The following is a 109659-nucleotide window of genomic DNA, read 5'->3' on the forward strand; positions in this document are numbered from 1 at the left end:
GAAAGGTAAATTGGTAAACTTATTAATTTAGTTTAATTTAATTAGCTTACCAATTTACCTTTCACTTGTGAATAGTGTTAACTTCACCCATATTTCTAGAAATAAGGGGAAATGTGGTTAGCTGTAGGTAAAGGCTGTCTCTTTGCCTTAAATAATCATGTTACATTCCACTAATTGCAGATATAATTAGAGTTTTGCAGTCCAAATTTGGCTTACGTTTTTTCACATACTAATTACATAAAGAGAAATTAAGCGCTGAGAAGTTAAATATGCACACATCTTAATTGTAAAGTAAGTATGAAATTTGAGACAGTCTGTCATTAAAATCTTAACATGTTACACCCAACTGTAAACGGAGCTTATCTGAAGACTTTTTTGCACTTTCTGAAGTTCTAAATTACAAGCCGTACACATGTGGGAATGCTGGTAAGAGATGTCCTCTTTTCCCAAGATGCTGGGCTGCGGCCGGCCATCATGTGAATTCAAAAATAGCATGTTTCTGGTTACATGTGCATGTAATTTGTGTATGGTGAAACACACCTGACAGAAAATATGTAACTTCCCACATTTTGCATGAGGCATGGGACCTGTTCAGAAAACATACTGCTGTACTACACTGCCATACAAAGGCAAACACTGTTACTACACATTTTGTCAAAATGGAGTCTAAAATCATGTCTCTGACTTAGACTATGATTTACAGATTTAGAGGAAAATAGTGTGTGAACACAATTATTTAATAAAAAGGGGAAAAACATTTAAGATTTTTTTTGTCATTTCCAGTGGTAGTTTAGGCTTTGTATGGTAGCAGGTTAATATTATTTATGTCCTCATGCAGTATGCGTTATATATGTGAATTTTTTGTACGATTTCTGCATGCTTCTCATGTAAATAACAAACCCTCATAATGTTTTCCAGTCATTTTGACCTGGAGATTTTTTTCTATGGTAATCAATGATATTGCATTAGACTAAAACTGACTTTGCTCACACAGGGTGTTACAATTTACCAAAAAAAAAAAAGATAATTTTTGTACTTTTTTTTTTATTTGGAACTCATTACACCTTTGGTATTCCCAGTCAAAAATTACTGACCTACAAAAAATTGCTTATACTTATTTTGTTATGCTATATTATTGACAATTATTGGATTACATTTTTTGTCAGCTTATTTTATTTCAATTAGCACATGTTTTGTATTTCTTTTTGGAACTGATTGATCGTGGGCCTCATTGATTTGAGCTTAAGCACCTTGGGTATTTCAGTAAATATGACCAAAATTACTTGCAAATACTGCTTTTTTTTTTACTTAAAAACTGAGGTGCATAAGCTCAGATCAATGAGACCCACTAATCCCTTCCAAAAAATTAAAGAGAAAATTCAGAAAGAGAGAAAAAAAAATCAACAAGATCAACAAGCAATTTTTTAAAAATTGGTCATTTTTTCCAGGAACACTACATAGATTTTGTGGGTTAAAAAAAAAAATAACATCATGTCTTATTTCTAAAATGATATTGTCTCGGAATTTAACCTACATTGTAGTAAGGCTTAGTGAAAAATAAATATACTAAAATATATTTAAAATACATTTATTTTATGCTATAAGTATACTTCAGATACATATATATTAAGTACTAAATAAAAATACCCTGCAATTGTACTTTTAGAATACTGTGTATACTATACTAGTATATTTTAGTCTGCTAAATTGGAACAACTAATTTTGCACTTAATGCTCTTTAATTGTGCAGAAGTAGTGCTGAAGTTCAACTAAAGATATACTTAAGTAAATATGATTATGCTAAAGAGGAACTATTGCCAGTATACTTTAGGTACACCTTAAATATTTTGCATTTAAAGACTGATTTTATTTAAAGATCAATAGTGACATTAAAACATATTTTAGATTTAATATTAAGAAAAGTGCATTGTGCACAAGCAGTACTTCAAATAAAGTTTAATCAATTATATCAGTAAGCGATATGTCTTTAAATGTTATAAGAAACTTGAACTTTACATAGTATAAAATAAATGTAATTTAAATCTGTTAATTTTTCACTAGTGAGGTTATGTTAAAGTAGCATACTACAGTTCAAGACACTCATCAATGCATATTTTACACTGTAGTATGTACAATGTAGTATGCTAGTATTCAAATCTGGACACAGTCCTAATGAAACACGCTTAGGTTTATTTCCCAGGCGTTCTCTTACTGTATTTCTCTTGTTCACTCAAACACATGCACATATAGACTTTACCCTGAAGCTCTGACATTTGAAAAGACCTCACACAAAGCATTCCCTCGAAACATGACAAACAATAATTGCACCTTATACCGTCGCTCTGCAATTACATCCAGGAGAAGCCCAATTAAAAAGGACTTTATGAGATTCCACATGACTTTTATCTCTTTTAACCTTTTGGTGGCAGTTTTTGTGCGTGCCCTGAACGTTTGATGCAGGTGACCCATTTCGCTTCAAGTAAACTCATAATCAACATAGTCACGAGCTGTTCTGGGGTCTGTATGTTTCAGTTTCTTTTAACAGTCCATATGCATGTCATGATTAAAGGCTGTTTCCAGGGTTGGCGGCACCACTTGTGCTGCGGGAAACCCACCCTTACGAGGGAGCTCTCTTCTGGCACACCACATGAAACCGAGTTTTGGTTAACTAATCATCCCTTAGTGGTCTAGGGGAAACCTGGTGTTGCCGCTACAGCGAGCAATTCTGTCTCAGATCCAAAGTGGCAAGGCCAGGACTTAATAACGAAAACTAGCAAACTTAATAATAGTGGTCCAGTTTAATTTTCACTTAAGTCTCATGCATATGCTAACCATAGGCCTTTATGAATGTAGAAGCGTACAACATGTACAGTAAAACCCAGAGGAAATACACCGTTTGAACATAAAAGATAGAATAGAGATGTAAAGATGCATAGAGACTTTCTATCATTTCAATATTATGATAATCTTTAAAACAGACCAAAGTATCATTAATCTGAGCAAGATTGAGAATTAAAACATACTGAATACATGCTATAAATCATTTTTTATAAGTTAGATCATTACAGTGAACATTACCAAACATGTTTAAAATGTTTTTAAAGGTTATTTTATAGCTTTGTGGAACAAAATCTAAATGTCACATGTTTCAAACAAAGCCACATCCAAACCTGAACAAACATCGAGTGCCGCCAAGAGTCGAATCAAAGCCCTGTACTGATAAACAGGCTTGATTTAATGGGGCAGTAAATGGCAGGGCGGCACTAATTTTCAGGGAACGGGCGGCACGCAGATGCTGAGACAGATGCAGTAGCTTGAAAATAGATCTGAGTGACAGACTTGCAATTTACGTCTAAAACAACTCCACTCATTTGCTCGAACTTCCCTATACAGAATGCAAATCATAATAATAAGAAATGGAAATTATATATATTTTGCCTCAATGTCTCAGATGTCATAGATCTCGGAATTCCTCTCAGGAAAGAAATATCTAAGACAAATTTAATGTTAAGTAAGAGTAAAGGAAGCCTCTTAAGCTATAAAAGAGCAACATCTGAGTACTAAAGATCTCATGGGGGTTGACTTAGAACACTAAAAGTGTACAATATTCATCATATGTGACCCTGGACCACAAAAACAGTCTTAAGGTTAAATTTTACAAAACTGAGATGTATACATCATATGAAAGCTCAATAAATAAGCTTTCTATTGATGTATGGTTTGTTAGGATAGGACGATATTTGGCCGAGATACAACTATTTGAAAATCTGGAATCTGAGGGTGCAAAAAAATCTAAATACTGAGAAAATCACCTTTAAAGTTTTCCAAATTGAGCTCTTAACAATGCATATTACTAATCAAAAATTACATTTTGAAATGTTTGCAGTAGGAATTTTACAAAAAATCTTATTGGAACATGATCTTTACTTAATTTCCTAATGATTTTTGGCATAAAAGAAAAATCAATAATTTTGACCCATACTATGTATTTTTGGCTATTACTACAAATATACCCCAGCGACTTAAGACTGGTTTTGTGGTCCAGGGTCACATATGTGTTTTTAATATTCAGTGTCATTCCCAAATATTATTGCTAGGTGCTAGTTTATTTTTATAAAATGTCAACATCCTGCTAAAAATGAGCTTTTGCCACGATACACAAACTTCTTAAAGCAACATTCATCTCTTGTTTATCATTATAACCACAGTAGTCGACTACACTAACGTTAAACCTTAGCTCATGTAAAATGTAACCAGCACACAGTAATTTGGCTGGCATGTGACCTTTATATTCATCTAGAGCAGAGAGCGGCTCACGATGTGTACTATGTCATTGACCAATCATAATCTGGGTGTTTAAGTCACTATATATAGACCTTTGGGCAAGACGACAGTCTGTTACTGGCAAAAAGCTAAGAAAAAGGAGACGGATAAAAAGGAACAACGACAAGGCCACAAATATGCCCTTGTGCTTAAAATAATCCAGGTCTTTCTCATGTGAGAGGATGGCTGATCATATCCCTAACACATCTGATGGTTTACACCCTGTGTTGCTTTAAATACTTCCAAATTCTGGGTGTGAAGTTGAAACTCTGTCTAGGCTTGCCTGTTTATGTTGCAGAATTTAGGAATTAGAAAAAGAACTCCATTGATTCTTATTAACCTCAAAAACAAGATAGAAGTCATCAATTCTTTGTGGAGCAGGATATTATGTTTATAGGTGTGGTATCCCTAAAATATATATACTACAAAAAAGTGCCTTTATGGTCTTTTTAATGTGGTACAATGATGTATTGTCAGCAAAGATCTAAACAAATCATCTAAACATTCTTAAATCAAGAGAGATTTTCCTGAAAAGCGTAGTGATGTAAGATAGGAAGTCTTCATTTCTGATGAATTTATGACAGTAAAGTGAGGTTTACGCTTAAAACAAGACAAAATATCTTGAAATTGGGTAAGAAATATATATTTAAAAGCAAGTTGCTGCTATTTTTTATGCATAAACACATTTGTCCGACTTAATTTTGGCAAATGTGTCAGAAAACAAGACTGACAGGGCTTAGACTAAACCAGGATTAGGCCATAGTTACATTTTTAAAAAGGTCCTTCAGAAATAACATTACTGAAAAACAAAACAAAGGCACTGGCATGTTTAAGGATCAATCAGTTCAAGTTTCTTTCAGCTGAGACAGCTCAGACTTAGATTAGACTAAAATAGAGTTAGGAAAAGAACTCCATTGATTCTCATTAACCTCAAAAACAAGATGGAAGTCATCAATCCATTGGAGAACAGGATATTATGTTTATAGGTGGGGTTTCCACAAAATATATATACTACTAAAAAGTGCCTTTATGGTCTTTTTAATGCGGTACAATGATGTATTGTCAGCAAAGACCAAAAAGTGTTTTTTTAATACTTTCTAAGTATTTTTGTCTTGTTTTCCAGTACAAAACATCTAAGCATTTATAAATCAAGAGACATTCCTAAAAAAGTGTAGTGATGAAAGATAGGAAGTCTTGATTTCTGATGAATTTATCACCGTAAAGTGAGTTGAAGCAAATGACAAAATATCTTGAAATTGGGTAAGAAATATAAACTTAATCTGAAAGAAAAGTAAGTTAGCTGCTATTTTTGTTTTTCTTTCAGTTGAGACAGCTCAGACTTACAATTTAGTCTGGGACTAGGCTTAAGCCTTGTATGGAAGTCTGTTTCCGCCACCGAATAAAAAATAAAAAAATGTAATTGTGACTTTTTATCTCACAATTCTCACTTTTTTTCTCAGAAATGCATCATATAAATTCGCTATTCTGACTTTTTTTTCTCAGAACTGTGAGATATAAATGCACAATTAAAGTCAGAATTGCTAGATATAAAGTCAGAATTGCAGAATATAAACTTACAATTGGGAGTTATTAAATTCAGAATTGTGAGATATAAACTTGCAATTCTGTGAACATATCAGTCTTTTTTTCCTCAGAACTGGACTGTAACTCGCAATTGCAAGTTTATATCTCACAATCACAAATCAGAATTACAAGATACAAACTTGCAATAGTGAGAAAAAAAGTCAGAATTGCAGACAAAGTTTATATCTCACAATTCTGACTTTACACTATTAAAAATAAAGGTGCTTTAAAAGGTTCTTCAGAGCGATGCCATAGAAGAACCATTTTTGGTTTCACAAAGAACCATTTAGTCAAAGGTTCTTTAAAGAACCCTCTCTGTCTTACCTTTTTATAATCTGAAGAGCCTTCTTTCACCACAAAGAATCTTTTGCGAAACAGAAAGGTTCTTCAGATGTTAAAGGTTCTTTATTCTTCTATGGCATTGTGAAGCACCTTTATTTTTAAGAGTGTATAATTCATAATTGTAAGTTTATATCTCACAATTCTAAAAAAAAAAAAAAATTAATAATTGCGAGTTTGTATCACGCAATTCTGAGAAACAAAGTTAGAACTGTAAGATAACAAGACACAATATCTTTTTTTATACCCATAGCCTTGTCTGTGAAACTGAGGGTTAATAACTTAAGTTATCTTGCTACATGTTCTGTAAATGTAAATTGCTTCTTGAATGTTTAGATATTTGTATAGGAAAGAAGAAAAAACACTTTTTGCAGTGTTGGAGGCTGATGACTTTTTATAGCTGCTTTTAATACGTCTAATCATCACAGGGTCCAGTACAGCATCTCTGGTTGTGATTGATCATGATCATAGAAGTAGTGGTAGTTGAATTCTAAGAGTTTGGGATAAAACGTCAGTCTGAAATCTGTCTTACCTTTGGACCAGCAAGTCCAGGTAGACCGGGATTCCCAGGTTCACCCTGCAGAGGAAAGAGAATAAAGAAGATTGAAGACTTTTTAAAGAATTTTTCAACTTAATTCAAAACAGAATACTCTAAAGTGGGATGAAACTGAACATGAATGAAGTAGATGCTAAAAGAGATTTCTTACATCCAGTCCGGGTTTTCCGGGTGGTCCCATTTCCCCTGGTTCTCCTGGGATTCCCTGTAAGGTCACAATGGTTTGCATAAGCAAAAACAATGTTTTAAAATAATTTCCTGTAATTTTCAATAGATTTGATAGGATGTATTGTTTTTCAACCTTGCTTCCTTGAATTTCCAAGTCATTTAAATCCAATTTGGAAAAGCCAGTGCCCTAGAGGAGATTTTAAGGTAATCATTTTAGTCATCGTTGTTTTGCTTACTATGCACAAAACCTTTCAACACAACAACAGAGATTAAGAAATTAAGATTACATTAGCAGAAAGTTTTAGACTCACTGTTGGTCCTGAAGGCCCTGGTGGCCCTGGTGGTCCCATTTCACCCTATTAAAAGATCGGAGATCAGAGCCATTATATATTTTTTCACTTTAATGACAACGAAAATGTCAAAATCTACATACTTTGGGTCCTTCCAGCCCTCGCTCCCCCTTCTGTCCTGGTTCACCTGCTTCGCCCTGTAAATGAAAGAAAAAAATATTAACATAAAACTTTACGGTTACCAGAAAATGTTCTTGATGTTTCACTCACTTTATGGCCATCTCGACCAGGCTCTCCAAATGCTCCCTTTTCTCCTGGCTTCCCCTGGTTGACAAATAGATAATGGTGAATGGTGATTACACGCATCGAAACCTCGAGGTGAATGCTACAAATAATTCTGCTTTACTTACAGGTTTACCATCAGGGCCAGGAGGCCCTTCTCTGCCTTTCTCCCCTCTGAAGCCCTGCATTCAAACAATGAGAAGATAAATACAGTATGTGTTTTAATCAGATGTCCCAAACAAGCAAAAGACCTCAGTTTGTCTGTCAGTTTATTAGAATGCATAGTCTAATGTCTCACCATAGGTCCAGGAAGACCGGGCAGACCAGGTTTACCACTAGGACAATCGCAACCTTCGACAGCAGGAGAGCGATCCGCAGGACACTGGAAATACAACACATTGCACGTAAGACATAAACTAAACTAAATGTAACATTTTAAAAAGCAAAAAGAGTCAGGCTGGTAACTTACCCTGTCATCATCCTGTAAAAACAGAGAAAAATACATTAAAGTGGGAAGAAAATCACTGGAAGCAGAAAACGCTTAACATGATTTACACAAGATGGATATGTGTTTCTGTATCAACATCCTTTTTAAAACGACCATGCTGGTTAACACCAACTAGCTTTCTAGCAAGACCAACAACACACCAGCAAACCTTACCACAGAATAAATTTCACATGCTGTCTCTCGCTCACTTTGCTGGGGATCACAGTAGATCCGTAACTTCTGCAGCAATATCTAACAAAGAAAAAACACAACAGAAATGTTATGATCTGACTATTTGTGGAACAATTTTGTGGTAGCCAATTATCAGTCTAAGTTTCACTTAGTTTGGCACATAGAAATTTGTGATCAGTGTTGAAATCACTTACAGGGACTGTAGTCTCAATATTGATTTTCTTGGCGACCTGAGTCTTTCCATTAATGTAGATGGGAACAACTGGATCTAGGAGCTGCTCCTCCACATATGAGCCATCTACAAAGCAAGTGATGCGTTTGGGCCTCACCAGGAACTTCAGCTGGTGCCAATCCGTATCAAAGAGCCTCTACATAGACAAATAATATCATTACATGACATAAAACACATACACATTGATATTCTTACTTGTGTAGATATTTTAATAATAACTGCAATCCAACTTGTACACTGAAAGTATTTACTTTGATGTTAATGGAAAACGTTGCATACTTGCATGCTATTAACCCACAGATAGACTACCAGTCAAAAGTTTTTTTTATGTTTTTTAAAGAGATCTCTTCTGCTCACCAAGCATGCATTTATTTGATGCAAATTACAGTAAAAACTGAACAATTTTAAAATATTTGTACTATTTAAAATAACTGTTTTCTATTTTAATATGTTTTGAAATGCAATGCAGACTGAAGTAATTGTGCTTAAAATGTTGCTTTAATCACAGGAGTACATTACATTTTAAAATGACATTCAAATAGAAAGCAGTTATTTGAAATAGTGAAAATATTTCACAACATGACTGCTTTTGCTGTATTTTGGATCAAATAAATTTTGGCTTGGTGAGCTACAGAGACTTCTTTAAAAAACATTCAAAATCTTACTTTTCAAAAACGTTTGACTGGTAGTGTGTTATGTGAATTGGGAAGCAGCCAATGTTTTTATTAATGAGATTTAAAAGTGACAAAAACGATAAAAAATTTCAGAAACCTTGATGCCTCGGTCATTAAATATAACTGTCTGCTCCTTCTTCAGAGTGCTGGTGCAGGTGAAAGTGACCGATTTGTCTGCTCCATTCACAGTCACAGTGATCTGCTTAACTCTGTCCTGAGATAACACCCTTAACAGGTCAAACTTCATCCAGTGAGCTGGGTTCTTCAAGCGCAGAGTGGCCACAAACACAAAAGCTGGTGGAAGGCCTTCTGGAAAGATCTCTCTGTGAGGAACAATAAGTGAAGGTCAAAACAGCCTGAATTTTTCAACCACAACAATTTACATCACAGCGACACAATTTCAACATTCAGTAGGTGTAAGAACACAAACAATGCAGTTCATGCAGTTCAACTAAGGACCAGCTTAAACCAGCTCAAACCAGCTACCATGTTTCAAAACATAACCAGCATATGCTGTTTTTTTCAACAGGGAAAGCAAAAATCACCTGGTGCTGTGGGTGATGTCCATTCGAGGGCTGAGCTGTGATGCTCTTTCTGAAATCAAAGAGCCTTGAACCTTCTGAGCCAACTGCTCGATCTTCATCAGGCTCATTAGATCAAAGCCTTTCTGATCATTCACCGTGCCAGGGATCCGAGCCGGACACACCGATTCTGTGAATGAGAGAATGCAACTGCTCAATTCACAGACATTTCAAATGCACCTCAACTGTTGTGTGATACTTTGAATCAAAATGTGTTTAGATAACCAGACAATAATAACCGAATAAGAAAATATCAGTTTTTCAGGATCTGGTTTAATGAGAACTCCTTAAAATCTCAGTTGTTCCTCCTAGACAAGAAATGAGATAAAATAGAAAGCAAATGGACACCTAGATTTCTAGATTCTCAGATTTTCCCAGTTTCAAAATTGTGCTCTTATTGGCCAAGACAGCAAAGTCTGCACTGTAAAAAGATTTCACCAGTTTCAACTTAAAAACTTAAGTTCAGCAGCTGCCTTAAAATTTTAAGTTAAATCAACTTATAAGTCATTTCAACTCATAACAATAAAATTAGTTTAAATGACTTGTACTTTTAAGTTGAATTAACCTAAAATGTTAAGGCAGCTGCTGAACTTAAAAACCTAAGTTGAAACTGGTGACAACTTTTTACAGTGTGCAATCAAAAGTCAGAGATCTCAGTATGAACTTATCAAATGCTTCCAAGACCAAATCTGAGCTGCTATCCACATTAATTCATTACAAAGTATTTGGGTCATTTGTATTCAAGGACCTTTAGGAGAAACACCTGAGAACGTTGATTTGTAACAACTAAAATAACATTTGCACAATAAAAAAGAAAAATATAGCTGCAAGCAGCGATTACTGGGGTTCAAAAGCTTTAAGGCATTTAAGCACATATGAAAAAAGACATTATGTAGCAAGCCTTTTTTTTTTTTGCAAATACAGGTAATTTACCATAGAAATATTATGCTTTGAAAGGTTTGTGATTGTTATAGCGCTAGTTGTGGTCCCATCTCCTTAAAACTTTGCTTGCTTGTTTAGAATCACATCGCATGTGTTCACCAGGTTTCGTGAAGTTTTGAGTTTTCCTTCAGGCTTTATAGGATTTTGGGTAAATTTGGACAGGCCCCTTTCCTAAACAACTCAAAAGGTAAATTTCAACTCTGAGGGTCTAGAGATTTTTACTGAAGTGTTTTTTTTCCCCAGAAAGACCTAGTAATAGTTCGCAAAAGTAGTTTTTTTTTTTTTTTTTACATTTTCTCAATAATTTAACAAACAATTTAATTGAGAGCAGTGGTTATAGAGTCAAAGTTGTCTGGAATGAGGAGTTCTGTTATATGATATGCACAATCATTTACGCCCTTGAAAAATACGATATTGCCCCAGTGGATCATTTTTTATAAATTTCTAACAGACCCTTGGGGCCGTGAGTCAAACAGGCCCACCAAATTTTGTTCTGCTTGGGCTCCGTTAACCATGGTTAACCAGGTGCTCAAACTTCATCGGCCAATGGCGGCCATATTTTTTGAGATACGCAAATGGCCTTATAGACACTTGTGGCACTTTGGACCAAGACCGTGCACAGCTATGTTCATGTTGATAGGACAAATGTTTGAGTAGGTATAGCCATTTTTATGTTTTTTCCCTCTTATAGCGCCACCAAGTGGCCGAGCTCCGTGATTTTTGTTCTACAACCTCAGATTGAGCTCTTACATAATTGTTCTGAGTTTGGCGAAGATTACTCATTCCGTTCGGGAGTTATAGGCATTTTACTAAAAGTGGCCCTGCCCCTTCCAAACGTTTTGGCATCCCTTTGCAACAGAAAGTCGAAAGTTCAACTTTTTTTGATAATTATTAATATTCGCTCAACAGAGAATCTTTCTGCACTGGTTTGGTTCCGATCAGGCAAAAAACCTGGGACTAGTTTGCAAAGGTAGGTTTAGCAAAAAAATTCAAAATACCCGAAAATTTTGCGACTGACAATTTAGGAGTTATGAGTGATTTCCTCCTTTTGGTCGCTGTAGCGCCCCCGTCAGGCCGATTGGGGCGAGCTTTGGTGACATTGTTGGTGGTGTGAGTACTACCATCCTTGCAAGTTTCAAGTCTCTACGAATTACGGTTTGGTCTGCACAATCAGTTTTATGTGGAGATTGCTGATTCATGACCATTCTGACAATTACAATAGGGTTTCTACAAATCAACATACTCTCAACAAAACACCAGAAAATGGATGCCATATAGCATTAAATAGACACCAGTCCAAAGATTTAATTCTCAAAGGTCTGTACGTATCTTGTCACTTAATATTTTGCTGAGTCATTGCAAATGATGACCAACAGTTTATCTTCAAGATTAAACTGATGCTGGGCCCCAAAGTATACATCCATGTAATGTCTTTAATGTAAATGGTTATAGGGAAAAATATGCTCCGAAGTCTAGAACCACTCACCCTCACACAGTTTCTGCTCCATCAGGTCCCATATGCTTGCAATGGATTTATAGTCCTCCACATGCAGCACGTAAGTAGAAGATGGCTTGTTGGCCACAGACACCAACTCAGAGTTAGAGATCTCACTTCCCACACCAACTGCAAACAGAACAATATTCTGTGCTCTGGCCTCCATGGCAGCATCCTCAACATCATCCTGCGAACGCCCATCTGTGAGAACCACTGCGATTCGGTTTCTTGGAGACAGGGAGGTGCGGTTAGGCATCCCAAAGACGTGGTCTGTGGCAAACTTAATGGCGCGGCCGGTCCGTGTGTTGCCCCCCAGGTATGAGATGGAGGAGATGGCCTCGATGAGTTCCTGGCTGTTCTGATGCTTTCCCAGAGGAATCTCCAGTCGAGGGGTGTCGCTGTACTGGACAATGGCCACCTGAGTGTGCCTGGTGCTCACGTCAAAGCCACTGGTGATGTTGATGAGCCAGCGCTTGGCTGTTTCAAAATTAGGGATCCCCAAGCTCGAGGAGCCGTCGATGATGAATGCAAGGTCATTGGGAGTTGTGCTACAACCTGCAAGGCCAGAAAAAAAAATTGGCCCATAGGGTCCACATGCAGACCAGGCTGGGTTACAATTCTTAAGTGAAAGTCAGGTAGATTTGTCCACTTTTTGACCACCATCTCAAATAATTGACAGAATCAACCTTACAGCATCAACACAAGAATGACTGAATAAATATTACAGACGTCATTTTCTCAAGTCTAAATATTTACAGTACATTTATGTATTTAGCAGATGTATTAATTCCAAAGCGACTTACATTTCATTTAAGGAATACATTTGATCAGTTCATGAATTCCTGGAAATTAAACCTATGATCTTGACATTGCTAGTGCTATTCTCTACTGTTTGAGCTACAGTACTGCCTCAAGAGTGTTGCTTTAATGCAGCTTTATACTGTTAACAATGTTTTAAACCATTTGATTAATACATTATAAAGTAAAACTAAGAATAAGATACACTGTAAAAAGCATTCAAGGGTGTTGTCCATAGGAATTTATTTTAAAAAGTATATTTCTTCCAATAAATTGATTCCCTTTTCTTTTTGAATTCATTTAAGTTTTACATAAGTAAAAAGTGTGATTGTTTTTGTAACTTATTATTCCCTATCAAAAAATTGTTTTTTACTGACCTTCACAATAAAATGCTTGTACAAAACTCTATTTAAGTGTTTATATCCAAAGTATAACGTCACGACCCGCCCACATGCAGAACACCAACATCGTTGCTCGCTGTCACCTGAACCGGACCAGTTTCGGAGTTTTTGAGAACTTTTTACAACGTGCAACACATGTAAGTAACTATTTACATTGCATAAAGTTAGGTTTTAGCCGAATGAGCACGCATTTATTGCACTATAACATGTAAAAGCGTCGCCAGGTTACAGATAGTAACGGTAAGTTTTTCAGTTTTGCAGGCGCCATGCGGGCTTGCCGAAGGTCTTGAAATTAACATTAATCTTAAAACAACAATCGCTAACGTTAACATAGTATATGTATATGTGAGATGTATTGCCAAATTATGTTATCTACTTAGTTTGGTTACTTAAAAAAAAACATCGTCATTTTGTTTATTTATGGAGTCTAATAATGTTAGCATCGGTATTAGGCTATGTCTCAAATCACTTGTCTTAAATGTTCTGCCTCTTTCCGAATTAGCTAGCAAAACAGTAACATGGTCTCTCTCTCATCCTCGTTGTGTCAGTTAAAAGTTACGTTAGCTGCTAGGTTTGTAGTCACAGTTGTTCCCTGCATGATTGAAAAATATGGGGACATTTTTTTTTTGGCGCCTCTTTCTGCATTGTATCATACAAATTCTTAAACTTAATCTTTTTATATATTTGTTTGAAATATTTTATATTGTCTTAAACCATTTGTTCAACTAAAAAGATTAAATATTTATTTTGCATTGCAATAACTTGATCCTTATATTTCCCTAAACTCTTGTTTCATTTGTGTTGCTTTTTTAGGAGACCATCAGATCTACTGGAAGGAGCAGTTCATGGAGTAGGTAAGCTCTTTAGAAGGTGGAATTGTGGTAAATGTTTCATAGGTTTGTCCATTTAGAGCAATTAAGGTACCCAAAAGTCCGTAATTGAGAGTTGGAAAAAAGAAAGGAAAAAAAAAAAAAACTAAATTTGCATCCCTTTCTATTTTTAATGACAGATGGGATGGCCTTGTAAATTATACAGCGCTGTTGTACCAGGGAATACTGATAATCTAAAACATTATAGACTGCATCATGGGACCTTTGGACACAGCCATGCCTTGTATACATATAGATTGTATAGTATACTACAGTATAGTATGGCACTGGTTCTCAATCCTGGTCCTGGGGGCCCCCTGCTCTGCATATTTTGCATGTCTCCCTTATTTAACAAACCTGATTGAGATCATCAGCTCATAAGGAGAGAGATCCATGAACTGAACTGAACTGACGAGGTGATGATCTCAGTCAGGTGTGTTAAATAAGGGAGACATGCATAATGAGCAGAGCAGGGGTCCCCCAGGACCAGGATTGAGAACCACTGATGTATAGTAAAGAATACAGTGTGGTTCTGTATAGTACAGATTACAGAACCACACTGATAATGACATTGTATGTTTGTAGTTGTATTGCCTGCAATATTCAGTTTTCCTTTATTCACTACCAACTATAGGATCCAAGTACCTCGTGAAGAAGAGAGACGTGACTCTGAGATGCCTCATTCAATACATGGGAAACAGCGGGCAAGAATCATCTCTGACTACTATGTAAGTATTGTTTAAAAAGCATAGTTTGACTCTTTTGGGAAAAGCACTTATTCCTCAGATATCAATCTTATGTCTGTCTTAGTACGGAGCTGGAGTTGGGGATTAGTTAGCTTGTCTTAGAACAAATATTGTAATTGGGTGGCAATGGCTAGTCTGGCTATGTCAAAAGTTAAAAAACACACCTACAAACATCCAAATGTATGTGTAGGAACCAGGGTCCCTTTTTTGTCTTTCAGTTGCTTGTGGACTTGATTTAAAAAATAAGTTGTTTTTTTTTCTCTCTTTTTTTTTACTGCATTTTCACAAAAGTAAAATCCTTGTTTTACATTAATGCAGGAGTCATAATCATCTGATGATAAACTATAAGAGTGGCATTTTCAGAGCTTTTACTTAATCACGCCTTTTGAAGATTGTTCTCTGTTGCAACTTATTGTTCTGTTTATTCTCATACAGGGACAAACGGAGAGCAGTGTCCATGAGGATTTGAACATATGCAGATATATGTCTGCCGTGAACCAGATGCAGTGGGCATCATCATAGAGGGAAACCCAGTGCTTACTGATCTTGGAAATTTGGCCAGGGCATGGTGCCTGCTTCCGGGAATGACATTTGCTCCGAACCTGCAGTTTCCACCACAACTCTGCAAAACATTTGAGGTGTTCCAAAGACTTTTTGTGGGATTTGACACACTGCGCCCAAAGCCTTCCTCCCGTTTATGTAATTTGTTTATGTAATTTTTTTATGTTAAAATGTCTACAACATTAACATTAAAATTGATTACAGATACTTAGTGCACCCAATTGTTTGTACATGGCAGCTGTTAATAAAAGTTGGAAACAAATACCTCTCTTTCCTTATTAAAGTTATGGCAAATCTAACTAATTATGTCAAGTGGATTAAATAAATAATTTGTCTAAATTAAGAGTAATAGAGTAAATTAATTAATTAAAATAAAAAAGTTTAATTTTTTATTTTAAATGTTACTTATTTTAACTAAGTATGATTTGGTCAATATGTTGCTCTTTGTCATAAAGGTTAAACTCAAATGTTTTGCTTTATATTGTAGATGCTACTTAATTTTTTAGCATAGAGTAAAATAAATAATACTGATTTTTACCAAATCAAAATAACAAGAAGTTCACTAAACTTACAAAAAGTAGTTGGAAAATGTTGCCTTAATTTTTTTGAGTTGAATCTAAGTAACAGTTTTTACAGTGTACAAACCAGCTTGAATGTCCTCTTGCTGGAATCCACTGATGTGTGGCAGCAAAACACATACAATCAGTGGAGAAAACATCCATGTCCACATGGTATGGCAGCAAAAAGCCAAGCAGTAGTTAGAAAGAGCCTGGAATAAAAAAGATATCGTATATAATTAAATTAAATATATACACTACCAGTCAAAGATTTTTGGACAGAAGATTTTTAATGTTTTTTTTAAAAAGTCTCTTCTGCTCACTAAGCCTGCATTTGTTTGATCCAGCATACAGCAAAAACAGTAAAAATATGAAATATTTTTAGTATTTAAAAAAATGTTTTCTATTTGAATATATTTTAAAACGTAATTTATTCCTGTGATTTCAAAGCTGAATTTTTAGCATCATTACTCCAGTCTTCAGTGTCACATGATCATCCAGAAATCATTCTAATTTTCTGATTTGCCATTTAAACATTTATTATGTTGAAAACAGCTGAGTAGATTTTTTTCAGGTTTCTCTGATGAATAGAAAGTTCAGAAGAACAGCATTTATGTGAAATAGAAATCTTAATTTAAAGCACGCTTGCTAAATAAAACATTATACCGACACCACACCAAGCTTTTAAATAGTGTATAATGTTACAAAAACTTTTTATTTCAGATAAATGCTGATCTTGGATCTTTCTATTTATCAAAGAATCCTGAAAAAAATTTACTCAACTGTTTTAAATATTAATAATAATCATTATAAATGTTTCTTGAACAGCAAATCAGCATATTAGAATCATTTCTGAAGGATTGTGTGACACTTAATATTTAACTTTGATCACAGGAATAAATTACATTTTAAATATATATTCAATTAGAAAGCTGTATTTTAAATAGTAAAAATATTTCACAATTTTTGATTCAAATAAATGCAGGCTTGCTGAGCAGAAGAGACTTCTGTAAAAAAAAAAAAGAAAAGAAAAAAGTACTTTAACAAATGCATCCAAAACATGGTGCTACCATGATTTGCCATGGTATATTTTAAAATACCATTGCCTTTAGAAAAGTTAAGTTGAAAAAACATCAAATATTCCTATAAACAAGTTTAAAAAACTAAAATAGTATGTTGTTCTCTCACCAGCAATGTGAATCCTGGATATCCACAAGTTTAAACACCAACACGTCGCCACCAACACGTTACAAGACAACAGCTAAAAAAGCTCTCATCACTGACATGAATTACAGTCCTGTGCTGCAGAAGCAGTGCGCAGATGGTAAGATACAGCCAAAGACTATTTTATATCTGCACCCACAGTGACGTACAGCCTTTCCTGGGCAGAATGAAAGAGCGACAGGCATCAGAGAGAGGGAGGAGTACGGGTTTAACCCTCCACAAAACCATCTTCAAAGACAGTCAAGCCAAATGGCTCCGAGCCTCCAAACCCAAGGCCCATTCCACAAATAGCGCAGTGCAAAATGTCTTTATTTTCTCTGCCGTCATGCATTGAGTTATTTAGAAGAGTCCATTGACATTGCATTAACATCATGTCTGTGCGATGTCTTTTGTGTTACAGTGAAGACTACTGTATGTCTTTATTCTTCCAGTAGCACATAGTTTGTTTCCATCTGATACTTAAACACAGATGTTGGTGCCTTTCTTTGAATCCCAATACTGTGAAATAACTCCTCAGGGACCACCTTCATTCTCCACCGGCCTGTTTAGGAATAAAAAGATGTTTGGAAAGAAAGTAACACATCCAACCACATTAGTACCTGAGGAAGGAATAACCTGTGAGTTGCTTTGCTAAACGTCCCTGTGTATATATTTATACACCACAGACTTGTACACATATCCGCTGTTCAAACACATTTATGTATTAGCACAGCTATTCTGGATCAAAGGTGGGCCCCTCCAGGTACCAGAGGAATCACATTAGACCGAAATAGAGGAGACATAAACAAGTGAACTGAAGCTGTGAGTTTAGTTTAATGGCGTGTGTAGTGTTTTTAATATGATGTAATGACGCCGAAATACAATGCATTTGTTGTGTGGAGGATCTGAGGTGGAAAAGCAATGGGAATAAAGGTGGCGTGCATCTAAAAAACTGGGAATGTCTAGCTTGTCCTAATATATGAAAGGAAATGGTGGTGTTGAGTAGGTTGGTTATGATAATTGCTGAACGTTAACTCTATGCTCTTGATAACTTAGTGATTTTTTTAAACATATACTGTACATCAGGTCCCTGCTATACAATGACGCCCTCTGGTGGATGCAATGGTCTTTACACAAGTACAAATAGGGTTTTCAATGCCTTTTTTAAATCCAAGGCTCGGGAATCTCTAGAGGTTAATGATGGAACTGCAAGCACAAATTTAAATGAAACGTTTTCATAATTACAAAAAATGTGCTCAAAATGAAAGGTGCATAAAAATAAGCTTGCAATCACACTCACATGAGATTGAATACTTCATCTTGTTATAACATCATCATCTGTAGGCCAACGCAGAATAATAATATGTTGCGTCAGGGTTTTTATTATTAGTAAAACAAGCTTGACTCATACATAGTCATACCTCAAGCACTCTTTCGGTATTATAGTCCTTGTTTACCAGCTTCTTAGAAAGTTATCTGTAATCATTGAGCATTTTACGTGTAAACAGGTTTGCTGAGTCTAGTTATTCAAAACAAAACACATGAACGTGATGTAAGTCGAGGTCAATTGAATTATGTATTAATGGGCGTCTCTTATTATGGAACCACTGATCTATAATAGATCAGTGTATGGAACTATGGAACTATATTAATTGGCGGAGGAATTATGTTATTGTGATTATTGTTTTCATAAATAAATGTAATTAAATGAACACTAGTGTCTTGTATCGTATTTCTAGGACAGTCCAAAAAAAATTCTAGAACAGTCGCTTTATTAAAAGCACAGTGTCACTCGAGTGTAAAACTATAGCACAGTTAAACCCTCTACATATATTGAATTAGTTATGCTATTATTTCATCGTATTTTATTAAATTCATAATTAATGTACTCAATTATTTTTATATTTGTTATATTTAGTCAGTCAATAAAATGATATTTCTATTTCGAGATGGTGAGTTTAGGACCCTGCGACCCATTTGATGAGTGGGTGGAGTCACAGATGATTGACAGGATATTCTGGAGGCACGGCAGGCGAGTAATCTGGCAAACTGACCACAGCCACACCGTCAGACTACAGACAGCTAATTTTTAACGAAATTCCGCCCCAAATCGGGAATTTCATCGCGTTTTGATGCCGAGATATTGGCCGGAAAGTAGCATCCATGGACTTCCATCTCTGATGTTCGTGTTTGAGAGCTGATAATGATGAAGATGAAGCTGCGAGCGGCGGGAGGCGAAAATCACCGATGCGACTTGAATTCCGTTAACGGATCCGATCGGGAGAGCGGCACCGGAGCGGCTCAGCTCGATAAGGAGGCGGTGTTCGAGTGGTTCGGCTTACAGCTGAACCCGTCCGGACGCGTGGAGCTGCTTTGCGGGCTGCTGCATATGTGTCAGCCACTGGAGCTACGCTTCCTCGGCGCCTGTCTGGAGGATCTGGCCCGGAGAGATTTCACCGTCCTGCGGGACTATGAGATCCGGGCCAACTGCCCCGCTGATCTGGAGGGGCTGGTGGACGTAAGCGACCCTGTCGTGCTGTCCAAACTGCTCGTTTATTTGTCTTTGCTCGGATCCAAGAGCAGGGAGTGTGCTGGGATTCTCTTCAGGACGTTGAGTCGAATGGACGCCGGGATGTGCGGGGCTCTACCGGAGCCGGAGACTGTGGATCAACTGCGGCTGCTCTTTACGATGGGATCGTTACATCCGGCGTTCAGTTTCTATCAGCGGGAAGAGCTGCGAGCGCAGTTGGACAGACTCCAAAGATGGGTGTGTTATATTTACTTTAAAATCACTGATATTACACTAACAAAAATGGCAAAAAATACCATAGTAATTTCATGTTTTTGCCATATTAATATGGCAATACTATTGTATTTTTGGGAGTACCACCCTTACAGAAAAGTCCTGTGACACTACCATGGTACAATTATGGTATCAGATGGTAAATCTTGGTATTTGCATGGTGCTCCAGGAAATATAAACTGCCATGTTTTTTGGGAAATTTGCAATGGTACCTTTTATGTATTGTAAATGACCAAAAGGACCATGGTATTACCATGGTTTTTCAGGTGTAACGAGTAGCATTAAAAAAAAATATTATTTTTTGAATGTCATATTAATATTGCCTTGTGATTATGGCAATACCATGGTATTCTTGGGAATACTATCTTTATGGAAAAGTCCTGGCAGAGGACCATGGTAAAACCATGGTATTTACATGGCACTCCAGAGAATGTTATGATTCTACTATGGTACATGTCCAAAACATGTTAGTACTGTGGTAACTTTTCATTTATTGGTTAAAGTCACTATTAAAAATTACCAAAAACATAATGTTATTGCCATGGTTTTTCGTAAATGTACTATTATAGTACATGGCATTCTTTGAAATATGTAGAGTAGCATAAAAATGCAATGTTTTTCTAAATAACATATTAATATTGCCATATGAATGGGGCAATATCATGGTATTCTTGGGAATACCATATTTACAGAAAAGTCCTGGCACAGGACCGTGGTTCGATGATGTGGCCGAGATGGTAAAACCATGGTATTTACATGGCACCTCAAGGAATATTATGGTTCTAATATGGTACATTTCCAAAAACATGTTAGTACTATGGTAGCTTTTCATGTATTAGCTAAAGTCACTAATAAAAATGACCAAAACATCATGGTATTGCCATGTTTTTTTGGAAATGTACTATGAAGATGGCAATACCATGTTATTTTTTGAGAATACCACATTTATAGAAAAGTCTGTGGCAGTATCATGGTACAGTGATGGTATCAGATAATATAACCATTGTCTTTTGAGAGATATCAAGATATTGAAAATTGGTATTTACAATAGTGAATATTATGGGTCTACTATGATACATGCTCAATATATGGTACTTTTCATGCATTAGCTAAAGTCACTAATAGAATTGACCAACAGCACAGTGGGATTATCTTTTTATTTCAATGTTTACTATACTAATACAATGGTATTCTTTGAAATTCTTGGAATATCATATAAACACCATGGTAAGCATTCAGTAAGAGCAGAAACCATGCTGGGATTCTGAAGTACCACAGTATTTGAACATATCAAAATACCATGGTGTTACCATGTGATACAATCACATGTGTTTCATGGTACCACCACTTAAACTGACATGAACTGGTAAATGAACATGAATAGCCTCTAGTCCAAAAGGAATGTGTGCTGGATCCCTGTTGGAATTTCTAACATACTTCTGAATCAGTCCGACAGGATTTCTGTTGGACAAATCCTGGATAAGCTGAAATACAAACAATATATTTTAAATCTTATTTAGTTGTTTTTAAAGAGTCACTCATGTTTATAATATCTCTAAATGTCACATACTGAAATAATGTCATACTGTTAGAGAGTAAAAGGAATCACATGGCACTACAGAGGTTTCTGTAAGATTTTCTTCATTCCATTTTATGTCCTACAGATGGATGTTCTTGTCTTGTTGGTAACTTTGATAAAGTTTATACAAAATCCAGTTTGGATTAGTTAAATTGGAAATTCCCTTTAGGATTAGTTCCATAAAACCCAACAGGATTCATTTTAGATTTATTTGAACAATTTATTTACTTTTAACTAGGGACAGCCAGTGGTGTATCAGACATTTGCAGGATTCATATGCTCATGATGATTGGCAGATGTCAATACGTTCAGTCATTTAAAGCGTCCCTTTTAAGCCAGACCCTGACAGGGAAAATCCTGCAAATACTGTACTCAAATATATTCACCACCATTAAATTATGTCAGAAACATAGATCTTATAAAAATGCCACTGACTCAGTTTATATAATTGCATGCCTGGTTATCTATTGTATGTTATATGTGTCAGCAAACCTCTTAATGGGAATATACCATGTCAGATATTCAAACTCTTTAATCTAGCACAACCACATGATGACACATTTGCTTTGCTACATTCATTGGTGTCTTGTAGGCTTGTGGGTTATGTTATGCGCTATCCTCCCTGATCTCTTTTGATCTTTATGTGAATGATTTGATTGTGGGCTTTGCATTTTGTAAATGAGGCCATGTGTGGGATTTTTCGTCGCATGGGACGTCCGCACTCATTAGACCGAATCAGGTCTCCAAAACGACATTCTCTGTCTGTTTATGAATGTCTGTTGTTTGTTGCTGATGTCAATTTGAGAGTGATGTTAATGGTTTAAATGATGGTGATGAGTAGTTGTCAACAAGACGAAACGGGGGATCAGATGGTTCAATTGAATTAATTGACATAGTTTGAATGACTAAATGTGAGTAGCTTTGATTTGGTTTGATTATAAGTGTCACACCTCAAATGCAGTGCTCTGATTTATGCCTCACATTTGGAAAGCGTCCGCTAGGTGAATTTCAGGTTTCTAGATTAGTTGTTTCCTCTCAGATTGGTTTTTGTTTTTTAAAACCGCCAACGAAATGTCTTGCAATTGCATTGTTTTGGCCATTCTGCTGTATGCTTGAGTGGTAAAAACCAATATATATTGTTAGCTTGCTATTAATATACATGCATATCATCTTCTAACCTGCTATGGCATGGTAAAGCAATTTGAGGAGACTAAACTACAATAACAATAAGGCTACGTCTACATTAATCCGGATCAGGGGCGTAGCAACTAGGCACTTTTTTTGACCTAGCACCAATATTTCCGCCCCTGGTCTCTGATTTGTTACTTAGATTTGAGTGAACTAACATTTAGCCAATCACAACGCGAATCTCTTGGGCGTCTGCCATGAGCTTCAAATCTTGTTGCTCTTGTGAACAGAATTTTATACTGTATGAACACCACCTTTGGGTCACATGACCATACTGTCCCCCCTTTTAAATTGGCTGCTACGCCCCTGATCCGGATACATTTGAAAACGGAGTTTTCGTTTTAAAACGCTCTCCGTCCACACTAGCGTTTCCAAGCGTTTTCCAAAAGATTCTCATCCACACTGAAACGTTGAAACGTAAGATTCGCCTTACTGCGCATGCGTAAAGCCTTCAAAATTATACAGAGGTAATAAGTTTTCACGCAATTCTTCTGCCGGGATCATTTACGGAAATATCTCATTCACTGACGCGTCTATGTCGCGCTCACTCATATTTTATCTGACAAGCAGCTGTCGTCATGTTTTGCAGGACAGCAGCTGTGAGAAATTTTTTTTGCCATCATTTTAGGACTGTAATCTGAAGAGTGTACAAGGTAAATCTCTTTAGCAGCAGTGTGACTGTGAATACCACAGGCACAATTACTGCTGTAAACATAGATATCTATTGGTACAATATGCGTCACATGACTAAATATGCGTCATCGTTTTCAAAAGCCTCCATTTTCAGTCCACACTACAAGGCGAAAACGGCGTTTTCAAATTTATCCATTTATTCAAAAAGCTCCGTTTTCCTTGTCAAAAACGCCGTCTCAGTGTGGACGGAAGGCCAAAACAGAGAGAAAAAGATGCGTTTTCAAACGAAAACGTATTAGTGTGGACATGGCCTAAGTGTGAAGACACAAAATCTATCAAATATCTATTGAAAACATCAAATATGCTGTAACTGGCAGTTGTTCTGTTCACAGAAGAAAACCCACTGTAACCTCAGGTTTTTCCATTTTCCTCAGAGTGTCTGATGTGTTGAAAATTGATGTTTACTCACCTTCTTACTAACTTATTTTTCTTTCATTGTCGCAGAGCCAGTTTTCCAGGCCGGGGTTCCTCTGTCCACACCGGGAAAATGACGTAGACTGGACTCTTTGCAGCAACGCCAATCCACACCTCAGCGGCACGTCGCAGAGAGAAGGTATCCCACCTCCGTATATTAAAAAAACCCTTTCAACACAGAAAAAAAGCGAGAGTTTCAGCACTGTAACGATGATGTCCTTTGATGTTGCAGTGGTACACATTGAGAAGATCATTCTGAAGGAGGTTTCTATGGGAGGAGACGGCAGGCAGTACAGTTTTGAGGTAAGTTCAAAAACCCCTCAGAGACGGCAGCATTTCAACACTGACATTTCATCTGAAAGAAGCTTAGAGCTCCAGGATTGTGGGAAATGATTTAGAATGATATGTTCCCAGTTATATGTCATGCTGGTAAGAAAGAGTCTCCTAAGAAAGTAAGATAAGAAATGTTGAGGTATTATAAACAGCCATTTCAAAATCAGTGCTGGTCACAGTAGTATTAAGATATATTCAATATATTTTACACACACACACACACACACACACACACACACACACATATATATTTTAAGTAATTGTGCAGTTAATTTTCATATTGTATTTTTCCGAAGTTTTGAATATTTGTCCTTTCTCCAAATTTTCACTACCGAAATACAATAATAAAAGGGTTATGTTGACCTATTAAGATTCGGCTTACATCTACATTGTACATGTTCTTAAAACTTTCCTTAAAGTTACACACAGACTTTTTGAACACATTTACCTCAAAATGATGGGGCATTTAAATATATTAAGCTTACTAATATTTTAAATATTATTGTGGGTTTCAATAGATAATCGAAGGATCTTAGTAAACGTCTAAAATACTTAAATACTGTGTTTTTTGGTTGTGGGATGGCAGTTTGCACCAAATCTGTATAATGTCCCATACACAAATTTAACATGAAATCAAAATGGACTCCATTTACTTAGTTGTTCTTGGTGTTATCGTGCATGTTATTCCAAAGAAACCCGTCTGGCTCCATTCTGGTATGTTAACACCCACGATTCAGTCAATTCCCGATGGATAAAATCAAGTCCTACACTACATTTTATTGTCCTCATTGAATGTTGTGTTCCACTCGGAAGTACGCACTAAAGTAAGTTTTGACTTTAAAACAATTTGTTTTATTCATGCTCATGTGGCTGGTCGTTAATGTAGAGTAGGCACGGTGTGAATCAATTCACAGTTAATCACAGTTAATGTCTTATTAGAAGCTGTTGTTTCAGATTTGCATGCACGCTTTACATTATTCATGGTGTTTAAAAGGCCTTAAAACGAACGTGCACTCAGCCTCTGTGGTTCCAGACGCGTCCTGAAGGCTGAGCTATGCTCTCGGCTGTGTACATGAGATTTCTGTCTCTCCGGGACAAGTGAGGAAACATGCAAAGCCTGAGCTGTAAACATCCGGTTGTTGATACAGAGTTGACAGCCTCACCAAAGAGGCTTTGGCTCAGCTCACAGTGAGAGTATGGACCAGAGCCAAAACAGTCGGGGAGAGAGAAAGAGAGAGAGAGGCCTGACCGAGAGAAGTGCTTTTCTTTTCCTTTGCCTAATGTATTTTCTAATTTTCAGGGGTGAAAATTACCCTGGAATCCTGCAATACAGTTTTATTACAAGAGCTAGGCCAAGGCATGATAAATATAATTTAAAATGAATTGTAGCATATTAAGCTAAATATGAACTTGACGAAAGCAAGACAATTATCTCACTGTTGTGCAAGTAGCATGTATTGTTTGTTCTGTTCTGCAATTGTCTGACGTCTTCGATAAGTGACAAATGAGTCATATTGGCATTCACAGTTTAAATAAATGTTCCATTTGGTCAACACAAATGCATTCACAACCCATTGTAATTCAATATTGTGACGCATTTCCGAGTGAAACTGTATTTAATAAGAGAAAAATAATAAATAAGAGGGTTTGTAAACGGAAAGTCATTTCAGAGATGGAGCAAGTTATTATATTTTGATTTAAAGATTACAAATATTAATAAAAGACTGCATAATATGACTAGGAACATCATAAAAAATAAGTCAAAAAAGAATCACTGTTTGCTTTTCTGATTGCACATTGAACTTCCTTTTATTATAAAAAAATATCAAGAAAAATGTGATTTCACACATTATGATTGAACAGTTTTAGGATGCTGGAAACGCAGATGCTCTGAGTAATGAAATCCAACATCTTAAACAGAAAATACTTGTCTAGGACTTTTTGTTCAAGTGTTTATTGTGGGAAGATTGAGGGTCTTAAACCATCTAAAATCCATAACTTATGTGTTCTTATCATGTTGATCAACTAGTTTAAGATTTTTTTCATTAAAGCTGTTAGACACTGTAAACTCCTCTTAAAGGAGTAGTTCACTTTCTGAACAAAAATTTACAGATAATGTACTCACCCCCTTGTCATCCAGGATGTTCATGTCTTTCTTTCTTCAGTTGATAAGAAATTATGTTTCTTGAGGAAAACATTTCAGGATTTCTTTCCATATAATGGACTTCAATGGTGCCCCCAAGTTTGAACTTCTATAATTCAGTTTAAATGGAGCTTCAAAGGGCTCTAAATGATCCCAGCCGAGGAAAAAGCGGCCTATCTAGCAAAATGATCGGTCATTTTCTAAACAAACTCACTATTTATGTACTTTCTAACCTCAAATGCTTGTCTTGTCTATGTCTATGTCTGCGTGACCTCTGTTCTTTCTGGTTCAAGACAGTAAGGGTATTTCGAACAATTCCCATCTCATTTTCTTCCCCAACTTCAAAATTGTCCTACAGTACATCAGTGTTGTTTTCGTCAACGATGACGATGACAAAATCATTTCGTTGATGCCACTTTTTTCCATGACGAAAACGAGACGATGACGAGATAAAAATGGCGTGTGTAAGTTTTCGTTGACGAGACGAGAATAGACGAAAATGTTAGTGGGTGGTTCGTCAGACGTTTAAAATGCATGACATTTCTGCTTATTGTGCATGCCAATTAAAACCGAAAAAAGTACCTGCCGCTATGGCAAGCCGTTTTAGCATTAAATGCTCTTTGCCATACTAGTATGGCAAGCCGTTTTAGCATTCCATCCTTGTTTGTCTTTTATGTTTTAAGACATTCCTTCATTATTGTAATATTGGTAAAAAATAGTCGATCCAGAAGCTCACATTCTGAGCTCACACTGAGACTATAGATCTGCTATTTTCAGAACTTATAAGTGACACTACCCAACAGCAAAATACTTACTGACCTACATTAATTTGTTGAAAGACTACTTTTTCCCCTTTTTTTGACTAAAACTGGACTAAAACCTTTTTGACTTTTCGTCGACTAAAATTGGACTAAAACTATCACATATAGAAGTGACTAAAATTTGACTAAAACTAATAACCATTTTAGTCCAAAAGACTAAGACTAAATCTAAGATGGTTGTCAAAAACAACACTGCAGTACATCGCTGCAGAAGTACCAACCCATTGTTTACAAAGTGAACATGCAATAAAGATCAAAAGCCCTTACAAAAAAAGGTATAACAAAGATGTAGGACGCTTTTGAAGTTGAAGAAGAAAACGAGATGGGAGTTTTTGAGGTTAAAAAGTATATAAATTGTCAATTTGTTTAGAAAATGACCGATCACGACTGGGAATGTTTAGCAGCATTTAAAGCTGCATTTAAACTGCATTTTGGAAGTTCAACCTTGAGGGCACCGTTGAAGTGCACTATATGGAGATAATTCTTGAGATGTTTTCCTCAAGAAACATAATTTCATTATGACTGAAGAAAGAAAGACATGAACATCTTGGATTGCAAAGCGGTCAGTAAATTATCTGTAAATGTTTGTTCTGGAAGTAAAACTAATCCTTTAAGACGTCTTTAAACTGATCGCTAGAATCTCTGCTACAGCTGTACTTATTGAGTCTGGCATCTTTAGCCGTTACGTCATGTCTCATTTCGTTTTTTTTTGAGCATTGTATTTTTAGGATGCATGTTCAGTTAAAACTACTTCCACTTTTAAAATGGCTTTGACAATTTCACTATTAATCAGGTCTTGCAAAAGGTCACGCTCAACCGTCTGCCTTAAAGTTACGAACCGGGTGCGAGTGAAAATTGGCTTTGACAAGTAAAGAAAATTTTACTTGGCTGTTGGTTCAGCAATATACAACCATTTTTATACAGTCTAAAAGTTCAGTGTCAAAACTTTTTTAGATTTATCCTGGCACATAAACAGTATTTCTATAACAGCTTGTCTGTTGTGCTGTTACTCAGTTTTCGTAACCTAAAGGTTGTTTGGAGGCTGGGAAGGACACGTATTGAGGACACCCATGAGGACATGATGAGTCTCGCTCTGCTCTCCCCAGGATATATTAAGATAGAAAGCAGTTCTGAGATTTAAGTGTTTGAAACAACAATCACTGTCACTATAGTTATCAGCATAAACGGCATAAATGAATGCTGCTTCACATGATTAAACATGAAATGTTCTCAGTGTGAGCATAAAATCATTAGACGCTGTGATTTGTGCACCATTGTACCTGGTTAGTACGTGGTGTTATTCAATCGAGTCCAATCCATCCTCATCAAAACAAGGAAGAGGAAAGCATTGTGTTCTCGGTCAAATTTGAGCCACTAGCTTTTCTCTGTCCATCTTAAAGTCTTCTATTCCATCTTTATGTGCGTTGCATCCCAATCAGAAATCCCCATGCGTCACTGGAAGACGGACTCTCCACCCTTTCCCAGGCTTACCACTGAACCCTGACCACCTGAGTCTCGCCAAACCCTACGATTAAGACATCAGTATTCACTGGAGGAGCAGACGAAACAGCGTGCCAGCCCTTGTTAAGGCTAAAATATTTACTCAGCGCGATGGGCTACCCTGGTGTTGAAAGAGCCAGTTTGAGGTTACAGATAAACACTTCAACACTTTTTTTGTTGTCTGAGACAGATTGATAGCAGCGATTACAGGCATCATCTTATTAGGTCTTTCAGAGTAGATATCTGCCAGAACTTTCTCAACGGCTGTAATTTATTTGGACCTATATTGTGTAATTCTAGTGAAAACAGACTATAGGAAAAACAGTTTTGCTCTTCTGTAAATCCACAAGAAAATAGCTTTAAGAAACTACCACAGTGTTTGAAGTGAACAAAATGTTTTTTTTATACATTTGAGGTCAAAAATTTACAAACACCTTGCAGCATCTGCAAAATGTTAATTATTTTACCAAAATAAGAGGGATCATACAAAATGCATGTCCACAAGAGAAAATAATAGTACTAATACACTGTTCAAATGTTTACATACACTTGATTCTTAATACTGTTACCTGAATGATCCACAGTTTTTTGTTTTGTTTTTTTGTTTAGTGATTAGTTGTTCATGAGTCCCTTGTGTGACCTGAAATCGTTCAGGTCCCACAAATTATTAGTTTTTTTTTTTTTTTTTTTAGCATTTTTTTTTTTTTTAGCATTTTTGTGTATTTTAAACCTTTCCAATAATAACTGTATGATTTTGAGATCCATCCTTTCACACTGAGAGTTGATTTTGATTATTACATTTTAATGAAAACATTCAAATGGAATCCAGAAAACTAATGGAAAACAGAATTTGTTAAAAATAAAACTGAATTTGAGAGGTAAAAAAGTTTAATTTTAGGGCCTTAGAAATGTAATCTTATCTAACTTAACTATAACGCAACTATAAATTGCTGTTAAATTGTAAGTTCTATCATTTCAATTAATTATACATGTGTTTTTTGATTAATACTAAATTTAACCAATAAAACAGCGTCTATATTCAAACGGTAAATGGAAAAAAAACGGAATTAGAAAAAAATAAAATGGAATTTGAGCCCTATAAAATTGATTTCATAGGGCCCTACCTCCCTTCATAATTCTTCAGCACAACGATTACACCAAATCTCCCATTTATTTTGGCCACTCTTTCCCTTTGTAGACTTTATTCCAGTTTTATGTTTAATTTCTATTAAATAAAAGCCTGTCATTTGCTCCACTCACCACAAAATAAAAACTGTTTAGTTTAAAGCATCTGCTCTGCTCCATACAGAGAGCATTGCAGAGCTGCTGACAGTTTCTTGGCAAAAAACATTCAAGCCAGGTACACTCTTAAAAATAAAGGTGCTTCACGATGGCATAGAAGAACCTTTTTTGCCTAAATGGTTCTATAAAGAACCTTAAACATCTGAAGAACCTTTCTGTTTTACAAAAGGTTCTTTGTTAGATTATAAAAGGGTAAGAAAGAGATGGTTCTTTAAAGAACCTTTGACTGAATGGTTCTTCTATGGCATAGCAGTGAAGAGCCTTTTAAAGCACCTTTTTTTTTTTAAGAGTGTAGTCTGATGTTATCTGACCTTATGCTGCATTGTGGGGGTTTATTTATTTTTACAGATTTTATTTACACAGTATGCTAAGCTTTGTGTATTTTTGTTAAATATTATCTAAGCTAGTTTGTCACTGTACTCTTTGGTTAGTTTGCTTTAATAAATCAGTTTCAAGCATTCATTTTAGTCTTTCATTTCACTTTTCTAGTGAAAGATATAAAGTAAACGAAACCGATCATTCTTTTCTTGTAAAATGTGACACCAAGATGCTAAATCGAAAGCAAAAGAGAAAGCAAAGTTACGGGTAATACCCGTTTTGTTGCATGTTTATATACCGATGTGAACATTTTATCAGAGTGACATCACTAGAGTACACACTAGCTTCTGACATTTTCATAAACTGTGCATGATTATCAAATGCACTTCTGCTTAAATGTATTATTTGACAGTTGATACGCATACTCGTTTAAGTTTAAGATTAACAGCAATGAATCGATCACTGAATAATCAAGAATAGCACTAGTTAGTAATAGTAATAAATGAAGTAATTTTTGCTCACCAAGGCTGCATTTATGTGGTTAAAAAGACAGTAAAGGCAGTAATATTGTGAAATATTATATTATTATAATTTATAACAGTTTCTTTTTCAATATATTTAGTCAAGAAGCATTTCTGATTATTATCAATGTTGAACACAGTTGTGCCGCTTTGTTGGAACTATGGTTAAATTTTTTTAATCAGGATTCTTCAATGAACAAGGTTTAAAGGAATTTATTTTAAAAAAGAAATAATTTGTAAACATTACAAAGGTCTTTTCTAAATGCATAAATGTCACTGACTGTCCTTATTGAATTAAAGTAAAACAATAGACTTCAGTCTGTACTGGTTTAAAAATATGATAGTTATGCATGCATTCTTTACAGTTGACTTTCTTTTCTACAAAATATTTGCATGAGCTAAAGTTGTGGTGAATTAATTTAAACCAAGAGACTCCAGTGGTTGAAATGCTTAAGTGTAAAAAAAAAAAAGTGCAATGACCCAGTTTGGCGAAAAACTGATTCTGGGCGTACGCCCCATGCTGACGTCATTTGTCTTTATTAGGCCTGGTTTAAATATTTCAGGTATGCCTAGATTTCAATGGGAGATTCCATTGGAATATTTTATTTACCTAACACGTCGTAATCTTTGAAAATGAGCTAATAGTCTGAGAGCTCAAATGTTCTTCTCTTGCTGTAATGTCATTTCTGGAACCCAGACTATTGGAATATTTGACTGAGGAGATGTGAAGAAATCCATGTTAAGGCATCTGTGGCAAAAGGACAAGCACAATTATTCATGTCTGAGTGAAATATGATGAGCTCTGGGGAATCCAAGTAAAAGATCTGTTATGCTCAGACCGATGAGAGCAATACTGATCTGTTCTCATTGAGTTTCTCTTCTTTTGCAGGTGAAATGGTCAGACTCCTCATCCACTGCAGTCACCAAAAGTCATCGTGAGTTGGAAGATTTTCTATTAAAGGTGAGCAGAGAGAAGTTGGTCTTCGGTGTGGTATTTGTGTTTGTTTAGTCACGTGAGACTGTGGCACATGCCAGGATGCCCATCAGTTGGGCAATTTGCCACCTGGCCCAACCAGCGAGGGACATTATCCATCTGTTTCTATTTCTATTTTCCTCTCTCTGGCAGTGTTCGTAATAGAACACAAGCCTTCTGCATACTGCACTCTGTGTGCTTTACTGTATCATTTATATACAATATTGATTACATTAAATCTGCTTTTATTTTTTATATTTTCAGTATTCATTGCAGGGTTTATACAAGGTGCTTAAAGGGCTTAAATTTGACTTTTTGAAATGTAATTTTGAATTGTGAATCATTTGATTTAGATCGGAACTTCAGAGCGTATTCACAAACTTTTTGATTCATATCGGGACTTCTAAACACGGATCGCAAATCATTTTATTTTGATTGGAACTTAGGAGTGGGTTTGCGAAGCATTACATGTATTAAATGATTCGCAATCTGTGCTCTGAGTCCTGATCTGAAATGATGGTTTGATCAGAATTTTGGAGCGGGCTCACAAATCATTACGCGTATTAAATGATTTGCAAATGAGTCTTGATCTGCAATGATGGTTTGTGAATCATAATTCAGATCGGGACTTCAGATCGTAAATCCCAAATCATTTGATCAGATCAGAACTTCAGAACGGGTTTGTGAATTTTTTGATTCGGATCGGGACTTCTGAGTTTAATGTTAAATGTGCTTTATTTCTATTTCTGTTTTTGTTCTTAAAGTCGACATCATTGCATACTTTGCATGTGCTTTGCTTTATTTTGCTGTTTTGTTATTAGTATGTTTTTGTCAATTTTTTTTTTTTTTAGAATTCAAAAGATCAGATATTGATCTAAAAGCAGTATCTGTACCAATCCTGTCATTGTAATTTTTTTTTTTTTTTCAAAACAGCCATTATAAACAGCCTTTTTGGCATTTTTATCACCAGCTATAGCTGTACTGAATTTAAACTGCAAAGTGGAAAGTGAGGTAAAACAATCCCTCTGTCTGTCTAGCTTCCTAAGGAGCAGAGTCCTGATGGCTTTGAGAGGGGCATCGTCAGGTTACTCAGTCGTGGAGATCAATGTGAATCCAGAGAACTGGAGAGAAACCTCAGGTGAGTCTCATCTCACTCTTAAGTAGGGTTGAGGAACATTACTTGTAATAGTAATCTTGCATCATTGTGTTACTTAGTCACTTAGGTTCTCTCTATCCCTGAATGCAATGCTACATTTGGCTTGCTTGGGTTTTTGTTCAATTTGATGCACTATTCGCTGTCATTATAATCACGTTATAGTCTTTTCTTGCAACTATGTCATGGGATGAATGCAGTTGTGCTGAAAGCATAAATTTCAGTGCAATTCCTAAATCTGAAATCTCAGTGCTAAACCAAAAACAACATGCATAACTTCTACAACCTATTCAGACCTATTTCCTGACTAGAGATGTTCCAATTTTATATAGCGTTAGACAGATGTTTTTTTTAATTCTTCAGAGATTGAAAGATTTGGATCAAGTCCGTCACTAAATTGTCAAAGGGAATCTGTGTTCAATTCTCTCTTTTTTTTTTTTTCGTTTCTTGTCACATAAAACAAAGTGTCCTTTTCAAGTCCCACAACACATGGCAGAATTTAGGTCAGTAACACTGATGTCAGGACCAGAGGGGATTCTACTTCCTGTAGCGCAGCGTAGATCTGGCCACAGATTGTGAAAATAAAACACCAATGACTGTTTCAATACCTTTAACTTTTCTTTACAGGGAGAAGTTCCTATCTTTATCACAGGATGTCCTTCAGAGATGTGACGTTTCCAGGTTCTTCCTGTCTGATGCGTCTGTACTGCCATGCAGCCACTGTGAGAATCCTTCTGGCTGGCCAATCAGAAAACATTATCAGTTATCAGACTAAGCTTAAAATGACCAAATATCAGCATATTAATAGACTAAGCATGGTTTCTCTGTGTAATACTTGCCCGTCTGCTCATCTCTGCAGGTACCAGTGCACCCGTAGCCAGAATCCATCAGCCTGAACGCGGTTTCTCTGAGGACTGCTCAGAGACTTCCAGCCTTGAGGAGGGTAAGAGAGATACAGACCTGTCAGATCTGCCCTAGAAACACATGCCAACACATATACAAGTGCTAATGCTGTACTGACTTTTCTCTTTTACAGATGGAGAGGCTTACAGCGTCAGAGCTGCGGGACTGAGGTAGACATTTACGGAACAAATTAATATTTTTACTCCAAGGAAGCACCAACAAAAGTGACAGTAAAGACATCTTTTGTTACAAAATGCTTCTATTTAAAATAAATGCTGTTCTTTTCGACTCTCCATTCATCAAAGAATCCTAAAAAATGCATCACTGTTTCCACAAAAAGGAAAAATTTATAAGAAACAAGAAAAAAGTTTCTTGTGCAGCGAATTAGCATATTAGAATGATTTCTGAAGGATCATGTGACTGAAAACTGGATTTTAATATACATTCAAATAGAAAACAGTTATTTCAATTAACTTTTCATAATATTACTGTTTTTACTGTATTTTTGATCAAATAAATGCAATTATATTAGTCAACGTTTGTCAAGTGGATCAGAGTTGTCCTAAGACAAGAACAGGTATTCTTTTTGGTTTTAGGACAAATTTGATTAATTTTGATCCACTTCAAATGTTGACTGCTGTATTTAAAAATCTGGAATCTGATGGTGCAAAAGAAAAAATCGAAATATTGAGAAAATCGCCTTTAAAGTTGTCCAAATTAATTTCTTAGCAATGCATATTACTAATAAAAAAAGAAGCTTTGATATATTATGGTAAGAAAATTTACAAAATATCTTCATTGAACATGATCTTTACTTTAATATCCTTGATGATCATTTTGATCCATACAATGTATTTTTGGCTATTGCTACAAATATACCCATGCTACTTATGACTGATTTTGTGCTCCAGGATCACATATTAAGTGTGGCTTAAGTGTCCAAATACTTGAGGCTGTTGTATGTGATTAATTTTAGGCCTGTCCTGTAGGGATCAGTAGAGTAAACCATGTTTACAGCCTTCTGCTGTCACATAATCTGTCTTCTTCTCCCTGTAGTAATCAGCGCTCTGAATGCCAGAGGAGAGGAAACTGTGAGCACAATGGAGAGAGAGTTTGGAAGAAAGAAACTGAGTTGGAACAGGTGAGGCCGTGAAATTGTTTCTCGCTCTTTGGTATTCTTGGAATGGCATATGACTGATAGTGCTTCTGTAGTATGAATACTGTGCACATGATGTGCAATTTTTAAATGCATACTGTTCATAAAGACATATTTAAATACTGTATGCCACAGTTTAGTGTGTTTGAACCTTACCAAGTTAGTAATGAATGAACTAGAATGTCCTTTCCCATCAAATTTTTTAAATCTTGTTTCACTGTTAGAGGATTTTATACAGAATTGGATTAAAAAAATTGAAAGACAGGATGCCACTTATTGAATTAAACATGCAACCTAATTAATTTAACAACACTAGCATACTATTTCATTGTGTGAACTATTCTGCATACTATTTAAAGAATATACAGTACATTTGGTCATTGTTTTGAGGCATGTTAGACACATTTGCATTCTGTCTCTTTCCAGAGCTGCACCAATGACAGAAGAGTCTTCACGGCTGCGCAGAAGAACAAAGCAAGATCAGTTGGAAAAAGGTACACAAACACCCTGTGTTTAGTTTCTCTCTATACGGGTGCGGACTGAAATGTTGACCTGGTCTTTGTGTCTGAACTGAGACAATATTTTGAAATGCAATAATGCATGCATACTCGCTTGCACTGGGTAGGGCTTATAGTCATGGCTGCTGTACTTCTGCTGTATGCTTTCAGGGATAGAAGCAGACGAGTTACCGGTGTCAAGACTTCTAATGGGATCCAGAAACCCTCTGCAGCACTGATGATCAACCAGGCAGCTTGCAAAGGTCTTTGTCCCAATGGCTAAAAATCAGCAACACAATAATTATTGATATCTGTGCATCTGCAAATACATGCATGTTACATATGAACTACAGCTGTGTTTTCTTCTGTCCTTTGGTTTTTAGACACAGGAAGGGACCGGTATGGGGACACATCATCAGAGAGCTCGAACTCCGTGCCGTCCAGCCCTGTTCACCAGAAGAGCCTGGAGGACCAAGGTGTGTTATTCAGCATGTGACAAAATTATGTAATTTACTCACCTTCATGTTGTTACAAACTCGTACGACTTTGCCATTCTGCTAAATGTCTCTTTTTGTGTTTTACAAAACAAACTAAGTCATGCCTACGCAGAATATAGCTGTTAAATGGCAAGAAAACAATTTATATCAGGTTGCATTTAAATCAAATTTCTTTTAAAATTTCAGTGCAAAAAGTCTTCAAAGGGCTTCTCTGTGCGATCTAACAGCAAAGATTTGATGCTATTTCAACTGTAACTCTTATTTTAGTATTATTTATATATAATATTCTAGTATTTATTTTAGTACTTCAACTGAAACTTATTTTCACTTTGGTGAAAAAAAAGGAAACAAATATAAACACACACACACACACACACATACACACACACACACACACACACACACACACACACTACCAGTCAAAAGTTTTTGGACTGTAAGATTGGACAGAAGAAGTTTCTTCTGCTCACCAACCCTGCATTTATTTGAAAGTAGAGCAAAAACTTTTTTTAAAATTGTGAAATATTTAAAATAACTGTTTTCTATTTGAATACATTTTAAAATGTAATTTATTTCTGTGATTTCGAAGCTGAATTTTTAGCATCATTACTCCAGTCACACGATCCTTCAGAAATGATTCTTATATTCTGATTTGCTGCTTAAAAACATTTATTATTATTAGGTTGAAAACAACAGAGTATAATTTTTTCAGCTTTCTTTGATAAATAGAAAGTTCAGAAGAACAGCATTTATCTCAAATAGAAATCTTTTGTAACATTATAAGTGTCTTTATGATCACTTTTGATCAATGTAAAGCATCCTTGCTAAATAAAAGTATTAATTTCTATAATTCCTTTACCAAAAAAAGTGATACTGACTCCGAGCTTTTGAATTGTATGATGCAACGTTTTGTTTTATTTCAGATAAATCTTTGGATTTATCTATTAATCAAAGAGTGATAAACTTAAAATAAACTGAACTGTTTTAGATATTGATGGTGATGATGATAACAATAATAATACATATTTCTTGAACAGCAAATCAGCATATTAGAATGATTTCTGAAGAATCATGTGACACTAAAGACTGGAGTAATGATGCTGAAAATTCAGCTTTGATCACAGGAATAAAGTACATTTTAAAATATATTCAAATAGAAAACAGTTCATTTAAATAGTAAAAATATTTCAAAAAATGTTATGTTTTTGCTGTACTTGGGATCAAATAAATGCAGGCTTGTTGAGTAGAAGAGACTTCTTTGAAAAGCCTTTGACTGGTAGTGTATATAATTATTAATTAATGTATTTTTTTAACAACTTTTTTGTTTCCTTCTCTTTTTTTTTTTTTTGCTGTTGGGGCAAATGAGAATGCAAAAATTATATTTTGAGAAGTATGATGACTTCCACTTCTGAGAACCACTGAAATGTGAAAAGTCTCCATTGTCACAGTAGTTTAATACCTTTATGATTTATCATATGAAATCTGCATGACGTTTAATGTGTGTCTATTCAGATACAGAGAGTCAGTCTGATAACTCGGCCCAGGAACCAGCTGAAAAGACTCACCTCGCCAAAGGCGTTGGCGGGAAAGCGGTCGCCATGGTGAATCCATTAGTCGCCGAGCCCCAGAATGTTCCGCAGCCGCCTTCGGTGGTAGAGCTAGCGCTGACCGCATGCCTCCCCTACTCCCTGCAGTACAACACCACCACCCAGAGGGACGCCGGGCAGGGTAAGATAACCATCACCATCCCGCTGACCCAAGACCCCGGAGCGTCATCGGCCAGCGCTCACCCACAGCAGCAGCCACCGCTGGGAGCGTTCAGCGTCCTCTCGCCTGCCCATTGTCCTTTGCAGCCCGCCAACACCACCGTGGCCAACAATCCCGTCAAAACAAACGCCAAGGCCTCCATTACTGCCAATGCCCCTTCCAGCTCGAGTTCCTGCATTAGCCAAGTGCCAGGACCTTGCCCGACAACTGTACCAACGCACACCCCAGGGCCGGGGCCCCTGCCGGCCCCCGCGGTCACACACAGCACCGCTCAAAGTGATTCCTTGTCCTACATTAACAGCTCCAGCCTGCCAGTTACGCCACAGGCCAGCGGGACGCAGCAGCAGGGCGGCTGCAATACCTGCGGCTGCCGTGGAACCTGTGGGGGCAACGGCGCCCACCAGACACCAAGCTACTTCCTGCCGCCCCAACCTGCCCGTCAGATGTTCGGGCCGCCGCCACCCCCATTCTTCCATCTCCCTCCGTCTCTATGCAACAGCTTCCCTGCCCAGGGTCACCAGAATAATGGGACGCCGCTGCCCTTCTATGCCCACACCGCCCCTCCAGCGGCGTTCCTCCACGCTCACTCAGATGCTCACATGCTGGCGTCGCAAGCGGGATACAGTCTGCCTCAGATGCCTCCCTTCCGTCGCTTTTATCCACCTGTCTTTCCGCCGGTTGGCATGATGTCTAGCGGAACCAACATGAAGAAGACCAACAATGTGTCCTGCTATAACTGCGGAATGAGCGGACATTACGCTCAAGACTGCAAGCAACCGTCCATCGATGCTGGGCTGACAGGTATGAAGATGCCAGGAATGCTCTACAAGCATGCTACCAGTCAAAAGATTTTGAACAGTAAGATTTATTTATTTTTTTTGTAAAGAGGTCTCTTCTGCTCACCAAGCCTGCATTTATTTGATCCAAAGTACAGCAAAAATTGTACAATTTAAAAATATTTTTTGCTATTTAGAATAACTCTTTTCTATTTGAGTATGTTTTTAAATTACCTTTATTCCTGATTTTAAAGATGAATTTTAGCATCATTACTCTAATCGTCGGTGTCACATGATGCTTCAGAAATCATTCTAATATTCTGATTTGCTGCTTAAATTTTTTTTATTATTATTATGTTGAAAACAGTAGTTTATAAATGATAAATTTATCATAACCTTTGATCAATTTAAAGCATACTTGAGTTACTAAATAAAAGTATTAATTTCTATTAAAAAAATATACTGACTCCAAGCTTTTGAATGGTATAGTGTATAATGTTACAGAAATGAAAAAACGATCAACCGTTTTAAATATTGATTATAATAAAAGTTTCTTTACAGGAAATCTGCATATTAGAATGACTTCTGAAGGATCATGTGACACTGAAGACTGGAGTAATGCTGCTGAAAATTTAGTTTTGATCACAGGAATAAATTACATTTTAAAATATATTCAAATAGAAAACAGTTACTTTAAATAGTAAAAATATTACAAAATTGTACTGCTTTTGCTGTACTTTGGACTTTGTGAGCAGAAGAGACTTGTTTGAAAAACAATAGAAGTCTTACTGAGCAAAAACTTTTGACTGGTAGTGTATGCAAACCCAGATGTGAATTATTTCAGATAATTACAATTTTCTACATTTTACTTTTTATTTTACCTTTGCACATCCCCATTTATCTCATTGTATATTTAAAAAATGTTAAATAAAAAATGTATATGTACTGATTAGAAAAAAAAAAACTATAGGTACAGTAAATGTCTATAGGCACACAGTAGTAGCAGTATTAATAAATAAAAATTAATAATTTAATTTAAAAAATAATTAAGTTTAAGGAACTTTTTTTAATAGGGCTACATTATTTTCTTTGTGTACGAGTCAAAGACAAAAAAGGGTTTAAGCATAAAAACAATATGTGTAACACTGCTTTAAATTGTTTTTGTTTTTCGTGCAAAAAAACAACAATACATATTATAATTTTTCCCTAATTTACAGAATACACCCAGTAAAAATGTAATTCAGTGTAACAATCTTGTCAGGCATATTTACAACAAACAATTAATTTTTGACATATTAAAAGACTAATTACTTTCACCACAAATACTAATTAGTTGTAATTATACACTTTAAAAATTTGCCTCTATCCTAGTTTATTTTTTTTAAAACACAATAAAATGTAATATATATCTCCATTATTATTTTATATATTTTAAACATGTTTGAATTCTTACATAAATATTGTGTTACACTGAATAACAGTGTAACATTATTTCAACCACATTGACATTTTATTCCCCAAAAACGAATTTGAAACCTTAAAAGTAGACACTTTGCTTACATTTAATGTACTTTTTATGGACATTAAATCACTTTTTTACTTTTACTTTTGATGTGGACATCTGAACGTCTTTGATCCATATAACCTTAACGTTACCAAAAAGACATCGGTTTGCAGGAGCAATATGAAAGGAGTAGTCAAAAAATTATAGTATATAACTATAAAACATTTTGACTATATTATAAAACTAAATATCTCGACATTTACTCACCTTATGTCGCTTTTAAAATTTACTTTTTCATCCGTTAAACAAGATTGAGGAATGAGAGGACGGTGATTTTAACGGTCGGTGAACCTTTAAAAATGACATAAAAGTACCATAACAGTAGTTTATGTATATTATCTTGGTTTATTCGAAGTCTTGTGAAGTCATTCGATTATTTTGGAAAGGGAAAAAACGAAATTCAAGTCGTTTTCACTCACATTATATTCCCGCTCATCGGAGACCGTTTGTTTGTGTGCGCGCGCAAATTTTTACCTCAGTCGCAAACGCGGTAAATTTGAATGTATTAAGTAGAATGTAGAAAGATATTTAAATTTTTTTTGGAGGAAATGCCCCGCGCCCACCCTTTGTGACGAACTGAACCAGTCTTATATGCTCTGTTTCATATGCTTACATGTTTTTTGTGTTGCTGTGGCAGAAAAAAGCTCAAGGGGGCGACAAAGTTACATACATTAAAACAGCTTTGAACTTGAGTAGCTTGAAGCATTGGTGCCAGGTACTTGTTTCCAGCCTTATTTTTTAGCCCCATAATGTTAATAGCACTCACATACATAATTCTGTATGTTTCAGGTGGTTTCCGGCTGAAGTACGTTGCCCCAAACTCCTCAGAAGCACTAGATAAAAACGATTGACCGCAAGCAGGGGACCAAAGCCCGGCCAGCCAGCGATTCCAGAGACCCTTGAGATCCGTTCTGCTTGTCCGGAGAGCAAAAAAAGAGCCAAGGACACTGATTGCTTAAACTTAATGGGCTCTCTTAGAAATTTAAATTATCTTAATGTTATAGTTCAAATAGGACGGATTGCTGGAGGATTTTTGTTTTAGGTTCAAAATAGTTTATTGTCGTCAGAAGGATTTTTTTATAGGAGCTGATTGTTCTCATTCGCAGCGTCTGGCGAAGTTAATGAGAAAGTTAAACTTGAGTCCTTTAGTGCAGTATTTTTTTGTTTTCTGACACGGGTGAACCTTTATAGGCTTTTATACACGCTACAAGAGGAAAAAACGTCAAGGACTGAAAAAGAAGAATATTTTGGAAGTTAATTTTGTTATTAAAGATATGCTCGTTCTCGATATAGATAGTGGTTTATAATGATGCTTTTGGTGACATTATACTCTGCTGGTTTGCTCAGTTCTCATTCTGAACGCGATGCACTACAACTGTTGTTCTCCGAAAAATGTGAGCCAGGTGTTTGAAATGCACTGAAATCCAGATCTGCAGTACTGCCTCTCATTTCCACGCTCTGACCACTAGAGAGCAGCTTCACATAGGAGTCCGACAAAGTCATGTTCATCCTAAGCCTAAAGCACTGTTAGAGGAAATGCAAATGTAACTTTGACACAAGATACTCTCTAACCAAGAGTTTCGTTAACATAGGACAACTTTGAGCATTATAATATCTCGCTTGTGTGTTAAATATTTTCTTGCGAATTGTCAAAGAACCAGAGGGCGAACGTTTGTGCCTATTGCCATGCAAGCAGCTGGAAGTGTATTGAAAATAATTTCAAAAGTCTTAATTCTTTGTGTTAAAGTACATATTTAAAATTTCAAAGTTGTATTTTGCGATTTTTGCCAAAGCAGCCCTTTTTTTCCTTTTCTTTTCTTTTTTTTTAAATGGCATGTTTGTATAAAGAAAATAAATTTTATTTTGATATTTTCAAGAGATTCTGATAAAGGGCTCAGAGCCTTTCATGCTTGCCCAGGTGTTTTTAGCACATTTATGGTTAGTAACATGCGGTGGACTAGACCAGTTGCTTTCCACAGCGGTGTGTTGCAGGTTTTTAAATGTGCTTTCTCCTTCGGTTTGGAAAGTCGTTACTAATCTGTAAATAGACTCTAAAGGGAGTTAACTACTCAAGGTTGAAACCTGTCGACTGTATTCGTTACACTTTTTATAGATTTATGAAGCTGTACTGTATGAACGAGGTTTGATATCTGCCTCTGAGTTTACGTTTACTGTATTTCATATGTAAATGTTGAGTAATCTGTACTGAGAGTTCAAATTAATCTGATCACATTTGCTTTTTTTATGGCAAATTGATAATTTCTGTCAAGATATTAGCAATAAATGTAAAAACCCATTTTGTGCTGTTGCTTGTTTTGTTAATGGCTGCCATCAACTGTTTGGTTTCCAACATTCTTCAAAGTATCAGTTTTAGGGGTCAATTTTTTCATTTTTGGGGTGAACTATCCCTTTAACAATTACTGGATGTGACCCTGGACCACAAAACCAGTCATAAGGGTCAATTTTATGAAACTGAGATTTATCATCTTAACGTTAAATAAAGGAGCTGTCCACTGTTTTATGGTTTACTATTTATAACTATTACAACAAATCTGGAATCTAAGGATGCAAAAAAAAAAAAAAAATCTACATATTAAGAAAATTGCCTTCAAAGTTGTCCAAATGAAGTTCTTAGCAATGCATATTATTAATCAAAAATTAAGTTTTGATATATTTACGGAAGAAATTTACAAAATAACTTCATGGAACATGATCTTTACTGAATATCCTAATGATTTTTGGCATAAAAGGAAAAATTGATTGATATTGCTACAAATATACCCATGCTACTTAAGCCTGGTTTAGTAATGCTGCGGTCACTTAATTCACAGATCTAATACAAAAATGCTATTTCTTTCCCATGTTTTTGTAACTTCTGTGTGATTTTAACATAAACTTGTGTATTATTTGACAGTTTAAGCGCAGTACAACATAAAAGAGAACTTAAGTTTAATACATGCTGTGTGACAGCCGCTTTCTGTGCGTTTGTTTTGGATGTGTGCGCTCAGAAAACCATATATCAGAAGTGTAAACTGGTAAAATGCATGATTTTAGCAGAGACATGATAATGATAATTTATGATAATTTAAACCAAACAGACTTTTTTTTTAAGAGTATCTCAGGCACTAGCTATAAAGGCACAACCATATTCTGGAAAAGTGGGCAGGGAGCAGCAGCTCATTTGCATTTAAAGAGACATGCAACCACTTTCACTCAAAACAGGCATATTCAAAATGATATAATAAATGGTCTGTAGGTGTTTTGAGCTGAAACTTCACAGACACATTCTGGGGACACTAGAGACTTATATCTTGTATAAAGGGGCATAATAGGTTCCCTTTAAAATAAACAGTACACAATATGCTAGTTCTACAACCTAAACAGCCATTTAAAACACTGTTTTGTGTAATCAGCAAAATTGCATTAATTCAAAGACTATAGAATACCCAAGACTAGTCGCTCGTATAGTTTTGAATGGGGAAAAATGCAACGTTCATTATGGCCGCGAAGCCCCGCCTTCTTAGCGAAAGAGCCAATCGTGGTTTAGTAAAGTCGGCACGTCCCGGTTGCTATAGAAACAATCGATGCTCTGAGACGTGAGCTCAGTACTGCACATGCGCACTGGCTCATTTAGCCGGAAAAATAAGCATTTTTTACGCTATTGGAGCACAAGGAACCATATTTATGAGACAGTTCTTGTTGGATTTCTTTGGAGATTTAAAATATGAAATGAGCTTGGTTAACAGTTTTGGAGAATTTGATGTTTCCCCATTCATAGAGATAGGAGCTGCACTTGCCTGCCCGAGTAGCGTTTCAAAGATGGCCGCCGAGTGACATGACTTGCCTTAAAGGGACTTTGATTAATTACATGTCATCCTACGGTCAGCTCTTCTTGCGTGCTGAAGTGGACTTTTTTCCTCTCTCAACCACAAGAAGGGTTGCCAGGTTTACACAACAAAACTAGCCTAATTGCATTTTGAGGGGGTTCCCCTGGTAAAATTCACATTCCAGAGACTAAATATCACATTATTGGGGTTGCTTCAACCCCCAGACACTGGAAACAACCTGTGGCAACAGTGTCAAAGTAGCCCAATTCCGTGGGAAAATCACGCACTTGGCAACAGTGTTTCTCACCCACAAGAATTCCTCAGAGCTCCTCCCCTTGTCTTATATATACATGAGCTCAGCCAATGAAAAGAGAGATATGATTACAATTTTAAATATTTACCCAAGCTGCCTGTGTCTCGTAAGCTGGCAGATCCAGGTCATGTGTGTATAAACAGCGATGACCTCTAGTTCATTCCAACATCATAAAACATTTAAATCACTTAGTGTTACTTTATTGAAATGAAAACTGACGTGATTGAGTTCAGTGGTTCATTGCAGTTCCTGACAGCATCCAACAGGACGCTTATGTGTCGCACTGTAGTGAAAAAAATTAAAAGAGAGACTGTACATTATTCATTAGCATGAACGACACAAAAGCAGCTGAATGCAACCTTGCGATGTTAAACGGATAGTTCACCCAAAAATAAATGTTCTGTCTATTGCACTATACACTACCAGTCAAAGGTTTTTGAACCGGACGATTTTTTATGTTTTCTAAAGTAGTCTCTTATGCTCACCAAGCCTGCATTTATATGATTAAAAGTACAGCAAAACAAGTACAACTTTGCAATATTCAAAAAATCACTGTTTTCTATTTGAATATATACCATTCAAATGCTTTGAGTCAGTTTAATTTGAAGAAATTTTAGAAATTAATACTTTAATTCAGCAAAGATGCATTCAATTGATCAAAAGTGTTGATTAAGACATTTATAATGTTACAAAAGTATGTTCTTCTGAACATTCCATTCACCAAAGAAAACTGACAAAATTCAACATAATAATAATGTTTTTTGAAGCAGCTAATCAGAATATTAGAATGATTCCTGAAGGATCATGTGATCCTAGGAGTAATGATGTTGAAAAAACAGCTTTGAAATCACAGGAATAAATTACATTTTAAAATATATTCTATTTTTTAATAGTACAAATATTTCAAAGTTGTGCTGTACTTTGGATCAAATATATGTAGGCTTGGTGAGCAGAAGAGTTTAAATCTTACTGTTCAAAAACTGGTTTGACTGGTTGTGTATCTCATTACTTACTAGTAATGTAGCAATAAAGTAGCAAAGTCCATGTGATGTATGTACGACATTCCAATTCAACTCAACATAAATTAGTTTTTTTGCTTTTAGCAGATAAAATAAGTTGCTATTCATCACCATTGATTGTGGGTTTGTCATCGATGACAACACTCACATTTGATGGTAACATCAAACCTGATGCATCCTGAGAGTACATGCAATTTTGTAGCTACTTAAATTATTTATGTTTCACATAAAAAGCTAGGAATATAGTGCACAAACATCATGGACCACATTTATATAGTCTTTCTAAAGCTTGACATCCATTAACTACAATTAAGCTGCATTATATAGAAAAAAACAACTTGTTCATTCTCTAAAACATCTCGCTTTGTACTAAAGAAAAACTCATATGGCTTTGAAACAGCTAATGATGACTTTTATTTTAGTTTTTGGGTGAACTACTGCTTTAATTCATCTTTTAACTATTTTACAAAGGGCGGGCTAGGGAAAAAAGATCCTGGAAATGTTTCTGTACATCAAGTCATCATAAATCATCAAAGAGCTGCTGCCATTCAAGTGCACATCATGTTTCCACTCAGATGGCAGCAAATGCATTTCCAAAGTGCATTAATGGAGTCGATACTCCGTTCTGTGGCCTGTTAGTGGCTTAGTAAAGGCTCTAGGAATCAAAGGTCAGATTATTTCAGCAATTTGGGTACAGCCATAGAGGTCATGGCGGTCATGGTGCTGGATGGCACAGTGATGTCCCTGAAGACGGGCTGAGAGATAGAAGAGGAGGATGGCTTGTTCTGGTTTAGAGTCTCTATGATCATCTGTCTCATTTCTCGACTGGCATCTCCACGGACAGCTAACAGGGCCACAATGTGCTCCTCTCTAATGATAGAAGAAGAGAGAGGGTGCTTTTGAGTGTCCAGACTCAAACTATTTTTGACAATGTTCTCAATGTAATGAAGTCTGACCTGATATCAGGATATTTGGACACCAGGGTGGACACCTCCAGGTAGAGCAGCGCAGGATCGGTCAGTTTGAAGACCTCAGCGATGGCAGCAATAGAGTCACACAGCCGGTCTGATTCCTCTCCCTGCACATAGAAACAAGCTTTACAAAGCTCTTCAAAAACTGATGATATTACCGTGATGCAATAAACACTACAACACTTGGTTTCTGATTATAGCAGCATGCTCTAGACATCATTTCTGTCCAGTGCAGAGCGTTTGGTGTCGAGACTCACAGCAGAAAGTTTCCTGAAGAGGAATTTGAACTGCTCAGCTTCTTTCTTCATCCGGTCGGCTCCATCCTTCCTCTCATCGGCGTTCTTAAAAGAGATGCGCTTCTGCATGATGGCCTTCAGATACTCCACCACCACCCGCCGATGAGCCTCGCTTGTCATTTTCTGTTTGACACACACATCAGAAAACACCAATCGCAACACAGCAATAAAACAGTATCAGTAAGTGCTGAATAGTGTTACTTTAACATAAAAGCACAAATAAACTACATTTAAAAGTTTGAGGTCAGTAAGTTTTTTTTTAAGCAATTCAAATGTTTTAAATTACAATGATGAAAAGTCACAGTAACACAGTAAAGCTAATTATGTTACAAAAGATTTCTATTTCAAATAAATGCTGTTCTTAAGTCATTTCTATTCATCAAAAAAATGATGAATACGTTGAAAAAATTCATCATGGTTTTACAGCAAAAACAGTTAAATGTTTAAATATTTTTAGTATTTCAAATAAATTATTTCTTTTCTTTTTGAAAACATTTTAAAATGTAATTTATTCTTGTGATCAAAGCTTCATTTTGAGCATTATTACTCCAGTCATCAGTGGCATATAATGCTTGCATGTGGCAACATGAATGTTCACAAAATTATTCAAATGTGCACACAATATTTGTATTATATTATATAATATTTATGAATAATATAATATTTTAATAATTGTACATATTTCAATTATTATATTTTAATAACTGATATACAATTATTTAAAAATATTAGATTTTTTGGCAATATTTTTATTATATTATTTTTATTAATTAATATTTTATTAATTGTACATATGCAAATTATATTTTTAATATTTTAATAATTAATATAAAATTATTTAAAATATTTGAAAATGAAAAAAAAGTTTTTAAATATTAGTATTATAATATAATATTATATTATATTGATAAAACATATTTTGAGATACTTGCATGCTATATACAAGATCCTTCAGAAATCATTCTAATATGCTGATTTGCTGTTCAAGAAACATTTTCTTTTCTATTATTAGCAATATTAAAAACAGTTTGAGTTACAAAAGATTTCTATTTCAGATAAATGCTGTTCTTAAGTCATTTCTATTCATCAAAAAAATGATGAATACATTGAAAAAATTCATCATGGTTTTACAGCAAAAACAGTAAATATTTTTAGTATTTCAAATAGATTATTTCTTTTCTTTTTGAAAACATTTTAAAATGTAATTTATTCTTGTGATCAAAGGTTCATTTTGAGCATTATTACTCCAGTCATCAGTGGCATATAATGCTTGCATGTGGCAACATGAATGTTCACAAAATTGTTCAAATGTATATAATATTTATGAACAATATAATATTTTAATAATTGTACATATTTCAATTATTATATTTTAATAATTGATATACAATTATTTAAAAATATTAGATTTTTTGCAATATTTGTATTATATTATGTGTATTAATATTTTATTAATTGTACATATTTAAATTACATTTTTAATATTTTAATAATGAATATAAAATTATTTGAAATATTTGAAAATGAAAAAAAAAAGATTTTGCAATATTAGTATTATAATATCATATTATATTAATTAATTATATGATATTGCTAAAAAATATTTAGCAATACTTGCATGTTATATACAAGATCCTTCAGAAATCATTCTAATATGCTGATTTGCTGTTCAAGAAACATTTTTTTTTCTATTATTATCAATATTAAAAACAGTTTGAGTTACAAAAGATTTCTATTTCAGATAAATGCTGTTCTTTTGAACTTTCTATTCATCAAAGAAACCTGATCAAATTCTTCTACAAAGCAGCATATTAGAATGATTTCTGAAGGATCACATGACTGGAATTATGATGCTAAAAAATCAGCTTTGAAATCACAGAATTAAATTAAATTTTAAAATACATTCAAATAGAAAGCAGTTATTTTAAACAGCAAAAATATTTCACAAAACACCTGTTTTTGCTGAATTTTTAATCCAATAAATGTAGCCTTGGTGAATTCAATTTTCTTACTATGAAATGACACCACTTCTGAAACGTATTATTGTGCAGACCTGATTATAAGGCTTTTTAATTTTGGCAAAGTCGTTGAAGTAGTCTTCCACGGTCACACAGATGGTGTCTACAGCATGAGTGCCCATCAACCACTTCCGGGTCATCAGCTCATTAAGATGATGCTGCCAAGAGACCAAGAAACAGTCAAAATCCGAAATTTATCCCAGTCACTGAAGTCCAACAGCTAACGGTACACAACTTGAGAGTGTTTACCTCCAAATCCAAGAAGACTTCATCTAGCAGGAACTGGCAGCCCTCTTTGGCAACTTCGTTCAGGAGCTTGTCTATGGCGGCGTCGTTCTGAGTGGGTTCAGTGGACTGAGAGTACTTCCTTTTTAGACTATTTATAGACTCTCTGAAAACAAATACACATTGAAGTTAATTAAAACAACAGTTTGGTTTATTAGCAGGCTAATACTGATAATAATGCAAAAATAAAGCACTGCTTTTCAGAAAAAGCAATTATCAAGTTATCTGCAGTTTTTAAAATCATACTTAAGACTGCATTAATCAACTTAATTTTGTATGCCTTAAAAAAAATTCACCACCTATTGAAGGCCGTACGGCACAGCAATTTAGTTTTTGTTTTTACAATTTCCAAATTTAATGGTATTTGATGGTCATAATTGTCAGTTTCATCTGAAAGCTGAATAAATAAGATTTCCATTAATGTATGAGACAACTATTTAAAAATCTGGAATCTGAGAGTGCAAAAAAATCTAAATATTGAGAAAATCACCTTTTAAGTTGTCCAAATGAGGTTTTTAGCAATGCATATTACTAATCAAAAACGTTTCTATATATTTATGGTAGGAAATTTACAAAGTATCTTCATAGAACATGATCTTTACAAAATATCCTAATGATTTTTGGCATAAAAGAAAATAAAATTATAATAATAATATAAACAATAATAATAATAATATAAGATAATTTTGAGACATACAACGTGTTTTTGGCTATTGCTACAAATATTGGTCCATGGTCACATTTACTCATATCATTCCAAACCTGTATGACTTCCTTTTCTTCTGTGAAACACAAAAGACGATATTTCACAGAAGTTTCGGGTCCCATTAACTGCCATAGTATTTTTGGGACCTGAAACTATTTGGTTAACAACATTCTTCAAAATATCTTCTTTTGTGTTTCACAGAAAAAAAGAAATTCTTACAGATTTGGAACAACATCCAACTGAATTTAAGGCTTATTGGGAATCCAAGGGAACCCTGAATGATGCAATATTGTAATGCATTATTTAAACAGCATTTAATAATTGATTAAAATACACTTACTTGAATGTTTGACAGTTGTTGATGATGGCGATCATGTACTGTACGTAGCACTGCGGGAGCTGACGATCTTTCAGATGTTCCTCCTTATAGACGATGGCCTCCTCTCGGTACCTGCATACACATGTACGAACGATCAAAATGTGTCTTTACTAATATTAACAACTTTTTAATGATCAGTGGAAAAAGAACACAGTACCTTACTAGGAATGAGTTCATCTGCTTCAGACAGACTTTCAGCACCTGCTCTTTAAAGGTTTCACTAATCTGTGCAGCCACCTGGAGATTCTGCTCAAACATCTGAGGAGGAAATAAAGGAAAATCTCACGTCAAACCTCATGTGAGTCGGTGTATAAAGCGTAAGGCCAGATAGAAGTTGTTGTACCTGGAAGACGATAGCAGGTAAGGTGGTTTGGTAGTAGCCGTCTTGGTCGGCTTCAGGCTCCGTCTCCTTCTGCCAGTCTTTCTTATCTGTTTCCAGAGCTTTGCGCAGCCAGCCTGTGATGTTTGACTGGAGAGAATAGGAAGAAAACAAAGAAGATGCAGAACAGCATATCAAAAGGCTGCATGTCATGTAAGCTGCAATGGGTTTTATTTTTAATCTAGTGCTGCAGACTTGAGGGACTCACAGTGAAGGTTTTGAGGTATTTTCCCAGCAAATCATCCACCACGGGTTGGGGCAACAGCGGCTCCAGCTGCTTGACGTCACACTCGGGCTGCAGATCAGGATGACCCATCATCTCCCCACTGCCAGAGACAGAACCAGACATCACACCAATACTAACGCACATGAATTACACCTGCTTCTGCTCTTCGTCAATGTCAGAGAAATTCCTTTACTCAGTGTTTGAGTTTTTACAACCAATTTATTATACTACAACAGAATTTAAATTTTATTTCAACCTGTATGGGCTATAATGGCTGATGCTAACGTCAAGAGCATGATAATATATAATGCTTACATGTGGCAACATAAACATTCACAAAACTTGCACAAAATAATTGTATTATATTATATAATATGTATTATTAACATAATATTTTAATAATTGTACATATTTCAATACCTTTTCAGTTTTAATAATTTATATAAAATTCTTTAAAATATTTGAAAATTAAAAAAAGATTTTACAGTATTTGTATGTTTATTAATAATACTATATTGAATATTTTATTATTTTTTAATTATTTTAATAATGAATATACAATTATTAAAAAGATTTGGTAATTTAATATAATATTAGTATTATATTAATAATACAATATTAATTCTATTATTAAAAAAACATTTTGAAAATTACAAAAATATTTTGCTATATTCGTATATTATATATTTATTAAAACATAAAATGTAATATTTTATTAATTGCACATATTTAAATAACAATAATGTTAACAATAATAATTCATAATATTTAAGTAATAAATTAAATAAATAATTTAGCAAAGATTTTGGAATTGAAACTAGGTGAAAATGTGCAGGGAACATATTTAACAAAACAAAAATGTTTGCAATATTTGTATTATATTATATTTATTATAATATAATATTTAATATTTTATTAATTGTACATATTTAAATAATTTTATTTTAATAATTAATATAAAATCATGATAAATTATTTTGCAATATTTGTATTACATTATATAATATTTTTTTAATATAATAATATGTACACATTTAAATAATAAAAAAATATGAATAATTAATTGTATATAATACATTATTTTAATAATATTATTTAATGATAATTATTTGTACATATTTAAGTGAAACTAAAAATGAAAAAATTATTTAGGAATATTTGTATAATATATAATATTTATCAGTAATATAATATTTTATTAATTATACATGTTTAAAATATGTTTACAGTTTTAATAATTAATATAAAATTATTACAAATATTTGAAAATGGAAAAAAAAATATTTTGAAATTGAAACTAGGTAAAAATATGCGGAGAAAATATATTATTTAAAACGTAACTATTTAAAACAAATAAAATATTTTTATTTATTAAAATAAAGCTGAAAAAATTAGAAGTCAAAAGCTTAAAAATCTGAAATGTTGCATTTGCAACTAAATGAAATAAAATGAAATCAGTTGAAGTATTAAAATGACTACATCTAAAATGAAAATGGCAAATATAAAAATGATTCAAAATAATACACATTATAATAGTATGAACAATAACATTGATTTATACAAATAAAGAAAGAGAAAAATGTATATTTGGTAGTGCATCCCAGCATGTACATGCTACAGTCATTCAGCATGTGAAGCAGCAACAAAAAGCAGAGCTGAGGATCAGCAGGCTGCTCTTGTCTCCCTCTCTCCTGCTCTGTTTAGATCTACTACACATAAGTGCATTAATCTTCCAGCTCAATGCCATGAGCGCACGCAATGTGATGGTCTGCTGTGAGTCTATCAGTCAGATTAAGCACACAAAGCTGAGCTGCTGCTCTCTGCTCTGCTTTAAATATTGATCTAATTGCTCACTGCTGCACTTTGACAGACTGATCTGCCACTGAAGAATGCAATGCTGAGTTAGGGTAGTATCTACAACATGAGCAAATGTTGTCTTTACATTCAAATTTACTACTATTTTTAAAACTTAATTAATAATATCTATAATATTTTACTTAATTAAAATAACAGGAAAATTGCTAGGAAAATTATGATGTATGGTAAAATTACCATAGGATTTCTTGTGATTTCAACTTTTTAGTTGGTTAACATTACCCTGGTGAGATTAATTGAAACAACAATATTTCTACACATAATATAACCTGGAAATATAAAAAGATCAGAATAAAACACACTATTTAAAAAATACATAATAATAACAATAATGGATTTTATATTTATCATTATTGTTATTATAAAAAAATTATCAAAAAATATTTGGGACAATCGGTAATCAACAGAATAAAACACATTATATTATTAGAAATATAATAATAATAACTAATAAAAAATAATAATAATTACTAATAATAGTAATACATTGTTTATTATTATTATTAATAAGTTAGCAAAAATACATTTAAGGACAAACGGTAATCAGCAGAATAAAACGTGTTTCACTATTAATAAAATATATAATAATAATTTTATTTTTAGTATTATTATAATTATTATTATTATAAATAAATTACCCCAAATATTCTTTGGGTCAAATGGTATAATTATTATTATTTTTTTACCAAAAATATTGTTTGGGCCCAACGATAATCAACACAATAAAACACACTATATAATACTATACTATTAAAATAATAATAAAAAAATATATATAATTATTATTAATAATAATAATAATAATTATTATTATTATTTGTTTATTATTATTATTATTATTATTATTACTATCATCATCATAAATAAATTACTAAGAATACTTTTTGGGACAACGGTAATCAACAGAATAAAAATGGTTTATTATATAATAAATGGTTTATTATTAGTAGTATTAGTATAAATAAATTACCAAAAGTATTGTTTGGTCACAAAACTGTAAACACACGTACCAACTTTATCAGGGTACCCCCAGCATCCTCCAAATGAAATTCAAGGCTTTTTAAGACCTTTTTAATACCATTTCAAATGAAATTCAATGCCAACTTCGTACCCATTCCGACAGAAGTATGAGGGGAAAATGTCAAATCTGTATAAATTTTGAACCCTAGAAAATAATTATGTACAAGTGGGCTACTTGAATTAAATTAAACATTTTATTTAAATTATCAGTTATATTTAATACATACGCAACAGCGTAACACACATTTGATTTGTAATAAACAAATAAATTTGAACTTCGCAGCTCTGCTGCCTTGGCTGCAATTTTTTCAATACACAAATATCAAGCAAGTAATTTTATTTCACTATTTGGTGTATCTGCAGAATTTTTAAATATCAATTTAAGGCAATTTATGACCCTTTTTGAGAGCTGCACAAGTAAAATGAACAGTATGAGTAGGATTGGACAGTGTAATGTAGAATATTCAGCAATAAAATGGCATGATTTATAATTCAGATACAGGTACACACAAAAACAAAATAGCTTACACAATGCCATTTCAGCCTTTATACCATTAAAAGGGATAAATTGAGTATATAGTTTATTTCTATATTTAAAACATAAATATTACTGTCTTAATTGTTTAGATATTGAGAAGGCACATTAACTTCTTTCACATTTACAACTCTTTGTGGTTGCTGCATAAAAACAGGTCGATAATTGCAATCATTTGACAAACAGCTGAAAAATGTGGAAATAAAATGTCATTCTCCGTCACGGGGGGGCGCTTTAGGAGCGCTGAAATATTACGGTTTCCCTAGTAACGGCTGTATACAAAACAGCATTGACGCAGTTTTATCAGACATGAAATGAAAATGCCAACGACATGTTTCTGAGGACAGTCGGTTCCCTTCAGATACATTCATATAAAGACATCCGTGTGGCGTTTTGACCTTAAAACGTGCAGTACCTATGTTTTTATTCAATGACATCACTGCCTTTTGAAGTATAATCCAGCCCTATCGCGATTCTCGTCTTTCCCTCCCCAAATGTTAGACCTCCTAAATTATAATTGACATTTCTTATGCTATTTAACATATTTAAAACGTTTAATGGCCTTAAATTTGATACAACTAAATTGAGGAGTTTTTGGACCTGGCAGGAGCCCTCTAACTTACTTTACGATAGCCCGTCTGGCTGGCAGTTCACTTTATTGTAAAACTGTAACGTTAAATGGTGGAAGAGATTTGCCGTGCTTCCACAGTTTGATACAGCTGATTTATAACATTCCCTGCAGATGGGCTGTTTTTGCTGCTCATAGGAAATTTTAAATCTGAACCATCTCCAGATAAGTGAACCATTGTTTTTCATTTTACTGACCAGTATGTTTTCTGTGTTGACCGGCGTTGCGTGTTCCTGTTTCCTTCTGTTTCGCGCAGAACCCGCACGCGCATGTGTGGCCTCAAACCATATCGATATGAAAGATATTGGATAATCCCGCATCGCGTTGGGGAATCATATACATATATCCCCAGAACTCGATTTTCCGACCAGCCCTACCTAGTAACCATAGTAACGGGTGCGCACGCTTTCGCGCTTTCTGCTATGACGTGGAGCGCGAGGTGCACTCAGCTTTACGCTGCATAAATTTTTAATTAACCTACATTAGTAACAGTTAATTTTGTTACGGTATGATCTTAATCCTAGGAAAGGCAAAAATAAATAAAATAAGACCTTTGTAATGAAATCCAAGACTTTGCATACCAAATTCAAGGCTTTTAAGGCCTTAATTTGAGATTATCAAATTTAAGACTTTTTCAATGCTTTTAAGACCCCGCGGGTACCCTGTTTATATAATAATTTTAGAAAAACAACTAACTACACAAATAAATACACAATAGTAAAATAAAATGACTAAAATATTGTTGGGGAAAACAATCTGTGAATGTGCAATTACTTAAAAAATTGCAACAAAAAAAGTAAAGTAAAAGTAAAGTAAAAAAAAATAATAATAAAATAAAGTAAAAAAGGTTAACTATTGCTGTCACTTCAGAGCACTCAAGTACTTATGCAAATCCCTACTTCACTTAAGATAAACGCAGTCTACTTACCTTTTATATGTGTTGAGGACCCATGTAAGAAGAGACACGATCTCATTGGCTTCCAGATCTTCAGCTGCGAGCTCCTGCACGCGTGTCGACACTGATTTATGATAGAGGTCTAAGAACACCTGGAAGGTGTTGTAGTGTGGAGGGAAGCACTGCACCATCAGGTTCTTCACCACGATCAGGTCGTCCAGTACGTACTTCCTGGTGATCTCCAGCAACCTCACCAGCCACATTTTGTCGGACTCACGTGTTTCGGACTGCGTGCTCTCGATGCGACCGCTCACGGTGTCCTCTAGGACTTTGTTCATTCGATTTTTCCAGCATTTGGGCCTCCCAGGTGGGATGAACCCTGTCTGCTTCTGACGGTCCAGCATCTTGCGGTCGATCTTCTCTTCGCGCTCGATGATTCGGACCACAGACACCAGCATGGTGGGGTCGCGGCGGACGGTGACCATGGCGCGCTGGAGGACCATCCAGAGTTGTTTGGAGAGTTCCTCCGAGAGGCCCTGCACCTGGCCGAAGTAGCTTCGGATGAGGTTCATGTCATGGACGTTCTTGCTGTCCATGCGGTACTGCTCGTACATGAGGTCGTCACGGGAGCACTCCAGGTCCATTAGCTTGCGGTGAGCTTGAAGGAGCTCGCCCTGTTCGATCAAATCGTGGGTCTCTCGTACGATCTCGGGTACTGTGGAGGAGGGAGCAAAATGTGGGTGCAGTGTCAACAAATGTAATCAATATAGCACCTATCATCAATTATAAAATAATAATATATAAATATAATAAAATAAAAATGAAATAAACTATTTTTTTAAGAAACACAAGGTGCAATTAACTGAAAACATGCTCATAAATATTTGAAAAATTAATTCAATAAATACAAAGGCATAAAAAATTACTAAAATATTGTTGGAGAAAAACAATCTGTGAATGTGCAGTCGCTAAAAAAACAGCAAAGTAAATAACTTAGTACATAAATGTGTTTAAATAAATCAACTTGTTAATGTGCAATTGCCATAAACTAGCTAAAAACAGTAAAATAAATAAATAAATGTTTTTAAAATTAAATTAAATTTGTAAAGTTGAAATAATCTGAAAATAGCTAATATTTTTTTTTTTTATAAATTTAACATACTAATTACCTAACTAAATGAATAAATATGTAATTAAGTAGTGCAAAAAAAACTTGCAAATGTAAAACAATATGTAGTAAATAGTTTAGTAAATAAATAAATAATGAAACAGTATAAATCCGTATATGTATAATGAACTGAAAAAAGCTAATAAATAAATAAATAAATGAATAAATGCATATATAAAGACATAAAAATATTTAAGAAAAACAACAAATGTTCACTCATCTGAAAAATAACTATTGAATATGTATGAATGCATATAAAGAAAATAAATAAACAAATAAATAAAACAAACAAACTGTGAATGCACAATCAACCAAAATTTTGTTAAAATAAATGTGTTCAAAATAAAATATAATTTGGAAAAACAACATGTAAACTTGCAATAAACTGAGAAACAGCTAATATATATTTTACAAAATTAACTAATTCACTAACTAAATGAATAAATACATAATTAAGTAGTACAAAAAACAATATTGTTGGGGAAAATAACCTAATATTAGGTAACAAATGGTCAAAGAGATAAATACAAAAATAATTAAATGAAAATTGTCAATAAATAAACAAATAAATTACATAAATTCGTAAAAAGTATACTCTTCAGGAAAAACAACAGTATAATGAATATGTGTGTGAATGCATGTAAAGAAAATAAATAAATTGATGCATAAATAAATAAATATATGCATAGGAAAAACAACCTATGAATTCACAATCAACCAAAAATGAATGGATGAAAACAATATGAATTAAAAAATGAAAATAAATAAATGAATAAACAAATAAATAAATAGATGTTTAATTTTTTTTTTAAATAATATAAAATGTGAAAAAACAACATGTAAACTAATATAGCCAATATATATTTTATAAAATTAATTAATTAACTAACTAAATGATTATCTGAAAATAGCTAATGAATATATGTGTATGAACGCATGCAAAGAAAATAAATAAATAAGAAAACCAACCTGTCAATCAATAAAAAAAAATAAAAAAAAAATACATATATAAAAAAAGTAAATAAATAATATTTGGAAACTAAAAATGTAAACTTGCAATAAACTGACAAATAGTGAATATATTCTTTATAAAATTAAATAATTAACTAAATACATAATTAAGTAGTACAAAAACAATGCTGTTGGGAAAAAAAATATAAATGCCCTAAAAATAGGTTACAAATGGTATAAATAAATAAAGTAAGTAAGTAAGTAAATAAGTAAGTAGGTAAGTAAGGAAGGAAGGAAGAAAGGAAGGAAGGAATGAAGGAAAAATAGCTAACAAATAAATAAACAAATGAACAAAGTCGTAAAAATGACTGAAATACTATTTGGGAAAAACAACAATGTTCAATCATCTGAAAAATAGCCTAAGAATATATGTGTATGAAAATTAAATAAAATAAATTTCGTAAACACAAAAAAAAACTGCATAGTAAAAATATTTGGAGAAACAAAAACTGTAAAAGTGATGTCAACAGAAAAAAAACTGAAACCACCTCAGGAAACAAAGTAATAACAATATGGTTATTGCCATTTTATTAGTAAATAAATATTTGAAATAGCATAAAAATTAAAACAACAACCTGTCAATCTGTAATTAATTGAAAAACGTAACAATTAATTGTGCAGAAGCATCCGGCCTCACCTGAGAAAATGTTTTTGAGGTTCTCGACGGCCGAAGCCAGCTGACTGTGCTGAACCACAGCGTCTTTCACGTCCTTCAGATTCTCGATGGTGTTGATGCTCTGCCTCCAGTCTTTACTGACGTCTGCCAGAGAGTTCTGGATGTCTTTCACATCACACAGAGCGTTATGGAGCTGCGTGAGGCCTGTTCGTACCCCATCCAACTGAGACTGAATAGCAGCCTGAAAAGCGATGGAAAAATGGTTTGGTTTGGTTTGGTTTAAATGAACTGGTAAAAAGCATTTCTGAGATCAATAGATTGTTAAATGCAAATAACATCACCTTTAATCTGGCTTCCACAGATGCTTTCTTGCGCGCCTCTCTCCGTCTGTACTGCTCCACTTTGTCCAGCTGGTCCGAGCGCTGCAGCATCCCAGCAACCCTCTGCACCGCTGTGGCCACGGCCTCTCTGTTCGTCTCCTCCATTATAACCGATCCCAAACGGCAGGGTTGAAGGTACTGAAATGACAAAAACAGCAAGGGTCAAAAGTGCTGAAAATGACTCCGGGACCAAAGATATAAATGATCCGACCCAAGCAATAAGGGTTAAATGTACTCAAAATGATAGAAATAGCAGTAAATATTACTTATAATTCAATAAATACAAGGGCATTAAAAATGACTGAAATATTGTTGGAGAAAGACAACCTGCAAATGTGCAATTGCCATAAAAATAGCTACTAAACAGTAAAATAAAATAACATTTAAAAATAAATAAATGTGTTTAAAATAAAACAAAATAAAACTTGGAAAAACAAGATGTAAACTAAACTACAGCAACTAAATTACATCATAATGTAGTACAAAAAACAATATTGTTAGTAAAAAACAACTGGCAAAAGTAAAGTAACAAATGGTAAAATAAATAAATGCTAATAAATACTTTTAAAAAAATCATTAAAAAATTACTGAAATACTATTCGGAAATAACAACGTTTAATCATCTGTAAGTTTATGAATGCACGTAAAATAAACAAATAAATGCATAAATAAATAAGAAAAATAGCCTGTGAATGCACAATCAAACAACAATTTGCAAAAAATAAATATATAAATGTGTTTTAAATGAAATAAACTGCAGGAAAACAACATGTAAATATGCAATAAATGGACAAATAGATAATATATATTTTATCAAATTAACTAACTAAATTAAAAATGCATAAGTGCAAAAAACAATATTGTTGGGAATAACAACAAAGTTCAATAGTCTCAAAAATAGCTAATAAATGTGTGTATGAATGCATGCAAAGAAAATTAATAAATAAATAATAAAAACAGCCTGTGAATGCAGAATCAACCAAAATTTGCAATAAATAAATAAATGAGTTTCAAATAAAATAAAAATAAAATGTAAATATGCAATAAACTGACAAATAGCTAATATACATTTTTTTAATTAACTGTGAACGAATAAATATATAAGTACAAAAACACAATATTGTTAAGAAAAACAACTTGCAAAAGTCAACTTGCTAACAAATGGTAAAATCCTGCTTTTAAGTCATTTTGTTGTGTTTTTATCAGTGTCTGCTTTCATGTCTATATAGTTTTTAATATAAATGTTCATTTAAATTTTCATCAAGCTAAAATAAATTAAATTGTGAAATGAAAAATGTGACTTTTTTAGACTTTCTCTTTAATTTAAGTAGACGCTGATTTATTTCAAGTAACGAAAACGTTATGTTTTTTTAAAATGTAGTCCCTAATGCAATTAAATGCATCAAACAGCAGACGTTAAATCAAAACAGGACATAAACAGCTATGATTAGAAGTACTTACGTATTTAAATATTTGGTGTGTTTTGTGTTTTTAATATACATTCATATATCTATGCATTTGTATCTGTATTTGTTTGTGTTTGCAGTAGCCAAACTAACACAAACAGATAAAGATAGTTACGAACATCTTCTAGAAATTTGTTATGGTTTAGGAAAAATATCAAATAAAATTGCGATACGTTTTATTTATTGTAATAATAGAATATAGCGTGGTGATTTTGTGCTGAAAGGCCCACAGTGACAGACGCTACCTGGCTAACTATATTAGCATTCAGAGTTCTGCGCTTTTTCAAGTATATATCGTTAAAATGTCGAGGTCATGTGAAGGTACTCACCCGGACGTGGTGTTTGTTTTACGAGCTGTGAGTTGTTATAAGCTGTTCATTGATATTTTACTTGAATGTGTGTTTATTCTCTTCATTTACTGTCATAACAGCTGCGTCTTCCTGGTGTCGCCCAACACTCAGTCAGATGACGGCAAAGTCTGCGCCGAGAACATCAACCGTGCGTAGACTTTACGCAGATAATGGACAACGTGGACTACACTTTTATTTTTTATTTATTTTTTTGTTAAAAAAATAATAATACACACACACACACACACACACACACACATGGTATTGGTAAGAAAATCTATATTTCTCATTCATTCATTTAGCAGATGCTTTCCTGTATTTCTAATACAAATGTATTGAAATGTATTTATTTATTTATTTTTTACAAAAAATATTAAATTATATAATTTTTTTGACCTAATTATAAAATTAAATTATAATTTATGAATTAAAATATTTACCTTCAGTTGGTCCAAAAATAAATAAGTATATAGATATACACTCATTAATTATATATTAATATTAAATTATTTATTAATTGATAAAAGATTGACCTTCAGTTGGTCCAAAAATAAAATTTAGCAGATGCTTTCTTGTATTTCTAATACAAATTTATTGAAACAATAATTATTATTCTAATTTAATATTATTATATAACTATATTAATCAATATTAAATTATTAATTCCAATTATCGATACTACACTTTCTATAGCCATTAAATATTGCCTAGTTACTTTTCACCCACCCCATAAATATAGATTTGTTTTTGACCAAAATTATTTAAAAATATATAATTTATGAATTAAAAAAATACATATATAATTTGACCAAAAATATTAAGTTCAATTATAATTTATAAATTAATAAAAGACTGACCTTCAGTTCATCCAAAAAAAAATAAAAAAAATAATAATAATAATATATATATATATGTATTTGTAGTACTTATTTTAATATTAAATATAAAAACATATTTAAAAAAATATACTTAATGACACAAAACTAAACAGACACATAGTACAGATACACATTGCTGAAACTGTAAGACACTGCAAGAAATATTTTAAATATTAATACATTATTCATATATATATATATATACACACACACACACACACACACACACACACATCACTAATTCCCTCATAAAGACTACTTCCTACACAATACTTAAGGTAAAACAAAATTAATTATATGATTTATTTTTTTACTGTAGTTTCATACAAAATAGAGACCAGTTGAAATCGAGAAAAAAATATTTATTTACAAAGCAAATGCATGTTTAAGCACTTTAAAAAAAAAAAATCTAAAATGCTACACACTAATACATTTTCACTGAGGAAATAATCTTTATTTGTCTGTACAGATATTTCCAGATTAATATCACATTCCAAATAAATCCAAAATCTGTACCTAAAAGAGAAAATAACATCTCAAAAATGTCTATGAACCTGAGTATTTGTTTCTGATTAAACAGTCTGAATATATCTAAAATAAAACTAGTTTTTTAGTTTGCATGTCCTGAGGAAAAGTGCTTTCAACATTAGCAAACAGTTCGTTTTAGGGAAATTTATAATTAGAAATTGAGGAAAAAATATTTAGAGCTTCTATAGAGCTTTTTTGTTGTAATCATAACTTGACAAATCACAATTCAACTTGCAAATATGGGTAGCTTTTGAATGCTAAAAAGTCTCTCAGTTTAAATCAAAGAGAGATTTTCTAATTTTTACAACACCAAAGTGATCTACAGAAGTGACAGAATTTTGTAGAGAACAAAAGGAAGAATATTAAAAAAACCTTGCAAGCACTGTAATTAAAGGAGTAGTTCAATATCAGAACAAAAATTTACAGATAATCTACTCACCCCCTTGTCATCCAAGATGTTCATGTCTTTCTTTCTTCAGTCGTAAAGAAATTATGTTTTTTGAGGAAAACATTTCAGGATTTCTCTCCATGTTATGGACTTCTATGGTGTCACTGAGCTTGAACTTCCAAAATGCAGCTTCAAAGGGCTCTAAGTCTAAACAATCCCAGCTAAGGAAGAAGGGTCTTATCTAGCGAAACGATCATTTTTTTTTTCTAAAAACATTTTTAATTTATTTACTTTTTAATCTCTGCACAGAGTACACACAGAGCTAGACAAGATGAGCATTTGAGGTTAAAAAGTATTTAAATTGTGATTTTTTTTTATAAAATAACCGATAACCGTTTTGCTAGATAAGACCCTTCTTTCCTCGGCTGTGATTGTTTAGAGCCATTTGAAGCTGCATTTAAACTGCATTTTGGAAGTTCAAACTCGGACACCAGAAGTCCATTATATGGAGAGAAATTCTGAAATGTTTTCCTCAATAAACATTTCTTTACGACTGAAGAAAGAAAGACATGAACATCTCGGATGACAAGAAGGTAAGTACATTATCTGTACATTTTTGTTTTGAAACTACTCCTTTAAAAAGCAATGTCAATGTGGTCACAGACAGAGCTTACTGCATGTAAACATATGGGTTTACTTTGTGTAGAACAGTGTTCATAGTGCAATTTGATGTTATATGTTGTTGCACATGCCCTTGACTTACATCACCACACCAAGGTGGAGAGTCGTGAGGTTCTTGCTTGATGGTGTGCAGCAGGTTATGTCTCCTAAACTCATAACCCAGCCGGATATCATGCTGCATGCAGCTTTTATGATCATTTGTAAACGCAGATCCGTCCTGACTGCTGATAGGAGCGTCAGAGTGATTCACGTCTTTGTTCAGGACGCACTTAAGAGGTCTGTTGACTCCTGCACACAGATACTTATGGTGTCCATTGATGGGAGGACCAATGACAGCTTTGCTTCTTTGATATGAAGCACAATAATCATAGTATTCAGCTTCGGTTTTCACCTGTGGATATTCAGGATGCCAAAGCGTCCCGTATGCATTACACCCGTTCTCAGAATCAGAGTCTTCTGTCTTAATGGCCGCTTCAGGAATCGTGTTAAAACATTCGTTCTGCATCATGTACCTTCTCTCAACCTTTCTGTTGACACAATAACTCTCCTCCTGAAGCTTCTGCAATTCCGTGTCGCACCCGATTCGTGATTTTACAAAATTGCTGTGCTTATGGAAGCTTCCAGGTAGGTAGTTTTCAATGGGTCCCGAGCGTAAGGCAACCGGACAGCGGGCATCCCAGGAAGGATCAACAGCCGGCAGTCGAGAAACACAGAAGTTGAGCGGCTCATCTTGTGTTTTGCAGCCCTCTACTCTGTATTTCCTGTCGGTCAGGGCTGAACATGGACCATCATGACAGGATGTGCTTGTCCAGTTAAGACGTAGCATGTCTTCACTGTCAACTGAGCCACGGGAAACTCGTTGCCGTTTTTCACTGAAGACGGTACAAGTTAAACAGATTAAAATACAATTTTGACTCACAAATTACATTTAGTCTGTCAGGGTACCATGTTTTTGGATACTACTATGATTGCGTGAATAATATAGTATATCAATATAGTAATCGTACAATCAAAAATCTTGGTTCTGTAAGATATTGAAATGTTTTTGCAAGAGGTCTCTTACACTCACCAAGGCCTTTTTTTGGAACAAAAATACAGTAAAAACTATGAAAGCCAGTTTCCGCCACTGAATAAAAATTTCAAAAAAAGTAATTGCAACTTTTTATCTCACAATTATGACTTTTTCATGCAATTGCGAGTTAACATTCTGCAATTCTGACTTTTTTTCTGAGAACTGTGAGATATAAACTTAGATTTCAAAACTTGAAGTTATAACTTTAACTTAAACTCATACTTTATAATATGCAATTCTAAGTCAGATTTGTGATAAACTCGCAATTTAGAGAACATAGTCCTTTTTTTCTCAATTGCAAATTTATACAAGTCAAATAGAAGTCAGAATTGTGAAAAAAAAAAAAACTAGCAAATGTAAGGGAAAGAAGTCATAACTGCAAGTTTATCTTGCAAGATGCAAACTAGCATTTCGGAGAAAATGTCTGAATTTGCAAGATACAAACTAGCATTTCGGAGAAAATGTCTGAATTTGAAAAAGAGAGAGTTTTTCTCGCAATTCTGATATTATTTGTTGCAATTGAGAAAAGGTCAGAACTGCTAAATATAAACTAGCATTTGTGAAAAAAGTTGCAAGTTTATCTCACAATTCTGACTGAATTTTTCGCAATTATGAGTTTATATCATGCAATTCTGAGATAAAAAGTCATAATTGGGAGTTTGTATTCTGTTGAAAAAAAGTCTGAATTGCAAGATACAAACTAGCATTTGCGAGAAAAAGTCAGAATTTCAAGTTTTTTCAGCAATTCTGACATTATTTCTCACAATTGTGAGTTTATATCATGCAATTCTGAGAAAAAGTCAGAACTGCGAGATACAAACTAGCATTTGTGAGAAAGAAGTCAGAACTGAGTTTATCTCACAATTCTGACCTTATTTCTGGCAATTTTGAGTTTATATCATGCAAGGAAACAGTTTGGGAGTTTGTATTCTGCTTAAAAAAAAGTCAGAATTAAAAGATACAAACTAGCATTTACAAGAAAACGTCAGAATTGCAAGTTTATTTTGCAATTCTGAGAAAATAAGTTAACTTTTTTTTTAATTCAGTGGTGGTAACAGGCTTCTATAAAAACAGTTATATTGTGAAATATTATTACAAAATAAAATAGCTGTTTTCTATTTAATTTTTTTAAATGTCATTTATTCCTGCATGTTAAAGCTTTTAAATGTAGGGCTGTCGCGATAACCGCAATATCGCAATACCGCGCTATTGACGTGCATAACCGCAGAGGAATGCAACAACCGCAGCAACCGCGATATTTGCCTGTTTTCTTTTTTTCCAAAGGTTTTGCCCTTCTCACTGAATGCCTGTGTGCTGAATATTAAATTAGTAATAAGTTAGTAATGATAACATAATGTGTTTATTATGAGGCTCAGTAGATATGCACTTAACAAGCCTAAACAGAGAATGAGAGAGAGATCGACTGAGCTTGTGCGATTACCTGCGTCTGTCTTTCAGATCGAGTCGGGAATGTATGTGAAACTAGCTTGTCATGTCCAAGGAAAGTGAAATCTGTCTTGTCATCGATGCTCTGCTGGTCAGCTGAGCCTTTAAAAGTGGCGATTAAAGTTAAAATGATTTCAACATCGTGTTTCATTACGTCTCTCTTTAAATAAATAAGAGTTTTTGAACGTGTAGTTGAATGAACGGTTTAAAGACTCACTCAAAGATAGTCTCTTGCCTCCAACTTGTGGAAGTGCACTGACTGACAGCTCGCCTAGAACACGCAGGTAAAATATTAACAGAAAAAGGCGTGCATCATCGAATCTGACTGGACAAGAGACTTTTTCTATCAGTATTTCACCTGCGTGTTCTAGGCGAAAGCCAGAAAGAAATGCAAATTTTAAAGAAAAATTTCTGGCTAGGTTTCTATGTAAGTACGGTTTACTTCACTTCATGTATCAACGTAATTTGGTTTCGGTTTACTGATTTCTGAATATGACCTTACATTGTAAAAGCCTACACACAATTAATTATATATATATATATATATATATGGCGGTAGCATATCGCACTACTGAGCCACTCAAAATTACCGCAAGGGAAATTCCTTTACCGCGACAGCCCTATTTAAATGTTTAAAAAAATTTCAGTATCTCCAGTCTGTCACATGATCCTTTAGAAATCATTCTAATATGCTGATTTGCTGTTCTAACATTTCCTATTATCAGTGTTGAAAGCAGTTGTCCAAATACATACATGTTTTTTCAATTTTCTTTGAAGAATAGAAAGCTCAAAAAACAGCATTTACTTTAAACAGAAATTTTTATATAATTATTCTTTACTGTCATTTTCAGTCAATTTAATGCATGCTTGCTGAACAAAGATGTAAGTATAGCTTTAATTCAAATAAGTTTTATGTTGATCTTGTCATTTAAACTGCATTTTGCCTGCAAAAATCTAACTGCCTACATTAATTGTGCTAAAAACTTCCCAAAAGTGTAATTTTCAATTTCATAATTCTATGCAAAAATGCAGAGAAATAGACAGGATTAATGTGTACCTGCTTCCAGACCTTTTGTGCTTGCTCATCATCATCATACTCTTCATCTTGAGCTCCACAACAGAGGGCAGGACTAGAGGAACAGCCACACAGAACAGAGCAAACTGAGGTGGCAGCAGAGCTCCAGAGTCCGTCTTCCTCCTTTGACCCTGGAGGAACTTCAGACTGCCCTGAAATTGCATGTTCTACAGGAGACAAGAGCAAATCCTAATTAAAGAATCTCAACCTTAAAAGGAAAGTTCTCCCAAAAATGAAAATTCCATCATTATTAATCACCCTCATGTCATTTCAAACCCATAAGACCTCCATTCTTCTATGGAACACACATTAAGTTATTTTAATGAAATCCTAGAGCTTTCTGACCCTGCATAGATGGCAACATTATGGTTGAACCACTGATGTCACATTGACTATTTTAACAATGTCCTTACTACCTTTCTGGGCCTTGAACATGTCAGTTGTCAGGGTCAGAAAGCTCTCGGATTTCATTAAAAATATCTTGATTAGTGTTCAAAAGTTGAACAAAGTCTTGGAATGACACGAGGGTGAGTAATTAATGACAGAATTTTTGGGTGAACTTTCCCTTTAATTAAACAATAATTTGAGTGATTTCATGACTGACCAGAAAGCCGGAGGTGCTGTCCAGCAGGCAGCGGACTCGAGCAACGAAGCACCGTGTGAGGAACGGAGACAGTTCAGGAGAAACGCCGTCAGGCTCTTCAGCACTATACAGATGACCCATCACAACATCCTCATCTACTAGAGCACACACAAACACAAGACAGTCTAGAAACCGATGACTCACCTGTCTAATAACAGATGCATGCATCTTTTCCATGCAATCATAATGACTGGAGCTTATAAGCTTCAAAACACATGCAAAAGCAAGTATGTGCAATATATTCCCAGGATTCTAAATCAAATGCACTGTGCTCTATAGGGTTAAGGGTAATTACAGTATACACACACCAGTGTCTTGCTGGCCAGGGTTCATCGCCCAATGGAGCTGCCTGTGAAACTCCTGTCGCTCCTCCACATGGATATAATCAAAGACCTTCTGATGCATCACATCCGTCTGCAAAAAAAGATAACACACACCAAGACAAAACCAGAACGTGTTTATTGCAGAAGCGCTCTTGCATCAGTGTTTTGCGTTTATCTGCAGTGACCTCCTCACAGTTATATGGGCTACAAACTACTCTGAAGTCTAATTCAGTTTCACGTCAAACCACATTAGAAACATTATTCATCAAAATTTCATTGTGGAACCTCTTCTGTCACTTTAACTGCTGTTAAAATCTTTTTCAAAGGCTTTTTATGTTGCAAGGTTCCTGGCAGATAGTCGAATTAGTTCATAATTCATGCAATTATTGTTGTGTGTTTGCTTTGGTTACTATTAATAATCATTTAGATGTCAGATTCGTGGCAGAGAGCAGTGTATCACTAAGAGCCGAAATATTAATAGCTGTTATGCTTGTAACATCCCGTGTTTGAGTTCAACTTAGGTCATGTCCTGTTCCCCATCTCTCTATTCAGTTTTAAAATATTAATTTAATTATAAAATAAATAATTTAAAATAAAGAGTAAAATATAAAAAAGAAAAAGTAATTCTTTTAAATAAAATTGAATTAAATATATACAATTAGAATGTAAAATAAAAAAATAAAAATAAATCTTCTAACTGCTTTCCTTTGGTCAGTGTTCTCATGTATAATGTATGCTTGAACCCACAAATCCCTTTTCACAGCCCCATGTGTTTGTTGCGTGACACCAGGGCTGCGTGCATGCGGACAGAAGTGTCTCAACACTAAAGAACAACAAAACAAAAGCCTGAAATACCAGCCCACATGACCATACCCGCTGTTCGTAAACAACAAACGCTGCCTAAAACATTCAACCTTTCCTTTATTTTCCAGTGTGGGACTTTAGCCACACTTTCATGACTAACACACCCCTGTGTCGTCTTAATTTCCAATCAAAATTTCCTTCTTGGAGGAGATGGTTTGTTTGCAGAGGAAGCCAGACTCTTTGAAGGCTGTGAGAAAGTCTTAAATTAACCGAGGGGTGAAAAGACTAACTATTTTTACACATTATGCTGGAAGAGGCCTTTAACACGACATACTTCTGTGGTTTCCAGTCAACCACAGATGGCGTGGGTACTTCTCATATAACCACAAATGATTGTTGTTTAGATTTCTCTGATGAGACGGCACTTTTATTTGAGAACTGTTTAAAAAGGTAAAATTGGTCACATATTGGATTTATATATTATTTTGTTTGGATTGTCACGCATGAAAGCTAAATACACAAACTACTACAATAACTACAGTGCAGTGAAATACCACCCTCTCTCTCTCTATACAGCTGAAGTCAAAAGTTTACATACACCTTGCAGAATCTGCAAAATGCAAAGGCATCATACAAAATTCATGTTATTTTTTATTTAGTACTGAACTGAATAAGATATTTCACATAAAAGACGTTTACATATAGTCCACAAGAGAAAATAATAGTTGAATTTATAAAAATGATCCAGTTCAAAAGTTTACATACACTTGATTCTTAATACTGTGTTGTTATCTGAATTGTTCATCAGTCCCTTGTTTGTTCAATAGTTAAACTGCCCGCTGAGGACAAATGATTGACTTATAGGCAACTATAAGTCTATAGGAAGGTTCAAACACTCACTGATGCTCCAGAAGGAAAAACGATGCATTAAGAGCGTGGGGGTGAAAACTTCTTGAATTTGAAAATCAGAGTAAATTTAACGTATTTTGTCATCTGGGGAACATTTAAGTATCTTTTGTAGCTTCTGAAAAGCAGTACTAAATAAAAATATCAAAAAATATATATGATATTTAGGCAAAAAAAAAAAAAAAAAACATACATTCATTCTGTTTAAAAGTTTTCACCCTCTGGCTCTTAATGTATTGAGTTTCTTTCTGGAGCATCAGCATTTTGACCTTCTGTAATAGTTGCATATGAGTCCCTCAGTTGTCCTCAGTGTAAAAAGATGCATCTCAAAATCATAGTCATTGTTGGAAAAGATTCAAATATACAAAACCAAAGAATTTGTGGGACCTGAAGTATTTTTCTGAAGAACAACAGGCATTTTAACTGTTGAGGACAAACAAGGAACACACAAACTATCACTAAACAATAAACACAGCTGTGGAGCATTCACGTAACAATACAGTATTAAGAATCAAGTGTATGCAAACTTTAAAAGGGGTTCATTTTTATATCTTATAAAAACTATTATTTTCTCTTGGGGACTATACGTAAATGTCTTTAATGTGAAATATCTTAATCAGGTCAGTACTAAAAAAACAACAACACGCATTTTGTATGATCCCTCTTATTTTGCAGATTCTGCAAGATGTATGTAAACTTTTGACTCATTAAATGTGAGCATTTGAACAAGTTATGGGATGTTATACACTTCATTATTCATGTTTTATTTGTAGAATATTGGAGCTCATTTGAGGGTTACCTGATGAAATCCAAGGTAGTCAACGATGGTGCATGATGCATAGAAAATAAAACCATCGGAGCTCACGATCAGTGCAAATCCAGGGAGAGACTACAAGATATAAAATGTGTCAATAGTCATGTCACTAAAATGGTATGTGCAAAAATATTTTTTTATACATATAATATCATTTTAAACTTATAATTTTAAAGCAGTCACCTTTAGGAGATGATCACTCTCCATGACACGGGGCAGGATCTCTTTCTTGTGCTCCGAGGTTGAGGTATCACAGCTGCGATTTTCTTTCTCTTGCACTGCTGTGAGAAAGATAAAAACAGATATACATGGATATAAACTAAACTTGTACATGTAAGAGTGTCACAGCAAACAAATTCTTTAGGAATGACCAGAATTTCTCCATCTGATAGCAAGACAACATTCACTTAGAGTTTTTCTCAATTGCTTAAACACATTTCTTGGAATTATGCCTTTTATTTGCCCTTTTTTTATAAACTCAATTCCTCAAACATCCTATATTCAGGTCAAAATGAAGCTCTCCACTTAAAACATCTCAATCTTGCTGAACCAAACCTTGCTCTCAGACATGTCACACACACACACACACACACACACACACACACACACACACACACACACACACACACACACACACACACACAGGTTTACATGTTTTATGGGGACATAGGCGTAATGGTTTTTATACTGTACAAACCGTATTTTCTATCGCCCTAACCCTACCCTACACCTAAACCTAGCCCTCACAGGAGATTGTGCAAACTTTTACTTCCTCAAAAAAACTCATTGTGCATGATTTATAAGCCTGTTTCCTCATGGGGACCTGAGAAATGTCCCCACAAGGTCAAAATTTACTGGTATTCCTATCCTTGTGGGGACATTTGGTCCCCACAACGTGATGAATACCAGTACACACACACACACACACACACACACACACACACGATCAATTCAAAACAATACTACAAATACTAAAAATGGTAGTAAGTGTTTCCTGTGGTAAAGAAAGCCCACTGTCAGAATTTGTAACTCTTGTGTTGTCCTCTATATATGCTTTCCAAATGAAGGTTCATAAGATGTACCTTTTGAGCTATTTCAGAGAACTGCGTTATCTTTGGTTGATCTCATTAGTGAAAGTCAAGATTCACTTGAACAATTCTTGGCAAATGTACAAAAATTCTAGAATGTAATAGAAATGTGTAGAAAATATGCTTCACAGCTTATGACAACTAGAAAGAAAGAAAGAAAGAAAGAAAGAAATGAAAGAAAGAAACGAAAGAAAGAAAGAAAAGAAAGAAACGAAAGAAAGAAAGAAACAAAAGAAAGAAACAAAAGAAAGAAAGATGGGTGTGCTTTTTACAAAATGGCATTATGGTTTTGAAATTTTAGTTCAAAAGCCTGGTTATAGTGTTTTCGCAATTGAGAAATGCTGTAATCCGAATTTTGCTGCACCCTTTTATTTTTAACAGAAATGACGCATTTATGCCTCATACATCAAGAGAACCAAGACAACTGCAACTTCATAAGAGCAAAACCTGCTGATCACCCTTCTTCATTAAGCATCTGCTTTTAGTCAATCCATTTCAGATGTACTTTCCCAATTTCACGACTGGTTGAGAATGACTGCAAAGCATTGTATGAAACGAGACAGCCCAAGTGCTCTTCATTAGCCGTGCTAATCTAAAAAGATCAAGATAAAAATCATTCAAAATAATTCACATTTTTGGTCTTCTTCAGTTAATTTTGCGGGAACTTCAATGCCTAACATCAAAGCGAAGGAGATAACCACAAACAGACAGAGCAGATTTATTCAGTGGTGTTTATACATCTCAAATATATCAAGCATATAATCTGGATTTAAACCAGATTTGTTTTCTTACAAGCAGCCATTTTAAATTGACATAAGCACATGCATTCTTGCATCATTTTAAGCTGTTGCTCTCAAGAGAGGTTTCTCTGACCACTGTAGAGTTAAATATGTCATCAACATAATATTAAAAATATACCAACGATAAAGACTTTTGGTCTGCTAAACTGTCTCTCCATATATGTCTGATTATCGGCCAAACCTATGTATTTTATCATTTTATTATTATTGCTCAATAACATGAGGGAAACCATCATCTCTCTCTAAAGACTCGTTCTCCATATTTTCCCAAATCAGCAGGTGGATGTGCTACTTTTCACAAAATGTCTGTTCACAAGCAGCCATTTCACCGCAGAGTTGTTTTGATGAGGGGATGGAAATAAAAAACAGATCTGCTCTTGACAATTGAGGTTAGATTTACGAGCAGATGTGTGTTTGTACGCAGTGACTCAACGGACTCACTCTCTCTTTTTCCCTGTACTTTGTACCTCGTTCAATGTCTTTGAAACAAAAATCTCAACAAGTACAAGCAAAGAACACGAAAAGGCATAATTCACCCAAAAATTATTTAATTAGCCTCATTACCCTAACCCACAACATTAGACCCCATTGACTTTTTACTGAACAAATCCAAATGGCTTAACTTTTGAGTATTAATTAGATTGTACACAAATAATTCAACACAATTTTGATCTTTTTGGATTAATACTCTTGAAAAGTGATGTATTGTGCAGATCACGTCTGAAGTTAATTATTTTCTTATTCTCAAGTCAAACTGAGCTGTAAACAATAATACCAAGTTTAGAAATGTCCAAAAAAATCAATCAAATCAAAGCAATGATGACAAGCGTTATAAAAAATGAAACAATCACTCAAAACTTTATAAATCCAACAATATAGCATATTTTAGTACAAAAAGTGCACTGAAAGTGTGCAAAAACGTGCAACAGATTCAGAAATACTATGAAAGTGAACTTGAGATAAGTGTTTAAGAAGTCATTCTATGAAAATCAGTTCCAGACCTGCCCTTGTGAAGATTCTTGATACAATACCTCTGACATTGATATGCAATTTGTGAAATTAAGTACCATCAAGAAGTACAATATCTCAGGCCCATCACATATGCAAAAGAAACACGCATGGACAATTCATAAAATTCATACTTTTGGTTTATTCCCTTCTAAAACATAATGCACACATACCCACACACACACATCCAACAAGTCAAAGAGAAAATCATCAATTCCTGATAAACTGACACTATGTATCACAAAAAAATTAGAAGTCACTTAATATAACATATGTGACCACAGAACCAGTCATATGAGTAATTTTTTTTAAATTGAGATTTATACATCATCTGAAAGCTAAATAAACAAGCTTTTCATTGAGGTATGGTTTGTTAAGAAAGGACAATATTTGGAACTATTTGAAAATCTGGAATCTGATTGTGCAAAAAAGTCAAAATACAGGGAAAATCCCTTTAAAGTTGTTCAAAGGAAGTTCTTAGCAATGCATATTACTAACCAGAAATTCAGTTTTGATATATTTACGGTACGAAATTGACAAAAAAAACTTCATGGAACATGAACTTTAGGATACTTAATATCCTAATGATTTTGGCATAAAACAAATATTAATAATTTTGACCCATGTATTTTTGGCTATTGCTACAAATATACCCATATGCCATTCCATAGCTCAAAGTCATGACTTTTTTTATGCTTATGCAGGAATTTATTCGGCAAATGTGTGTCCATCTACTATTATTCGCATCAACCCTTTATCGCACAAGTCAAAACACCTCAAGCGAAGAAAAAAAAAACTTTTTTGTAAAATAAGGCATTTTAGTTTTTTTCAAAATGTAGCCTGTATCTGATGCAATATATCAAAATGTGCATTAAAAAACATGGTAATAGAAACATAGCTACTCTCACACACACAAACTAATCTATACTTCATTTTTCCTTCCTCCATGTTTTCTTCCTTTCTTAATGACTTTTTTTATTCAGAAATATAAAAGAAAACATAAAACGAATTCACTCAGAAAGTTGCCCTCCTGTCATATACATATAAATATGTAATAGACATTCATTGCTGCTGTGTAAGGAATGTACTCGGAAGCATTCAGTTACATACAATTACTTCACCCATTATGTTTGTGTGTGCTGAAGGTAGAATAGCAGATACAAGAAAAGAGGAGGAAGCCGTAGTAGACTAATTTAAAATGCTGGTCTCCTACACACTGATGGACAGATTATTAGATCATTTTCACTGGCGTCCCTCTGAGGTCCAGCTCTGGTGAACCACAGTCACGCAAACCCAGTTTTACTGCAGGCTCTTAAAGGGCCAGAGCTTGCTTTAAGAACAAATGAAAACTGGCCAACCTAAGAGACTGACTTGGAGCAAGACTTTTGTTCTTTCATGTCTTTTATGCTTCCCAATGCTGTGTTTATTTGACAGTAATCACAATAACATTGTGGAACATTATATTTTATTAGAATATAAACAATTTGTATTTAAATATACTTTAAAATGTAATTTATTCTTGTGACGTAAAGCTAATTTTCAGACTTTTACAAAGTCGTACTGCAAAATTTTGGGTGGGTGGATGGATGTATGGTTGGTCAGTCTCTTAGTCTGGCCAGTTATTTGTGTTTAAAGGAAGCTCTGGCCCTTTAAGAGCCTGCAGCAAATCTGGGTTTGCATGACATTGATGTATAGTTTGTTTGGATATTTGGCTGAGCTACAACTATTTGAAAATCTGGAATCTTAGAATGCAAAAAAATCTAAATATTGAGAAAATCACCCTAAAGTTGTCCAAATGAAGATCTAACAAAAATTAAGTTTTGATAATGATAGTAAATGTACAAAATATCTTTATGGAATTGATCTTTATTAAATTCATCATTTTGACCCATACAATGTATTTTTTGGCTATTGCTACAAATACTAAAGACTAAGTTTTGTGGTCCAGCGTCACAAACAATCACATGACACAAACATAACAGACCACTGCACATCCGCATGTGCTCCAAGGGCAGATTATTCACATCACTAGCACTAATGACAGCGGCTTTCCAACTCGGGTTAACCTCGCCGAAGAGGGGTCAACATGTGCGTTTTGTGTTTTGGCTCTGGTATGAGAAAACCTGAGTTTAAAAACATTGTTCACATGAGATCATGCATCAGTCTGCTGGCACACGGCTCTGTTTGAGGCATTAATCTTGTTTTACATGACTGTTATTATAAATTCTGTTTTATTGAGCATTGCATATTGATTTAAAAACTTTTCCCAGGAATGCTTCGCAATCCCTAAATGGCATATATAATGAATAAAGCACAAAGAATTGAAAAACGTCATTTATTTAGTGACTAATAGTCGGGCTCCAAGTTGCGTAAAAGGCATGAAAAACAAACGTTTAAAAGAAAGAGGGGAATGAATGTGTTGCATGGAGAAAATCAAGAATTTGCACAAGAACTCACTATGTCAGGCGAACATTATTACAGTTGTCACGCAACAGAACACTCCTTTATGATGTATCTGGGTCATTTTACTAGTCGTTTGCACGACATCGTGTGCAAAGGAACTGCCAACAAACACGGAGCCCATAAATGTTCTTACTGGAGGTTTTGATGTCGACAATAAATATCTCAGCTCTTTAGAAGCAATTTAGCATGCTGCGCTTTGCATTTTGGTGCTAACAAAGAGCTGTTTGAATGGTCAGGGTGACAATACATAATACTAGCTTTATATGGGAACATATGCGTAGAATCTAGTGTAGAAACAATTTCATTCAGAAATGACTTGAAAATTTTAGAATGAATTTTGAAGTAGAAAGACTGAAATCTTTTTTGCACAACAAAGATCAAATATGTATTTATCTGAGATCAGGGAATTCTCATGCAAGGGAGGGGGAAAATCCTCTGTCCCATGCTAAAACAGATGTTTGGAGACTCACGCACATGCATGATGCTGGACGCTTGGATCATTTATCAGCGACTAGCACACATTCTTGCATGATGAAAACAAACAGAGGAATGTTTCCAGGACAGAGACGCGAGATGGAATTTTCCTGATTTGCACGCAAGAAGAATTTGCCAAGGAGGGTCTGGCGGCTGCCAAGCGTCTGCACAATTGCGAGTTCATTGGGGGGAAATTTTTACATGATACTGGATGCTTAGTGTGGAAAAGCACCAGAGCCAACATCATTCCCTGTCTGCAGCGAAAGACCAATTCATCATTATTATTAAATTCCTGCTTTATTAAAATGACACCTCTTTTCAGGATTTCCCAAATGTCACGAACAATGTTTTAAACTGTTCAGTTTTGCCTATAAAGTCAGAGATATTAAAAATGAACTCAAACATGTCTTAAATTCTTCCAAAAATGAATTATCTGATCCATGTTATACAACTGTCAGTGGATTTTTTTTTTAAAAAGGAAGTTGATACTTTTATTCAGGGATGCATACAATTTGCTGAAAGTGAGACTAAAGATGTTCATGGTGTTACAAAGTTTTTCTCTCAAATAAACACTGTTCTTTTGAACATTCCATTCACCAGAGAAATGAAAAACAAACACATTTTTCACAAAACTAAACTACCAGTCAAAAGTTTTTGAACAGCATAATTATGTTTTTTTAAAGAATTCTCTTCTGTAAACCAAGTGCAAAAACAATAATATTGTGAAATATTTTTACTATTTAAAATAACTGCTTTCTATTTGAATATTTTTAAAAATGTAATTTATTCCTGTGATCAAAGCTGAATTTTCAGCATCATTACTCCAGTCTTCAGTGATATGCTTTTCAAGAAACATTTTTATTATTATTAACATTTAAAATGGTTATATTTTTAAACTATTCTTTGATTAATAGAAAGATCCAAAGATCAGCATTTCTCTGTAATATTATACACTATACCATTCAAAAGCTCGGAGTCATTATTTTTTAGGGAAAGAAATTATAGAAATGAATACTTTTATTTAGCAAAGATGTTTTAAAATAATTAAAAGTGAGGATAAAAACATTTATAATGTTACAAATGATTTCTATTTCAGATAAATGCTGTTTTTCTGAAAGAAAAAATATTTTTAACATAATAACAACAATAAATGTTTTTGGAGCAGCAAAACAGAATATTAAAACGATTTCTAAAGGACCATGTGAAGCATTGAAATCACAGGAATAAATTACATTTTAAATTATATATTTAAATAAACAGTTATTTTAAACAGTAAAAATATTTTAAAATTTTACTGTTTTTGCTGTACTTTGGATCAAATAAATACAGGCTTGGTGAGCAGAAGAGACTTCTATAAAAAAAAAAAACATTAAAAATCTTACAGTGCAAAAACTTTTGACTGGTAGTGTATGAAGCAGCAAAACTGTTGTCAACACTGATAATAATAAGAAATGTTTCTTGAGCAAGAAACAAGCATATTAGAATGATTTTTGAAGGATCATGTGACACTGAAGACTGGAGTAATGATGCTGAAAATTCAGCCTTAAATACATTTAAATGAAAAATGGTTATTTTAAATTGTAATAAAATTTTACAATATTACTGTTATACTGCATTTAATCAAATAAATGCAGCCATGGTGAGCATAACTATTACGTTAATTAATTTATTAGATAATATATCAAATAAAATAAAACTATTATCCTAAACTGACCCCAGATTTTTATAACTGTAGCATAAATGTCAATTTTATAGCTCTAGTCAGTCATGTCCAAAAACATCTTAAACTTTCAAAAACTCTCATGAGCTATGAAAGAAAAAAAATCCTATTGTAGGGCTGCACGATTAATCGCACGATGTTGCGAGGCGCATTTAGTCAATGAAGCCAGTACTTTGATTAGTAGTAAATCTCCATCACGTGCGTTCAGCACGCGCGTTCAGCGTTCGGCAATTAATACACAGAGGCGTAAATCACTGACAAGCTACGCCAAATCGCACTCAAAATCGCATTCGATTTGGCGTAGCTTGTCAGTGATTTACGTCTGTGTATTAATTGCCGCTCCAGCTGAACGCACGTGATGGAGATTTACTACTAATTAAAGTACCGGCTTCATTGACTAGACGCGCCTCACAACATCGTGCGATTAATCGTGCAGCCCAATCCTATTGTATTAAAAAATACAAACATTAAAACACTTATTGAACTTAATTACTCAATTATCTGAAAAAAATTCCAAAGATCAAAGAAAAAAATCCTTTCTTCATCCTTGAAAAAGCTGCAGATTTTGGAACTTACTTTGGTCTATTACTGGAAAAACTGTACATGTTAAAAGCATTCAATCAAGTGGTTATTAAATGGCCACTAAAAGTGTATTGCGTATGGTCTGAACAGAAGCACCAAAGCTGATCTGCATCTTCCCCCTCTTAGTGCTTTCCTCAGGACGGGGACTTTGCCAGGCTGCAGTCACGCAAACGCTCCCCAGGAGCCAGTGGAGCATTCATTACCCATAATCCCCTTCTCTTCAACATCCCACACACACTCACTCTCTCTGGATCTCAATTACTCCCTGATGTGCAGTTTAAGCTGTTATTCACACTCTGCAACTAACTCTCCAAGTACATTAGCATTTCCTAAAGGAAACAACAGTGCTTAATATGTTGATTTGAGTAAGCTCAGGTTTTAGATGAAATGCTGCTTGATTAAACACTATCCTAGTCATGACACTCAGCATGCATCGTACACTGTAAGAAAAAAAAAAAGAAGAAATGTAGGCAGAAAATTACAAATGTTTCTATAAAGTTTCTGGAAAAGGCCTTCATATTAACATGGTACTTCAGGTTGTATTTGTACACATGTATTACAACAAATAATTCAGCCTGTATCATCTATGAAGTGCATAGGCAGCTATTTATACAAAATAAATAACTAAATAATAAAAATGCTATTTTTGAAAAACATTTATACTCTAAAAACTATAAAGGTATAATTCAAACTAAAAATTTAAATGTATGTTTCAAACTATAATTACACACTTTCCTTCACACTTCACTTTGAAAGTCAAACCGTCTGTAGCACAAACTGTGTTATACACTGAAGTATAACACTTAAGGTAGCGGTTTGTTTAAATTACTAATCTCATTTAAGAGCAATAATAATGATGTTTGCATGAGCAAGCACTAAAGGAGCAATACTTTCATTCATTCTGAAAGGAAATATAGAAAAGTTTGCGAGGTTAGTTTATATCCTCCACATCCCGAGAGGCCCGGAAATGTGCTGGAATTCACCTGACCGTGTGACAATCACGATTTGATTATAATTATATGAAACAAGCCTCTAAAAATGGTGTTGGGCCAACAAAGGCTTTCACAGGGTTTCCCGCTGTGTTTTAAGACTTGTGGTGAAGAACTAAAACACAGTGTGGCTGGATCAGACACAGCTTCAGTCATGCACAAGCCATCTGCACAAGACAGGCACAGGCTGAGAACAGAGAAATTAGGAGAATTAGCTACTTATGCAAACGTAAATTCATAAACAACATTCAAGTGATAGTTTGCCCAGAAATTATAATTCTGATTGTCTGAAATTACCAGTCTGAAACAAATTATTTAACAACAATCTTCAAAGTATCTTATTTTAAGTACTTTATTTATAACTACTCCTATTGCCTTAAAAATATAGCTAATGTACAGTTAAATATACTGATAAGCATTCACAGTAAACTAAAAGATCTTTAATGTAATTTCTATTAAAACTTATGTCATATAATTAAATGTACACTACCAGTCAAAAAATTTTGAACAGTAAGATTAGTAATGTTTTGTAAAGAATTTTCTTCTGCTCACCAAGCCTGCATTTATTTGATCCATAAAAAGCAAAAGCAGTAATTTTGTGAAATATTTTTACCATTTGCAATTACTGATTTCTATTTTACAAAGTAATTTATTCCTGTGACCAATGCAAAGTTTTCAGCATCATTACTACAGTCTTCAGTGTCAAATGGTCCTTCAGAAATCATTCTAATATGCTGATTTGCTGTTCAAGAAACATTTTTATTTTCGTAAATATTCAAAACAATTGAGTACTTTTTTTTTAGGATTCTTTGATGGATAGAGAGATCCAAAGATCAGCATTTATCTGAAATAAAAAGCTTTTCTTCTGAACTTTCTCATCATCAAAAAAATCCCTGAAAACATTTCTACCGATATCAACTTAATAATAATAACAATAAATGTTTTCTAGCAGCAAATCGGAATATTAGAATGATGTCTAGAGGATCATGTGACTGGAGTAATGATGCTAAAAATTCAGCTTTGAAATCACAGGAATAAATTGCATTTTAAAATATATTTAAATAGAAAACAGTTTTTTTAAATAGTAAAAATATTTCATACATTTTGCTGTATTTTGGATCAAATAAATGTAGGCTTGGTGAGCAGAAGAGACTTTATAAAAAAAAAAAAAAAAAAAAAAAAAAAAAAACACTTTAAAATATTTTTAAAAACTTCACAGTAAAGATAAATTAACCACGACCACAATTACAATTATTAAAATGCCTTTTACTTGCTGGAATTGGAGTTTTGTGCATTTTAAATATATTTAATAACTTCAATTAACACACTACAGTTGAAATTAGAATAAAGTATTTTATGTGCATGATTATGTCAGTCCACACATCCAAATAAGTGTTTATAAAGCATGCCAAAACTTGTGACATTTTAAAGTTAAAATTTTAGACATTTAAAGAATGTTGGTAACCAAAAAGTTGATGGTTCCTAATGACTCTTTGATTACGCTTTATGTACAGAAGAAAAAAATTAATACAGGTTTGGAATAACCTAAAGGGTAATTATATATTGGTAATAATAATATAGGTAAATAAAGGGTAAGTAATGACAGAAACGTAATTTCTGGCTTTTTTTATTTCATTAATATTGTATTATCTGCAAGTAGGTTTTTTAAAAATATTCTACAAGTGCACTTTCAACACACTGAAGTGCACTTTATCACATTTTTTCAAAATATCTCCTTTCGTGTTCCACGGCAGAAAATTCGATTGTTGACATACAGGTAAGAGAGCTTTGGTCTTAGACAAATTTGTTGAGAAATGTGACCCTGGACCACAAAACCAGTCATAAGGTTAAATTTTACAAAACTGAGATGTATACATCATATGAAAGCTCAATAAATAAGCTTTCTATTGATGTATGGTTTGTTAGGATAGGACAATATTTGGCCGAGATACATCTATTTGAACATCTGGAATCTGAGGGTGCAAAAAAATCAAAATACTGAGAAAATCACCTTTAAAGTTGTCCAAATTAAGTTCTTAACAATGCATATTACTAATCAAAATTTACATTTTGATATGTTTACAGTAGGAATTTTACAAAAAAATCTTCATGGAACATGATCTTTACTTAATTTCCTAATGATTTTTGGCATAAAAGAAAAATCAATAATTTTGACCCATACTATGTATTTTTGGATATTGCTACAAATATACCCCAGCGACTTAAGACTGGTTTTGTGGTCCAGGGTCACAAATATGAGTTCATATCGAGATCTCCAAGTTGAATCTCCTTGCTTTTACTTTCCTACAGGCAAAAACTCAAAAAGAAAGTGTTGAATAAATGAGGTTCTGGTAAATGACACTTATGTCATAAATTTATTTTAATTATTAGCATAAGTTTTTTAATCTACCAGTATTACAAAGTGAATTCTTAATTCCATGTAAAAATGAAAACCTTTCCATGAAAGCCTTTTTGATGACATTCCAAACCTGACATAAACATACTTTTAGATTGTCATGGCCTTGTCTATAATTTATGGCTTGAAAGGTGACAGAAAATGAGATCAGACCGGAAACGCGAATGGCCTTGAAAAGATGAATATATTAAAATCGTGATGTTTGAACATAATACATGCATCAATCTCATACGAACTGAAAGATCAAGGTTGACACAAACTGAGATCCGTGACGGTTCAAGTTCTTCAGGGTCGATCATGCATTATAAATGACAGTATTCATGACAGTTATGAATTCCCTGAGTGTGAAATCTACCCAAAATCTCAAATACACAAACCTGTGCAAAGAAACCTGGAAGCAATAAATAAATAAAATCTGATTTTAAATTATGAATAGCATGGCAATCCAGTCTCAAAAAAGCTTTCCCAACACGACGCTAGGCAGTGGACACAAAGCTTTCCTTCCTTTTTAGTTGCTTTTATTACTCTCCATTACTTTGTTATGAGTTCAGTTACATTTGAGAGATGCCCACCTGCCAGCACACAGCCCAAATACTGCCAGCTCTCCACAAAACAACTCAACACTGATCCGTTTGGACACTGTCACAACAAACAGCATGTGAGTGCAAGAGGGCAATCTCTACATTACATTAAGCTACACATGGACCTGTCCTTACATGGCCTCTCCTGAAATAAATCCTACTATTCTACATAGAAGAACTGCATGTGTATTTACCATGTTCGGCCACAAACTACAATAAAATCTTTTTTAAAGTGAGCTAATTTATTTTTAAAGTTGCACTGCTTTGTATTATAAATAATTTAACATGCTAAAAATTTTAAAAGAACATGTGGGAGAAAAAAAATCATGAGAGGGAAATGTTTTCCATAAACTTTTGCCAATTATAGTTATATATACTCCATATAAAAATGAAAATGCGACAGTGTATGTACTAAATGTACTAAAAAATGTACTAAATGTACTAAAAAACAAAAACAAAACATGAGTAAAAGTGTACAAGAGACAAATTCAATTTTAGGATATGCTTGAGTGAAACACAAAGATGTGTTGTTTGAGTCATCATTTTTGGCAAGCAATGTATTATACAGTCTTAGCAAGGAAATTTGCCTGGAAATATTCCTTCTTACCTTGAAAGAAGCTCTTTACCCGCAGGAAACTGACGCTGAGCCTCAGCACTGAGAGCTTGTCCAGTTTAGAGACGACATCCGCACTGAAGGGCAGCAGACTCGCCAATCGGTCCAGTTCTGCATTCAGACGCTCACGATGACGCTTAGATGGGTTTGATTTCTGACCCGTTTTCTCTGGTTTCCTGAAAATACAAACTATAATTTAATCACACTTTAAATCTGTGTGGCATCCAAAGGACTGAATGGCATAAAAAACATGATTGCATAAAATATTATCATTAATGACTCTTCTCTTTGTGTTTAATTGTATTAACACCGCCAATAAAACAGTCATGGCAATTAAAAAAAAACTTGAAATGAATGTAACAACATAGTAATGACAATAGAAGTAAACTATTATTAATCTAACAACAATAGTAATATACATACAGTGTTGGCCAAAATTATTAGAACACTAGTATTTTCACCAGCTGCTATAAATGGTTTTAAGACAATTATTATCTTTTCCTGTAGCGTGTCAGTAGGAAATATCATTAATTGCCATTAATTGTAATAATCAAGTGATATTTTTGTTTGCACAAGGAGTCTAATCTCATCATCATCTAGTCTGTCTGGAATAACAAAGAAACTGAACAAGCTGAGACAGACTAAATCCAGAAGAACTGTGGCAAGGTCTCTAAGATGCTTCAAGAAACATACTTGCAAGGCTACAGTACTGTTAAAAGTCTGTGTAAAAATGCTGTAAAATGAGGATTCTGTCATAAATATCTTCTATTAACTAAATTAAATCATTTGGTGTGACCATCATTTGCGTTTAAAGCAGCTTTTGCCCTTGGTGCACTTGTGCATAGTTTTTCAGGCAGCTTTGCAGGTCGGTTTCTTGAAGCATCTTGGAGACATTGCCACAGTTCTTCTGGATTTAGACTCCTTTTGTTGTTTCATGTCATTCCAGACAGACTGCATGATGAGGAGATCAGATCTCAGTGTGGAGTACTCGCTGTTGACTACTTGTGCAAACAAAAATCTTACTGTTTTATTCCAATTAATGGCAAAATTAATGTTTGGAAATCTAAACTGATAGTTCATACAGACACTACAGCAAAAGATAGAAATAACTGACCTAAAACAATTTTAGCTGGTGAAAATACTAGTGTTCTAATAATTTTGGCCACAACTTTATTATCGTTAATGATTTCTCTCATTGTTTTTGTTATTTGTATTGATTTGTCAAAACAGCCATGCTAACAAACTGATAAATACTCAACTGTTTCTGGACGGGTTTTCTCCTTTTCCTTCCAGCATACAGACAGTCTCCAGGTGGAATCATTGTTTACTTCTCCAAATTGTTAGCTCAACACTTAAAATGCGCTTTTTAGTTCCTGGCAAACAGTATTGGACATGTGGAAACACCAGAAGGAAACAGAATAAGGAGGTGTGGAAGTGTAAAAACAAACAGAGACGCAATAAAACACAATATAAACATTTTAAAGTATCGCCTCAAGTTCTGACAGTTATCAAATACTGAACATACAAGAAATCAAACTCACCAAAATCCACATTCAGCTGATAATAACGGTTGAAGTGACTTAGAATAATTCTTTGAAACGTAGTCGAATCATCCTGAGTGTCAATAAAATGAAATAAACTCTTGAAATGACAGCGACATCAAGCCGCGTTGATGTTTTATATTCGCTCTCAGTCTGACGGGCGCGCGTTTCAGGTGGAGGATCTGAGTACGCGCAATCGCGCATCCTCGAACATTACGCACCACGCACGCACAGCGTAAGCGACGCGAACAAAATAGAACGGCAAGCAAATCTGCACAGCAAAACAATGAATAGAGAAACTTTCAATCTATTACTGTTTCTTATTAAATAACTACTGTGATCCAACAAAAGGGTTGACAAGTGTTGGGAGAATGTCTAATTTATCACAAATTTTTGTAAAATAGGAACAAACACCATTTTAAAACAATGTTTAATTAATTACAATTTTACGAACCTCGTTGCAAAATCTACAAAATGTTAGTTTTTTTGTACTGACATGAATAAGATTTCACATAAAAGACGTTTACACATAGTTCTTAAGAAAAATCCTTTAGTCACACAAATTCATTTTTTTTCAGGATTTTTGTGTATTTGAACACTTTTTAACATTGACTTTGAATTTGAGATCAATCGTTTCACACTGAGACAACTAAGGGATTCATATGCAACTATTACAAAAGATTTAAATGCACCAGAAGGAAAAACGATGCATTAAGAGCCGAGGGTGAAAACTTTTGAACAGAAAGAAGATGTATACATTTTTCTTATTTCGCCTAAATAACACATATTTGCATTTAGTGATACTGCCCTTCAGAAGCTATTTACATGTTTCCCAGAAGACAAAATAAGCTCAGCTTACCCTGATCTTCAAATTCAGAGCCAGCTCTTAACGCATTAATGTTTTCTTCTGAAGCATCAGTGAGTGTTTGAACCTTCTGTAATAGTTGCTTATGAGTCCCTCAGTTGTCCTCAGTGTGAAAAGATGGATCTCAAAATCATAGCCATTGTTGAAAAGGGTTCATATACACAAAAATGCTGTTCAGGACAAACAAGGAACTCAAACAACCATCACTAAACAAAACAAATAAGTTAAAAAAAAACGGCATTGTCCCTTGTGGACTATATGTAAATGGCTTTCATGTAAAATATCTTATTCAGGTCAGATAAATTACATGCATTTTGAATAAATAATTAAGACTATGCAGATTCTACAAGGTGTATGCAAACATTTGACCTCATTTGAGTTTAGGAATACTGCATTCACACAATAACAAATATATTGTGTTTATATTCTTTTAATAGGACTATTTTAATAAACTATCTCTATATAGGGAACCAACAAAACATCTCTTTAGTGTCAGAAACCATTTTAGTTGATTAGTAACAAATAAAAGAGGTCAGCAGCTAAGCCTCAATTTAAGAATACTATTTAAAAAAAACACAAATATTGTGATTTGGAAAACAAAGACTATCAAGATGTCGACAGTGATGCCTTCATGTTCTTGTCAGACAGAGATTAAATTAAATTAAATATTGTTTTTACTTTAGTGAAATTGCTAATTTTCCTCAAAATGTTATACATTTGTTTTTTTTCAACATAATTGATTTGTGCAATTTGCCATCTATATGTGATCCCGGACCAGGACCTGGTCTTTAGTATGGGTATATTTGTAGCAATAGTCAAAAATACATTGTATGGGTCAAAATGATATATTTTTATTTTATGCCAAAAATCATTAGGATATTAAATAAAGATAATAAGAGATATTTTGTAAATGTCCAACCATAAATATATCAAAACTTAATTTTTAATTAGTAATATGCATTGCTAAGAACTTATTTAAACAAGTTCAAAAGCAACTTTCTCAATATTTAGATTTTTTCTGCACCCTCAGATTAGTTTTTTTTGTTTATTATTGTCATATGCCAACAAACCTTGCATCAATTAAAAGCTTATTCAGCTTTCAGACGGTCAAAAATGGACCCTTATGACTGGATTTGTGGTCCAGGGTCACATATGATGGTTTCATAGATTGTTGTAACCTTTTTCTACTGCACTTTGTATTATTAATGTTTCTGTCAATATAAGAGATACTAGGATCCACTGCCATCTAGTGTTCAATAAACAAACACCACAAATGCAAAACATAAGTTATTTATTTTTTCTAGTTCACTCAATCAAATGTTGCTTGTTATATTAGTCATGATTTAAGAATATAGAAGATTCAATCAGTAAAAATGATCAAGCTTGACTAGTCTTCCAGTATATAATTGGGATTCACCACCAGAAACGGATCTTCCTCCATAACGGGCTCGTCTCCATCCTCACTGATCTTCTTCAGCCCTGTTTTAGTCAGCTCTATGATGATGTGATCCTTAAAAAGAAAGTGTGTTACACTGCTTCAGTTAAAGTTTCAGTAAATGAAGGCTTTTCAAGTTGATTAAAGAGTGATGAATACTAACAAAATGGATGAGTCTGTATAGCACTTTCTCAATGAGATTCTTCTTAGCGACCAGTTCAGCTTCTGAATCGATTTCACTTTCCATTTCCTTCAGGTACCAGTTAATGAGTTCACTTTTCTTCAGAGATGACTCTTCATCCACTAAAAACACAAACCTCATTCATTTCAAAAGACACACTTAGAAATATAGAGCAGGTAAGAAAACGGAATATACAGGTTTATTTCATCGTATAACAACCTGCTGCCTGGAATCATTTGAGATCAAAATGAATCCAAGAATTATTAAAAAATTAACTATAAAAATTGCAAACCGGTTGGTTAGTCAAACACCTAAAATAAAAATGGTAAAAATGTCATATGTGAAGCCTTGTCGATAAAATGAATGCCTATTAGCAAATATTGCAGCATTTTATAGTCAAATGGCCCTGGGTAAAAAAAAAAAAAAAAATTGCAGTTTTAATGGGTTTCAATGTGGACATTTTTGTCCTTAAGGTCCTGAGTGTGAGTATTTTTTGTACTGAGGATAAAATGTATGTATTTATTTATTTATTTTTGAAGGAAATGGTGAAATAAAGGTTTAATAAAAATAAACAACTGAGCCAAAATTTATGCAGTTGGCATTAACATAGGCAAAACTGAAATGGACAAAATTGTGCATAAGGTCACACAGGGGTTAAGAATTGCACAGTAAAGCATGATTTAAATTGCAAAATATTTACAATTAAAGTAAAGAAAATACACCTGACCCTGGACCACATTTATACATGACCTGAAAGCTAAATCAATAAGCTTTCCATTGATGTGTGGTTTGTTAGAATATAGATATGTGGCCAAGATAGAACAAATTTGAAAATCTGGAACCTAAGGGTACAAAAAAAATTAAATAAACTCAAAATAAAAAAAAATAAATAAAAAAAATAAAATAAAAAAAAGTAGGCAGGAAATTTACAAAATCTTCATGGAACATGATCTTTTTGGCATAAAAGAAAAATTTATTATTTTGACCCATACGATGTATTTTTGGCTTTTGCTACAAATATTTTTTTGTGGTCAAGGGTCACACATAATGAAATAATGTATAATGTATAGTAAAAAAAAAAAAAAAAATAAAAGTAATGTGTGTGTGTGTGTGTGTGTGTGTGTGTGTGTGTGTGTGTGTGTGTGTGTGTAAATTATAAATTCATAAATAATAGCAATGCATAATAAAAATGCAAAAAACTTGAAAAATGCATAAAATACATTTCAAGGCATGAATATAAATAATATCTAAGATATGTTATTATAATGGGGTAAAAATATCAGGACTCACATTGTTCCATCTTTTGCATGTGCAGCACCAGCAGGTTGGAGATCCTTTTATACTCTGCGAATGACATTCTGACAGCAGGTTTGGCCGCTGATGGCTTCTCCTGCTTTTCCACCTCACCAGTGTCCATGGCCTCCACCGCATGGCCGTTCACTTCACCTCCATTCTGACCTTCTGTCTCTTTATTAAACAGGTCATTCTGATCTATGGAACAACTCAAATCAGTCAATTTACAGTTATGACCTCTGATATTTAGTTTTCATTTTTCTATTGCTGTTAAAATGATACATTTGCAACAAACTAGATTGGCAAAAAGTATCTGGCCAATTAAAACACTTAATTGCCAGCAACTAACAAATAAAGCTTATTTTTTTCTGTTAGAAAAATGGTCTAATTTTTTAAAAAGGTATTGAATATAATATGGTATAAAAGATGCCTCTCACCATTTACATTGTCATCATCCTGCTCCTGGTCAAAATTGATGTCGGGGGAGTCCACACGAATAATAGACTTATTTAGTAGTCTAAATGCCTCTTTCACGTGTTTGGGTTGAACCTTTCCAAAGAAAGACGAGGACAAATTTCAATCTATACATTAGCCATGTTTGATGCACAATGGTGCATGCTGAAACATCATCCTTTACACAATGAATGCACACCTCATCTGAGCAGTAGAGTCTGGCCATGGCCTCGGACAGACGCAACATGCTCTCCAGCTGCCTCACTGTGATCCGCCAGGCTGATTTGGTGGTTCCACCTCCATCCCGCTGCCGCAAACGCTTGTACTGGTCCACCACAAACTCCTGAGCCTCTGAGGTGATCTACAGATTCAGGGTTATGAGGTGAATTATAAACTTATTTGTTATCACCAATCAGGTCATTCTACAGAAATGACTCGATTAGTGTGTCCTCTTTGGTATGGCAAGATGTCCTAAAATGTATTACTTTTCTAACATTTAAACTTAGACCACATTATTAGATGAATTTTTGACTTTATGAAAACACAAATGACAGCTTAATGATTTTTTTTTTATTATCTTTTTTGTGCATTAATTTTACCCATAAGGAAGGTAACACCATTGACAGTAACAATTCTCATGATGTACACATTTTATATAATGGCTGCTGCAAGGTATCAAACCATCATTGAAATATCGTCACTCATGGTATATTCACTATTAAGTCATTTAATCCATTTGTATTTTAGTTTTCCCTAATAAAGCAGGTCATACCAGAGGGTTTAACTAAAAGCTTCATATGAAATCATGAGATACATGAGAAAATTTCTGATTACTGAAAAGGGTCAGTGGACTTATCATAGGCCTTTCTTCATAGATCTTCAGGAAATAGGAAAGAAGGAAATCAAGTGATGTCAGTGTGATTATTTTTTTTTTTTTTCAAAATAAAGGATTTTTGTTAAACTAACACCAGCGACAACTCCAGGGGACCACTACTTTCATTATATATTATTGTTTTAAAACATTTAGCATATTTTTTGTCATTTGCATCATATATTTGATAATTATGAATACATTTTAAATGGTAGAAAAACCTGTTTTTGACTTTCCTCTGTACATGGTTGTGGGGATGAGCAGTTTAATGGTGAATTCTATATAATTAATTGAAAATTGATGGCTCAAGGTGGTGTAATTGTTCAAAAATATTGTTTCATTTTAAAATACGAAAAAAGAAAAAGAAAAAAAAAAAAAGTGTAACCCCAAAGTGTTTTTCAAGTGTAATATTTCCATAAAGGCAAGGAACAGAAAAATGGACATTTCCATAGAATGACCCAATCGTCATTTGTGTCATTCCAAACTATGTATGACTTTATTTTGGCTTTCTAGCTCCAAAAAATGGCGAAACAAAGATTGAGATCTACAGCAAAGGACAAGATTTCAGTGAATATCAACTGGAATAATGTATAGCATCTTGCCTTTGGCTGAAACTGGCGGGCAAACAGTATGTATCTCTGGACCTCTTCAGTACTGTAAACTCTTTCTACAGACTCAACGTTCCTGGCATGAAGATCTACAATCCGGCGGGCAATGGCATAGTCTGTTACCTAGAAGAAAAACACAATTTGTCTTTTTGCACTTTTCAGATGCACACTATACCATTCAAAAGTGAAGTTGGTAAAAAAAAAAATATGTTTAAGGCTTTAGAAAGATGTCTCCTCTGCTCACAGAGGATGCATTTATTTGCTTAAAAACACAGGAAAAAAATAATTTAAATAAAAAAAGTTTGAATTTTAAAATGTAATTACTGTAATTTACGGTTTTATTAAAAAACAGCGTTTATTTGAAATACATCAAGCAATCAAATGCAGTCTGACCTCATTGCATTCATCCACCAATATGAAGAAAAGATCAAATCTGGACATGATGGGTGCCGACATGTTGACGTTCTGTTTGAGAGACTTGGCGCGATTGTATCTGCCATCTATAGGGTTGGCAGCAGCCAGGATGGAGGTGCGAGCATTCAGAGTGGCCTTGAATGTATATACAGGTAAGATGAGGTGGATTTTGGATTAAATAGACAACATTTTCAGACATTAGACATGCTGACAGAGGGACACACACCTTAACACCCGCCTTTGTGATGGAGATGGTCTGTTGCTCCATGGCTTCATGAATAGCCACCTGGTCCTTAAGGTCCATCTTGTCAAATTCATCAATACAACAAACCCCCTATAAACAAGACATTAAATATGCAATGGCCATCATATTTCAGGGATGTTCTACAATTTGGGGAAATGGTAAGAAACAATAAGAAAAATCAAATTGCAATTTTTCTGATCGAAAATTGTAATTGCAATTTAAAATTAGATTCAAGGAGAAGTTCACTTCCAGAACAAAGATGTACGGGTAATGTACTCACCCCTTGTCATCCAAGATGTTCATGTCTTTTTTTTTTCAGTTGTAAAGAAATTGTTTGAGAAAAATTCAGGATTTTTTTCCATATAGTGAACTTCAATGGTGCTCCGAGTTCACGCTTCCAAAATGCAGTTTAAATACGGCTTCAAACAATCCCAAATGCAGTTGTAAACGATCCCAGCCGAGGAAAAAGGGTCTTATCTAGCAGAACGATTGGTTATTTCTTTTATTTATTTATTTTTTTTTAATTACAAATTTATATACTTTTTATCCTCAAACCCTCATATTGTCTTGCTCTGCCTGAACTCTGTTTTATACGGTTCAAGACAGTTAGGGTATGTCGAAAAATTCATTTAATTTTCTCCCTCAACTTCAAAATCGTCGTACATCACCATTTAACACCCAGTTAAGGGTGTTTGATCTTCTTTGCATGTTTACTTTGTTAGATAAGACCCTTCTGCCTCAGCTGGGATCATTTAGAGCCCTTTGAAGCTACATTTAAACTTCATTTTGGAAGTTCAAACTCGCAGGCACCATAGAAGTCTACTAAATGTAGAAAAATCCAATTCTGGAAGTGAACTTCTTTAAAAAAAAAAAAAAAAAAAATCCAGGTTTGCGGTGCTTGTTTGTAGGGCTACGCAATTTGCTCAAAATTGTGAGATTATACATCAATATGGCTATTAAACAACACCACCACTATTAATAGTAATAATAATAAGAAATACATTATCAGCCAGCATGAGGGCTCCTGCTTCAATGACAAACTCATGTGACTCCTCATCTTTGACCACAGCAGCGGTCAGACCAGCGGCACTGCTGGCTTTACCGCTAGTATACACCGCTCTGGGAGCAAAATCCTCCACATGCCTGAGAGGAAAAAAAAAAAAAACACAAATTCACCTCAATCCAGCCATTAGACACTAGATATTTTATATTTAAACTGTCAGCGAAACTGTTTCCTATGCATTTTATTTACTTGAGAAACTGGCTCTTGGATGTACTCGGGTCTCCAACTATACACACGTTGATGTCGCCACGTAAAGATGTTCCCTCCATGGTCGTTTTGGCAACACCACCAAATAACATCAGCAGAATCCCACGCTTAATTTCATCATTACCTGAAAAAACAAAGCCAATTGTGATTAAGCAAGCTGCCAGTTTAACCTAAAAGACGTGACTTATATTCCACTTTATTTTCAGGGTTATCTCCATTTTTTGTTGTGATCAGATAAATCTTGTTTACTTCATACTAAATGTGACCTTTGTCTTAAATAGCACAGGTATATTTGTAGCAATAGCCATAAACACATTGTATGGGTAAAATTATAATTTTTTCTTTTATGGCAAAAATCATTCCGATATTAAATAAAGATGATGTTCCATGAAGATATTTTGTAAATTTCCTATCATAAATATATTAAAACATAATTTTTGATTAGTAATATGCATTGCCAAGTACTTCATTTTAACAACTTTAAAGGCGATTTTCTCATTATATGTGACCCTGGACCACAAAACCAGTCATAAGGTTAAATTTTACAAAACTGAGCTGTATATATAATAGTTCAGTAAATAAGCTTTCTATTGATGTATGGTTTGTTAGGATAGGACAATATTTGGCCGAGATACATCTATTTGAAAATCTGGAATCTGAGGGTGCAAAAAAATCAAAATCCTGAGAAAATCACCTTTAAAGTTGTCCAAATTAGGATCTTAATGCATATTACTAATCAAAAATTACTTTGATACATTAACAGTAGGAATTTTACAAAAAAAATCTTCATGGAACATGATCTTTACTTAATTTCCTAATGATTTTTGACATAAAAGAAAAATCAATAATTTTGACCCATGCAATGTATTTTTGGCTATTGCTACAAACATACCCCAGCGACTTAAGACTGGTTTTGTGGTCCAGGGTCACATATGGATTTTTGTACCCTCAGATTCTAGATTTTCAAATGGTTGCATCTCAGCCAAATATTGTCCTATCCAAACAAACATACATTAATGGAAAGCTTATTTATTCAGCTTTTAGAAAATGTATAAATCTCAATTTCAAAAAATGGACCCCTATGACCGTTTTTGTGGTCCCACTTTTTTTTTTTAAGGTAAGCACATTTGCAGTCATTTGCAATTATCTAAATCGATCTAAAATGTGTTATGCTGCTTAATATTGCAAACTGGTATTTGTACTGGTATCATATTACTTAAATTTATTATCATAATCAAACACACTGGTTTGTATCGCAGATAGTTTTATCACTTGCTGCAGCTTGTCATTCTTCTAGTTATTTAGCTATAGCTAAATATAATAGCTTACTTCTGAATTACAAAATATAAGGTGAATACAATATCCCATAAACAATGAAAACACTGATAACTGAAAACTGACCATGAATGGTGGGGAAGAGACTTGTGCAGAGGTTGTGATAGAGATTCTTGTCTTGGCTCATCTCAAACACTTTCTCCCATTCCTGCACGGTCATCTGGTTCTTTACGCTCTCAGCTGTCTGATCCTCCTGACGAAGCTCCTTCCCTCCAAACTAAGACCACAGAGGAAAAAAAAAAGAAGAATTAAAAATAAAAACACTGAAATAAACTGGAAGTCTATCATAAACCTGACAAGAAATATAGATAGAATGTTTACATGTAATGTCAAAACACATCCTCATCGGCTGTGAAAGCTTTACTGTTTCGGTCAATGGCTTCAGCTACCTAAAACTATTGGCAGTTGCCAAAATTTTAGTGCATCACATTCATCTTTATAGATTTTATAGCTCAACTCAATATAGATAGTTTCAAAGCAGCTCCACAGTAATAAAGAAAATAACAGTATTGGTGTTGCAAAGTACTTCAATGACAAAACAACTTGAGCCATAAAGCAGCCAGCAAAGACAACAGTGTCATTATTCAGCTCAATTTAGTTAAATGACCGTGTCAATGTTGCAAAGTTCGTTATTAAGCAACCTCAAATCAACTAAAAAGCAGCTCTACAGAGAATAATGTCATTATTCAGCTCAAATCAGTTAAGTGTTAATTCTATTTAGTTCAATAACATCTTAAATTATCAAATTATGAAACAAGCTTAATCCGTTATAAGAAGCTCTACAGAAGGCAATAGTGTCATTTACATAATGACATTAGGGTTGTAACAGGTGAACTGCTGCCTACTAGAGACAGCTTTCCTTGATTTGTTTGCCTTCTTTAAAGAATTAAAGTGCATTAAATCTGAACACACTAGACTAGAACCACTAGAAGAAAAATATAGACATTTCAGAAGGCAAATTTAAGGAAAATGTAAAATTAATCAAGTTAATGCTCAAAAATGTCCAAGCAAATATCTAGTAAATGCACAAATACAATATACGTGATCCTGGACCACAAAACCAGTCATAAGGATCAATTTTTGGAAATTAATACATCATCTGAAAGTTTTCCATTGATACATGGTTTGGTAGAATAGGACTATATTTGGCCAAGAAACTATTTAAAAATCTGGAATTTGAGGGTGAAGAAGAAAAAAAAAAATCAAAATATTGAGAAAAATCACCTTTAGAGTTGTCCACATGAAGTTCTTACACTGCAAAAAATTCTGTCTTGTTTCCAGCTAAAATATCTAAAAACTCTTAAATCAAGAAGAATTTTCTAGACAAGTAAAAACTCTTGTTTTTAGAAAAAAATAAATCAAAATAGAGTTTTTGCTTGAAACGAGCAAAATAATCTGCCAATGGGATAAGCAAAATAATATAGTTGTCTGCTTGAAACAAGATTATTTTTGCTCGTTTCAAGCAAAAAAAATCAATTTTGACTTATTTTTTCTGAAAACAAGACAGTTTTTACTTGTCTAGAAAAATCCTTCTTGATTTAAGAATTGAGATATTTTAGCTGGAAACAAGACAAAAATCTTTTTTTTGGAGTGTAGCAATGCATATTACTAATCAAAAATTAAGTTTTAAAACATTTACGGTAGGAAACTTACTAAATATCTTTACGGAACATGATCTTTACTTAATATCTTAATTTTTGGCATTAAAGCAAATAAAACTATCATTCTGCCCCTTACAATGTATTTCTGGCTATTACTACAAATATACCCATGCTACTTAAGACTGGTTTTGTGGTCCAGCCAGGGTCACATATATAAAGCAATGAATATCTGCTGCAATTTGTTTTGTGGTAAACGGCTCTCACCCGTGGGTTAGTTGGGGCCACATAGTTGGCCAGGAAGGCCAGTCTGTAGGAGAGTTCTCTGACACCCAAAGCCTTGAGCCCCTGAATACCATCAGCCTCAAAGCCCTCCTTCCCCGTCACCCTGCTGCTGGTTTCTGCCCGTGTGCCTGCAAAGATTAGTAATAGTCAATATGATTGAAAAGCGTAGACAACAAATGTATTTACTCACAACAGGCACGTCGACAAATGGCTTCCTATTAGTTTTCAAACAGTAAAGACAGATCCATCAATTTTAGACAAACTCCTGCATACATATAGAAAAAACAGATTAGCACCAGCAAGAGCCATGGCGGACACATCAGGCACAACTATCAGTGTGCCGGTGAAGTCACAACGATCTCCTGCCTGCGCGGTTTCCACAGCCTCCGCCCTCAGAACTACTTCCACACTGCGGGGAATGGAGCCTCGCGGCAGCTCCGCCTGCGTCTCCTGAATGCGCACCTGATGGTGAATCAGGACAAACTACTCATGCATCTTACATCAATATACAGCGACAGTCATCTTAAATAATATTTAAAAAAAAATCCATGATGCTTTAAATATTTACACAGATGAATTACACAAAATAGCTTAATAACTTCAAGTCCTTAATTTTTGGTATATGAGATCATCTGAATTTAAAAACCACAAATTGCAAAGACATTTTAAACATACAATAATTAATTTTATATTTTTTTGCCATTTTAGCCAAAAAAAAAAAAATTCTAGACACCCTAATTTCAGTTCATCGCTATAATGTGTTAAGCCTTTTATGTAATACAGACTGTTTCAAAGCGGATTTACTGCAATAAAACAACATTAATGTTACAAATTTTAATTATGAAATGAATAAAAAAAAAATCAGGCTTAAAGCAGATCTAAAAAGACATCATTCATATAGTCATTATTCATAACTTTAACTTCAAAATTTAAATGCACAAAATAGGAAAGAGTGTATAAAAAAAGGCAACTTTGTTTTATTTTATTTAGTTATTTCCAGGTTTCAAAATTTCAGTGCGTCACTATAAAAGTCAAGCCGCATGCTTTATACAATATAAATTATTTCAAAGCAGTTTCACAGTAATAAAACAAGAATTAACAGTATTAAAGTATTTTCTTCAATTATGAAACTAATACAATTTCAACTCTAAAGTAACTCTAAAAAGACAGTGTTATTCATAACCTTGTTTTAAAGATAACTTAATTTACTTAGATGTTCATGCCTCTCTTTCTTCAGTCGTAAAGTAATTATGTAATTTTAAGGAAAACATTTCAGGATGCCTGCGAGTTTGAACTTCTAAAATGCAATATAAATGCAGCCCTGAAGGGCTCTAAATGATCCCAGCTGAGGAAGAAGGATCATATCTAGTGAAACAAACTTATTTTCTACAACTCATATACTTTCTAACCTCAAATGCCCGTCTTGTCTAGCTCTGCATCTGCTCTCTATATTCCGGTTCAAGACAGTTAGGGTATGTCGAAAAAAAACTCATTTGATTTTCTCCTCCAACTTCAAAATGGTCCTACATGGCCGTTTTATCTTTTTTTTTGTAAAGGTAGTTTTATCTTTGCATGTTCACTTTGTAAACACTTGACTGGTACCTCTGCAGCAATGTAGGATGATTCTGAAGTTGAAGAAAATCAGATGGAAGTTTTTCAACATACCCTAACTGTCTTCAAGATGAGCATTTGGGGTTAAAAAGTATATAAATTGTCAATGACCGTTTCACTAGATAACACCTTCTTCCTTGGCTGGGATGATTTAGACGCCTTCAAAGCTGCATTTAAACTGCATTTTGGAAGTTCAAACTCGAGGGCACTATAGAAGTCCACTATATGTAGAGAAATCCTGAAATGTTTTCCTCAAAAAACATTTCTTTACGACTGAAGAAAGACAGACATGAACATCTCGGACGACAAGGGGGTGAGTAAATTATCTGCAAACTTTTGTTCTGGAAGTGAACTTCTACTTTAATACAGTTTTCCCTAATTTGCACATGTACACATTAGCATATTGTCATAAATTTGCATAAAGTGATTAAGTCATTTTGTGATCAACAGCTCCTGTAAATTGGAAATTGTCAGATTTTTTTGGACTACCACTTTGGATGTTGTCAGAAAGTTTTGTAGCAATTGCAAATTGTCCAAAAATGTCAAAATTGCTTCAGATCAGCACATTCCTACCTTCTGGAAGTCGACGAAGCGGGACTTGTTGGTGTCAAGCATGAAGCGGCGGCGATTGGCACACACAGGGTTCTTGCAGATGGTCGGCTGTGTGTATTTGAACTGCTGCTCCACGTCTTTGATGACAGACTGACAGTCCAGACAGAGGAAAGTGCCGCTGACCAGCTCTGGGTGCACGGGGTGGGTTCGCACCACTTGACCGCTGATGCGCAACAGAGTGCCGATGCGAGCGGTGGAGAGCTCACGGATCCTGGAGAGCAGAAAGCAAAGAACCTTACTCATTTCACATGCAAAGACGTTGCCAAATCATAACACTGGCAGTTTGCACAGAAAAATGTATATTACAATACGTTAAAGGGGTCATCGGATGAAAAACTCACTTTTACATGTTGTTTGAACATTAATGTGTGTGTGTGTAGTTTGTGTACACAACCACCCCACAATGATAAAAAACCCACCCAGTGGTATTTTTTAATCTTTAAAAGTAATATCCCCTTTTTAAAATCAGGTCATTCTCAGCTTTTTGTCAGTGTGACGGCACACAGACAGAGGCCGCTCCCACGATAGTTGAATGACATGAGCGCCTTACCTTAGACCCGCTCTCACCGAGCTGAAACAGTCCGGCTCCAATCGCCATTGTGTGATTCAGTTGCAGGGGAAGACAAGAATGTCTCAGATTGAGCGATTGAGGTGTTCTGTTGTTGGATGTAATAATGAACATAGCCGTCGTCATTTACTCCAGTCATCTGAGGCACTGAAGACGCAGAGGATTAACGTTACTTTCGTTTTTGAAAGGAAAGCGTCGATCCCGATCTACATATGCCTCTATGTTTGTGCGAATCGTTCCTGATACAGCTTCACCCACAGCAGAAGCGAGTATAAGTGTTTATGCATCTTTGCGAATAGCCTTTCTTGAAAATGTGCTCGTTGGCAAGTTTCGCCGCTAAATGCGGCTACAGTAAACATTGCATGATTAACATAACATAACATGATTTTTTGCGGAGCTGATTTTAACAAGGTAAAAGGGTGTTTTATTACACTACTATTGAGAATTTTAAATCAAAGTATATTATAGACTTTTCATTAAGTCCCTAAAGAATCATATGAAAATGGGCATCCGATGACCCCTTTAAGAAATGTCTGGTAAATGTCTGAAAAATAGGGTGGGAACAAATTTAATTAAAAAAAATTACAATGATAAAAACAAACAGATTTAAAGCATGATACAAGCAGTGCTTGATTAAAAGGTCTAACCCTGCAAAACAAACTTTGAAACCAAAATACGTACTTTTGTCTAGATGGAAAGTCTGAAAATGCCACATAAAATTCTTTGGATGGTGGAATATTTCCATGATCTCTGGCAAAGTGGCGAACTGCTCGGCAGAGATACGGGTAAACCCTGGAAAAACATTACAGATGACATTGAAAAATTGAAATTAAGATGAAACTTTGTAGCAAAACCTACAATTTATTTATTTACCAAATGATAATACTCCAGTAAGTCATACATAAACACTCAAAAACTACCACAGTACACGACAACAAACAAAATGACAATTAAAATCTGCTAACTTATGCTTCATTTATTTGCCAAAGGTAATATGTTTTCCGACTATTATTTTGTATGCTTTCTTGAAGTTTGGTAGATGCAATTGAAAATTTTAAAATGATAGAAAAATAATACAGGTCTTACTTTCTGAAAGTTAACATTTTTTGTAGGGTCGTCAAATTAAAATTTTAAAATATTTATAACAAATAGTCAATCTCATTTTATTAAAATAAGTGATACTAAAAAAGTATTTTTGTTTTATGATGCATGCATTTTTTTTTTTGTATATTTAATGGTGTGTCTAATGTAATGTATCTAAAAGTTTATTATCCCAAAACAGTTACATACACTAACAGTCAAAGATTTTTTGTTTTTTAAAGAAGTCTCTTCTGCTCACCAAGCCTGCATTTATTTTTTGAAATATTTTTACTATTCAAAATAATAACTGTTTTCTATTTGAATACATTTTAAAATGTAATTTATTCCTGTGATCAAAGCTAAATTTTCAGCATCATTACTCCAGTCTTTAGTCACATGATGCTTTAGAAATCATTCTACTATGCCGATTTGCTGTTAAAGAAACATTTTTATTATCATCAATTTAAAACAATTGACTACTTTTTTTTTTCAGGATTATTTGACAAACAGAAAAATCTAAAGATCAGCATTCATCTGAAAAAAAAAAAAACTTTAACATTATAACATTCAAAAGCTTGGAGTCAGTATAATTTTTTATTTCTTAGGGGAAAGAAATTATAGAAATTAATACTTTTATTTAGCAGGGATGCTTTAATATGATCAAAGGTGATGATAAAGACATTAATAATGTTACAAAAGATTTCTATTTCAGATAAATGCTGTTCTTATGAACTTTCATTCATCAAAGAAACCTGGGGAAAAATTCTACTCAGAATCAGTTTTCAACAATTGTATTAATGAATGTTTTTTTGAACAGCAAATCAGAATATTAGAATGATTTTTGAAGGATCACGTGACTGGAGTAATGATGCTAAAAATTCAGCTTTGAAATCACAGAAATAAATTACATTTTAAAATGCATTCAAATAGAATTTGAATTAAAATGGTAAAAATATTTCAAAATTGTACTTTTTCTGCTGTACTTCGAATCAAAAGTACAGTACAGTAGTTATCTCTTTTTCCTTCTTTAAAGATGATATTGTCGCTGTTCACCTGTAATACTCCTCTTGAATGGTGGTGGCGAGCTGCTGGTTGTAGTGTTCGATGTTGCTGAAGCTCACGGTCAGTGTGTTTCTCTCCGGTCTGATCAGCTCTTGCGCGTCCGCCAGATATAAAGAGTCGCCGGTTTTATCCTGAAACCTAATCAACCAAACACATTTTACAAGTGACGCCAATTTAGCACTTCGTCTAAAAGCACTTGAAGCAACTGCACTCACTCTTCCAAAAACTCCAGAAATAACTTCTGACATTTCTCGGACAGTTCATCGCGCACTTGCACGCCGGCAGCCGTAGCTTCTACTGCGGGCTCCATCAGGTACACACTCGGCTCTCACACAAAACACCTGGACAAGGTAATGAGCCAGCCAATCATATACATGCGCCATAACGTCGACGTAATGACGTATTTTACCTCAGACGATTAACAACTTCACTTGTACATTTGGCGAATCAAAAAGTATTTTGGCGAATATAAAATTATATAAGTATGTTCGCTATACTTACGCAGCACATAACGATACCTACGAAGTACATTTTAAAATAAGTTTCATTAAAACATCGTTGCCCGTTCGCACTGAAGAAAATGACTCACTTCGAAAAACGTATGATTCGCGACGAATCATTCTTCTGAGCCGATTCTTTTCGATGAATCTGTATCTGTTCAAATACAATTGTAGATCTTTACGAGTCACAACTCACTGATTCAATGATTCGGTCAGAGTGAATCTCAACCATTTGTTATAAAACATTAAGAGGCAAAAATCCAATGTTTTGCTTCGAAAGGTATGTTAGCCAAAATATTAGACACATCTAACATAAAATCAACGCAGCTATTAAATGTAAGAAGTTTTGTTTTTTAAAGTCTCTTCTGCTCACCAGGCCTGCATTTATTTAATCTAAAGTAGGACAGCAAAAAATAACATTTTGAAACATTTAAAATAGTTTTCTATTTGAATATATTTAAAATGTAATTTATTCCTGTGATTTCATATCTGATTGTTTTGCATTGTTACTCCAGTCACACAATCCTTCGGAAATCATTCTAATATTCTGATTTGCTGTTCTAAAAACATTTATTTTTTTTATGTTTTTTTTCTTTTTTGATGAACAGAAAGTTCAGAAGAACAGCATTCTGAAATAGAAATCTTTTGTAACATTATAATGTCTTTATCATCACTTTTGATCAGTTTAAAACATCCTTGCTAAATAAATAGCATTTTCCACAAAATTATACTGGCTCCAAGGTTTTGAATGGTGTAGCGTATAGAGTTACAGAAGATTTTTATTCCATATAAATGCCGATCTTTGGATCTTTCCGTTCATCGAAGAATACACAATGTTTTAAATATTGCTAATAATAATAATAGTAATAACTGTTTTTTTTTTTTGTATCAGCATATTAGGATATTATTCTGGAGGACCATGCGACATGCAGACTGGATTAATGATGCTGAAAATTTAGCTTTGATCAGAAGAATAAATTCAATTTTAATTTATATATATATATATATATATTTTTTTTTTTTTTTTTTTTTTTTTGACCTGATGAGGATGAGAACAGACATATTAATGACCATTTAGCATTTCAGGTCATATTTTGTACCCTTTTCATGGAAATTTGCTAGAGATGTCCTGAACATGCATAATTATATATGAATAATCATGTCTTACGGCTCTTCATGTAGTGACTCCACAGCATCAGAAATACATACAGAAACTTTTAATTCTTTTATTTAACACACATTTAAAAAAGTGAACCACACTATACAAATGGTTTTCTGGTAGCAGGTAACAATGCAGACAACACGTCTACAAACCTGTCCAACTCTTTCGCTCTTGGGTCGTGCAGCTAAAATTGCACCGCTTTCCTAAATTATTTCCTTTCTTCTCTTAAAACGTCTCCGAAGCCCCTCACTTGCTAAGATTTCAATGCATCTTTGTTCGTTTTTTACTTCATTTAAATGCTGATAGGCAATAACATGCTTAATGTGTAGGGTTTATTTCTGATTGGGTTTTTAAAACCTGCAATGTTTTATTTTGCGAGATTAAAGCTCGAGGTCTCTGTTTGTATGTATGTACATTTCCAATGCAGTCCGTCCATATGCAGGGCAGCGGTATAGTCCGTCTCTCGCACATACACTTTCACTGACGCGAACACACTCTCCTCTTCTGTTAGTCCGTTTGCTTTTTAAACTCAAAACAGGCCGAACATCAAGAGGAATGATATTTATTACCCGAGAGACAACTTAAAAAAAAAAAAAAAAAAAAGTGAGAGTGAGAGAGACAGACAGTGAAGACGTGGAGGAGCGAAGAAATGTTTAGGCCAAGTAGCTGTAGGTGTCCTTCTCTCCATCCACCCTCTCCAGATATTCCTTCTCTATGAGGATGTCAATGCACTTCTGCAAAACATAACACAAAGTAGATATGAGTGCCATTCTGTGTGGGATAAACAGGGTTTCTGCAGGTTATCATCTAAGACCAAGTCAAGAAAATGTAATGAATAAATTAAAGGGAACCCAATACTTCACTATAGCCTTATAATAACTTTTGGCAGTCTATAGTACTCCAAATGTTTTTCCTGCTACGACCGATTAGTGCAGCCCAAAACATGATGATAACTGACCATTTTCATCAACAATAATCAGCAAAATATTCATATTTTCTTCATTTCAGTGGCATTGTTTACATTCAATGCCGCCAATAGATGCGTCGTCAAAACACTCCATAAGAAGGACTCTTAATTCAAGATACACTTAGTTAAAAAGCAATAATACATCAGATAAAAAGTCTTATTTTCTGAGAAATTTTCCAAGTGGAGTGAGTTTATAATTAAAGTAAACAAACATGTTGATGGAAAAAAAATCAATGGTCAACAGAATACCTCTTCTTGTTTTAAACATAAACTCACTTAATTTTGCTCAGTTTCTTAGGAAGCAAGACTTCATGTTTTTGCATTTCAAGTGAAAGTACCTTGATTTAAGGATGTTTAGATATTTCTATTGGAAAACAAAACAAAAATACTGAGGAAGATTTTCATTTTTTTGCATGTTATGACTATGAATTTAAGACTTTCTGCTCCAATTTAAACCTTTTTAAGGCCTTCATTTGAGGGTGTATTAAAACTAGTGATCAACCGATAATTGACTTTTTATGTGCCCGATAACCGATATGCAGAACCGATATTTATTTACTGTTATAAAGTGATACATCAGATAAAAAGTCTTGTTTTCTGAGAAATTTTCCAAGTGGAGTGAGTTTATAATTAAAGTAAACATGTCAATGGAAAAAAAAAATCAATGGTCAACAGAATACCTCTTCTTGTTTTAAACAAACTCACTTAATTTTGCTCAGTTTCTTAGGAAGCAAGACTTCATGTTTTTGCATTTCAAGTGAAAGTACCTTGATTTAAGGATGTTTAGATATATGTATTGGAAAACAAAACAAAAATACTGAGGAAGATTTTCATTTTTTGCATGTTATGACTATGAATTTAAGACTTTCTGCTCCAATTTAAACCTTTATAAGGCCTTCATTTGAGGGTGTATTAAAACTAGTGATCAACCGATAATTGAATTTTTATGTGCCCGATAACCGATATGCAGAACCGATATTTATTTACTGTTATAAAGTAAATAAATGAGTGAGTGAAGTAGGTCCATACTTCACTTTGATTTTCCTCCTCTCAGTCATCTTAAAAAAAAAAAAGTGTTGAAAATCACTTTGTTAAAAACGTTAAATTTAATCTTCATAAAACAATAAAAACATTTTTTTTTTATAAAAAAGCATCAGCTGCAACACTAACAAGCAAAATAAATGTAAAATGTCTAATGTTTTCAAATGAAGAAAATAAATAAAAAAACAGAAGTCATATTAACTTCATTATAATCTACATGTTTTAGTAGGTTTATAAGCTGTTTAATATAAAGAGTGAAGAATAATTCACTGGATAATGTTAATTCTATGAATAATATTCTCTGGAATATTGTAAAATAATAAACAAAACATCGTATTTTATTGCATTTCTTAACTAGCATGATACATCGGAATTACTAATGTTTTTGTCGTTCTAGATTCTGACGAAGCACTGTTTATCTATGCATTTACACAGAACTAAACTCAAACTGCAATCGCTTGCGGAAATAATAAATAATTAATTTCCATAGAGTTGTATTTATTTAGATGTGTTTTAGCAAAATAATGGTTAAATATTGAATCCGATATTTCAAAGCCGATAACCGATTATGGTAAAATGCTTAAATATTGAGAAAAATATCGGTAAATTGATATATCGGTCAATCTGTAATTAAAACCTCTCCAGAGCCACAGAAACCCTGTAAAAACTCTTGTTAACCGGAGTAGATTTGTAAAACAGGAATAACCAACCTTGATGACGGGGACTCTGGGCTTGAACCGTGATGAGAGCTGGTTCAGAACCTCGGCCAGAAGTTGCTGATGCTTCAGAACCTTCCTCATCTTCATGATTCTCACTATTGCCGCCTGCACAAAGACAAACATGTTAAACTCAGTACTCCAAAGACACATCACTAATACTTGGACTATTTTTGCAGAAATGAATACTTCAATTCAGCAAGGACGAGTTAAATGCATTAAAAAGTAACAATAAAGGCATTTATGTTATATTGTGATTTATAATGAAAAGATTCTATTTCACATGATGTTCTTTTGAACTTTCTATTCATCAATGAACCCTGAAAAATAAAACGTGTCAGTTTCCACAATAATATGAAGCAGCACAACTGTTTTCAACACTGATAATAATAATAAATGTTTCTTAAGCATCAAATCAGCCTATTGGAATGATTTCTGAAGGATCATGTGACACTGAAGACTGGAGTAATGATGCTGAAATCACAGGAATAAATTACACATTAAAATAGATTCATATTGAGATCAGTTGCTCAATTGCAAGAATGTTCCACAATATTACGTTTTTTATTGTATTTTATTGTACACCAAATACTTACAGCCTTGGTAATCATAATAGACTTGGATGTGATACCTGAATCAGGAGTTTCCTGTCCTCTTCGATGTTTTTATGGGTCGTTTCCTGTTCCTGTTTCTGCTCCGTCTTCATTGGCACGTTAATGTTCACTCTTAGTTTTTTACTGGGGAGAAAATACTTCAGCCATCAATATTCACAAATGAATATACCCTGCTGTATAAAAGGTGAAACATTAAATATAGATTCATAACTGTTTGCAAGATGAGATGCACTCATATGACCTACTTTTTATAGCCCAGGAAGAGTTTTATGAGGGTGTCGGGTTTGAATTCCACTTCATCCACATTTGCATTCTCGTCCTCTAGAACCTGCACAGACACACACTGATGATTGCAACAGAAAACAACAGCAAATACACAACACGAGTCAGCAAAAAATGGCATACACAACCCATTGTATGTCTGTAAATTGAGGATTCAAATCTAAGAAAATTGCCATTCCATAGTATGAGTGGATTAAGAAGGATTGCCCAAACAACACCTAAATAGATGTTTGGCTATTGGTTAACACTATTTAAGGCCTCAGTTACATCAGCGGGAATGGAAAGTTGTTTTAAAGGTGGAGTAATTATATGTAAATAAAGCAAAACGGGCTAAATTATGAAAAAGGGACCACAAAACCGGTCATAAAGATACATTTTTTTATTGAGATATATACATCATCTGAAAGCTGAATAAATAAGCTTTGTTAGGATAGGACAATATTTGGGGGAGATACAACTATTTGAAAATCTGAAATCTGAGGGTGCAATAATTATCAAAATATTTTTTAAAAATCACTGTTAAAGTTGTCCAAATGAAGTTCTTAGCAAGTTTTTGATATATGTATGGTAGGAAATGTACAAAATATCTTCATGGATTAATGTTTTTTTAAATAAAAGGAATTTTGAAGAATTTTTGGCTATTGCTACAAGCATACCCATGCTACTTAAGACTGGTTTTGTGGCCCAGTGTCACAATTGTGATTATTTAATCTTGACTTTGCAAAAATACTTTTTTTTTTTTTTTAAATAAAAGACCAGAAAAATGCTTACCAGCAATTTGGATTTCAGTAATATCTGCAAAACCTGCACCAATATGTCCTAAAATACATAAAAAATAAAAGCTCTGTTAGTGTGGTGAATCAAGATTTGACTGATATCTGGATCTTGTTTAGACGTATTGTTGAGAGTTCCCTTTTTGTTTCCTTACTATTTTGATCTGTGTGCTGTCCGTCAGCTGCTGGACCGTATAAACATCTTCTGTGTTATACTGCAGTAGAATGGCCATCTGAAACGTAGATGCCTATACGGACACACACAACCAGTCTGATTAATATTCATGCACTATTAATGCACCAAACGATGTAGCGATATCAAAATCTCACAATACGATAATATCACGTTATGAAGTCAACAATATGATATTATAGCAAAATAATAAAAAAAGACATATGAAGACCTGGAAAAAAATATGCTAAATTTTTACATTTTAAAGTTAAATTACTTTTTCTAATGCACTCAGAGTTCAAAATTAAACCATTAGAAAAATTAAGTCAGAAAAAAGTGTGAATTGACTTGCACCTAAACTTTAAAGCGGACTCAACCCTCTTTTTATTTGTGGTATACTGTCTCAGTCTAAATTACATTCACACTGGTGTTTTAGAAAGCCAAACTAATTAGAATATAACAATAATAATAAAAAAAATTATATTACTGTTATTCCTATGACAGTAATAGCCATATATTGTAAAACAACTGCAGTGTAAAATAAATGAAAATGAATATTTCATAATATATTATTATAGTATATTATTTTAGCTTTACACTACAGTAGGGAAATTATAATTCTTCTTTCCTAATTTCTTGAAACAAATTTTGAATTTGGACTGCGGTAATGTCACCCATTTAAACTGCTAGCTGTCACTTTTAAGCATTTATTTTTGACAAATGTCAGTCTTTATTTTGATGGAAAACTCCAGCCTCAGTAAAAACAGGCTTACAAAAACGCATCTCATTACAAATCTAGTCAAATGCTGTAATCCTCTGCCACGAAAATGAAGCATAACTGGTGGCTGTTGCATTCCCAAACGCATAAACTCACAGCACATGCAATAAACCAATTTACTGCATTCGCTGTAAACGGAGCTATTCTAATGTGAACCACGAGTTGATCGCTTAAATTAAGTGCGTGCTTCGCTTTGAAATGCACAACGAAAACAGACTTGATCAAGCCATATTGTACTTTCGGTTTTAGTTCATTTGACAGATAATGTGCCAAAGCATAATGGCCCAAAACACAACTTTAAAGACATTTTATGCTAGAATTGGAAGTTTAAATATAATACACTTTTGCCCGGAAGACCTATCGTTTTATATCATCACGTGACCATGATAATATTGAGAATTACATCCCTATAAGTGCACGTATTTAGTAAATTTACACAACTATTCAAAGGTTTGTAGTCAGTAAGATTTCTTTTCTGAAAGAAACAAATACTTTATCTCAGTAAGGAGGCATTAAATTGATTATAAGTGGCAGTAAAGACATGTGCAATGTCATAAAAGATTTCAATCATAACAAATAAGCATACTAGAATGTTTTCTGAAGGACCACGTGACACTGAAGACTACCATAGAAGTAAATTACAAAAATGGATACCTAAAAATGCAATATTTTATTCGCAATTTTACTGTTTTTACTGTATTTTTATTCCAATAAATGTAGCCTTGCTAAGCAAAAGAGATTTCCTTTAAAAGTTAATGTTTGAAGAATTCAAGTCACACAAATCCTGTCACACCTGTAAGGTGTAGCGGTTTTTGAAGCAGTTGGTGACCAGTTCTCCTTTGGACAGATGGTAAAGCCAGGTGAGCTTTCGGCCACTGTGTCTGCTGGCATAGAAGGCTGTGAACCTTTGGTAGCTCCTCTCCAACTGTGTTGGATGAGAGAGATAACGGATTTACAAAAACCTTGGAAAGACCAAGAACAAGTGTTTTTACAAACAAGCATATTAGTATTATCACCTCAGATGGCAGAGCAAAAGTGCATGACTGCTGGAAGGGCCATGAACCCGAGCTCAACACCTGGATGCTAAAGTCCACTAGAAAAACACAACACAGTATTTATAAAGGACTTCAAGCAGAAATCAGGAAAGACAGTAGTATTTTATACCACAGGAAAGAAGAGTGTAGTTCATCCTTACGGTCTAAAGGCTCAGAGTTCGTGAGGTGCTTCTTGAACTGTTCGTTGAGGTCTTTGCTGACTCCAATGTCTTGGAACATGCGCTGGAGTTTTGATGTGTATTCAAAGCCACACGCTTGCTAAAAATGACAAAACAAACAGTGTTAGACACAACGAGACCACAAGGATTGGGTGAAATAGAAAAACACTGATTTAAAAAACAATATATATACACTGCCACTTAAAAGTTTGGGATCAGTAAGATTTTTTATTCTTTTTTTATTCAGAAAAGACTTTTCTGCTCATCAAGGTTGCATTTATTTGATTAAAAATACAGAAAAAAAACTAATATTGTGAAATGTTAATGCAGTTTAAAAAAGTGGTTTTCTATTTTAACATACTTTAAAATATAATTTATTCCTGTGATGCCAAGCTGAATTTTCAGCATCATTACTCCAGTATTCAGTGTCGCATGACCCTTCAGAAATCAATCTAATGTGCTGATTTATTATCAGTGTTGGGAACAGTGCTGCTTAATATTTTATTTGGAACCGGTGATACTTTTTTTTAGGATTCTTTGATGAATAAAATGTTAAAAAGAACAGCATTTATTTAAAATAGAAAACTTTTGTTCAAAGCTTTGGGTCAGATTTTTTTTTCTTTCTCTCTTTGAAAGGAATTAATACTTTTATTCAGCAAGGATATGTTAAATTGATTAAAAAAAATGATAGCAAAGACTTGTATTGTAAGAAAAGAGAAAATAGATTTCTATTTTGAATAAATGCTGTTCTTAGTAACTTTTTATTCATCAAATAATATTGAAAAGACTATCACAGGAAAATTCAGCTTCGCATCAAAGGAATAAATTTTAAAGTATATTATCATTACACAATATTAATGCATTTTAAGAAGAGCATCACAGGTTCCAAAATAATAAGCAGCACAACTGTTTCCAACATTGATAATAAATCAGTATATAGGAATGATTTCTGAAGGATGATTTCTCATGTGACACTGAAGACTGGAGCAATGGCTGATGAAAATTCAGCTTTCCATCACAGAAATGAATTATATTTTAAAGTATATTAAAATTTAAAAAACTGTTATTTTGAATTGCAATAATATTTCATAATATTACTTTTTTGGTATTTTTGATCAAATAAATGGAACTTTGATGAGCATAAGAGACTTTTTTTTTTTTTTAAAAGCATTAAAAATCTTACTGATTCCAAACTTGAGGGGGTATATATATATATATTATATATATATATATATATATATATATATATATATATATATATATATATATATATATATAT

General features: G+C 34.1%; 6 protein-coding genes across 6 annotated transcripts in view; 1 reads left to right on the forward strand and 5 right to left on the reverse strand.

Moving 5' to 3' along the window:
* Nucleotides 1-14452, reverse strand: part of LOC141343891 (collagen alpha-1(XXI) chain-like) — a 15129-nt gene extending 677 nt beyond the window's left edge. Inside the window, exons 1-13 of the mRNA XM_073848556.1 lie at nt 14437-14452; nt 12137-12700; nt 9673-9838; nt 9225-9450; nt 8416-8589; nt 8187-8281; nt 7841-7958; nt 7671-7724; nt 7531-7574; nt 7404-7457; nt 7282-7326; nt 6954-7007; nt 6779-6823 (exon numbers count right to left, since the gene is read on the reverse strand). Coding sequence (XP_073704657.1) covers nt 6779-6823; nt 6954-7007; nt 7282-7326; nt 7404-7457; nt 7531-7574; nt 7671-7724; nt 7841-7958; nt 8187-8281; nt 8416-8589; nt 9225-9450; nt 9673-9838; nt 12137-12700; nt 14437-14452 — 1655 coding nt within the window. The remainder of the gene's footprint in view (nt 1-6778; nt 6824-6953; nt 7008-7281; nt 7327-7403; nt 7458-7530; nt 7575-7670; nt 7725-7840; nt 7959-8186; nt 8282-8415; nt 8590-9224; nt 9451-9672; nt 9839-12136; nt 12701-14436) is intronic.
* Nucleotides 14453-19164: 4712 nt separating this feature from the next.
* On the forward strand, nt 19165-42477 carry LOC141343723 (zinc finger CCHC domain-containing protein 2-like). Its single transcript, XM_073848357.1, has 14 exons — nt 19165-20047; nt 23988-24096; nt 24190-24260; nt 31785-31856; nt 32906-33006; nt 33649-33743; nt 33881-33964; nt 34058-34094; nt 34981-35065; nt 35507-35574; nt 35749-35840; nt 35961-36053; nt 37587-38642; nt 40971-42477. Exons 1-14 carry the CDS (start codon nt 19484-19486, stop codon nt 41030-41032), a joined length of 2589 nt encoding a protein of 862 aa, XP_073704458.1. The 5' UTR covers nt 19165-19483; the 3' UTR covers nt 41033-42477.
* A 1912-nt stretch (nt 42478-44389) lies between these two features.
* Nucleotides 44390-60661, reverse strand: LOC141343724 (exocyst complex component 3-like). The gene is made up of 13 exons (XM_073848358.1): nt 60524-60661; nt 58690-58866; nt 58370-58589; nt 55587-56268; nt 50583-50700; nt 50339-50464; nt 50153-50253; nt 49957-50067; nt 48875-49016; nt 48661-48783; nt 46569-46730; nt 46297-46418; nt 44390-46210 (listed from the first exon to the last, which is right to left on the reverse strand). Exons 2-13 carry the CDS (start codon nt 58831-58833, stop codon nt 46015-46017), a joined length of 2247 nt encoding a protein of 748 aa, XP_073704459.1. The 5' UTR covers nt 58834-58866; nt 60524-60661; the 3' UTR covers nt 44390-46014.
* A 1200-nt stretch (nt 60662-61861) lies between these two features.
* LOC141343728 (uncharacterized) lies at nt 61862-84157 on the reverse strand. The gene is made up of 8 exons (XM_073848361.1): nt 84096-84157; nt 82831-83012; nt 70286-70383; nt 70088-70177; nt 67562-67669; nt 67217-67399; nt 66595-66779; nt 61862-63891 (listed from the first exon to the last, which is right to left on the reverse strand). Exons 1-8 carry the CDS (start codon nt 84155-84157, stop codon nt 63009-63011), a joined length of 1791 nt encoding a protein of 596 aa, XP_073704462.1. The 3' UTR covers nt 61862-63008.
* A 2394-nt stretch (nt 84158-86551) lies between these two features.
* Nucleotides 86552-100472, reverse strand: mcm6l (MCM6 minichromosome maintenance deficient 6, like). Its single transcript, XM_073848359.1, has 17 exons — nt 100378-100472; nt 100154-100300; nt 98702-98812; nt 97414-97663; nt 95526-95691; nt 95212-95357; nt 93413-93563; nt 91994-92135; nt 91743-91884; nt 90724-90831; nt 90477-90632; nt 90078-90206; nt 88804-88965; nt 88596-88700; nt 88149-88323; nt 86841-86980; nt 86552-86752 (listed from the first exon to the last, which is right to left on the reverse strand). Exons 1-17 carry the CDS (start codon nt 100470-100472, stop codon nt 86630-86632), a joined length of 2448 nt encoding a protein of 815 aa, XP_073704460.1. The 3' UTR covers nt 86552-86629.
* Nucleotides 100473-101874: 1402 nt separating this feature from the next.
* The window catches only part of LOC141343892 (cullin-1-like), an 8852-nt gene continuing 1067 nt past the window's right edge, over nt 101875-109659 (reverse strand). The window contains exons 2-10 of the mRNA XM_073848558.1: nt 108363-108480; nt 108184-108260; nt 107961-108092; nt 106373-106465; nt 106216-106263; nt 105408-105490; nt 105180-105285; nt 104543-104656; nt 101875-102558 (exon numbers count right to left, since the gene is read on the reverse strand). Coding sequence (XP_073704659.1) covers nt 102478-102558; nt 104543-104656; nt 105180-105285; nt 105408-105490; nt 106216-106263; nt 106373-106465; nt 107961-108092; nt 108184-108260; nt 108363-108480 — 852 coding nt within the window. The 3' untranslated portion in view covers nt 101875-102477. The remainder of the gene's footprint in view (nt 102559-104542; nt 104657-105179; nt 105286-105407; nt 105491-106215; nt 106264-106372; nt 106466-107960; nt 108093-108183; nt 108261-108362; nt 108481-109659) is intronic.

The sequence above is a fragment of the Garra rufa genome, chromosome 10 (genome assembly GCF_049309525.1).
Source record: "Garra rufa chromosome 10, GarRuf1.0, whole genome shotgun sequence".
Classification (NCBI taxonomy): domain Eukaryota; kingdom Metazoa; phylum Chordata; class Actinopteri; order Cypriniformes; family Cyprinidae; genus Garra; species Garra rufa.

Coding starts and splice junctions, on each gene's coding strand:
- mcm6l (XM_073848359.1), bottom strand. CDS start 100,472: ATGGAGCCCGCAGTAGAAGCTACGGCTGCCGGCGTGCAAGTGCGCGAT. Junction 100,301..100,377: donor TTTCTGGAGTTTTTGGAAGA/GTGAGTGCAGTT, acceptor TTGGTTGATTAG/GTTTCAGGATAAAACCGGCG. Junction 95,692..97,413: donor GCTTCGTCGACTTCCAGAAG/GTAGGAATGTGC, acceptor ATTCACCATCAG/GTGCGCATTCAGGAGACGCA.
- LOC141343724 (XM_073848358.1), bottom strand. CDS start 58,833: ATGGAGGAGACGAACAGAGAGGCCGTGGCCACAGCGGTGCAGAGGGTT. Junction 56,269..58,369: donor CCTCAAAAACATTTTCTCAG/GTGAGGCCGGAT, acceptor CCTCCTCCACAG/TACCCGAGATCGTACGAGAG. Junction 50,701..55,586: donor GTCCTCAACACATATAAAAG/GTAAGTAGACTG, acceptor TGTCTCTGGCAG/TGGGGAGATGATGGGTCATC.
- LOC141343723 (XM_073848357.1), top strand. CDS start 19,484: ATGATGAAGATGAAGCTGCGAGCGGCGGGAGGCGAAAATCACCGATGC. Junction 20,048..23,987: donor TGGACAGACTCCAAAGATGG/GTGTGTTATATT, acceptor TCATTGTCGCAG/AGCCAGTTTTCCAGGCCGGG. Junction 36,054..37,586: donor GAAGAGCCTGGAGGACCAAG/GTGTGTTATTCA, acceptor GTGTCTATTCAG/ATACAGAGAGTCAGTCTGAT.
- LOC141343728 (XM_073848361.1), bottom strand. CDS start 84,157: ATGATTCCACCTGGAGACTGTCTGTATGCTGGAAGGAAAAGGAGAAAA. Junction 70,384..82,830: donor GGTAAAGAGCTTCTTTCAAG/GTAAGAAGGAAT, acceptor TCTTTCTCACAG/CAGTGCAAGAGAAAGAAAAT. Junction 67,670..70,087: donor ACTACCTTGGATTTCATCAG/GTAACCCTCAAA, acceptor CTTTTTTTGCAG/ACGGATGTGATGCATCAGAA.